At 42.5% G+C, this 136,526-nt stretch overlaps 3 protein-coding genes across 4 annotated transcripts; 2 read left to right on the top strand and 1 right to left on the bottom strand.

The window, feature by feature from the left end:
* Positions 1 to 15,677: 15,677 nt before the first annotated feature.
* Positions 15,678 to 134,348, bottom strand: doc2b (double C2-like domains, beta). 2 transcript variants are annotated; one of them, XM_061086445.1, is made up of 12 exons: positions 133,994 to 134,348; positions 64,910 to 64,989; positions 47,895 to 47,969; positions 38,025 to 38,134; positions 34,508 to 34,634; positions 33,248 to 33,256; positions 29,597 to 29,642; positions 26,532 to 26,536; positions 23,598 to 23,755; positions 18,692 to 18,773; positions 16,414 to 16,510; positions 15,678 to 15,811 (listed from the first exon to the last, which is right to left on the bottom strand). In XM_061086445.1, the coding sequence occupies exons 1-12, from the start codon at positions 134,331 to 134,333 to the stop codon at positions 15,678 to 15,680; spliced, it is 1,263 nt and encodes a 420-aa protein (XP_060942428.1). In that variant the 5' UTR covers positions 134,334 to 134,348. The 2 variants fall into 2 exon arrangements, with proteins under 2 accessions (XP_060942428.1, XP_060942427.1); XM_061086444.1 differs by lacking the exons at positions 26,532 to 26,536; positions 29,597 to 29,642; positions 33,248 to 33,256.
* On the top strand, positions 97,524 to 98,240 carry LOC133019865 (cofilin-2-like). Its single transcript, XM_061086447.1, has one exon. It carries the CDS (start codon positions 97,549 to 97,551, stop codon positions 98,050 to 98,052), a length of 504 nt encoding a protein of 167 aa, XP_060942430.1. The 5' UTR covers positions 97,524 to 97,548; the 3' UTR covers positions 98,053 to 98,240.
* LOC133019863 (tripartite motif-containing protein 16-like) lies at positions 111,816 to 113,504 on the top strand. Its single transcript, XM_061086446.1, has one exon. The coding sequence runs from the start codon at positions 111,834 to 111,836 to the stop codon at positions 113,502 to 113,504; it is 1,671 nt and encodes a 556-aa protein (XP_060942429.1). The 5' UTR covers positions 111,816 to 111,833.
* Positions 134,349 to 136,526: the final 2,178 nt, after the last annotated feature.

The raw sequence follows: 136,526 nt of genomic DNA, 5'->3' as shown, positions 1-136,526 counted from the left end.
TGCACATAGACAAAATACACATGCAAAATAAGAAACATGCGAATAGATAAACAAGTGCAAACTAAGAAAACACATGTAAATAGAAAAAATACACATTCAAATCAAGAAAACAGAAGCAAGGAGGAGAAACACATGCACATTGAAAAAATACACGTGCAAATCAGCAAAACATGCAAATAGATAAACAAGTGCAAACTAAGAAAACATGTAAATAGAAAAAAAACCATGTTCAAATCAAGAAAACAAAAGCAAAAAGGAGAAACACATGCACATAGAAAAAATACACCTGCAAATTAAGAAACATGCAAATAGGTAAATAAGTGCAAACTAAGAAAACACATTTAAATATAAAAAAAACACGTTCAAATCAACAAAACAGACGCAAATAGATAAACAAGTGCAAACTAAGAAAACACATTTTAATAGAAAAAAAACACGTTCAAATAGACGCAAATAGGAGAAACACATACATGTGGAAAACATGCAGCTGCAAATTAAGTAAACGACTAATTTCTACAACACATGCAAATAGAAAAAACGAATCAGCAAAACATGCAAATAGATAAAACACCTGCAAACTAAGAAAACACATGCAAATAGAAAAATCGAATGCAAATTAAGAAAACTTCTAATTATCAAAACACGTGCACATGAAATAAACACGTACAAATCAAGAAAACATACGCAAATAGAAAATGAAGCACGTGAAAATTAAGAATACAACTTCATCACTTTGACAACAATTGAGCTGCAAAAAGTCTCTTTGAACTTTGGTTGGACAAATTTATTCTAACAACAGTTTTTGTGTGAAATATATAAACAGATATAAAGTTACACAGTGAAACCACATTCATGTCTTTGGATAGAAAGTGTTTTTTATTATGGGAATGCATAGTTCTAATACTGTCCTAGCAAGTATAACTAAGTTAAGTTATGGGGACAATATAATGAAGTTGTAGATTTTTAGATTTATGACCTTAGTAGTTGCATCTTAATTATTTTAAAAGGAATTATTTTATTCTGTATTATCATCGTCATCCTCCCTGTGCCTTTATTTTGAAGAGAACCCCTGCGAGTGGAAGTGGGTGAGTGAGCAGCTGCCTGCAGCTTGTGGGATCTGCTCAGTGTTGGTCCCCATGTTTGCTCTCCTGCTGGAAGAGTTAGCAGCTGGTCCCAGTGAAACAAACAACTTGCCATTCAACCGAGGGGGGCGGGTCTGCAGTGGAGCCAGGCATCATGGGAAATGTGGTTTTCCTGGGGATTGCTCCATAAAGTGCATTGTGCTGCACACTGGATGTGAGGTTTAAGGTTAATTCGGCTGCACTCTGGTTTATTTACATCAACTCAGATGATCTGGGACGGATTGTTTTCCTGTAGCTGAAAAAGACAGCTGTTATTTTTATACATGCACCGTTCCACTGAGACGTCCAAGTTTATCATAATGGAAAAAACAATATGCACTGACATGCAGCCACTGTTTTAAAACAAAATTTACTCCATCCAGATTACCGTTATAGCTGAATTCATCTTCGTCCATTCTCACTCATCTGAAATCACTCATGTGGTCATGCTCTTGACAACAGGAAGCCGACTGTTCACCTTTCAGTTGCTTAGTTACAGCAGAAGTCGGAGCAGGGATTTCACTTCTTGGCCGGTGGTAAAAGGGGAACCAGCATGTTTTTAAATGATGTTACGGTTAAATGCTCGGTAATTGGCATCCTGTTGTATTTCCAGTGCATGTGTGAAATGTCACCTCCAGCTGTGAGGCCGCGGCGGAAATGTGTTTTCAAAGTTTTGCAGGGTGTGATTAAGTCGGACTAAACTAATAATCTCAATTTCCACCTACGACCAGGAACATGTTTTCATTATTAAATGTTGCAGGGGAGGATCTCTTCACCTTTATTCTCCTAATCCGCCGATCTGTCCTGAAACTTCCTGTTCCATTTGTTTTTTGCTAATTTAACCAATTGCATATTTTAAAGACATTTTAACAACATAAAAAAAAAACGTTTCTCTAGAATAATTTGCATTGTCTTCTTGAGGGGCCTCATGTCAAAATAAAGTTCAGAAAACAATCTTTATTTCAGTAGTGCATGTTCTGAAATAAAGATCAATACACTGGAGATAAAGATTGACGACATGGCGACTCTCAAAAGTGAAGCCAAAGCGTCCTGATCGCCCTCTAGTGGCTGGCTGCATATCAGATCATAAACCCCACCTCCTCCATGTTAGCAGATGGGACATGGACCAAAGTAAAAGGTCTTAATACCGTGGCTCCATCCCCTTATCTCTATGGCACACTGTCTCCAGTGTATGGGAGTACAGTGGGAGGAAGTGGAGACACATTGTCTATGGTTCAATTAGACCCTCCAGTAATTTGTGTGCATTGTACTTGATGGAAATGTGAGACGACAGAGTACATACAGTGATCTCAGGAGGCTGAGGGGCCCTATCGGTATATTTTTACCCCGGTGCCCCATAATAGGTTCATTCAGCCATGAATGACTCATATCCAGCTTCGTCTCCTGGGCTCTGCTGTGCATGTGCTAACCACGTATGACACACAAATGTGAAAAGAGGTTTTGCAGTACTAGCAGCAGTTATTTGGGTTAAAGTCTTCAGGGTTTGAATAAGTGTCTTCCTTCCCATTGTGTGTGGAGCATTTTGGGCCTTGAGGAAGAAGCCGTGCACCAACCTTTAATCCCTTCTTCCAAATCTCTAGCCGACAGCGAGCCATCTTGAAGTGCTTTCTAATCCTGGTTTGAAACTTGACACGCCACATCCTGAATATCACCAGACTTCTGCTCCTCGGCATCTCTCCCTCCGACAGACTCTTCAAATGTGTTTGTTTTAGATAAACAAGTACCACTGCTCCTGTACCCTTCTGCCAACCAAAGTCTACATGTCTGCATTTCACCTGAAGTCTTAAACCACAAGTTTATTCCCGTCTAAATAAATTTAAAAAAACTCACAGAGGCACTGTGGTGTTAATTGTCTGTAGCTGAGGGCCTCTGGTGCTCTAGTATTTCCAGCCAACACTCTACATGTAAGTGCAGGAACATTTAGCTGTTAACAGCCCACAAAACAAAGTATTAATTAGACAAACAGGGACGGGGGTGCCGCTGCCACAACACAGAGATAATTGTATTAAAAATGTTTCCCTGGTGACGGATAACTATTGAACTGTTAATCTTCACATGGAAATCTGAAAGCAAATTCGTTCCCCAGACAAATAAACAAACAGACAACGTAATAAGGACATTAACTGTTCACAGTTTAATACCACTGAGGCATTCCAAGAGAGGTTTTTTTCATTATGTTTAATGTTTATATATTATGACAGATGATCTAATAGTTGTAGATTAAAAAATATTTTCTGTGATTTCCTTTTATTGTGATGTTCCACCAGGATAATAAACTGTAAAACGTATGTGTTGACACTTCAGGACTCTTATGGTCATATTTCTGTTATATTGTTATTTTTGTGGGTACAAACAAGACTGGAAATGCTTAATTAATTGGCTTCTGTTTTGAGGAGTTGTCATGTCGTCCATCTTTATTTAAGGTCAGTGGGTGCCGCCATGTACGAGTCCTCGGCCAATCACGGGTCAGTCTCAGCTGCCAATCATTACTACTTAACACCAAACTTATCAGAGACATTAACACTAAGGACGACCTCAAATGAAAGAAACCATCTTTTAGAAACATTAATGTGACCCAGCATCATGTTCCATCCACTAACATGGAGGAGTTTATTATATATACATCTATATAGTCTCTGTATATGGAACCTGTTTAATGTATTTCCATCGCCATACTTACAAGTGGGTCTTTTAAACCTTTGTACCAGTAAGTGAAAGGAATTGAACCTCGAACCATTTATCCATTCAATTAAGTATGTGTGCTTCAGTGTTCAGCCATTAACAGATAACAGGAAAGTGTTCAGCCATTACCTGCTGTCCATTAAGTTTCCTCCATATGTCAAGTCACTCATGGCTTTTCTCTCCACTCCACAGGAGCCGTGAAGCTTCCTGTTCACTTCTCCTCTTTAGTCTTCAGCTGAAAGGAGAATAAAAAACACTGGATAGGCACATTTGAAGGCGAAGGTTTGTTTTAACCAGAGCTGGTTGAACAACTCACTCAGTGTTTTTCCCTTCCAGCTCTTTTTCCTTTCCCTCTGTTTCCTTTCTCTGTTAAAAGTCCTTGTCAAATTGATTGTGAAGCTTGTTCCATTTTCGTTTTAACTTCCTCCCGGTCTCATCAAATGTCTCTCCAGGAACTCTTGTCCCCCGCCTGTTTTTCTCGTCTCGACGTGACCAATCATACAATTGGAGGCCATTTTGGAGATAACAGCCCACAGTTTTGCAAGTTCCTCCTGGCAGGCAATCCCGGTGTGATACAAACCAAAAGCAACTGAAGTAGTTGTGTGAAATCAGCAATTGGATGCTGGCTCCACTGGTTGACCTTCAGAGAACTCTGTTTTAAACACAGTCCACAACTCTGCAGACTATGCTCAAGGAAATAACCCATACTTATTTGTAGTGGGATGTTAAGGCTAAAATAACATAATAAATTGATTTTCATGGTGCATAACAGAGTAAAAGAAAACAAAGACGGTTATAAATAAAACAAATAAAACAAACCGATAACAGAAAATGTAACTTTCACACCTCACCCGAGGTTGTTGCTCCCTCACATTCTTCACACCTGGTGCATGATGGGAAACATGTGCATTGGATTTCGAACTTCGATTAGTTTCAGGCCCAAACGCTGCTTGAAACTCTGCAGCTTTAAATCTTCACTATATTCAAACCTAAATAAAAGCCACTCTACTGACCTGGTGCTAAATGCTGGATGGATGTGTCATCACAAAATGGGCTGTTTATGTATTTAGCTTCAGAGGATGAATTCATTAGTTTTAGTCAGAGACTGTAAATAAAGATGGAGGACCTGTCTCCACTGCCCAGAAATGAACCAAGGAACAATGTCGTCCATCTTTTATTACAGTCTGAGGACCAAACTGTAAAAAACACAGATTTACAGAAACAGATCAAATGAGAACAGAAAAAACTGTGTGTTCTTGTTCTTGGATCCATTTTAAAAGCAGGTTCCTTTCACATTTGCTTTTAGAACGAGTCTGAACTCACGACGTGTTTTCATTCGCCCACAAAAACGTTCTCCTGTTATGTACCGTGTGAGAGATGCTTCTCACAGATTGCTTTTGACTAACTTGTGTTTATTTGCTTGTTCCTGTTCTGAGTGCTGCCACGTTTTTCCTCTGAATTGTGTGAGTGGGTAAATAGAAAAAGATCAGAGCCCGGTGGGGAGAAAATCTCTGCTCTTTAATTCCAAAGGTCTGACAATGTTTTTAAATGGTTCTCGTTTAATTTGCATGAAAAATATCTCGGTGGGACGTCACATATTTGCAGTCATTAATCGTCAAATATGAAAAATTTGAGAGTCAACCATCAAACTGGAAATCCTGCCGGTGGAGTTTGAATCTCCCTGTGAGGAGGAGAATTATCGCAGGAGGAGGTGGAGAGGAGGTGGAGTGAATTAAACCGTACTGAAATGACAGCCAAAGGCAGCAGAGCAGCAGAGCATTTTAAAACTCTGGCAGCAGCACGATGATTGCTTTTACTGAAAAGATGGAGCCATGGATCTTAAAAGAAGAATTACAGAAGCTGCGGCTGATAGCTGACTATGTGAGAAGTTGACAGATTGGGGAGAATCTATACGTGCAGCATAATCTATACGGTTCTCAGGTGAGATTCATTTGAAAGCTGCACAAAGATACTGAAGCCGAGTTCACGCTCCATTTGCACATTGTAGATATAGATGGAGGAACAAAGCTCGGAGTCGCAGGCGGTAGGAGAAGACGCATTCAGTGCATTATGTGTCTTGCAGGTTGGAGCAGCCCAGACAAATAAATAAAGCCCAACACCTTGAAATACCTTCTGGAATCCGTGTGAATAGATGGTCAAATACCATTTATCGGTCAGAAACTGATGAGTCAGATGTTTCCGCTTCTCACAAATACTCCCGACTTCCAGCAGACTGACTTCCTGCAGCTTCCAGACCCTGAGCAACTGTAGTTTATCAGCCCACTCAGCACTTTTCAAGATACGGTTGTCCTGAGGTGCACAAAAGAACTTCACACATCAGCGACCACGAGCCGCAGCAGATAAGAGGATTTGCGATGACTCTGGTACACAAAAACTCTGCTAATAGCACAAAGAAACTGCACATAGACACACAAACACACACACAGAGTTTACAAACTTGGCTGCTTTGTGATGCTTTGGACCAAAGGATGAAACAGACTGAGGAAACTGATGAAGACTTTATTTAATGGCCCTGAAGCCACGTTTGCTCCTGTTGTAGAGTCAAATGTTCCCAAAACAGGTTGTTGACCATTCAAATTAGGAAAAATCATGATTTACAATATTCTAAATCTCTTGCACTTTTACATGTATCTGCGTGGTGCTCCAGGGGTCATCTCAAAATTCCTGGTTCGAATCCCAGCTTGGCATCTTTCTATGTCTCCCTGTGTGTGTGTGGGGGGGGGGGTTTCTGGGTTCCTGCGGCTTCAGACATGTGGATCAGGAGTTCATTCTGTTAATTGGAGACTTTAAATTGACTGTGGGCGTGTGGATGATTGTTTGTTTCCCTGAAGAACTCTCCAACCTGACCAGGGTGGATCCAACCTCTCACCCAATGTCAGCTGGGTTGACTCCTCCCCAACCCTCTAACAAGAAGCTGGGTAGATAATCGATGGATGTATTTTATTACACCCCAACACAGTTTGAATTTTACTCAAATTACTATTCAGTAATTTTAATTTTTTAGTGCAGTTCACACTTAGCTACTATAAGAAAATTCTCAACAAAAATAGATTTCCACAAAAGGAAACAATGCTGAGAAATGTCACCAGGTCTCAAAAACATCATCTTACTTCTGGAAATTTGCTTTTCCAGAGGTTAACCTGGGAGTTTTTATTGCACTGAGTAAAAACAGATATCGGCCACCTGCTTATGAGCCGAGCATTAGTTTTGTGTTTGCTCCGTCTATCCTGTGTGTGTCTGAGTCATCCGACATTTTCCAGAAATGATATAATCAGGTGCTGGGAGTCAGAGGTTTGCCCTTTGTTCAAGGATTATAAACCTCCATATGCTCCAATCGGGGACTTAATGAGATATTTGGGGGGTGAGATATTTCCAGAGTGAATTATGAATGCATTCCACACACGTTCAGTTTCTGTGCTGCTGCTCGGTGTCATTTAAGAGGCAGCAGAGCCCGACAGAGGCATGAAACATGGAGGACAGGGGTAAGCTGTAATCTCCTCCTCGTGACCCAGATGAAATCCTGAGAACGACCAGGGTGTTGGCAGGACGCGGAGCGGGTCTCAGAAGTACCTCCCTCCACCAGTGCACACAACTGGGATCTGTGCAAACACCATTCTTCACGGTCCACTGGACTTTGTACACTCTCAAAGAACAGAAAATACCAAAGCCTGTCCCCTCAACCCACAGGTTACATAAGCACCAAGAACAACTGAAATAGAAACAAATGTATCATAAAATCAATGTTGTAAATTCAGAATATACTTCTGAGGTGAGATGGACCAATGTTTTTTTCCTTTAATTAATATTTTGTCCATTTGATCCAGTTTCTTTTGGCTTAGGAGACATAAAGACTACATTACATCAACCTCAGCTGCTGTTGCTGTAGAGATTAAGCCAGTTAGATGATGATGAATCATTCAGTCTTCGTCGTTATAGAACATGGCTCCATAAAGGCAGAATTCAGCCCGACTCCAAAATTTGAAATGACCCAATTTAAGCTTTTCAGTTTTTCAACCCCATCATCTTAAGCTTCAAGCGGTTTGTGCCATTCTTGCCAAAATGAAACCTGCTTTGGGAGAAGTTACTCTATTTTTTATGTCAATTTAAAAGAAAAAGATTTGGATTTCCAATTTAAATGTTAATAGCAGTTATGAATTGGTCGCTCGTCTCTATATCTGCTAGGAACGTCCCGTCCAGTAGATTAAAAAAAATTGCAGTGAGGCCTTATGGCTTCAGTTCGTGGTGTGTGTGGTTAGTGCCGTTGCCATGGTCACACTTGGCCCGTGTCGTCTTAATTGCTGCATCTGTCTTGTCGCGCACTGTAATGGTTTTTTTCCTGTAACTACAGTTCAGATCCACGATCCATCGAGTCGAAAAGGCCGCTCGTTCGTCATTTCATGCATTTTTCCATTTGTCAGACAGACGGCGGCTGAAAGCTTGAATTTCCTCATTTTCCTCAGTGAAATACATCACAAGTTCAAAATGTGCTAAAATATACTTCTGACGGGGAAGTAAATGAGCTTTTCCTCTGTATAGATCCATGGAAATGTCCTTTCAATAAGCTGTCACACAATTTACCGCCGTCTCCACTGAGAGCACAAGAATAACTGTGCATTTCTGCTTCTCCTTTGTAAAGTTGGCTGCAGTGTTTAGAGAACAGACGTCTGGAGATACTTGCAGTGATGATGTTTTGCAGGTTTGTGATGAGCTGGGCCTTGATTTTCTGCCAAGTCATTAAATGTATGAAGGGATGAGCAGTGATATGAAATTGAAAAGTGGGAGGAAGAACAAAAGTGTCTGAGTAAAACTTTTCTGCTCAGTATTTCTGTTTATCTCTTCCCAAAGTACATCCATTAAAAACATGAGATAAAGTTAATCAAGTAAAGTTAATTACGAAGCCTCGTGTCTGCCCAAGTCTTATTTGTTCACTTTTAGCTTTGCACCCAACAGAATTGTACACAGTGACTGAACGTTGTAGGCTACACAGGTTAGTACTTTTAAAATACAGGTCTTCCTCTTCGTTGTTCGATTTGATGTCGATTTAACCAACATCAAGACGCATTACCTCCATCTACTGTGTCTTCTTCTTCTGGGTTTATTAGCAGGTGGCAGTCAGTTGTTTCATGATGATTGATTCTGGAGAGTGTCATGTTTTTCCGAGCTTTGGTTCTCCATCACCAAGTCACCTACCACATCGTCATACGGGCAATTACAGATTGATTGAATGATGGCCAAGTGTTGTTAAAGTTCAAAGAGTTATTATAAAGCATGGTTCCGACTTTTAAAGTGGGAGTGAGGTCCTTGAAAAACAGTTAGTACAGATAACTGCTATCACACCATATGAGGACATTAGCGCCTGAAAGTTGCTGATGGAGAGTTCAGACTCCTTCCTTGTCGGGTGATAACGAGCCGCATTAGGTGATGAGGGCACAAAGAAACACAGACAGTCACACAGCTAATTGATTTCCCTTTGCTTCCCTGCATCTGAATCAGTGCCCGGCAGCCCGGTGGGTTTTCTGCAAGAGTAACTAGGAGCAGAGGAAGTAGATCTGAATCTTCTTGAATCGTAAAACGTCCCTGCAGGGAAACACCACCTGGGAAACGGCCTGTCTTTAAATTAGCCACGTGCAGCTCAGCAGAGTTATGGAATGGAACAGCTCTCGTTTCAAAACAGAAGTTAAAATACTTTCTGCTGGGACTCGATACCTATAGAGACTATATACAATTTAACATAGTCAGTATTGAAGCAGTACTTTGGATATAATTAGCTTTAGTCAAGCCACTTTGCTAGAACTCTAATACTAATCTGTATAATGTCTCTATAATTGTATTATATATTGTATTGTGAAGGGCATTTATCATACTGGAGGGATAATGTGCTTCTTGTGATCCCCGAATAAAACTAATTATTATTTAATTCTACATTAAAATATACAATATATATACAATAAACTATAAACATTATTTGGCATACTGCAATTGCTGCTGTAACATTGTAAATCGCCTCGTTGTGGGACTAATGGAATATTATCTTTTCTAATCTAACACAACGTTTTGTGTCAGATATTAATGGTTAAACAATAAATCCTAAAACTCTGCCATCATCACATTGACATTCAGGATATGAAGTAAAGTTCCTCAGCAGCTGTCGTCTGGATTTTTCATGAAAGTACGAACATCTTCCCTCAGGATGAATTGTAATAACTTAAGTGATTCTTGAGAGTTACCTTCAGGTCAAATGTTAATTTTGAAAAGGCTCTGTTGTGAAACTCAGATGTTTAACATGGTGAAATGTTAAAGAGAGAACTCACTTCAGGGACGTCCTCTATCAGAGTGCCGCTCATAAATTCATTATCTAAATTAATTATTTAGATACTGTATGTTGAGTCATCTGAAAAGATTATAATGATTTTACAAAAAACACATAAAAGATGAAATCTCTCTTGCAACACAGAGGCTTGAACTTGCGTGACCACACTGGCCGAACAGTGGGAGGAAACCCAGCAGTAGTGAAGCTTCCTGTTGCTTCCCAGTCAAAATACAGAGCACTGGTGTCACTGAGCAGCCAGGAACCCCCTGCTGTGAGCAGCCACAATTAGCACGGACCCTGGTCTGACCTACACAACTTGCACAACTTTAACGAGACTAATAATCTGATCCTTTCCTTCAGCTTTACACCGTGTCTCTGTTATTATCACCTCAGTGTGCAGAGATAACTGACCCTGCAACGGGAAGTATAAAAAATATCAAAGAAGTGTCAAACCATTAAGTTTAAGGGCAGATTTAGAATTTCTTTTTTCATTTTCTATAAAATTATGAGATTCACCTGTTTCCTAAGAGATCTTTCATGGCTCTTGATGAAAAGAATCAGGTCTGACAATTATGAGTTTTTGCTATTTGGCTGCACATACAAAATTTGCATTAGATGAATTTAAATGTGGTTTGATGAGGAGATTGTTGAGGTATCTCGGGTTTCATTTGATTTACATCTCAGTGTGTTTTCCTTCTCCTACGTAGTGTGCAGGACTTTGGGGGGCCCAGGTCAAAGGGACCAGTGGGGCCCTGTGTCCAACCCTCTCCATGAAACACATGATATGACAGATGTTCTAGTTATAAACCAAACTTATAAAATAACAAAGAGTTTTGCAGAAACCTGGTGACAAGAGGCCTCGTCAGGTAGTTTCAGACCAAAAAAAATCTAATAATTAAAGTGGGTTCTGTGCAACGACCCTGCACATGTCAAACCTGTGTAGAAAGATTTGTTTTGATTATGTTTTGTGCAGTTGCATGTTTTCTGAAGTTTAAAATCATTGAAATGACGTCTGTAGTCATTGTTTGAAAAGCGTGTGGTGCAAAAATGCAGAAACAGAAACAAGGAGCGGCACAATAACTTGTCCATTTGGCATAGGACTAAAATATAATTTGGGACAATAATTTATAGTCATACATTCAACGAACCGGAATAATGCAAACAAGTGCCTGAGTGTTAGAAAGGAAACAAAACAACAGAGGAGAGATTTTTTCGTTTACATCAAGTCACGCTTCCAGATAATCAATACAGCAGCCAAACAGGCAACAGTGCGATAGTGTCCAAAGGTACAAAAATGTTGTCCAGAAGAAAAGACTGACTTATAGCATAATCTTAGAGCATCCACAGTCGTGTGTGTGTGTGTGTGTGTTTTGTCTTTTTTTATACAGAAAACAGTATCAAACATTAGGCAAAGTCATCTCGTGACAAAACCAGGAACATATGCATGCAGATATGTTTTTTTTTTTCTCCTTTTGTTTTCATAATGTTGAGCTTGCATACAAAGGCAGACATATTACAAAATCAAAACCACATGTCGGTTGTAATCATTACATATTCCACAGAGAGAGAGAGGGTGTGTGTGGGGGGGGGGTGATGTGGCTGAAGAGGCTGTTTAACACTTTGAGGAAACGGAGACGTGAGGCCGGACGTGATGCTGGGAAACATTCTGCTGTTTAAGGTCTCACATGTCAAAATCACATTTTTTTCTTTAAAATGAGTGTAATAGTTCAAATGGGCTGATTGTAAGTATCCGCTCAGCAGGGATTAGACCTCGTTAAATCACTGAGGCTGTTTTCAGACATGAACATGGACGGTTTCTCATGTGGAGAACACGGGAGAATCTGGGAGCTTGAGGTGAGGAGTGGGAGGTTAGATTTGAATTACGCTGCAGAAATCTGCTGTTTTTTCGTTTACAGAGATTCCAAAAGATTTGGAATCTCGACATCTTTGTCTGTGTCTCCTCCGTTTCACGTCAGCTGCTTGTAAAAGGTCGACCATATTCTCTGCTATAGGTTGTGTACTCGCTCCAGTCACATGTACATGGCCACGGAGCATTTCACATTAAAACGAGTGTCTGCATTTGAAAGTATGAATTTGCTTGTGGAAACATCATCAACAGGCCCATTCGCTCGCTGTCAGACATTTTCTGGATATTTTATTCAGGAGCGGGAAGGAAAACTTCCAGAAAATGTCTGGAGCAACCGACTCTAACGTCTTTGTTCTCACATTCAGATCCTCCAGAAATTCTCAGGAAAATGTTCATGTCTGAAAGCAGATTTACTGTGAAGCCAAAAAAGCTGTTCGCTGAATTGCAGGGAACGTACATGATATCTGTGTGTGTCTCTGTTTTACCAGTCAGTGCACGCCACGGTGGGAATTTACAAGAAACGTGGGTGGTGCAGGGGACATGCAGAAAAGGTTATACTGCAGAATCAAACTCATAAAATCACGAATACATGGCATGCATCCCAGCCTACTGGTCCTCGAGGGCAACTTAGGAGAAGAGTTTCAGTTCTGTTTCAGGACTGCACAGGGACTCAGGGCGATAAACTTTAACATAAAATATTAAACGAAGTAAAAAAAAAACATACATAATTAAACAGGCTTGGAGCAATCGAAGTACAACTTTAGTTATCTGGAGTTTTTGAGTGACAAAGCCTGAAGTTGTGAATTGACTGATGAGGAACGAAAACAACACGGAGCACTGAGGTGCACATTCTCAGAGGGTTCACTGTGGAATAGAAAGGGTTAAACATGTACATTCTGTTTGATACATTTACCGTGGAGCTGCTTACGATAAAAAAAACAATCAAAAATCAAAATAAACGTGTGCAGCAACATCGTAACAATATACGTACACGGCTAGTATATTAAAAACTCCTCCCTTCTCGCCGCAGCCCCTTGTGGCAAAGCTTTGCATCGCACGACGTTAGCGTGTTCGCCCGTTCAGCAGCAGACTTTAACTTCAGCGAGAGTAGGCTGTTGTAAACAATACATGCTTTTATTGATAGTATTTTTTTTTCTTATTCTTCGCATATTTGACGTAAACTTTTTTCCGCGTTTGAATTTTTTGCCCTTTTTTGACATTCGGGCAGGATCGTTTTTTTCATCCAGCTTTAAAATCCTGCCTGCGAGTCTTTGTTGGAAACTCGTGTCCTGTAGTGTAAACAATAAGATGCACGGACATCGTAGGAGCTGCCCAATCACGTGGCGCCTTCACTGGGTGGCCGCTGTGCGTTACCACCCCCCCGTTCACAATTATCAGCTGCATATGAAATCCACTTTCAAACCCATAACCTTCCTCACTTCCTGAATAAACGGCCACTCTTACACCATTATGCTCTCATCGCGCTCCTTCAATTGTCAGTCGGTTCCAATCGGACTGAGTGGCACTCGGCTGACACCCGGCTCTCCACTCGCCCTCGAGGTTTCAGCTGTTCTTTCAAGCGTTCACTCTGAAGACGTCGGTAGGAATCAGTCCTGACCACACACACACACACAGGAGGCAGGGGACTGATTGGATACAACGCCGCAGCCTCGTCGCCGTTATACATCCCCCAGTTTGACTTGCTTTTCAAAATGCATATATCAGACTTAGCTGTTCTTTTTATTTGCACTGCAAATAAGGAACCCGGCGCTTTGTGATCTGGAAACGACGAATGAACGAGATAAACACTGATCAGATCATTAAGTATTAAAGTGGGTGGTGCCTATCGATCTGTTTGATATATCGACTCGTCTACTGAGAGACGATCTCTATAATAGATTCTGGATGTGAATATGCAGAATTCGTAGGTGAGGGACAAGATCTTTTAGGGCCTGAATCTTCTGGTTTGGTCGCCCGCAGGTAAACAGAGGAGAGAAAAACATTTGGCTAAGTGCAGAGAGCTGTAAATAGAGTGGAGCCAATGTCGTCTGGACCTAAAACTCCAATCTTGTGTTTCACGTTGCTAGTTGGACTGTAAACAATGCACCAATCACCAATCAGACGTTAGCCAATGGGCTCAGAGATCGGGCTGTTTGTGATGTCATGAATATTCGCTGCAAGAAGCCTCGGGCAGGAAAAGTTCAGGTAAAGTTGTTTTTTTGCATTGGTTTAGTGAGTTGATCAAACTTATTTCAACAACCAACCTTCATCTCCTCTTACCCATAAAGCTTTGCATGTTGAGGTTGTGTTGTGTTATTGTTGTTGTTATTGTTGGGTAATGGCAGCTTGTCCCAAACTGGAATGTTAAAACATCTTGTTTTTATGCTGTAGCTGATTTGTGTCTTTGAAACTACAAGATGGTTTTGGCCACTGATGGTTCAGAGTTCAAAGATGAACTGCAGAAACCCCGTTAAGAGTTTTAATGTCACGTCTGAACGGTGCACCCCCAGTAAAGCATCTGTAGGTTCATTACAATCTGATTCCCATCTATCTCCTTCCAGTTTCCATTTGTCTGTTAGTTAGTTATCAGGATTACGCAAAAACTATATAATGGATATAATTTGGTGGACAGGTGCAGCACTTGCAAAGATATAGATCCTTCAAATTATGGAGTGGATCCAGGACTGTTTTTTGATTCCCTAACATTTTGAGATAGTGAGTTTTGTTAATTTTAGATCGATTTAGTTTCTTTTTCACTTTCATTAACGTGCTGTTCTTGTTTGCTTTGTTCTCACTGGACAATAAATCATAATCTCGCAGCTGCTGGACGTCTTTTTCACTTGAAGACAACATTCATATCTGCAAAACAGATGAAGTTGTGTGTCCATCGCCTTGTGTGTTTGAAACGTTGTGAGGCCGTGATATGCGTTGTGTGTTTCGAGGAGAATCTGAGACTGAAACTCTCCGGATGCATAACACCAAACTTCTCAATCTGAGTAGGAGACGCCTACGTGAGGGGTGAGGGACGGAAGGGCGTGCACCACCCGACACTTTTACAATCGTATCATTAAAGTGCAACATCTTCAAATATGTGGGTTATTAATGTATAATTCATCTGCTCCTACACAACACTAAATATTAGTGTCAAGCAGACTGAATGTGGGAGGTGGACTTGAGAAGATAAAATCTGTTCCTCTAAACTTTTCTGCATAATTCAGCAGGATGACGTTTCGCTACTTGCTTTGTTAAGACTCTCGACTCGTTTACTTCCTGCAGCTTTGCTTTAATTCACGTGACAGAGTGAAGGCGTTTCTTGTGCTGTTCCAGGGATTCTCGAAGATCTAATTGAATAAAAGGAATCTGCTCATTTTAATATCACTGATCATACGATAAATCAGGATTATGAAATTTAGAATCTGAAATCAAATTAAAGATCAGCCGGCTAAATCCTATTGTACATGTAAGAGCATTTTGGATATGTTTAATTTGAGCCCTGTTGAGAGGAAGTATTCATATTCCCACAGACGTGTCGCTGTGGCCGACCACGAATCCAGAGAAGAAGAGTGAGGAAGATGAAGGCCGGAGTCCGATCTGGTGCAGCCGGGGGGGGGCGGAGGAGGAGGAAGGACAGCTGGGACGACAGGATGATGAGTCTTCAGTCATTTAACGAACCAGGTAACTCGTTGGTCAGCGTGTGCCAGCGCTCAATTTTCTTGTCCTTGTTTTTGAGGCAGTCGAACCAGTGTTTGAGCCTCTCTCCGTTTGCATTGATACCCAGAGACACACCACCTGAGGGACAGAGGACAGGGTCCAGTGCATGACATATGAATCATAGAAATATGATGATGTCTTCATGACTGCACAAAGCAGCTGAAACTGATATGTGTCCGAACATTTACTATCTGCTGTTTCCAAATTAAAATAGAGTTCAAGGTCAATTACTTAGAAAAGTGAAAACAAAGAAAAGTTCTGTGATTTTACATTTTCAAGAACAATCAACATGGCCACTGTTTCCATTATCAGGAATGAAACTCAACAATGAACTTTCACAAAACAAGTTATGTGTCATCAAGAAGGAAGATATGCATGTCAGTGAATAATTAATGAAGGAATAGTAACTTTTGTTATAAACCTACAGAAGAAGCCACAACTTTATTACCTGGTTCCTATTAAGTTAAAAAAACAAGTTTATAAGATGAAGAATTAAAGTTAATGCTGAGAAGCTTTTTCTGAAAAGTTAATTCATTCATGTCTGTTTTTAAACAAAACTTTGATTCTCGTTGTTTTAACTTAAATACTTTGTCAGTGCCACATCTTCCTGAATCCCTTAAAAAATCCAAATCCCAGGAAAACAAAATACACGTCAAACACATTTAGATATTCATTCTCACCTATGAAATCGTTGGACTTCCCGATGTCGTAGTCCCACACCGTCACCTCCAGGGTCTTTTTGGTGAGGTCTGCATATTTGATGTCATAAGAGAACTCCTGCGGAGAAGAGAACAAGAGCTGCAGTTCTTCCTCCTCCCACGTCCAATAACAAATACACATCTCATCTCTTCACATCACCGCGGAGAACAAAGTCTTCTCAGGTTCAACGTGTTGTTGAACATGTTGAGTAAGAGTCGACTCTGCTTCACCTCCTTCACAACGAAAACACTTCCTCTGCAAGCTGCTGGGTTCGCATAATTAAAATTACGAAAGCGAACTCAATTACCATGTTTTATTTCCTGCTGAAATGTATTCACATTACTCCGAGCGCCTCGTTGACTTTTAATGTTTTGTCGCTGCCTAGAATAACACGCAGGCGGATGCTGGAGCCAGCCGCTGCCTGCGCTCACTCTCAGGGAGTCGTTTCCCTCATCGTCAAACATTTAGCTCGTCCTATTAGTTCACATCAACTCCTTCAGTGAACCACACACCGAGGTAATAACATGTGAGGAGCAGAATGACGGTGCAATCAATGGAGTCCGCTGTCCGATAAACAAGGTTTTTTTTCATTCTGCATCACGACGTTCGGTTCAATCGAGGTTCGCTGCTCCACCTCTGTGAAATCAATGGCTCCGACAGAAAGGCCAGGAGGTGACGGAGGAATACGGGCGCAAAAAATGTCACGGGAAATGTCAAGCCGCTGGCCTGCGTGCGTGTTTGGCCGCAGCCGTCCGTTCACATACAGGTGCGCCCCCCCCCCCCCCGGGCCCAGCTGCCCCCTGGCAGAAGGAACCGAGAGGCCGGCTCAGCCTCCAGAAACACATTTGGCATCGTTCAGCAAAAAACTGGGTTGGCTCGGTCCTCAGGGGAACAAACACGTTTCTGATTTCAACAGTGTTTACAATCAATGGTTTCTGAGAGGGAGGAGGCGTTCAGCTGCGAGGACTCAGCTGCTCGGAGACTAGAAGACTCTGAAGAGCTGAGGGGAAGCGATGGAGTGGCTGGTAATTCCAGCGTTTTAGCATCCAGCAATTATGTGGGTTTGTCTCCATGAGCAAGAATCACACGCTGTAATTTTACCCTCGACGCTGTAAAAATATTGATTAGTGCAGCTTTAAAGCTCCTTAAAAGAAAAGTTTTACTCTCATATGTTAAACATTCCTGACATCCATTCATCTGTCTCTCCATCCATCTATACATCTATGTGTCTCTCCATCCATCTATCTATCCATCTATCTAACTAACTATCTATCTATCTATAAATCCATCCATGTATCTATCTATCTATCTATCTTTATATTCATCCATCTATCTATCAATCTATCTGTCTCTCCATCCATCTATCTAACTAACTATCTATCTATCTATCTATCTATAAATCCATCCATGTATCCATCTATCTATCAATCTATCTGTCTCTCCATCCATCTATCTATCCATCTATAAACCCATATATCTAACTATAAATCCATCCATGTATGTATGTATGTATGTATCTATCTATCTATCTATCTATCTATCTATCTATCTATCTATCTATCTATCTATCTATCTATCTATCTATCTATCTATCTATCTATCTATCTATCTATCTATCTATCTATCTATCTATCTATCTATCTATCTATCTATCTATCTATCTATCTATCTATCTATCTATCTATCTATCTATCTATCTATCTATCTATCTATATATCTATCTATCTATCTATCTCTCCATCCATCCATCCATCCATCCATATATCTTAATATTTATCCATCGATTTATGAACAAAAACAGTTTATCACATGTGTGTGTGTGTGTAGGTGTGTGTGTGAAGGTGTGTGTGTGTGTGTGTGTGTGTGTGTGTATGTTGGTAGAGAAAACTCTGTGTCCTCAGGGTCTTTGACGACATGATGAACAGATCATTGATCAGTCGCTTTACAATCTCATCTCTATCTTCATTCTGTCAGTTTCTCACTTGTTTTCAAGGATGTTTCATCAAAATGTTGCAGCATTAATCTTTAGTGAGATGCATCAAAGATTCACAGGCGAGAGGAGGAGGAAGAGGAGGAGGAAGAGGAGGAGGAGGAGGAAGAGGAACAGCAGCTTCACACTTCTTCTAATGATGGATTCAGAAACCAGACCTGCTCCTGAAGGTTCAGGGTCACGGAGGTCAAGCTGCACATAAACACGTCAGACAAACTCTCGACACGAGCACAAAGGAGAAATAAACACATGAATAATAAGCTTTGTACCTCGTTGAACTCGGGGTTGAGCGTCTTCTTCTTCACAAGCGTCTTGTGCTTTGACTTTTTGTTCTCGTCCGGCTTCAGGTACCTGGAGGAGCAGAGAGGGAGGAGCACTCATCACAGACTCATTCCTGAGCTGAACCCTGTAATCACGTCTCATCTCCGTGGAGACGCTGACGTGATGTGTGGAAATGATCTGAAACCTTCATGTGAAAGCAGCTGTTATTTAGTTCTGTCCTCCAGAGGGTGCTGTGGTGCTGCCCTACATTCAACCACACTGCTGCATGTCATTGCACACGCGTGTTCACATGTCATAGATCCACCTGTGCTCTCTGTTCCTGCAGCTGAAACCCAGATGCAGCTGCGTCTTCACCTCTGAGCTCACTCTCCCTCCTGCAGGATTAATGATACATATTTAGTTTAACTGGATAATCTGATTTGTTGTTGTATTTTCAATAAGATTAGAGTTAAATAAATGTTTTTCTGATGCATCACAGCAGCAGATCTCCAGCAAGAAGTTCACATAAAAGCTTCATGTTAAATCTGGTTATTATGAGGGTTTATGGGTTTGGTCTGATTGAATTTTATTATCTTCACAGAGCTACTTTGTGGGTTTCTGCTCTTGTGCTCCTGCTTTCATCTGAGATATTTGTAAGGCATTTTAAATCAAACTACACCCACATGTCAAAACTAAAGCAGTTTATACAACAGTCCTGCAATAAACCCAAATCTAATCAGTTTGTATTAAAACTGTTTGAGAGAGTTAAGACTCATTTATTGTCATTTTGAGGCTGTTATTGTGTTACTGTAAAAGTTGTTTATAATTGTCTCGCAGGATGTGGAGTGCAATACAAACAGTTCCAAGTTTTTAAATGAACATTTCTCCATTTACACTCTGTTGCCAGTTTATTAGGTACGTCAAAGATAATGCACTCGAATACAACAGTCCTGTAGTTAATGGTTTCACATTATACTGAGAGATTTTGGATGATTAATTAACTTACATCATTAACTTACAACACTTACATCATTCCACTTTCTCCCCAGTACCTGCTTTTGCACAGTGTCTGTTTTGCAGGTTGTTTTTGTTTTTGTTTCTGTACTCTCATTATGTGTAGTTTTTAGTAGTGTACATATTGTGATCTTTTTTATTGTGCTTCGGCACTGTTATTTAAATTCTGTTTTTCTCTTATTTTGCTGTAACAAGTGAATTTCCCCGTTGTGTGGATAAATAAATAAATCTAATCTAATCTAATCTAATCTAACACACTACAGTATACATTCACTGTTCAGCCTCCAGAATGATGGTTAATTAATCCAAAACATCTCAAAACAGCTGTATTAATAAATACTTATAGTACTGTACTTATAAATATCAGTGCTTGAAATGTGTTCATCATAATCCATGAAAGATTCTCTGAGAAATCACTGGAAATGTTAATTACTTTCTCACAAGAGTAAAGTAAGTAATGAAAAATTCCTGGATCTGCTTTTTTGTCCAGATCCAAAATTGAATGAGTTCTTTCTTGGCTTGTGTTTCATCCTTCCTCTAAGTTTTGTGGAAAAGCAGTCAGTAGTTTTTGCTAATTCTGCTGATAAACAAACAAACAAATGTATAGAGGCAAAAACAAAACCTCTACGGTGGAGGTTTAACCAAACCTGACCATCATGGGTTGTTGTATTACACTGTATTATCTTTGGCTGCGTATTATCTGAGTGCACGTTGTTAAATATGCAACAGGAGTGAATCCATCCGGAGGGTTTATTGTTGCTGGTTGTGATGGACTGCAGTCGGGGGGGTGAGTCAGTGCTGCTGCAGCTCTGGGAGCCGACACTCTGTACATACGTGTTAATGAGACATGTGCTCGTGTGGACCTTTGTTTCAGCTTCGCCTTCATTATCGACGCAGGAGGTGGTTTGCACTCGCGTCTCAACCCCCGAGGGCTGGATCTTGTTTGGCGTCTCAAACAATTTTGAACCAATAATGATCGTTCTGGCGTCGTACATTTCAATCGCAGCGGCTCCTTCTCGCATCCGTCTTTTCCTGTTTTTCCGTGCTCACCGGACCCACACAGGCTTCTATTTCCCAGGGTAACGTGCAGGCGTTCAGGGAGGTGGCTAAGTGGGTTATTGCTCACAAACCTACCCAGGGGCCAGAGGGGGCTGGCGTGGTTGTTGATGAGGATATTGCAGGGAACCTAATTGTTGTCGTGTAATGGGACAAGTGACCCTCGGGCGAAACAAAGCTGAGAGCGAAAGTCGTGATGCAAACAACGCTCCTGCTCTGTATAAGGGTTCTGAAAATGTAATTCCTCTCTCAGCTGCTGCAGCCTTTCAGCCCTGCTATTATGATTTCCTTTCTTTAAAAATATCCTGACGTCTACGTGTGATGAAAATCGCTCGTAATTGACGCGAGGAGCCATTAACGAGGGGCATTTACACTGTCACTGCAGGCGGTGAACTCCACTTCCTGCTCCGCTAATGCACACCTGCCTCCCACCTTCAGTTTACAGACAACACAAGCGAGCAGGAAACACTTCTCTCTGTTCAGGTGACAGCTGCGACCCGATGCATCAGATAGCCAATCAAGTCGATCTTACATATACGTTCCCCTTTATTCCCTCTCACACGAAGCCAGGCGGTAAATCCCTTATCTGCCAGCGTGTCCTTCAGGCTTCAGGGAGATTTTTGTCAACCTCGAACCGTCGGGAGAAAAAAAATTGTTCGCCCGGCGCCGCTCTCCTCTCTCCAAAAAAACGAGTGGCGCTTTTGTTCTCGAGGAGTGCACAGCGGAGTAGGAAATTAATTGCACTTTCATTGCTCAGCCAGATGAAAGACTGGGGAAATGTTCAGGTGTGATAAATAGGACGCTCCTTCGAATTGCAGCCCGGCGGTCGGCCTCTTGTGCTGCGTGTCTTGCGGCTGATAATCACAGCCAGACGGTTCTGCTTAGTGCTAGAACGTCAAGCGCTGCCTGCTAATCCACCTCGACACCTCCACTGCTGGATGTGAGTCGTACATCCACTAAAAATAATGTTTATATGATGAGCATCCGGCGTTCGGAGGAGGAGGAACAACAGGGGCTGATAGACAGGTTCCTTCAGCTGGAGTCAACACATGTATGTTGTAACTGTTGCCACTATATTGCTTTATGTTGTAAAGGTTTTCAAATGTTTACTTTGTTTTTTGTATATAGCATTATTGTGACATTAGAGTAAAGACTTTTATTTTGAAGCCTCGGCTGAGCTGCTTGTTAGAGGCGGAGCTTCCTGGGAGAGGGAGAGAGCCAGAGAAGCAAGCTGAGGTGGTCCCACACATGTTCAAGACTTCTTAGAAGTTAAGAAGATTCCTTTTCAGTGCATGCAGCCAACGAGGTATTTTTGTCTGTTTGTCATTTACTTTAAGTTTGATTGTAATCATTGATACTGTGTTGTTAACTGTCTAACGTTGTATGTTATGTGTTTGTTACCGTGTATTACCCAGTTTTCACGGTTTGATGTGGAGAACAAGTCTTCATTAAAGACCCGTAGAAGAAAAGCCATTTGCTGTCTGACTGTGCTTGGGAGGGAGTCACATATGTTGTAAATCCACAAGTGTAAAGGTCTGTGTCTGAAATCCCTCACTAATCACGATAAAGTGAGTTCGCCATTGTTTCCCACAATGCATCGTGAGAAGTACTGCACAGCCGATGGTCAGTAACCGAGCAATATAGACCATCATGCATTGCGCTCGCGGCCTGTCGTGAAGTTTCTACATTTAAAGACGATCATGCAATTTGTTTTAAGTGTAAAATAAGTGCAAACGTTTATCGTCAGATACCAAAGAACCCGTCAGTCCACTTGGTTCTTTGGTTTCCAAGGCTACCAGTTTCTTCTCCCATCAGCTTTGCAACAAATGCAGATGTGCACAGCTGCGTGCACGGGGGGGGGCTCGGGCCGTGAGTCGAATGTACGACAGCAAATTAAAAAATAATGAATGAATATTGATTAAGTTTGCTATAATTAAAAGGGTTTGTTGGAATGAATCATGTTTATCCAATAAAATAAAAATAAAAAAATCATGGATGTTTATTCTTCTTAAGTGGTATTTTAAATGGACTTTTACCTTTATCTTATTATAATTAAAACTGTAAAGCAAAGACAGGTGATGACAGGAGGGTGGGGGTCACTTCAGCTTCGATCCTGCAGCAGAGATATGAGAGGCTGCGAGAGGCCTCACGGTGAAGGAGAGTGAGACACACGGTGAAGAGGAAGAGGAGGAGGTTTCAGAACATGAGGATAATGTAGAAATAAATTCCACGGTGTGAAAGGGAATTTGAAGATGGACTTGACTTCACCAGAAAAGAAATCCTTCCTTCGGCTCCCGATGCACGCTCCGAGTCGAGCTTCAAACGAACATCGTGTGAAGGACGTGAATGTGTCTGTGTGTGTGTGTCATTTCTTTTTACCTTTTACATATTCCTGACAGAAAATAAGCGAAGGCCGAGGAGTTTCAGATTTAAAAATGTTCCCTGGGATCAGGGACACTCAGACAGTCAGAGTCTTTATATTTCCTATTCGTATTAAATGCAGCACAACATATGTTTTACCAAAAAGCAGTAAATACAAAGAATACGTCCAAATATAAAACTACAGACACCAACTCAAACAAACTGAGTATGTTGCAGAGATCCCCAAATTAAAAATCAATTGATTATATGGTAGAAATGATGTCATTGTGACGTCACTGTGAAATCAGAGAATGATGTCATATAGCTTTTTTTTTATATTTTTCAACCAATAAGATCAGAGACACGATCTCCAGCTCAATGAACCAATAATTTTTCACCGTGTCGTATAAATTAGGTTTTTAGCATCGCCCCTATATTACTTTCCATTGTTGATAGCTTAAAGTTTGTGTTTGTCATACTGACGTTTTGACGTAGGGGTCGGAGAAGCCGTTGGCGTCCATGGCGGCGAGGTGGGCGCAGCGTATGATGCCGACCACCAGGCAGGACTTCACCGTGTTGTACTTGAGAGAAATCATGATGCGTCCTCGCTCCTCCAGGGATTTGTCTTCTGTCTTGTTGACCTGCAGAGAAAGAGAATTATATTATATATATGTGACGTTTCTCATCATCGTCTGATCAGATAACCAAAGCTTTGAATTTCAGAAATGCTATTAATCCTTGTTGACGAGGGAATCGTCACCTAGGAAACGCTCTCTCGGTGTCAACCATGACGTTTTAATTCATTTCGTTTAAATCCCAGTATCTCTGGTCCTGTCGGGTATTTGTGAGAGTGGGTCGGTGTCGTTAGAAGTCTGAGACGTTACTGTGTGTCCTGAAAATCAGCCCAACACTGATTGGCTGATTGATGTCATCTCCGCTGTAGATGGAGAGTTAATAGCCTCATCAAATTCATTTGCCACGTTCTTCAGAGACAAGATAAACATCTGAAGAAACACATGACCTGTGTTACAAGTGTGTGTGTGTGTGTGTGTGTGTGTGTGTGTGTGTGTGTGTGTGTCACTTCACTGATTTGAGGATCAGACGTTCAGGTCCCGACTGATGAATCCAAATATTCTGCTCTGATTGGATGATTCAAACTCAGATTCAACACTAAGTACTCTGTAGTCATTACTACGTTATTACATGATCACTCAGTAATTATTACTACATTAGTCCAGAGTAATCATAATCATTACTACACCATTAAAGGGTACTCAGTATTCAATACCACATTATTTTATAGAGTGCTCATATTTTATATATGATCATTGCTACATTATCATACAAGTACTCAGTATTCATTGAATTGTAAATACTTGTGACGGTACACGGTATTCATTACTACACGTTTCCATGACGACGTTATTCCTGAAGTACTCAGCAGTCATTAGTACACAGTCGCTGTTTGCTACCATATTATAACAGAGTGCTCTGTAATCATTGCAATATTTTTACAGAATCGGATTAATTATTATTTTATTATTACAAACACTATTCGTTCTCAGTGCTCAGTAGTCATTACTACACACACACACACACACACACACACACACACACACACACACACACACACACTAAAACATCCATTTAACCTTGTGGGGTCCAGCAGTGTGGTCTCAGCCACCAGTCCCCACAAGTGCAGTGGTTTCCAATGGTCGGACCCCACGAGTGTAGTGAAACAAGGTCACACTCACACACTCAGACTGAGTCAGAATGAAAACAATAAGAGAAACGCTGTCGCAGCTGGTAACCAGGCAGAGAAAATTGATTTCTTTTCTTTCTACACAGTTGCAGAACTATTCATGGAGTCACACTGACAGTCTGTGCGTTTCATGCATTCTTCTCCTTCAGCTGCACACAAACAGAGCAAAGCTTTCACTCCAGAGGCTCAGACATCTGGACCCGGGGATGGACTCGGGGGTTTCAGGGCCCAGGGACAAAGAAACTAGTCTGAATTACGACCTTTCACCATCAGAACCACGTTCACGTCATGTGTTTATACTTGAGGGCAGTGTGATGGGAATGAAGCTCAACAAAAAATCGAATCAAAAATCGAATCTCTCCTTTGAAAGAGTACGGAAGAACGAGCTGGACTTTTCTAATGTCATTTATATCAATTTATATCCAGTTATGTGTGAGGTTTGAAGAAAGTTTTATAAATGTTTCTCACCAGCGTCACAGGTCAACTTTCCTCTTGTCTCCAGAAAAATTATGTTTTCAAATAACCCGCAGCAGCAGGAACACACAATATTTCCCTTATTTTTCAAAGTGGGGTGAGAGTCTATAAAAACAACCAAAAAACCGCTGAATGATGCCGTAATCACTTCAAATGGACGCGGCACTGAGAGACTGGATGTATTTGCAGCAAACGAAACATGTTGCTCGAGAACATTTCATACACAAATTAACTCCTATCTTCATTACGTTGATTGAAAATGTAATATGGTTGCAATTAGTATTCTGCAGAAGGTGTTTGCTCGGGGACAGAGTCGCACACGGAGGTGCAGGACGTGGACGTCGGGGGAAACAGAGTAAACGACACAGATCAGAGTTTGGATCTCGAGTTCCGGGTTCAGGCCCTTCTATCTTGATCCTAGTTTTAATGAAACCGCGTGATGGTTTTAAATTGTCGCCTACAAAGACGAATCGATGAATAGTTGAGGGAATTAAACGGTTGGTCATCGACTCCAGGAAGAACTTCTACATTTTTTTTTTTGATTGAATATTTATTTAAGCCTCGGAAGACACATTGAGGGATAAGACCCTCATTTTCAATGGTGCCGAGGGTACAATAAAAAAGTTGATACATTAAAAGTTAATACATTGAATAAATAGGAATGAAATAAATATGCATATATATACACAGTAATACAAGGTATAAAACAATTCGTCAATAAAATACTATGGCAAAGTCAACTAGCAGTTACAGTCATTGCAGGAGAAGTCAGCTGTACATGAGACCAGACTCGAAAACTCTGTCAATGAAACAAATGAGCGCAACTTTAAAGATTTTTGGACCTCATTCCAGATGTAGGGGGCTTTATAATAAAAAGCTGTCTTCCCCAAGTTGGTCTTAACACGAGGTACATCCATCCAGCCATGTTTCCTGCTGTACTCATTCTGCAGCAGAGCTCCACAGCTCAAGGCGAGAGAAGAGGCAAAGAAATGCAAGGGAAAGATAGATTTACCTAATTAACCTTGGCACAATAAATTAAACACCCGTGTGCACCACCCGTGTCCCTTAAGTAGCCAAGAGGATAAACACCGGTGTCCATCCACATCAGTGACACCCGATAAGCAATCAGTCATCAGTGCTTCTCCTCACACTCTCATTATCATTCTGCTTTTGTCTCAAACTTCTCCTCAGAGAAAAACACTCTCTTCAGAGAACGTCTTTCCACAGCCTCAGCCTCTCGAGAGCTATTTGAGCTTTTTTTTCCCTTCATGCCCAGTGACTTAGAAATGCAATTTACCAGCAACACTCCCACAGCTGCTGATTTGGTTAATATGCAACGGCCTTTCCCACACCTCAGCATTTACTGCCAACCACATATACAGCACGAGACCATCAGCAGAGCAAATGCACGGAGGCTTAACAACTTCCAGCTTATCGAGGGCTACGTGAAAGTGCACGGACCGGAGGGAAAGTGGGTATTAGCACAGTGAGTTCTTTCAATTTGGTTTGTGGCGTTTCGAAACGATATTCATTAGGCTTTTCTCTCTCTCGTTTATGACAAAGTGCAAACTACTTACACTTTATAAAGTTAAACCTCAGAGATAAGAAAGTTAAATTGGCTTTTTTTGCCCCCACATGTACATTTACAAAATTATAATACACGGCAAGGAATACTACTTAAGAATCCTTTAATTCTTTTGTAGGGTTAAGCAATAATAACTGCCCCGAACCTCCACATATCAGATCAGCTACCTGACAAAAAACCCACAGTTTTTAAGACCCATTGACTGTTTATAAAGACGGACGACATATCTACAATTCCCTCTATTGTAAAAACATGTACAACATGTACCTGGTTAATGACCTAAACTTCAGCCAGCCACCAGAGGGCTACCAGGAGGATTTATGCTACGTTCATTGCCTTCGGAATGACTTCACACCCGATTAACGAGAGTTGATAGCTTTCCCGTTGCACAGGAACAATGTTTATGTTAGCCATTGTTAGCATAACCAGTTCATAATAACGCATTATGCGGCATTTCGCGTGTACTATCACTGTAGTAACAGGTCCAAGGTCAGTAATTGAACACAATACTATGTTTATGACATATTTAATGACAGAAGTGCGAATAAACAGTAAAAACGTCCACTTTTTGAAGATTTTGAAGTTGCAGGTCGCTCCGAGGTAGAATGGAACCTGGCTTTAGCTGTCTTGTCGTCTTTATATACAGTCTATAGTCAGTACCATTGAGTTGGTAGAGACCCAGGAGGGTGCAAAAAGAGCGAGAATATGTATATATCGGGTTATATCTTCACCAAATATGCAGTTTGGCGTAACAAAGTTGGCATAATAAACTCTATAAAGTGATAATATGTGAGAATTCTTCAAGTTAATGCAGGTTTTTGCAGAAATGTTGTGCAGAAACTTGTACAACCTTCAGCCAGATGTTAAAATAGAACCAAAAAAACACTTTGTCTCGTTGCAATTGTAATTATGCACACAAAAAAAACTCCTTCTATTTGTAGTTCATTAACAAATCTTAATTATACACCCATGTACATGGCTGGAGAGCTACTTTATATGATTTGATGTGCGGCAAGCTGCTGTTTGAAATAATCACGGGCTGCAAGCTGTTGTCTTCGGCACTAATCACTGACATCCCAAAACATCCTCGACATTCACAAACAAAATGAGAATAATGAAATGAGGAAGGGAAACAGGCAGAAGAAAAGCCCCTGCGGACACAGACTTCTGTCTCCTCCAGTGTTCCACAAGCTGTGCAGCCGAGTCCTCAGCAGGAAGCTAATCACACATCACCAGAGAAACCGACGCCCTCCGCATGAATCACACATGACTTTTGCGGGAAGTCTCTCTGGACCTGTGGACTCGGCGTCAATACTCGTGTGACGTGCCAACAACGTGTTTCAGGCGCCGTCTCGGTTTTACTGTCGGATCGATTTAGACCTGTCTCTTCTTCTGCTGTTTATCCGTGTTCAGGACAAACCTCTCTGTTGTCTGTGTCTCGCTGTCGGGCGTTTAACAACATGCACTCTGGGAAGTCCGTGACAAAGCAGGAGGCTGACAGGAATACAAGAGTATGGAGACAGAAAGTGAGCGATGGAGGAAGTAGAGAAACCTCAGGCTGCCCGGGTGGTTATCGGCGTTCCTGACAGGTGCAGACGTCCGTAGAGCACTCACTGTCTTTACTTCTCTTTGTACTCACAAACCCTCCGTTGAGCCCAGCTAGCCTTCCTTCACTCACATATAAATAATACCGACATAAGATAGAAGTTTCCAACGATCACATCATAAATCTCAGATATAAACCCATGTCTGCAGCAGCATGGCGTCAGCTCTTCACAGACTATATAAGTTCTGTCCTCGTTCCCTCCTTCTATTAATGTAACTTTCCTTTTTCCATCAATTTGCTCAAACATAAATCAACTTACATGAGCAAACACCGGACTGCGCAGCACTGTTTACTTTACATTCTCCAGCTAATTGAGCCATTGCCTGGAGGACAACTCGATTAAGACGGGCCAGAGGATGTCCATTAATTGGATTTAATGCACAGAACAACCGGACACCTCTGATGTGAGCGTCTGAACATCTCTCCGGATAAATGCAGCAGCAGAGCTGAGTAATTGAATGAGATATACATCGCTCCCTCTGCCTGCTCCATTGTTTGCTGAACTCCACAGTGTGGCAACAAAGCAACACAACACAGTAATATTCCAAGGGTATTGAATTGGTTCCAGGTAATACTCAGGCCCCCGGGGGGGGAGGATACCAGGGAATCTGAGTTATTACCAGGCACGATATCTGGTAATATCCCAGTATAAAGGGGAGTTTGGCTTTGACTGGTTAAGGCGGCTGAGCCAGGAATCAGATCACATGTTTGGCTCGACTGCAGCAATGAGACCAGTCCGACAGTGACAGAGTGATGGAGTTAAGGCCGGCGCATGCTTCTGCGTTTTCACGGGCCCGGAAGCGCAAGACACCTTCCGGGCCCCTTACGTGCTTACGTATCCCTTCTTACGTGCTTATGTGGGTCACCCAATTTTTCTAACTAGATGGCAAAGCTCCGCAAGCGTCACGTAGCCAGCAAGGCCGTGATTGGTCTGCTGACTACATCATTTCCGGTTCATGCCCGATAATACCGGCGGAAACCACGGAAGATTTAGAAGAACGAATATGGACCAAATAGAAGAGCACTTGGCAGAAGAGATCCGAAACTATGACCACTAGTATAACCCGTCACTGACCGGAGGATTTGTCCGCCAGACAAAGGCTCCGAGGAGCCGCCGTGGCGATGTAAATAAACGTCTCTTCTTCGTGCCACACACGAAGAAGAGCCGACTTCGACAAAAAACATTACTCCGCCTAGTGGTCTGGCGGGGAATTGCTTGGTAACACGCGCAACTGCGTGAAAAGCCACAGTCGCCGTTGCAGAAGCATGCGCCGGCCTTTGCACCATCAGTCAGTCAAATGTCAGAGTTAAAGCATCACTGTGCAGAAATGGAGACATTTGGGTCCGAGTAGAAGACTTTCATTCAGTGCTGCAACTGTCAATTCATTCAATGCTCAACCTCACCACGAAAAGCTGCCAAAACAAAGTAGAAAACCACGACATGGAACAAAAGTCCTGTGCCACAACATGACTTAGAGTTATTGAAACAATGCGTGGGCAGCTCAGGACACGAGGCTGTAAATCTGTGTTGTCGGAAGCTGAGACAACAAACGCATCTCCTGCCAACGTCCTGGTCGGGTCGCCGGGATCACCTCTAAACGAACAGTGGGGCTCCGACTGTTCTGCTGATACGAGAGAAGAGGCTGCAGCTTCCAACAAACATGTCCCACACAGAGAGGACGGAGAGAAACACAGCTCCGATAATGAGGAGGCAAAATCTGATAAGAGAAGCTGGCTGCGGATTTTTATTTTCAAATAAAACAAGAATAAAAGTCCAAAGCTTTAGGCCCCTGGGTGCCGCGATGGTTATTACAGCCCAGAATACACACATGCATCACATGGAGCAAACAACACAGGGACAATCCCCCCCCTCTCTTTGTTGGCAGAGATCAAAAACTGAGGTTTCTCCAGATAAATGCTGATGCTGCTGTGTAACTGCTGGATGTGTAAACTGTTTTTTTCTGCTTCGGTCAATAGCTTTTAAATGAAGGTGGGTTCATATACAGATAAATACAGTTATGATAGAGACTAGTCAAAATGTCTTCTTGACCTATAACACCGAGAACAAGTATCGCTGTTTTTTATTTTTTGAGTGGAGAAACGTTTCCACAGCGGAAACCCCAAAAATATTGGCTCTTGCCCCGAGAGGCTAATTCATCGTCCAACAATAGCTGAGAGATTGGTGTGCAAATGGATTTATAATAATGGGTCTGGGAAGAATTTCAACTCTCATTATTTCCCATTTTTCTCATCCCTTCACCTTGAATGGACTCATTTAATGGTGGAAGGAAAGCTGATGGTGAGAAGCTCAGTTCTAATTATCATTAGATAACATCTTCTTGGAGCCGTAAGTTTCTGTTGTTTCTCATTAATGTTTGTGTCCATCGCACACAGCTTGGACAAGATTAACATCTTTAATTCCCTAATATTGAACTATGCTGTGCTCAATATTTTGTGAAAACTCCATGTTACGAGAGCATATCTCCACCATCTGCCCATGAGCATCACCGCTGCTGGAGCTCGGCCTCCAGGCGGGAGAAAGCAGCATCCTCTAAACCTCGCCTCCCGTCCACTCTGATGAGCCAAAATGCCGTCCAGAGAAAGAATTAAAGCTGCCATTTCCCAAAATGGCAGCAGGGTGGGTGACAAATTTGTAATCATCCCTGACTGTGAAGCCTTTCAGTGTCCAGCCGAGCACAGAGACACTGATCCAGGCTCCGCTGCCAGATGAGGCTCCGGGGCTCTCGCACCCGCTCGGACCCTGTCGTCGTCCTCTGGTGCCAAACGCTGGAGGCGGAGCCAAAGTCTGAGCTGGCAGACGCTGCCATACGATAGACACGGGGGGGTGGTCACCACGTTAGAAAGGACACAGCTGTCCAGGAACCTCAGGAAAACTCAAACATACAAACACCTCTTCTGATATGTGTGAGTGTAAACGTTTCATACTTTTGGTGATAGTGTTGGAACCACGATCATCAACCTTTCATCCACATGTGGTGATTTATTCTGTCGGGGGAATGTGCCTCCGACCGCTCACAGGAACATGACGGAGTTTCCTCGTCACCACAGCGGGAGATTTGCAGATTTGTAGATTTGAAATGACGGAGGAAAGTTTCAAAGATGGAGAATTGAGGAAGAACTACCCAGTATGAGTATGGGGTATATAGTAAAGTGTCTGTATGTGTGAATGTGAGAATGAATGGTTGTTTGTCTTTGTTTGCTGGTCCTGCGATACGCTATTAATCTGTCCAGGTTGTTCCTCTCGCCCGATGTCAGCTGGGATCTGCTCCAGCTCCCCTCAAAGGAGAAGCTCTATAGATAATAGATGGATGGAGGATTTACTGATTCAAAATGTGGTGGAAATTCAGACTTTTAGCATTTACTTAAATATATTCCACCCTGCGACTGTCCAGAAGCATCAATGAGTCGGAGCTGCTTGCTGCTGGACGACAGGATTAAATGGTTTCTGCTCTATTCCCCCCCGAGCACAGCAAAGCAACATCCTGTGTTGGGGTAAGAACTTCTTATCCGCTGCTTCAGGAGCGAGCGGAGCAGAACGCCTCCCCCCCCCCCACCCGCCTTCAGCTACGTGACCAGCAGCAGTCGAAGCTTCACTTCGCCTCCGAGCGTTTCTGTGTGAAAACATCCAAACTGTGATGTTCACCCTCCATCACCAGACATGTGACGGTCAAGACCAAGCTTCAATGAAACAGAGCAGACAAAAAGTCACTGAAAACCTGTTATTGATTCAGACTCAGGCGTCTTCTCTGCATGTTGCAACAGCCTGAAACCTCATTTCATTCTTTAGACCCAAATAAAGAGCGGTATAATAATTGCAGAGCAGGTGTTGAATAGTTGCAGATAATAATGTTATGTTTGCAGCTTGGATTCCCAAACCGTGCATGTTACAGTCACTCCTGCTATATATACACTGTATTATAGTGTATAAAATGAGGTATAATGTACAATACATTCTTATTCATAACTGGAACAAAACAAAAGTTCTGTATTTCTGATTCAAGCAGGTTCTACCTTAAATTAACTGCAATACGCGTTCTGGGTAGTTTGCTAACATTACAACCACAGAAAGTACTTTGCTTTATAAGTCGCCTTCATCCACTGGTGTACACAACCTTGTCTCCCAAACACAGCCAGAGACAAACGTGTTGCTTTTAGCAGCTGGTTTACACAACAACTACACAACTCCCTGTAACTAACCCAGAGAAATGACCCAACGTGCTCAACCTTGCGTCGGGTAGATAAGTCAAACCAGCTCTTCACAGTGAAGGTTCAACCACACACATGGTGTAATCTACTCTCTGAGGTTTTCTCTGTGTGAAAATGCTTCCACACTGCTTGTGAATTATTTATCAAATGTGAAAACGGTGAAAAGAACAAACTGCTTTATCGTCTGGTTATGATTTTTATCCAAAGAAAAGAATCGGGGCCGAGACTGTGACTGACTCACTCTTCAATCACTGATGACAAACCACAAGCAGCGCACACATTTCAAATATGGTCGTTTACAAAGCATATACTAAAATTAAATAAGCCTTGACGAGACCAAGGCGTAGACTGGTAGTGGCTGCCCAGTTTCATACCAGTTTTGCTCGAGCATATTTTGTGTTTTCTGATATTTCACACTCCCACGTGGAGAACAAAGCATACGACGAGCAGAGCGACAGGAATGTGTCTCTCCACAAAACTGCAGGCAGCTGCTGCGTGCTCCAGGAAACTGGATTCTCCTGAATTACACCGTGTGATTCTTTTCAAAGCACAAAGTGTGTAGGCACGTTCGTATTCAATTACAGTTCGATGACTCTTCACTCCCATGCGCTCAAAACACATAATCCACTCCTGCTTCAGAGGCGAGGGTTCAAAACCCAGCGTGCCGCTCCGCCAGGTGGTCTAAATGGAATCCTGATGGACGCTGTCGTTAACTCGTTCAGTTAAAGCGACGCCGGGCCTGGTTGTGACGGACAGCAGCTTCAGCTTCATGTGAACAGAACCTGTTTATCTTCTGTTGAGCAGCACGAGAAACAACTGCAACGTCTATTGTCTGAATTTAGAATCGCTGCAGAATTCTGAGTCAGTTCACGGTTTCATAATGTTGCTGTCAAAATTATGTAATGGAATTTTATTGTTAATTATACCGAGAGTCCAGCATATTTTCTCTATTTCAACTCTTAAATTTGGGTTCTGACATGAAGCTGCGACACTGAAGAATAAATTAAGTATCATCGATTAGAAATTGAGGAACGTGTTCTAACACTTATACAATACTTGATATTTACATGATTTTATAAAGAAAACACAAGTCAAACAAGCAGTCGGGTCAAAAAGCTTTGTTAGAAAATATCAGTTCAATGATAATCAATATCTCTGATGCTGATTATATTGTGGATAATTTAATTTACATGAAGGTGGAAAGATTAGAAGTATCATTTGTTTTGTTTAACTGATAATCAACAGTTTACAGGAAGTTCACAGAGAAAAACAACTCTATTATTATAAATTCAAATGGTATTATGAAAATAAATCATGCAAATAAAACTCGATTAATTTTATTGGCTATATATTAAAATAGTGTTATGATTGTGGTATATAATATAATAATACAACATAATATAATATCATTTTAACCTAATATAATGTATAGTGTAGTGCCATATATATATATTGTATACTATACTATAGTGTCGGATAGTGTAAAATGGTATATTGTGTGGAATAATACAGTATTGTATATACAGTAGAGTTTGGTACATAGTATACTATACGGATATGTGCAATATATAGTAAAGTGCTTTCCAGTATTGAGAGGAATATGTTGTTAAGATAAAATTGATCTGATATAATTAATGTTTGAGGGATTATATAATTCTATACATTTGTAAAACCACAGTTTGATTATTCGGTTTGAAAACCTGGAACCCTTCAGTGTGTGTGTGGCTCAGTGGACTTACAGGTAACTGCTTCTCCAGGCAGTTGTTGAAATTTTTGATTTGGTTGGGCTTCAGCTTCTTGAGAGGGATTCTCGTTTCCCCGATGAACTCGTTGTGGCGGAATTTATCCTCATCACACACCGAAATCCTGAGAGGAGGAGGAGGAGGAGAACAGAGTGAGAGGAGGAGAAGAAGATTAGAGTGAGAGGAGGAGGAGAAGATCAGAGTGAGAGGAGGAGAAGAACAGAGTGCGTAATAAAGCGTGGCTGGGGTTAGGTCTCTGTCTCTGAGAAGCGGTTTTACAACTGAAAAATCCTGTCGTCTTCCACTCTTCCACTCTTCCACTCTTCCACTCTTCCACTCTTCCACTCTTCCACTCTTCCACTCTTCCACTCTTCCACTCTTCCGCTCATCATCCTCCATCTCAGCGACTCACTTATCAGCACATTCTCCACAATGAGGAACAAACTCAGTTTATAACAGTTTTGTCAGAGTCGATCAATCAAAAACTGATGGAATAATTAAGCTTTATGAAGCAATCAGCCGTATAAAAGACCTAAAGATGCTAGAGTGAGAAACTTCTACTGGAACAAACAGTCTCATGCTGGGCTCAGCTTATTGACTTAATGACTCCGTGCATGACAGCGTCCTGTGTCGACATCACAGTGTATTCATCAGTTTATTTTTCAATCAATAAAAACAACAACATATTCATTTAAACTCACAACCACTGAGGACACAGGGACATGCAGAGCACCTTTCCAGACAGGAGATCTATATTCATCTCCCACATTTCATTACATTTATAATGAAAGTTAATTATCGGTGGCGCTCTCTGCGGACGCTCTGTATGTTTTCACTAAACGCCGATAGCGGCCCGACACGACTCACACTCGTAACCACGTCGCACAAAACTCGCTGAACACTGTTTGTTTCATGCGGTTCGTTCTATGCTGCATAATGAAGGTCGTCACATGAAAGAGAAACCAACGAAAATGTTATATCAGTGAATCAGAATCACATCTTAACTTTAAATGCAAACTTAAGATATGACTCATTCCAGTTGGTCCCATGTGATTTAGTGTACATGTGTATTTGTGGTTTTGTGTGTGAGTGTTGTAAAGAATTGTTAGATTTTAATCATGATTTTTAACCGTGGGGTATTTGCTTGTCTTTATTGGTCGTAGTCTGTTAATCATGGGTTCATTGTGCAGTTATTTGGAAGGTATGAGGGCAAAATGACATATCAATTCGATTCGATTAGAGCAGGGGTATTCAACCGGGGGTCCGCGGCCCCCTGGTGGTCCGTGACGGCATTGCAGGGGGTCCGCAAAACTTTGATATTTCAACACATTTCCAGATTACTCTTGAATATCATGAAAAATATCTAAAATAATAAAAATATGTCTAAAATAATATAAAGGTGCTGGTGATCATGAGGTTAAACTTAAGTAGGCCTAAATTGTTCGTGTGATATTGTATGATTTTCATTTGTGACATATTCTGCATTACTTTGTCATCTTCCCTCTTCAGTTGTAGCCCCAGTTTATGTTGATTGTTATTGATCACTGTTATTTTAAAGTTCTCTCAACATGTCAGCTACATGTCTGTACATTTAAGTCATGAACGTTATATATTGATGTACATATGGTTCTGAGATGCAGTACAACTACAAACTGCATTTTAATTTTGTTTTCAAGTCTTAAGCACTGAAAATCAACCGTTTTTGTTATTTTTTCACAGATTTTTCTAGATTTGTGTGAGGCTTTTAAATAAAATCTACATGGAAAACCAAATGTCAAAACTTCCTTAGGCACGCGCGTGCGTAGGCACCTCAGTCGGCCGCGGATTACTTTCTAGTCAGAATGGTCCCTGGGACAAAACCAGTTGAAAACCCCTGGAGTAGAGTTAACAGAAGATCAGGGTCTGCTCGTGCTCCGACCATCACAACTCGAGTTCGTTCAACAAACTCTGATATTTTGAGACTTTCAGACGCTTCAGATCAACATCAGCATTTAACGCAGCGAGTTCTAGTCACATGTCAACACACTGATGAAGTCGCCAAATCAACAGTGATTCTGAGATACTGAGACGCAGCTCCTCCTTTTTTTCCGGCTCATGAACTGTGAGTAAAATTGGTTTAAAAATAAACAAATAAAGAATTGGTGTCAGATTGTAAATAACAAATTTCTCTTTTCTAATGAATTGACGAGCACTTGTGCGTTCGTCACACGGGGGTTTGAACGTCGGGGGGGACGGATGAACATCCAATTTGGCAGCAGAGCTGGAGAGAAACGCTTCAGCTTCTTGAAAAGTTAATTAAACCTCACGACAGAATTGTGTTGGATGATTGTACTTCAACACGAGGAGGCTTCAGTCACTGTTTCACACAGACACACACTCCACACTTCATTGTGCGTCGAGGAGCAAAGTGAGACTCTGGGACGTTGAAGGATAATTTTGTTTTATTGTTGTCGTCAGTTGTGTTGTGTGACGATTCTAAACAAATGACTGGTATTTACTACAGCCAATTAGTGCAGTTTTTACCACAGCAACAGTTTTTCTGCACAAACATGAAATAAAAGTGTTTGAGGTTAAAATGGTCGTTTGTCTGAAGCACGTTTGGATTTATTTTTCTCAGAAGAGAGAAAAACTTTCATGACTGTAACTTTTTACTGCATTAAAAACATGACTTCTCCTCCTCCCTTCCTTATCCTTCCAACTATCCTTCCCTCCATTCCTTTCTTTCTTTCAATCTCCTTATTTGCCTTTCGCTCCTCTGCATTCCTGACTTCCATTCCTTTTAGTTTCAGCTTCTCTACTTTTGATTCCTTTATTCTTATCCTCAATTTCTTCCGTCCCCCTAATGTCTTCCTTTGGGTCTTTCATCTACTCCCCCTTCCTTCCTTCCTTCCTCCATTTTCGTATTACTTCTTGTCTTCCTGTGTTCATTTCCTCCCCTTTCCTTCTATTGTTCTTATTACCCTCCTTCCTTCCTTCCTTCCTCCACTTTGTTTTGCCACCTATTCTTTATTTCTCTATTTCCTGCTTTCCCCCTTTTCCTATTAATTACACTTCCTTTCTTATTTTTCCAATTTCTTTCCTTTCCTTTCCTCTTTCCTATACTTTCACTCCCACATTTCCTTTCTACTTTTTCTCTTCCAATGCTCTCCCACTTTCATTCCTTTCATTTCCTCCCTTTCCTTCTATTGTTCTTATTACCCTCCTTCCTTCCTTTCTTCCTTCACTTTGTTTTGCCACCTATTCTTTATTTCTCTTTCTCCCTTTTCCTATTAATTACACTTCCTTTCACTTGGTTTCTTATTTTTCCAATTTCTTTCCTTTCCTTTCCTCTTTCCTATACTTTCACTCCCACATTTCCTTTCTACTTTTTCTCTTCCAATGCTCTCCCACTTATAGTCCTTTAATTTCCTTCCTTCCTTCCTCACTCCCTCCCTCCCTCCCTCACTCCCTCACTCCCTTCCTCCCTCCCTCCCTCACTCCCTCACTCCCTCCCTCCCTCCCTTCCTCTCCGTACCTGAGTGTTTTGCGGACCATGTCCTCGTCGGTGATGCCGTAGTAGGTCAGGGTTTCGCTCCACACGGGGTTGAGTGTGTTGTGCAGGGTCTTGGTCCGAAGTTTATTTGCCTGAAAGACAAACAGAGGAGACGGGTGAAGGCGACGATGGACTGACGCTCGTCTTCCTCTCCCTGAATCTCAGAACTCGTCTCTCCGGTGTCACGTCATTAAGAAGCTGCCAGTTGCACAAACAACCTACCCCTCTAACCGGGACCTGCAGAGAACGAGTCCATGTGTTGACGTGTGGTGAAACGAATGCAAACACACGCTCACTGCTGCATGTTGAACAGAGCTGAGAGTGACAAGTAAACACTGGACTGTATTTACAGGAATTCAGGAGTCCAACGTGTTGACTCCTCTGACAGTGAAAGATGAGACAGTGGCTCAGTTCAGGCTCAGTCTGTCTCCACCTCATTATCCCATTGATTGATTTCAAAGAGACCTTTTAACTTCACAGTCGGGAAAAATCTAAACAGTAAAGGACCAAATAAACAGGGAGCAATTTAATTTATATAATTTATATACCAATACGAAAGGCTGCATTGATTTAGATTTAATACAAACAGAAATCTTCAGATATTTGTTCTACACCTGAAAGATGCAAACAAGCTTTATTTGTTCGTTCCATTGTTTCCATTTGATCTGATCAGTTCCAAATTAACACATTATATTATATCATATCATATTATATTATACTGCTTTACATTGCATATTGCAATCTGACACTGTTCACTGTTTTGCATTTAGCATTTCACTTTTTACTTCACTTTTTATATCTTTTATCTTTTATATATTTTTATTCAGAAATGTTTATGTCAAAATAAATGTTACTTTGTATAAATATTGGTAAAAGGTTAGTAAAAAAGAAGTAAACAGTGACTAAATATATACTGGTTTCCTATTTTTTATTGCTCTCCTATGCATGTTGTATTTATTGCGTTTTTATGTTTCTATGTTCATTGTATGCACCAATAACCAGAGCAAATTTCTTGTATGTGTAAACGTACTTGGCAATAAAATACTTTTTCTGATTCTGGTTTCACGTTGTTTCTCTGTGATATCAACGTGTTTTTCTCATCGTACAAACGTTACATCATCAGAGGTGAAGACTGCAGCCACTTCTTTTTCTTCTTCTATTCTTTAGTTCTGTCTCAACTTCCTGCAATTACAGGTCCAAAAGTTCCAACTCTCCTAAAAAGTGTTTTCACACTGCACAGTTTAATCTTCTTTCTGGTGCATTGGTCTGGACCGTGGTCTGAGGAACCGTTCACACCTGATATCTTGGTTCAGACTAAATTGAAAAGTCTTAAAGAACCACAGGGAGTCACTGGCTGGTTTGATAAGCAGCAGCTGCATCACGTCAGTCTGTAGCTTTTCCACCGACTCACACCCACAGATGTGTATAAACTGAAAATGACCCGAGACGAGCTGCAGGTTCATCAGTGGAACTTTGTTCTGGGTGAATCCTCCGAGACGCCGAACAGAACGAGACAGGGACGGTGGTTCAGTTGTCTGAGTCGTGGGTGAGGACGTGTGAGTCTGTTGAATTTAATCAATTAGCTGGTGTGATTATTTTGAAGGTCTGATAGCAACGTTCCACGTTATAAACATCTGATTGTTTCTGCCTCAATCAGTGGTTGTTTCCCACAGGAAGGATGCTGATCACACACACACACACACACACACACACACACACACACACACACACACACACACACACACACACACACACACACACACACACACACACACACACACACACACACACACACACACACACACACACGCACACATACACAGACACAAACAGACACAAACACTGTGCGCTTTGTATAAAAATGCAAATAACAGATTTGATTCAATAAGTAAATTTAACTCCTGAATTTGAATCTTGGCTGCATTTCCATTATCATTCATTTATTTGGTTCCTTCCTTCTCTTGTTGGAATAAAACAACTCGAAACAACATCTACATCATCCTCCATGAGCTCCATGAACTCCATGAACTCCATGAACTCCATGAGCTCCATGAACTCCATGAACTCCATGAACTCCATGAGCTCCATGAACTTCATGAACTCCATGAGCTCCAGTCCACATCACCATCATCCCCTCAAACCCTCAATCTGCCAAGAGGAGCAACTTGTAAATATTTATAATGTTATGAATATTTCTGCTTTCAGAGTCACAATTACAGCTTTGCAGACGAGATTAAGAAAATAAACTCCCTCGTTTCACTTAACCGACCAAAACATGTCTATAAAAAAGTGACAGAGAGATGGTAACAAGGTCGGATGAGATTGTCGGAGGTTCACTTTCATTAGTAACAACTCTTAACTTGGTGAAGGGAAGCTGCACTTTATAGATCGGAGGAAGTGGCACTTAACCTTCGCAGCGTTGATTCATCTTCATGGACCTTCATCCTTATAGACATCTTAAATTGATATATTAGGAAAACACGTAATTTATCTGGTGCCTTCATGACACGTCACTTATCAGGTGATATTATATGAGTATATATAAGTCAACATGGGCATTTGTCCGATCAGCTCCAAAAGTGAATCTCCAGATAAAAGTTTGGTCTAAATCTAATCATGTATTGTTATTTTGTACACAGACACACACACACACACTCAACACACACACACACACACACACACAATACCAGCTTCCAGTTATGTGTGTGCAGGGTAATTACTAAATAATACAAAGATTTAACACATTTATTCATCATAGATTAACATTTTCCTCAAAATAGTAGAATTTGCATATTGTTTATACAATAACCTTTTAAGTTACAACTTGTATTTAATATTTATTTAATTTTAAATAGTATTTGGCACGAGCAAATGATCAAGCAACATTTCTGTGGTGAATATACAAAGTCCTTCCCTGCAAAGCAGCAGAGAAAACAGACTAAAAACACACAATTAGTCCTGAAATGTCCCCACAAATAAGTCAAGATGTGACATTTCTCCATTTAAATCCTCCATCACTGTCTGAAGCTTCTTCCTCTTCCTCTACCTCTTCCTCTTCCTCTACCGACCCGATGTCAGGTTCTAAGTGGATTGTTGGCAGGACGGCGAGAAACACAAGAAGCCATCAGCTGAATTACCGCGGCGTCAGATAAAAGTGACTTGTGGGCAGGGACGTCAATAAATAACAATGACAAGGGCCGACCTGAAGCTATGGAGCCCAGCAGGGGTTTAATTAAAGGGTTACAAAGCCTGAACTGGTCCAGATCACTGAAACGACAAGACGTCAGAGTGACAGGCGGCTGTTTCTCACCGATGAGCTGGAGGAGCCAGTGAATTAAGCAGATAAGGAGGGAGGGGGGGGGGGGGTTCCTATTCTGCAAGTGTGAGCGCGGCATTAAAGGTGAAATAACTCAGCGCCGCCTCCGCCTCCTCACAGGCGGAGGAAGAAGAGCAACTGGTGTCACGAGTCATTTCGGCTGCAAAGGCCAAAAAGCTGCGTTTAAGCCGTTTAACCCAAAGTTTGGTTTTCTACTTGAACCTGTTGATCTATGTTCGTACTTGCTTTTGTTCTAAATGCTCTGACACCTGCAGAACATGGGGGGGGGGGGAGTTGTGTAGGAGGGAGAACCAATGAGCTGCAGGGATAATAATAATGAGGTTTGACTGTTGGCGAGGATAATAAAAACTTAAAGTTAGTAGCAAGAGAGAACACGCGTTAAACAGCAAGTTAGAGAGCTCGTTAGGTTATTTTACGAAGTGTACAATATGTTTTTTAATATATTATGACATACATATGTTGGCTGTATTGGGAAATACTGTAAATCTTATGACATAGAGACGTCCCAAACTGTTGCCTCTACATAACAATTAGCCTTTAAAACGTTTTCAACACGTTATAAGTCATGTTCAAGCCCTCAATGAAGATTTTTTTATTAAATGTGTTAATAAATGTGTAATTAAAACAAGCATTAAATAAAGAACAGTCATATAGTCTAGTTTACGTAAATAAAACACATGTAGGTTTTCAGTACAAAAGGTTTATATTAGCTGTAGCTTTCTGTTTTCTCCAGCGTCTCCGTCACCACGGTTTCTAACCTCCGTCAGCAGGCGTCACTTTAATGTGGAATAATCACCGGCCTCTCACTGTGTTTGATTGTGGCCTCGGCGGAGACGAAACCTCGATCTGACTTTGCAGCCGAGCGTGAAACTTCACTTCTGATTAGAGCGCCAGCAGAACTCATGACCTCTTTAGTGGCTCCTAATGAGGCTCTTAGACCGAGCCTAATGATTATTTTGAGGGCGAGCGGAGGAAATGTGAGAGCAGGGGGAAGGTGACGGCATCTTGTTCTACGCCGAGGCCTCCCACTCAGACAGGAGACGAGTCCTCAAGACCACGTGTCCTCGCGGAGACTTTTACTGCACTCAGCAATCAAATAAAACATCCACGCCTGCTCTGACACTCTGAAGTCAAGCTGAGAGGAGCCGGGTGGTGATTAGCACCAGAGCAGGTCACATTAAGAAAAGAAAACAGCCTCACTTGGATTCAAACCAATCACACCATGAAGATGTAGCACTAGTGAAACTTTGAGAGCAGCAAATTATCTCTTTTGAAGTAGAGATTAGAATTTGGGCTTCAACGGACGACTGGAGCCGATCCCAGCTGACATCGGACAGAAGGTCGGGTTCACTGACATAAAGAAACAACCGTCCAAGCTCAGACTCACAGTCGATTCAGAAACTCCATCGCTGCACTTTTCTGGACCAGGAGAGGAAGTACCTCTGTAAACCATGCACCCACACACACTACTGAGGGAAATCGATGGGGGTCAGCCCTATGTTCCCACAGACGTATGTTCCCACATTTCTAAGGAGTTTTTTTTCACTGACAATTTTGAAAATTAGGCCTTATGTTCCCACAGCCCTATGTTCCCACAGACCTATGTTCCCAGATTTATTTTGAAAAATTAGTCCCGATGTTCCCACAGCCCTATGTGCCCACATTTCTAGATTTTTCTGAAAATTAGTGTTAGGGTTTGGGTTAGCGGTGTTGAGCTCAAGAGAGTTTGGAAGCTAGCTAGCTCCTTCATATCGCCAGCTACGGAATGGTGAACCCTTAACTACCAGGCAGGGGTAGAAATGTGGGAACTGTAGGAACATAGGGCCTAATTTTGTAATGAATATTAGAAATGTGGGAACATTGGGCTGTGGGACATAGGGCTGTGGGAACATAGGCACGCTACCAATAGATGTTTGTAATAATGCTGGAAAGTCAAAGAAGAGTCAGTGTCCCGCAGGAAATGCATGTTCGTGTTATATGATTCTGCAAAGCCAATGTGTAGCATCGGTCCAGGAAGTCCTGTGTCCTTCAGGTGGTGAGAATGAAAATGAAGGCCACAGGACTCAGTGGTCGTCCCACGTGCTCGTTGAAATACAAAAGATAATCCTTCCTTTGGGTTTGCATGATAATTGTCGCATTTTTAAGATAATTTCGCCCTCCGTATTATCAATAAAAATAAAATGTACCTTTTTAAATTTCATCATTAGTAGTTTTAGACCATATTTTTGGAACATTTTACCTTTATCGACAAGGGAAATGTTGGAAGTTTTGGGCAAACGTAAAAAGAGGATGAAGACATGCAGCAAAGGATTATAGTTATAATTATAATAATCATTACAGTAGGATCTTACATCCCTGTTTACGCAGACTTGTAACAATGATGATTACGTGAATTTGGACCTTACGTTGTTTATGTAAAATTGCACGTGACATCTTTCCAGCAAATCCTCCTTGGAACAGCGTCAGAGGCAAGACAATGATTTCGAAGTGGAGCTCGAATTTACCCACTATCCCTAATCCTGGATTTGTTGGCAGTGTAAAATACTCTTTCATCAAGTCATTGTCAACGTGTTTAATTAAAGCATTTACGCATTTAGTTTTTCCTGTATATGATTCACATGTTATAATTTTCCCATCTGGCTCCATTGAGCCACATTCCTCTGGACTGTGGCTCTGCAGCATCTGTTGAAGCTTTAAAAAGACAAATGAACTCATTAACTCAAATTGGCCTTTTTTCTTACTTTGTGCATTTTTATTGTCCTTGAGTTGCATGTTTTTCTTTTCACCATCTTTCTGTTGCATATATTTATTGTTTACTGCTTTTTTTTATGGCGTTATTTTATTTACGTGAAGCTCTTTGTGACTTCGCTCTGGGAGAGAGGAGCTTTACTGAATGAACATATTTGCTTCTTGTGATGAGGGAGAGGATCATCCTGGCTTTGGCCCAAGTGAGAAAACACCTGAGACTCACTGATCGACACTTTGCATCTCACTCATGATGTGAAAACAACAATTGATGGTTCTCCATGATTTTGACACAGATTCATCACAGTATTTCGTTCTTTGCCAAATCTGAGATCCTCCCTTTGATCATAAAAACAGAATCGCTATTTAAATCTCCTTTAAACCTCACTTTATAGTTTTTTCCATTTTTGTTTGTTCACAGAATGAAGAACGTCTTCATCAGCGAGCGTTAGAACTCAGCGGGGGGGTATTCTCCCACACTGGACAGATGTTTTATTGCAGAATGATGACATCATCTTCACTAATCACCAACAATAACATCACTGTTGTTATCGTGAAGGCAACAAAGTAATTATCTGTTGGAAAATGAAAGCAACATTTCCATTTAGAGCCAATGAGGGTGAATCACGCCTCATGTAGTTATGTGTCCTTTACGTTTTTTAATGGTTCTATAGAGATTTTTTTTACCTCAGGCCGAACAACTCAGTTTGTGGACGAGGTTTTTTCAACAGGTTTCAACTGTCCTACTTGTGCTCTGAGTTTCTCCGGTTGTGCTCAAACTGTACAGATTTCCTGCGCCCAAGCTTGAGCTCTTCTGCAGGCACTCACTATGCTTCTGTGCACGTGAATTCTTCTCTTGGACTTTTTTCTGTTTTAATGACGAATGAAATTATTCCACCGCCATTGTGGGTGCGTTGTCTTTACTTCTTCAGGAGTTCAGTACGGGCAGTTCTTTTAACCGATTCATGCACTACTACAGTATATACAGGAATCTTAAAGAATATTTGAGCACAAGCAAACAGTTTGAGCACAAGCCTTTGAGTGCAAACGTAGGGGGAAAGCATTAGAAATCAATACAGATACACTCTCTTGAATGAAGCTAGGTGGAGCCTCATCGTCTTGCAGTTGTTTTTGTTATAAACACTCAGATCTCACAGGAAACATCGAATCATGTGTATCAGCCTCAGGGTGAAGAGGAGGATTCACAACAATCTGTTCTCTCCTTGTTGAGGAATCTCGCTCTGGACCAAATGTGTTGGACGGATTTTTATCACAGATGATATCAACATTTGGCAGATTCCGTCTCTAGCCGGAGTGATTAAAACGGGAGGAGCTGTGCAATAAAACAAACGCACAGCAGACAGACTGTTATTTTATTGGCCCATTCACACTTGTTGTGTGACAATTATTGTCCGACAGTTTCATTGCCGTCATCGGGCCCGGGGCTTCCTCGCGTTCTGAGCGGCTCATTGCACATTGTCATGGTATTAATCCCGACTCTATCTTTGCACCGTCACTAATTACTGCATTTTTATAAGATGCTGGGAAAACATGTGTCGTCTGCACACAGGAAACGGTCAGTAATGTATTCCAGTCAGATGTGGAGAGAGTGAGGATGTTATTAACATTGTGTTCTGTGAGTTGACAGCTCAATATTGTCTGGCTGTGCACACAGTGGGCAGAGTGGCGTGACCGACGATAACGGCAGATGCACAGCAGACATGACGACTGTTTCCGTCTGTCTGCAGAGACGGAGGAGTTCATTCAGAGGAGCAGAGACGGAGGAGTTCATTCAGAGGAGCAGAGATGGAGAGAAGCCTCGGCCTGTGACCGAGTGATGTGACAAGGACGTCACTGTGCATCTCTCATTTATTATTTGTTCAAACAACAGAGACAAATCAGTTTTATCTGGATTTTTTTTTTTCAGTGTGAAACCAACAAGTTTGCAGGAACGTCATCAGCTCTGCGGGCTCCCTTCAGCCGTCGCCATGACAACCGGAACATATAGAAAAGATTTGTACCGTTAGTCTTGTTCACAACAGTTCTCCAACTGAATGTCTTGTGTTCTTTGTGACTCGTGATGATAAATGAGCATTGCTCTGATCTATTCTCCTCAAAACTTCTGCGTCATTCGCTTTCAACTTTCTGTTCATTCATCCCATAGTGCCTCTAGAGAAATATTTCAAAGAAGATATATTCTGTTCATGCTCATATTTTAATTTGTGTTATAACACTCAGAAAAAAGGTTTACAGGCTCTAATGTTCAGTGAACACATCACTGTCCTCAGAATGTCCAATGCTGCAGCTCCTCTATTCAGCCTCTGTCTCAAACACATGATTATTTACCACAGACTTTTGGCTTTTAAACTCTGCAGAACATTTTACATCCACAGAAAATATATCTCCTTTAACATCCAAGAAATTGACATTGTTCCTGCCCTCTTCCTTAAAATGTTAAATTCCACTGTAGCCTACATCCACAGACTATCATCTGGATTCTGTTGATGTGCATGGTATTTAGAAACTAGTTTTTAAAACTAAAACCATCTCCATCCAGAATGGTCACATGCACTTGTCATGGACGTAAACAGGATGTAGATTGTCAACTCTGCAGTTGGTTGCTTAGTTACAGAAAATACTACAAACTAGGAACAACAATTGTGACAATTAAGAGCCGGAATTTATTTTCTTCACCAGTGGAGGTCGACTCGTGATTGACAACAACCAAACAGGAAGTGAATGTTGGTGACTGCACCGTCGTCTCCAAACGTGTCAGGTTTGCTCGACAGGTTTCAAAATACAGCAGGATTGGTGGCGTTGCTTAAATTCTCCATTTTAGGAAATTAAAAACTATAGAGTGGTGTGAATATCTGCTATAAACATCTTCATCCTTATTACACGTCTGTCAGACGTAGCTACACACAGAAACTTGATCTGTAGTCAGAGTAAAAGTTCTGCAGACACGGACGACGATCACAAATATTACATCCGAAGAACAAATGAGACGAGTGTGAAAAGCTTCTTCTGAAGAAAGGCAGTTGTGAATCAGGTAGAAGGATAATCACACAGCTTCAGCTCTCACTGAGACGCTTTGTGGAATAAACTCATTCACAGGATCTGTATTAGATTTTAATGAAAGGATTAAATTAACCTTGAGGCATCAAATTAAAGAATCCACTGTCTCTTATAAAACAAGCAGTGACTCATCTCGGGCTCCATCTTTCTCCATGTATGTGTGTATGTGTCTGTCTGTTTGTGTGTGTGTGTGTCTGTGTGTGTGTCTGTGTGATGTGATCGTACAGGCTGAGGAGCAGAGAGCTGTAGTGGCTCTTAAATAACACATCGTACGTTATGTCTCTTCGAGTGCGTCCATTTGCGACATCGAGCCAAAGGATCGCAGCCTCACGTTAAAAGCAATGTTCTCCCATGTGAAGCACATCATCGGGAAGTATTTACTGCAGGTCACTCGCTTAGTGCCGTTCTCATTGACGCACTGAAATATCCACACTGTGGTGCTCCCTGAATCATGAGGTTGATTTATTAGCTTTCTGTCTCACGAGAGATCGGAGTAAAACAGAATATGTGTGTCGCTGAAAACTCAAGACTGCAAAGAAAACTCCAACGAGGGAATGAAACAGCAGCCGGCAGGAAGCAGAACGGACCTTACTGCTCGTGTTTGTTCAGAATATTTTGGGAGAAGCGTTGATTGATTCCCTTAGGAGTGAGGAAGATAGATCATCAGGTTTAATGTTAATGAACATGGTACATACCTTACTGGCACCGGGCAGCAGGTGCAGCTTGACGTACGGGTCTGAGAGCCCATTGTGGTCCATCGGCTTGAGCCCCTGGTGGAGAAAGAGAGACAAGCATTTTATTTTTTTAAGGAATAAGAGAATATTAGGCAATAATTTGATAATTGGCTTAATGAGTTATCATCTGCAACAACTATTAACGTTCCATCCATAATTTATATGACTAAATTCTTTGAGGAGCTCATTCCAGCGAACATTGGGCAAGAGGTTGGGTGCAACACACAGAGACACTCACATTCAAACCCACAGGGAATTAAGAGTCAACAACTTTAAACAAAGAAAATTCAATCACAATCTGTCGAGTAAAAAGTGTTTATTTGTTGGGATGAACCTGATTCTCACATACACCCCGAGGTCGCTGGTTCAACTCCAGAAGGCTCTAATTAATGGCAGGTTCAGTATGAAGACTGTACGTAAAGATGAATGACACGACAATCTCCTGCAGCTCCACCTGGTGGCTGTCTGCAGTATCGGCCTCCTGCATGTTAGTGGACGGGACAACTTAAAACTTTGAATTAAAATTCAAAGTCCCCGTTTTTTCCCCTCAGAGGGGGTAATACGTTATCTCCATAACGTATTGTTTCTTAATGTGTATATTGTCTTATTGCATACATTGTTGTTTTGTTTTTATGTACAGTGCACCAACCACACCATGGCAATTTCCAATATATGCAAATATACGTGGCAATAAAAATAATTCTGATTCTGTCATTTTAGCTGGTTCTACTTTTTGCAGTACGTATCATTTAAATTAGTAATAACAGGGTGAAAAGTGTCATGACCTCACTGCTGCAGCTCTGATCACTGCTGCACAGACGGGCTTCGAACTACTTCATTAGAGCAAGATGGCAGCAGCCATATCTGAGATATTTTATTTCAGTACAACAGAAGGAAGCAGAGACGCGTCGTCCATCTTAATTTACAGCCTCTGGTTCAGTACAGCACAGAGTAACTCCTGCTTTAAAAAAGAGGTTTTTTTACATTTTAATATTCTTTATAAGAGCGAATCCACAAGGACACAATGTGCGAAGGTCACGCATACGATGAGCAAATCAAACGAACCGTGTGGGCGCTCGGCGAAACCTCCCAAAGAGATTTGGTGAGAAACGGCGAAGGAAGATTTGAGCCACTGACGCTGACGGCTTCAGAGCAAACAGGGAATTCAGCCTCAGTTTGAGTTTCATGAGAAAAAGTTCCAGTATCTTCTTATCTTCTTATTCATTCTGGACTCGATTAACTGGTTAGATCATGCAAATGTCATGAGAATCTGCTAATTTACAGAATAACACAAACATCCTCTCCTCCTTCTCCATCTCATGGATCCAGTCTCTGCTCAGGACGCCTCCAGGGAAACTTCCACAGGTGTTCCTCAGGGCTCCTTCAACCTGGAGCCTCAGGAAGCTCCAGGAGAAGCTGGGAAAGTTACTGGGGAAAAGGGATGTTTGGCTAAGTTTGCTTAACCAGCTGCACAAGCACCCTGGAGACGCAGCAGGAAATGGAGGGATGGATTGAATACTTCTTTAAAATCCCACAACTCAAAGTTTGTAAAGTTCTGTCTTTCTTTCCTTTCCTCCTCCGTCTTTATTAACAGAACTAAATAACACAATGAATATCAGACACTTCGACGGGAGATGAGTGTGAGTCAGTGGGCGAAGAGTGTAGAAGAAGAATATGAAAGGGGGACGTGATGAAAAGGTAGGAGGCTTAAAAAGAAACGTGAGGAATATGTAAATGTTTTTTCAACAACCACAATAAAATATTTTCTCCGCAGTCTTTTAATAATCCGACAGAAAAACAGACACGTTTCCTGAATGGGATGTTGATCTTCGTGTCTGAACTGATCTGAGCCTCGGCTGATTTCACCTCGTGTGACCGGGGGAAAATATTCAGTCTTTATTCTCAACGGTTTTGCTTCTGGAATAAATACAATCTTTAACTTATTAACTACTATTTACTCATCTTACTATTTTTCTAAAGAGAGTAACACACAGTTAAATTAGACATCCTACAAAACAAACCAGAGTCAGCACATTACACAGCGTGAATGATTATGAGGCTTAAAAACCTTCATGGATTTCTGATCTTTCAATACACAGATTTAATTTCTAATCTGCCACAATAATGCGATTCAACATCACAGAAAAAAGCCATTACTCGGGAAGTGAAAATCCTGTGCTATCAGCCTCAGGCCATTATTTTAATTGTTCCGTCTTCAGCCTCTTTTTTTATTTATTTTTTCTTCCTTTAATGGATCAAAAAGAGGAAAACAAAACCAATATGAAGTCTGCTCGAGCGCAATTATCAGGCTTAATAGAAGAGCTCGGCTCAAAGCCCAGCACTCAGCAGGAATTACTGGCAGCGAAATGACACACTCAGGCTGTGTCGCTAACAAGAAGACGGGGATGCTTCAGATCCCGTCTGCACACACACACAACACAACACACACACAACACACATACTTTTCTTCAAATAGTCCAAAATCCTGCTGTTTTCACTGGTTCAGGAAAACGTGACAGATTCTGCCTTCGCTGCTTCGGCCTCCTCTTCGTTTTAAGGCTTCGGAGATAAACTCGTCGTTTAATATCGCAGTCGACTTTGCCCGATATTTGTTGTAAGCATAATTGTTCACACACTTCCACTAGAGGGCGCTCTAAATGGTAATGGTAAATGGATTTGTATTTATATAGCGCTTTTCTAGTCTGATGAAGACCACTCAAAGCGCTTTACAGTACAGTTTCACATTCACCCATTCATACACACATTCATACAGTGCATCTACTTGCAGCACTTTGTTATTCTATGGGGGGCTATTGAGGGTTCAGCATCTTGCCCAAGGACACTTCGGCATGCAGATGGTTCAGACTGGGGATCGAACCGCCGACCTTCAGGTTGGAGGACAACCACTCTACCCCTCAGCCACAGCCGCCCTACAGAACTCTGACTTAGTAGAACTTCTAGGTTCACATGAGGCAGCCATGATACAGACATATACCCCTAATTCAAACTATTTGCACAACCACGTCCCAAGTACATCCATGATTTTCTGACCTACATCTGTCACTGCCTTCTTAAAACATGCTTTCAGCTCTGTGTGAATTTTATTGACTTATATTTATTTAATTCTTATTGTTCAGAAAGGTGCAATAAAACTACACCTGATCACTATTATCATTTCTCGAGCTGCCCCTGATAAACGTGTCCACAAAGAAATGATTTGACTGAATGATACTTTCTCTGCTGCAGCTCACCGGTTAATGACCTGGTTTAAAAGAGAAAAAGTTCAGTGACTTGAGATAAAACATGATTATTTAAAATCACGACCTTCCTGTGACCTTAATCAAGGTGTTTTGTTGCCTCGGCCTCACTTCAGTGGGGGGGGATGTGACCCCTGAGGTCCGAGGTCACAGTCCTGTGCTTTGTTCACCCACCATTCATTCATTATCACCAAACTGCCAAATGCAGGGGAAATGTTTCAAAGTCTTTAATCATCATTACATTTGCATTTAGATTTTGCCAAAGGCTTTTCATTTCTCATTCTGTGCGTCTTCAGAGAACAAGTGGAGGAAAAGAACGAGTTCTCACAAGAGACGTGTCTGTCAAGTTTTGTGCTGATGGCAAAGTTGAGAGAAGCCGGTGGTTTGAAATGAGATTTTACATTTAAAATGAACGTCCTCGTCGTCCAGACATTAAATCGTCGGAGGCGAAGACGACAACCAATCCTTTCCAAAAGGATGTTCAGGGTGAGGAATGAGAGAGGAAACATTTTTACCTGATTCCAAGTCACTGAACCGTCAAACATATTTAGATTTCAGTCTAATTTCCTGGTATTTTGAGATCAGGTTCGTGCTTCCTGCACATTCATGGGTCCTGGTCTCAAACTTGAGCTTGTATAAACTTATAACTTTCTTTTTCTTTTTTATCTTGGGTGATTTACAGATTAAAAAATGGCACGACTTCTGAAGAAAAGTTGTTTTTTAATCTTTTATATTAAAGTCAGCGAACCGTCAAACTAATTGGAAGCTGCTGTTTTAAGGTACAATCTTGCATAATTGTTAATTTGAGTCAAAGTTAGATGCCTGGAGACGTGTTGTGGCCTCGCTGCTTCACTGACACACACCACGCTCACCAGCGAATATCCAAACAAACCAGCGAAGCCGAGGGAATCTGCTGTCTGCAGCTCGGGGGTGAAAATCAGGTTTTAAAGCACTGACTGAATTCCCTCTGGAAACCCTGCGATCTCTACAGGAGCAGCCAGCCTGTCCTTATCAATCTAGTTTCTTATATCCTCTTCCCCTGTAGGTGGAGCCGCCCGGTGAAGGAAACACGTGAAACATCCATCTGTATATAACATGTTTGATCTTTTTTCCACGAGTAAACACAAACCATGAGACTGTCGATCCGCCCCTGACTCTGACTTCCACCACACACTCAGGTCTGGGTGTTGAAACGTTAGGTCCTTGTTTTCCACACACGGTTATGGAGCTGGCACCATGAGAGCTGATTGGAGAGGTGAATGTGCCGTCTTCATCTTCCCCTATTGTTGCCGTCGGCGACCACCTGAGCTGAGATTTAAGCGGAGGCCCATTATGCGGGGGTTAGATTGGGATGAGCACACAGCTGTGTCACGCAGCTGATTGCGCGCGCTGCCTGTGAATACTCGCTTGATCATAATTACCGAGGGTTGGAGAAAGAATGACCACGGCGAAAGGCAGATGGGGAACATGCATCACACTCGCTCCAGGCAGCTCGGCTGGATAACGGCTGTGAAATGAAGTCGAGCTCCCTTTTGTTTTGGGGGGGGAATTATCGTCTTCCTCTTTAACGTCCCTCGGAGGAAGTGAGGCTGGTGCTGGGGGGGACGTCGGGTCGCGTGTGTCACAAATACACCCTCCTATTAATGTTTTCACTTGTCATATTTTCAATTACTAATTCCTGTGTCATTTCAGAGTTCGGCCACTCCCCTCCTGCTCTGCACTTCCGCACCGGCTCCACCCACATACACACCTGCCTTCTATCCACTCATTAGCTCCTCCCTGTATATCTGCCTGCTAGTTTCCTTTGCCCTCTGCCAGATCGTGTAGTAGAAAATTAACTAAGCAAGGTTGAAAAAGTATTTTGTATTTGGAACAGTAAGTGTTTGAAGCTTCTCAACAGACTTTTATGACTTGTATTTACATACAACAGATGTTTGATGACTTGAGCTGTTTTCTGGTGGGAACTGTTTATGACGTCAATACAGTGAGACCTTTTGCGACTTAATTACCCATCAAAGGAAGGAGTGTATCTCTTCTTATCACCTTAGGAAACACATGTGAATCAGCTGTTGTGTTTAGATTCCTCTCCTTCCTCCACCTATGGGAACCTGTCTGGATGGGTTCAAAGAGACAGCCCTCAGCCCTCCTATATAAGACCCTTGTATTTGACTGTTCTTCATCTTCACTCTGAGACCCTTGTGGTTTCCCTGTGTTGATCCTTTCTGCAGAAAGCCCCTTATTAAATACACGTAGATAACTTTGTTGTTTCCAGCCTCTTGTATCTCCAGATTTCCATCACAATCGTTAGTGTTTAGTACCTTACTTTCCAGCGTTTACCCTCCTTACTTATCGCCTGCCTGACCTCCTTGTGATCTACCTGCCTGTTCTCTGGACTTCTCTCTCTCGCCTACTCCCTGTCGGACATTGTTTGCTTTGGACTGACCACCTGGCTCCTGACCTCGGTTCTGTTTCCTGGATTCCCCTTCCCCACCTACTCCCTTTTGGTTCTGTTTGCTTCGGACTGTCTGCCTGGATCCTGACCTCTGCTTCGTAATAAACCAAGAACTTTGCTTAATCCAAGTCTGCTTCTGTGACGTGCATTTGGGTCCACGCCTGCCACTTCTGCCAGCCCTGACAGCGTGGGGTCGGAGCTGCAGTCGCAATATGAATGGTGCGATGAAGAAATATAAATAAAATCACGTTTAAATCCTGCAAACGTGCACCTTCGTAAAGTTCATGTGGGACCACATCACAGAAACTCAGCTTGAATCTAAACTCCTATGAAGTTCTGCGTTTTGCGAGCTCGCTCCACAGAGACGGATGAAAAGGTTTCTGCAGCTGAATGAAACCTGGAGGCAAGATTGTGCAAACGGCTCCGTCTCTAACATCTCTCACATCATAACTGTCCTTAATGAAGGACAGATACCTCAGATAACTTCTGTAACTTGAATATTCATCGATGTTTTCAATATACGGACGTTTAAAAGACAGGGACAGAGAGGGTCTTCTCAACCTGACCAGGAGGGGTCATAGCAGCAGGACCTTCACTGGGAGATGCTGGTGAATGGAGGCCAGTGGAGAAGACCTTCAAATGTACAAGGGGATATTCTTCATCGTGTCCTAATGGCAGATATCTGATTAGCAAAAGTCTAGATTGCTTGAAATCACTTGTTCTACAACTTTTCCCTTCATGAGTTTATTTCTCATGAGTTGATTCCTAGTTAATGTTTAAGTCTTTATTCTGTGACAAATGATTAAGTTTATCAGACCACTTCCTTTTCTCCTCCTTTGTATTTCCTGCAATAAGAACGTAACGGAGGATTGTTGAGCCTCGGTGGAAGTTCAGTGTCGCTTGTTTTCTTATTCACGTGCATCTATTCTATCTTTTGTTTGCCTCCGGTCGTCCCCTGAGATAATTTCATTACATAAATCAATAAAGTGTCATCTTATCAGAACCTGGAGCCTCGGAAGACGCAGTTTATTCTCAGCCAAGACTGTTGACGTTTGTTTTCTCAACCCTCCATCATCGCACGGGTTCATTTTTCCGCGGCGCCATCATCAGCCGCAGCATATGTCTTCATTAGCATATCTGACTGGCCTGCTCCCCCACAGGTGGAGGAGGCATCAATCACCGGCAGCAGCAGATAACAGGACGGATGAGACCAGGCATCGATCTCGTCCCCGGGGGAGCCGACCTGCAGTCGTGTTTAAGGAGGGGTTAATGCCGGGGGGGGCCTCCCGGGGTCGGCGGAGGGGCCCGGGGGTCAAGGCGACTCCAGCCGATCCTCGAGTGATGGAAGTCGACAGTGTTGAGAGGCGGCAGACGTGTCCCATTCATCACCAATAAACCTCAGCGCTGATGATGGGCCTGCTGAAGGAGGAGGAGGCGGTCGGGGGGGGCGAGGTCACGCTGGGACGCACGAGTCTCAAGGTAACGCAGGTCATGGGTCACGTCTCATCGATTTTTGAAGAAAAACTAAACAACCATTCCAACAACAATCGTGAGGTTTGATAACCTGCTTGTTATTGAACTGCAGGTTAAATCCACCAGAGATATTTTCTAGTAGCAACAAAAACAATTCCAACAATACAAATCAGAAATGGTAAACGTCCGAATCAAAGTTTTTATACAAATAAAGTTATTATTATTATTACAGAGCTGCAGATTTCTACAATCATTGGACACTAATACAGGAACCTTTGCTTCAGCAGAGTCAGCAAAGGTTTATTTTTGCAAGATACAATACAAATCTAATGGTGTATTATCATTTAAGAATATTATTATTATTATAACATCTAAGATTGCAGCTCTGACTGAATTTTTATTCTATTTGTGGACAACGTCAAGGGAGTAAAGACTTTTATTAGATTTAAATGTTTTTTTTTAAAATTGTGGTCTAATGTAGATAACCAACTTCTCAATTAGAAAAGTGTAGATTAATCTTAAGAGATAAAAAAACAGAAATTCCCTCAAAGGAAAAACAGGATTTGGGGGAATCTGTGTTTTACAAATAACAGATTTCTGAAGCTAATTAAAAGTATTTACCTGAACAAGCCTGATTTATGACGTGTCGCAGCGTCGTTGATCTAAAGACGGAGTTAGTGTGTAATTAACCGTTAAACTGTTTGACCTTTCTGTGCCGTGCAGTCGATCACCACGTCGGCTTTGTGTGCTCCCGTCAACATCATTCATCAAAGTCCCAGCTTCTAATCACCTGAGTTATTTTGCCGAGTAATTATCGACTCTAATGATCAGGAGGAGACGAACGGGAGCAGAGGAGAAGCTGAAGCATAAAAACGCTCATTCACAAGAAACAATATTATATTATTCTGAGGTAAAGAAATTGAATCACGTCACAGGGATAACGACAGGGAGCTCGCGGGGGGGCGGGGGGGTTAACTGGGGTCAGCCATGGATTCGATCAGGGTTCACTGGGTCTGGACTGTGGGTGGAGGAGACTACTGATGCCGGGGACTCACTGGGATCTGAGCTCATTTCTTACCTTCTTGTATCTGGGGACAGGAAGCTGGTTTTGTTTTTTGTTTTCATCCAGCAAAACAATAAAGCAGCGACACACAGAGACGGCGAGAGCATGCAAAAAGAATAAAGAAGGAGCAGAAAGAGAAGAAGAACGTTGGAAGTTTTGCAAAGGAAACAAGACAAAAGACAGAACATGTGCACGTTACACAAAAAGAAGACACAGCTTGTTGGGTAAAGAGCTTTGGATGTGTGTTAGTGTATTTGTGAAGTTGACCCAGGTGAGTTATGGCCCACAGACCTTATGCTAAGCTAAGCTAAGCTAATCAATCAATCAATCAAGTTTATTTGTATAGCCCACATTCACAAATAACGATTCGTCTCATAGGGCTTTAACATTGTGTGACGTCCTCTGTCCTTAACCCTCAACAAGAGTGAGGAAAAACTACTAAAAACCCTTGAGCATTAAGTACTCAAAAGGCACTTCTGGCAAGAATGAGTGTTATAATATGGGAAATATATATAAGTGTGTATTTACAGACGTCAGTATTCATGATTGAAAATCAACAATTAAGCTAAGCTAATTGCTTTATTTCCATGCAATTAATTTGCACATAATCGATTCATTTCAGACTTCAAACAATCAATTTCCCATCAGTGAATTTCAGTGCTGGATATTGCTGCTTTTATTTTTGCTGACACAAGTCGATTTTAACCAAGGTTTCACTTTACGACATGTAAATGTCCATTTTGACGACTTCTTCTTGTATATAAGTTTGATATAAAATGTATCGGTGGATTTATTAACTGTATTTGTCTGTATCCGTTAATGCCAGTTGTATTTGTCTTTAAAAAAGATGAGTTGAAGCTACAATCGAGCAACAGGCGACATTAATTAATAAAATAATAAATAATAAAATCTACAATGTTGGTGCCAGCTGTTGCAGAAGTTCTTCAAACTGTTGGGATCCGTCCTGAAGCTGCTGGTAGGTGTTACAACTCAAAGCCGTTGATACACAACCTCCACACAAACACAAAACACTGTTTTATTTATTGTTTTTATTGAGTTTATCGTCTTTCTGTCCGAGACTCGACAGCACCGACACAAACTGTTAAGATACAGTAGAATTGATTTCACTGCGGCGGTGACGTAGCAGCGACTCATCGTCTGTTTGACACTTCATCAATATTTACAGCCCGATGTGACAATTGACCAATAGGAACAGAGGATTTTCAATTCATGCAGGGATTACGAGTGACAGCGGGTCGTATTAGAAGCTTTCACTATTTAAACCACTGACACAAAAATTGATACAAACACGGATAATGAACACAAAAGAGCAAATACGCAGAGAAGCGTGTGTGTGTGTGTGAGTGCGTGTGTGTGTGTGTGTGTGTGTGTGTGTGTGTGTGTGTGTGTGTGTGTGTGTGTGTGTGTGTGTGTGTGTGTGTGTGTGTGTGTGTGTGTGTGTGTGTGTGTGTGTGGTGTGTGTGTGTGTGGGCGTCCTGGGCAATGAGAGGCCAGTCTGCAGGAGGAGGAGGAGAATGAGAGACTGCAGTGGAGTGTGAAGGCAGGTTGTAGTGTAGGCGGAGATAAATAAACAGGTCTTACATCTGCAATTGAATAGTGAGACTGAGTCTGATTCACTGATGAGGACAGGGAGCTTGTTTTTCTACGGAGGGAGTTCGTCCTGCAGCGGTTTGCTCTGACGTGTGTCGGACGAAGGGGAAGGAAGCGAGAGAGAAGGAAGATCAGCTGCACAACAAAAGGACAAGGCCAGTAAACGCTTGTAAAATAACATACTGACGAACATCAGAATTTACTCGTCTGATGAACGGTGGAGTTACGGTCGATGTGTACAAACCACAGACGACACTGTCTCTTCAAGAAATACAAATACGATTCGAATTTGAAATGCTTTGTTTGGCAATATCTCCACAACCATTGAATCCTGTAGCCGGAGGAAGCAGCGAGGAGCATGGAGGTTTTGAAGGAACCCTTTTCATAATGAGATGTTTCAAATCACAGCAGGGGGCTCACGTGGTCTGGAAGACGCCAACGCCACCTCTCACCCAAAAGCTGGGATCTATAAAAACTAACTTGACAGGAGAATGTGCGCCCTTGGAAGCCAAAGACAAGCTTATTAAAATTATGGAAACGATAAAGTCAAGATGCAGATGCAAGGTGGTAGATTGAAGCCAGATTACAGATCTTTATCGTAATCATCATAGCTAAAAGTTGTTTGTCGGTTGGTAAGAACGTTGTTTGGAAAACTTTGATCACATTTATCTTCCGTTTAGTTTGACCAGGTAAAGAAGAGGAATTAGAAGCTCGGAACATGAGCAAGTCAATGATAAACCCTCCAACCTGCTTCCTGGTCTCTATATTAATTACATATATCAATCCGAGCAGCAGAGATGTCCGACTGAGCACGGAAATGTTAAACAGACGGACGGAGGGCTGGAAACTATCATCGTCAATGTGATCAAACTTTAAAAGTATAACATGTGGCGTTTGTGTGTTTCTGTGCATCAGCCTCCAGAGTCCACAAAGATCACACTGGATGAATTACATCTGTAGAAGGGGAGATTAAACCAGACCCCAGATCAGCTGTGACCTGTGAGCGAGCTGGAGGGAATTGTTAAAATTCAGCGTGAGCGAGCTACAAGGTTTAGCAGTTGTTGTTAAGAAAGATGTTTGACACTGTGAATTACTGTTTAAGTTGTGAAGCTGAGTATGTGGAACACCTGCAGCCGGGCCTCCTGCAGGGAGCAGATCTCTGGATGATTTCACGGTGATGTGCCGATGCCGTCAGTGGAAACAAGGTACGACGACGGAGACAATCTAATTCTTTACGATCTCAGATGCATGTAATGTTGTTACAGGAGGAGACGGGGAATCCTTTCGTCAGCCGAGCAGAGAGAAGAAACACAAAGTGGCAGCGTGTCACCGAGTGCGATTTTGAAAAGGTACAAAACAGGAGAGCTGGGCTGTTTTATCTTTCTATCCGACAGGCCGCTGAGGTGAATATCTGATGTTTGTTGCTGTTGTAGAAGCTTCACAACACAGAGACGCTTTGTTCTTTTACCTTCAAAGTGTGAGTGGATGTGTTTTATGTGTCATTCAGACGTCGTTCACTGCTTTGTATGACGGGTACAGGAGTTAGAGTGGATCTCCGACTACAGTAATCAGGGAAAACACAGGATTCAGGTCGGGCTCGGTCAGATTGTTTGTGTGTAGCAGAGTAACACTGTCTGCAGAGGGAGGAGGACACGTGGACAGGTGGACACGTGGGACAGATGGGACAGATGGGACAGTAAAACATTAGTCAGTGTTTGTTTCTTCTGTGTCTGTCTTGTTGGAATTATTCGCAAAAACAACCTATTTGCAGCAGTTTGTAGGAAACACAATTTCACAACAGGATTATGTTCCTAGTGATGCAATGAAAATATGTTGTTTCCAAATCCACTTTTCCTAGTTTGATAGCAGAAAAAAAATACTGTTGCATCATGTGCACAGTTCAAAATTGATGTGTGTCGTCTCATAATCAATCATCTGTGTGTTTTTGAGAAAGTTCGATCAACACACACGGGGCATTCTGTGTTTTCTTCTTCCTACGTGTCAATACATGGACATGATTAGGTTTCAAAATAGATTTTCATTGTCAGAAGTTTCCTCTTGTTTACCACTGGGACACTTTTATTATTTTTGGCAATTTCCTCATAATTTTTAAATCTTACCAGAAAAACACAGAGAAGGATGTGAGGGAACTGGTTGTTGGAATATTTGCTACAGTTCATGTAAACCTGAGATGTTGCAGAATCATTTCCATTTGAGCTTGGAGAGTAAAAACCTCCGCTGAGGATAAACATCCTGTAAAAGAAACTAAAAAAACTCTTCCTGGATCCGCCCGTTAACAACAGCAGTGAAAACAGAAACTCTGGTAATAACTAATAACGCTGCAGGTAAGAAAACTTGAGTCGAGTTCTTCCTCAACTCATTTTTAAACACACGATTCAGAAGCTCAGAGTCAGGAGAGGATCTGTTCCTCCATCTCAATGAACTCTTGTCTTCTAAGTCCTCAATCTCTGCTCTATCCCACTTTCCCCTCTGCTTTTCGGATGAGCGAGTTGTAAAGTGAGTTTTTTTCAATTTGAAACCCCTTAATATCTTGAACACAAGGGAAATAAGCTTCACCTCGAAGTTTTAAAACATTACTAGTGACGTTTTACCAGTTTTTTATATCAGGCACGACTCTTTATGTCCGAGGGCTGCGAGTGAGAGAGAAACATCCAATAAAAAGCTGCGTTTTAGACCAAATATGTGATGAGTCATGGTTGATCCCACACATCCTCCCTGCCGCCGCCAACGGAGACGAAGACCACGAAGAGGAAGTGCCGTCAGCTCTGAGCTATATTTGTCTCCCTGCATGTCCACATGTATGAACGCCCTTTTTAAATCAATTAGAGTCCATTTAAAGGGGCTGAAATTGACTTATTTCTGTCATTAGAGACATTACAAGGGATGTGATCTGATTCAGCGGCTGCAGCGAGGAGCCCACGAAGCCGCTGGACGTAAACAGAGAAGCTAAAGCGTCGGTTCGGAGTTAATGTCTCTCGGACAAAAGCTAAAGTCTGACCCTGTGACGTCAGGCCGTAGCCAATCACAGATCATCCTCCACACACAGCAGAGTTGTTAAATACGTGTCATTGTCCTACATGTTAATATAAATAAACACTTTTTCTCTTATTTCTAACTTTGTCAGCAAAGATAGGACCAAGAACTTAGATCCAAACAAAGTTGGGCAGAGCAGAATCACTGAAAATCATGATCCAATAACGTAATTACATTTTTCACTGACAAATATTGTGTACAAATTCAAATTCAGCAATTATGTTATTATATATATCTTTAACGCTGTCTTCAGATGAGTTGATGTCTTTCTTGTTGATGTTCTTAGAGGAAGGATATTCCTAAATTCTTGTCATCCAGGCAAAACATCTACTGTATATAAAAGTCTCATATCAGCACAGTAAAGATGCTCTAAGTGTCCTATATCTGATCGTATACATTATATTGATAGCATGTATCATATCCATATGCTATGTTTATGTGTATATATGAGTGTTTATCTGTATACACCTCTTACATGCTAGTCATAAATACACATCTGGCCTATTACAACACTACTGCTACTGTAATATTACTGGTATTACAATTGTGTTTTTACGCTGTGCTGTTATCATTATTATTGCTATGCTATCGCTGTAGATTATTATTAGTATGTTGTATGTACACTGTAATGACGATAAATGTATTTGTAATATTAAACGTGTTGAATACAGAGGATCAGAGAACTGTACTTATTACAATTACACTGAGCTGAGATCTGATTACATGATAAAGCACATTGACATTAACTGCTCAGTGGAAGAAGCATCAGGTCCCTGGTACTTAAACTCAGGTTTCATTATGATATATTTACCTAAATTGAAATATCTATTAAGAGCAAACAGCCATTAACCGATTAAGATCTTCCTAACACTTTATTCCATTTGATTGACAGATACCATGATAGTCCTCATTGCCTGCAGCTGTAACTTTTGTCCCCGAACATAATCTGAGCGTCACTGTAACGTCTTTGGCTCAAATAGGTGCTAGTTTCTCTCCTGCAGCAGTGAATTGCTTGGTGGGATGGATGTCAGCGTGTGAATAAACAACGCTCACTGTGACATGTTAAAAACCCCGGTGAGATAACATGTCACAGGATGTTATTTCATAAACAGTCCTCCGGGATCTGAGCATCAACGTGAAGGGATAAGAGGTTTGACTCTTTCCATGAGGGTGAAAAACTTAAACCGGCTCTCGCAGCAGTCGTTTCACTTTGTGAGAGTAGCTTTCATTTAAAAAACAAAAAAAATGTGAATCATCAAACTGTTGTGAAGGATTTAATTAAATCAAGTATGAGTCTATGGGGGGTTTGTCCTTCTACCTTTCATTAGATCCACTTACAAATTATTTACAAGGTTGATTGACGAGTGCGGACGGCTAGAAACTCACAAATATTCTACTTTAGGTGTAAAACTGCTCCACTCAGCTGGAGTGTAGTAGAAATTCTGTATAGAACAGACACAACATTTGTAGAACTGGACTCTTTCCTGCTTTCAGCGTGACGCACGGTAAAACTGGGTCTGATCCAGAAATCATCAAACCACTCAGTCCTTGAGCCGTCCTTGTCTGGAGCATCCTGGACCCCAACAGATTTAAGAGCTAAGAGGTAGATATTAGTTTTAATGAGAAGTTCAAAGGGGAAACATATCAGAATAAAACTTTTTGCCCACTGTGTTTTTTCAGCCAATTCCTTTTCAAAACTTTAGAGACAATGCCGGAGTCCAGGAAGCAGAAAAGGGTCAATTTCAGAAACGCTATTGAAACTTTAAAGGACACATTTACTCCAAGTACTCAAAACAGTCCCAGAGTGTTTTTAAACTACACCTATTATCTTTGAGTGGAGGTATAGGACAGTGGTTTCAGTTAACAGTGACAAATCTATATAATCACACGGTAAATGGAAACAACAAAAGTTCCCAGGACCGAAGGTGGAGCCCTGAGGGACCCCACCACTGATATTAGCTAAAACAGGATAAGACATGTTCCCTATTTGTCAGTGTGATGCATACATACGTCTGTAGTTGACGGGCAGATAATCAGAGTGATTTATTTAACTATGTCCAAAGATAGACGTGAGGTCTGCGGAAAGTAAAACAGCAATTAGCAACACCAAGAGTTCAGAGGATATTTATATTTACCACACGAAATGTAAATGCCAGTTAACGAAGGAACATTCCCATCTGATTCACATTCAGCGCCCGTGTGTGTAGATACTGTGGAGGTCAGGATGATGGATTCATGAGTAATGCGCCCACACACTCACAATTCTAATTCTACCATTTTCTTATCTATAAAAAAACTATTCTGCTATTAATATATTTCCAGCAAGTGGAGATGCATACGGAGATCGGCCCCTTTGCATTCCTCATATTCCATAATTTAGAAATTTAATTCACTTGAGTTATTTTTCTTTGCTGGAATAAGAATCAGACCAGTGGCTGTTTGCTTCTTTAACATTTAGTTTTCTTAAATTTTGTTTTCTGACCTTTTGTCAGTTTCTGCCACTGAATACAGATTTTGACGCCTGTGACGATATAAGCTTTGTACATATGAGCTATTACTGTTGTATAAAATGTAAAATCCTGTTTGCATTGTACACTGTAAGCATCAGACCAAGCCCCAGCACGAGTCCACAGAACTTCAAGTAAACTTCCTGTTCCTGCTGGGTGAACCTCTCCTTCCACCCAGAGCCAGGATCCATAAGATCTAATTAGAGACGTGATTAATCAGAGAACACTCAATTACAGTTACCACTCAGGCAACTGCAGCTCTAGAACCCGGGTAGCGAAAAAAGATGCAGTGGTTTGAATAAGTGCTTCGGTAAACAAATTAAATCACGGGAAATTGGAAGATTCGGTATTTGAGAGAGAAGAATCATTTTCTCTGCTGGGATCCGCGGCAGACGTGGAGGGGGAGAGTCGTATAGAGAATAACCGCCATAAATCAAGATGGCCCGATGCCGGCGCTTCTGTCCAACACTCCTGCCAAGGCTGACTCTCTGATGCCCACTCTCCTCCATACCACCCATTCAGAAAGATAGATGAGAAGAGCTACAGCTGCCGACAGCAGCCGTGGCTGACGGATCCCTCACTTCATCACAGGGGACAAACACCCCTCCACTCAGGCTCACTGTAAATCAACTCAAAATTGGCTCCTTATTAAAATCAGATAGCAGCTAGTTATCGCTGCCTACCTCCAATATGGTGGAAGTTCTGTTGATAGATTATTTATCTAAGAATTCATCAATTCCTCAGTGTTTGTCCACTTGGTGAATTTAAACCGGTGCAACATTTATCTGTTCTGATCCAGTGCTGCACGATAAGAGGAGATTTTTACCACTGGATAAGAAACTGAAATTGTTACCTTTGGAATCGTATTAGTATGTGCATGGAAATATAGAATTTTTGGCATTTTTAAATTCAGGTGTGCAAGTCTCAAAGAGTTAAAGAAGATGTTAAAGGATATTTTAGCTTCATTTAGGATTAGTAGAGTAATAACAAGGTCACGGTAAATCGTAATTTGTTTAGAAACCAAATTTCTCAAAACTATATCATTTATTATTCTTCAAATTTGGCCGGTTGGTCGACGACACGTTCTTCTGCGGTGTGACAAACTCAAAACACATATTTATTACTGCTTTACACAGACTTCTACGAGATGGAAATAGATGTAAATCTCACGCAGACTGTGGGATGTGTGGTTTCTCCACAGCCTCTTTGTGCCAGTGTGTGTGTGTGTGTGTGTGTGTGTGTGTGTGTGTGTGTGTGTGTGTGTGTGTGTGTGTGTGTGTGTGTTTGTGTGTGTGGGTGGACACGAGAGTAGGCTGCTGCTGCTATGGTGTTCATCTTTGACAGTTGTCTGATTGAATCTGAGAAACATATTGAAGGACTGTTAATTGATTTGTCTGATTGGCGAGGTTGTGATGGATGTGTGTTCGATGAGATGGATTCATTTAGCTGAAAGTTAAACAAGTGCTAGAGACAGTTTGCCTGTTTCAGGTTATTTCCATAAATGTCTGGGTTGAGAATTTAAAGGCTGCAAAATTCACGTTCTGGTCACAGTGGCTCACCTTGGCTTTGTTAATGGTGCAGTTCAGTGCATTGTTCTCCTGGTCGTACTGCAAACTGAACTCCAAGGTCCCCAGTGTGGCTGCAAAGACAAAGAGGAAAGACAGAGATTAGCTGCTGGAAAAAAAGACGTCTTCATGCTGCACAAACAACTTCACTGGGGAAAAGAGAAGGAATCCAGTTCAGCCAGCTCGCTGATGGTCCTCATGGGAAATCTCCTGGTGTTAGCAGCGCGGACATGCAATTAAAGCTTCAATAATCACCCTGGAAATGGACATTTACGGGAAATTAATGATCAGGGTTTTGAGGGTTTTCGGCTTCAAAGTCTTTTAGTCGTGCAGAGACATGAAAGGCACAGTTAGCTCGTAATCTAAGTAGTTATCAGGAGAACTGGGGAAACCTCTGGTGGACTCTTTCAGTCCGGTGCAGTGGTCCACGAGCAGCTCGTCTCTAAAGTGGTTCAGTCCCGACCTGTTGATCTTTATAGCACTACACAAGATTGAAATGCAGAAAGTTAAAGTATCTTATCAGGGGAGCAGAAAAAGTTCTTAACTATCCCTCCAACAGTTTAATAAAGTCCAGTATCAAACAACCCTGGAATACAAAATTATAAAAGGAATTCACTGCGTCATCCCCACATTTTAGATCACGTCCACTTGATTTTTTATCTTTTTATGGAACATAAAACACGTAGGTGGTGAAATATCTTAAAAAAAAATGCAACTAATATACTGTTCACGTTTCATTTGAATATCAAAGTGGGAAGGAAGCAGAAATAAAAGCAGCCACACAAAGCTTCAGAGGCGGTGAGGCCCTTTGAAGCCACACGTTGAAATGTTTTCATCCTAACAACATTTCATTAGTGCTGGAGCCGAGCGTCTCTCGTCACTCGGCCTTTAGAAAGGACAAAGGAGGAGATGATGCCATGAAGTGTTACAGTCAGCGGCTCGGCACGGTGCGGCTTTAACAAGAAGCAGAAGAGCCTCCGCTTTCTGAAGGAAGCGCCGGGGTTAATTACAAGCAGGGGTGAAGTGAGTTTCACTTTCAGACTGGGATTTAAATAACGTGGGGAAGGAGGAGGAGAATAAAACGGCTGATTGGACGAAGCTCATAAACAGCAAACACATGAAAATCAACTGAATAGATCACACACAAAAATGTGTAATTATAATGAGAAAATAGATTCAACCTATGTGACACTGCAATTATGTCAATAAATGTTTTCCAATTTGACAACTTAATAATACCGCCTGATGGTTTCAAATTTGCTTTGATGGTCTTTGATGCAGTTTACTTGTCCTCACTCTATATCCGCCTTTTAGTGTCGATTTCTTCAAGCAATAAGAGGAGCACTACACTTTAGTTTTTCTTATTTATGTATCCAACTAATATCGCTTTGGCAAATCTCAATCTTAAACTGCAATCACCAAATCCTGTTCATCAAACCAGATCCAAGGACGAGATAAAACTTCAAACCTCAGGAGTCCGGACGCTGCTGAGTGGGAAATAGAAAGTCTGCCTCCCAGTACAACATGAATTAAATTAAATTACAAATCTAAGAATCAACAATCATTGAATTTAATAAGTAGAACTGATAATTTGGTTTGTTTCATTTGAGATTTGTGTGTAACTGTTGGACTTTAGTCTGCAAAGTGTAAACGTCTAAAGCCATGTGACAGCAAAACTAGGTGTTTATTTACATAATACACATGTCAGACACACACGCACACACACACACACACACACATACACACACACACACACACACACACACACACACACACACACACACACATGTAAGACCTTTCATGGGATCAGGGTTTTTTATCTTGATTTTTTTTTCTTCATCTTCCAATGTTGTACTGATATCACATCAAGGTTTTTCCATGTAAGCCGGGAACGATATATTTATTTAAACGTGAAGAAAGCTCAGCTCAGCTTGAAGTGGTGGAGCAACAGAGGTCAAGAGGTCAGGAAGGCTCCAGGCCTGGAAAGGTCAACGCTTCGATGTCGCGCTCAGAGAAAAATCTGACGGCTTTGATGAACAAACATATCAGAAACTTCATTCAGCTTTTTAAATGACAGATTCTGTGGTGAAGTCTCTATTTATATGCTTGAATATTTTTACAAGGGTTTGATTTCTCGGGGCCTCAGACTCTCCGTCAGCTTCACTTCTGTGAATGAGATGCACCATCAATAACCTGTTGGCTTCCAAACACCAAATTCCATGTTCCAGTTCTACCCCCAACACACACACACACACACACACACACACTTGCAGATCTAAATACCACAACAGGTTGCTTTGTGTATTTCCTGTAAAATAATGTCTCCAGAGTGAATCTGTAAAAGTTGTGTCTCCCTTTTCTCTGCAGATTTAGATTTAATTGGCCGATTTGTTTCACAGGAAGACAAACGTTGTTTTCTAGATGAAGCTTGTCCTTTAGACAACATTAATAATTGATCCACTGTAACCGCGCCTCAGTTCATCTGTGCTCGGGGGGGAAACAGTGGGATGATATTAGGCAGTTTGCAGGAGGGGGGGGTGCTCGTTGTAACACTATGTCGCTCTGCAGCTGCATGAGCCAGTTGGGGAGCTGTGCACCCGAGCTGTGAGCCCGACAGGAGAATAATAAAGTGGAGTCACTTCATTTTTCTTTTGTCGGAGCCATATTTCCGTCTTGCTGTGCAGCCTAGTCTCAGAGGAAATGGGATGTGATAGATCTAATTCATTCTCAAGTGACTACTTTACTGTGCCTAAAGCAATAATTACCACATTTCGGCAGAGAAACATATGTTCTTTGCACAGAATTGACTAAACTAACTTTATTTGTGCTGCGTTTGGAGTTTCAACAGGAGCCGATTTGCAGGATATACAGACGAGGTTGGTAGAAACAATGTAGTTTCAAGAAAAATGCAAGTTGGAAGTTGTTGTTGGAGGCGAAAAGCTGACTCATGCATCAAGCAGGAGAAACCCAGGAAATTAACCAACGGACCAAACAGAGAAGAATCATCAGGGAACGAGCCTGGAGCTTTAAAAGGAACAAACAGAAATGTGAGGAAACACCAGGGAACGGCTGTGGAGACTAAACACACCAGGGAGGTAGAAGGATGGTTGGGCACAAGCTGCAAATGATAATAAAAAAATTAAAAAGTCCAAACAACTGAAAAAACAAGTCGAGAAGAATTTCAAAAAAAGCTTTTAAACGTACAATATGTAACGTCGACCACTAGAGGTCGCTCAATCAACCTAGTTTGAAGATGTCGTGAGGAAGTGAGGGATCATGGGAGTTGTTGTCCTCTGTATCATTGTTGATGAAACGGTGCTAATCATGTTCACAGGTGAGGTATTCAGATGTTAGAAGAATAATCTCGATTCGTTACGAGTGATTATCACAAATTTTGTCCGACTGGCTAACTAGCGTCAGACATCGTCAGAAGTTACTGCAGAGACGGACCAATCCTCGGGTTAAGAGAATGTGACGCAATTAAAAGTCGACCGACATGTAACAAAGAAGTTTCGTGCTTTAGAACTTCACAATAAAGATTTGTTTCAGTATATGTGCTTTTGTGCTTTACAGAAGCAGATCTGATCCAGGACATGGTCAAACACTACACACCAGCACGTTCACTCCGCTCTGCTTCAGCTAAACGACTCGTTGCTCCTTCACTGCGAGCTAAACACTCGTCAAAATCACGACTGTTTGCTGTCCTAGCTCCTAAATGGTGGAATGAGCTCCCACTCGACATCCGGACATCTGAAAGTTTACACATCTTTCGCCGAAAACTAAAAACACACCTCTTCCGACTGTACCTTGAATAAAAAAACAAAAAAAAAAACCACACTAACCACTTTTGAAAACTAACACTTTGGTAGCACTAAAATGGCACTTACTTATAGCACTCTGTAGTTTTGCTTTATTTCGAAGAAATTTTACTGTCTTGATTCTTGTTGTTCTTGGTTTGTACCCTCAGGGTTGAATGCACTTATTGTAAGTCGCTTTGGATAAAAGCGTCAGCTAAATGAAATGTAATGTAATGTAAAAAAAAGTTTGTGGAGAATCATTTGAATCCGAAGGAGCTCAGTTACACTCAGACACAGTGATTTCAAATTAAAAGTAATTTCCAGGAAAGCGACACATGTTAGAATAATGACAAATGAAATGAGCTTGCAGATGGAAACCACACGAGTGTGTAAACTGTGAGCAAACATCGGGTGAAGCTCTGAGAGGATTCTGGTGGAAGAATCAGCTGGATGTGGATGTTTCCCAGGGAGAGAAAGTTATTAAAATGTCTACAGCGTCATCAGTTTTCTGCACAAAGTCAGTGGTGTCCCGCTGTGTGTGATGATTCATGTGCTGACACAACTCACCGCCTGTTATCGCAGCCGCTGCTTGCAGCAACATTTTGAGGCGCACGCATTGACCACGATGGATCGCGGCTTTCTGGAGTGACACGGACGGAGCGTCCTCCAGGCCGGGCATCGATTAAAAGTCGGCCGTAAAAATATATCACAGGCTTTTAACGGTTTCGAAAAACCAGCCGTGCTTGTGTAGTTGTCAAATTGTCAAATTACCTTCGAATGGGAGAATTGTTTTTCTGCTCCAGCATGAAAACCTTGAAATTTATGGATTTCAGATTTTCTTTTGCTCTCTCGTTCACTCGTTGTGCAGGAATCGACGTCTGCTGTTGACAAAAGGTGATTTATATTTGTGTCTCACTGCTTCACCTGGTCTTTCTTTAGTCCTTTATGTATTTCAGGCTGATTCTGGTCAATCATGTGTATCTGTGGGTATGATGATCAACATATTTTATTCTTTCTTTCTTTCTTTCAGCCCCAAGGAACAACACAGTTGGTTCAAAGCAGTTCAGTCCTTGAAAAGTTCTGAAACCTATTTTGTTTTTGCAAGGGCTAATCTATTAGAAACTTTAAATAAAGACGGTTGACTTGTCTCCAATTCCTCCAACTGTACAAAAATGAACCTAAAATATCCTGGTTATGGGTTCCGCCTACACAGTGCTGATCATAATGAGTCTCAGCTGTCAATCATCACGTTTCACCTCATTTTCATATCGTCAAATAACTCAGTAAAGCCAGAAATGCATGAACAAAGAAACCGTATTTGGAAAGAATTTATTTGGCGTGGTTTGATCAAATTAAACAGCCGTCCGGGGGTCTTGGTAGAAACCGGTAGCGCACGATACCAAAGCAGATCGGCCGTGAGTCTCATGTGGCTTCATCTGTTTGGTCGCATCAAGAGGAAGTTTTGAGTTTGATCTGGAAAAGACGGACCGGTCACTAATGTCCACTACAGTGAAGACTGCTGATCATACAGATCCAGCCAGGCCGGGGGGGTATCCGTGGTCATTGTTCACTCTCGTAGCAATAAGTGTGTTGAAGGAGCTGATGACAGAGAGGCAGCTGACGGGGGGGGGGGGGGGGGGGCGGGAGGTTTCCAGAGCGATGGCTGCTGTCAAAGCGGCCGACACAACGCTCGGGGAAAAAGAGGAGCGCCACACCGGCTCCATTACTTTCCTCCAGGCTAAACTGCAGAGGCAATAACCCCATCCCCCCCCCCATCGAGTGAGGCTGACCGGGCCGTCACCTCCCGGTTCATGATGCACCGCACCGCTCTGTACATTCATACTTAAAACCTGGTTTCTCTCTCTCTCTGTGCTGAAACATTCAGGTAAACCCACTACAGATCCACTGAGAGCAGCTGAACTTTAATATTCTCTCACCGATGACTGCTGATTAACCGGGAGCAGCTGAGGTGACGGAGCCGAGCAGAGAGATGTTCGGCACAGTGTGAGCACCGCCAACAGTTTATTTCCTGGGCTCGCTCAGGTGGAATAGAGGCGCAATTACGGTGCCATTACCGCTAAATAGCTGAAAGTCAAATTGCATAAATTGAGCGCGAAGTGATTCATCTTGAAAACTGGGTCAAACACAGAGTGACTTGCTCATTATGGCTGAGCTGGGAGTGAAATATTCAATAAAGAACTCAACATGTGGGATTCATGGATTCTACGTGGAAAACAGTCGATTTCACACGTTTACATTTGAGTTTTTCGTAGAAAGTATGTTATCCCTATTTTTACGTTTCTTACCTTTTGTAATAACCTGAAGAAACTAAGGTAACGGAAAGTCAAAAATAAACAACAGCCCTCACATATTAGCATTTAAATTAATTGCTATCAACGTGTGAGCAGAGACATCATTTTTCAAACAAACTTTTAGCTCTGTTTTGTTCTCCACCAACCGCTGTCAACAACATGAGTACTTAGCCTGTTAAATATTCAGTTTTCTTCACTAGCTTGTCTATAAACACACACAGAGGCAGTTCAGCCACCTGTTGCTAGTTGTTGTGCTAAGCTACATGACCAGCTGGCTTCATGTTTGACACACTAGTGTTCAGACTGAATATAAAGATGTACGACATGACCGCTACGGAAATGTGAAGCCAAAACATATTAAACACTCAGTGGTGGCGGGTTGCATTATAAATCCTGCCTCCTCCATGTTAGCCTACAGGACCTTAAGGCAGATATATGTTCAAGTGTATAATTTGTAATTTAATCCTATAAAAACAGGGTGAAACATCATGATTGACAGCTGAGGCCGACTCGCAGGTGTGTAGGCGGGATCTCCAAATGATGTCACCAGCACAAGATGGCCGAAACCTGTATCCTGGATAATTTGGCTTCGTTTTCGTACTGCGTGAGGAAAAGGAGACCCAATCCTCCATCTTTACATATATATATGGTCATTTTTGGCACAGCAGACTTGAGAGTGGTATCAATCTCTTCATTCTCTCACCGGTGCACATTTGAATATTTCTAAATTTTAATGTTTAAAATTCCAATGTGCATGTTTCTTCAGAGAGCCGGGGGAGGCCCACAATGCACCTGTGCTGCAGACGGAGAGATAAATTGCCCGAGTGTTAATTTGTCTGCTTGAGCGGCGCTCGAATGAACAATAAGTTCGCATGCATTGTTGCAGCCTCTCGTTCTGCTGCTCTCATTAGAGGAAGACTCTCTCTCTCCTGAGGGCAGACGGGTTTCTGTAAATGACTTTTGTTTATTTTTGCTTTTTATCACAGATTTCACGTCTGATGAAAGATCAGACGTGAAAGATTTGACGCAGATATGTTTCAGTTTGCTCTTTACCATGTAATCTGTTGTCATGAGGGAATGTTTTACGAGACATGACAGAAACTTCCTCTGACAGGGAAATGATTGGAGCTTGTGACTGCTCACATTTGCATTTTAATGAGAAATAAAACTTGGGGAAAACACCGAAGCATCTAAATGCTTTCGGATAGAGTTCATAATAATTGTGAACTTCCAGCGTGTTTTGACAAGGGGACATTTTGTTTCTTCGATGTAATGACAGCGTCTCGTTGTTTTAAACATGTGCTAATTATGACGGCACATTATGTAGAACGACAAACTGAACTCTCTCCAGACACACAGGCAGCGGAGGAGGAGCCTCAGCCAGCAGGTAGAAACACATAACGTGTGAATATCTAAACAGAAATGAATTAAACCCATTGGCCTGATTATAAATTACAACAAATGAAGTAATTATATTTTTTTAATTAAACTAATCAACGACAAAATATTCACAACAAAACCGTCATTTACAGGAGAAATATTATTATGTGATAGTTTTATATATATTTAAAAATTCCTTGCAACAAGGCAAATAACTCTTTGGTAAATCCTATTTCCCAGATTTTTGCAAAGTGTATTTAACTTTTTTTTTAGATTTATGTCAACAGGAAGAAACTAAAATTGTTACTTACAAAATCATCAGCATGTGAGCAAACTGGAAAGAAATGATAACCAAGAGCTGACATGTTTGATTGTTTCCCCATGTGGGCTGTCATGTACTTATCAAGATACTTAGAAAGAAAGTTTCTATATATATATATATAAAGTACGTACATTCTTATACCGTAAGTATGAAGACGTACTTCCTGGCCAACAGCCTGATTTCAGTACTCAATAATATTCTAGTAACGACCCAAACTGACAAATAGATTCACCAAGTGGGAAGAGCTCATGAATCCAGACGTGTTTCTACCAAATGTAATTTCCTGTTTCAATATAGAAACGCATCAGTCTCGCAATTACGTTTCCATACCACACGCCGATGTTATGGAAAACACTTTAGATTTCCTCACTGGTGAATTAGGGTTGGTGCGACAGAAAGCTCTGACCCGCTGATACCCGCGAGCCTCCGCTGCTATCACTACGGGAAATGAATCCGTCAGAGGCTCAAATAAGAGCTGTTACTGAATTTTTTCAATTTTACACATACTATCTTCCATATATGATAAAGTGTTCCAACATCACAGACTTTTCCGGTTTTCTCTTTAAGCATATAATCATCATTTGAGAAACATTTAAAATTCTAATAACAATATCTTAAATATTAAATATTAACTGAAATTAATCACATTGGATTCTGTAGCTACTTCTTTATTTTAGGAATATGAAAGAACATTTATAAATGTGTAATTTGATCCACCCCAATGTACTATAGAGAATATACTGATGCTTCAGGATGCATCACCAAACACAACCTGTAAGTTTCCTGTTTTCACGTCACGTCTAAAAGACCAATCTCCAGGTATCAGCTCCTGTATCTCTGTTTACAAACCATGGAACCACAACACCTACACTTTGCTGAGCTGAGATTCACCTGGATATAAAAAAAACACCAGGTATGAATATCTTTGAATTGTTTTGAATAAGTTTAACATTGAAAACGCGTCAAATAACATGACAACGTGACGTCAGACTTGAGGCTAAAATTAGCTTTTTTGACAGCAGCGTTCATATGAACCTGTGTCAGTCCTCCACATTAATGGGGCAGAGGTCAAATCCTGTTAATTACAACAGCCAGTGGAGTGTGACACATCTTGTCTCCCTTTACTAGATATGCGCCCATAAAATATTCAGCGTATGTGAATGTGCATCACATATCTGGAAGCAGTGAGGTGTGCGTGCATGTCAGCACACGCTACGTGCTCATACGTGCGCGGCAGGTAAAAGACGGAGGAAGAGGAGTTGGTCTGTGCAGCTCTTTCCTGATGGATCGCTGAACCGTGCTTGTTTAAGCAAAGTGTCGGTTTACGCCCTCTGCAGCATCGGGGGGGGGATGCAGCAATCACCACAAGGTCTCTCCAGCGTTAACGTTTCACCCAGCGCAGGTTGCTGTTTTAGTTTCTTGCAGCCTCCCAGAGAAACGACTACATTTGTCAAGTGGTCAAAGACCTCAGGCAACCTCCGGGCTCGTGTGGAGAACGAGTCTGAATCAAAGTCGGAAGGAGCTTGTCACTTTTACAGTGATGAACACCTTCAGGAGCAAGGAGCAGGCTGGAGTGGATGTGTTGTTTGTGTAAAGTGGCCTCTTGTACCGAGTCGTTGAGCCTGGCTACGGTTTGTGTCGCCCAGGCTCCGAGTCAGAGCAGAAAACGCTCATAAAGAATCTCACGTTATGTTATTTTAAATTATCGATATGCGTTTGGGAAAATCACAGACGATGGTGCTCAAGGTCCTGCATGTTGTTCCTTCAAACCTGGCATTACACTGTGTCTCCACATGCGTCTTGAGGGACCACTCGTGATTCCCTGCTTTACATGCAGATGAACAACGCTTCTGTACAAAGAGCAACTCATCAAGCTTTGATCCTGATTGGTCCGTCGTCGATACGTCTGTGTGGTGGATGTGAAGCCCGGATCTGAACCTCCCTGACCTGTTCTCCTGTTTGAAAGTCAAGAGCTACACCACAGGCACAGGCTGGTGCTTGCTGCTGAATGCTAATGCCGGCGTGCTAACATGCTGGCAATAACAATGACGCCATGCTGATGTGGAGGACGGTGAATGTTCACCGCGAGGTACAGAGCGTGTTTGTTCATTTGCATTAAACACAAAGAACAGCTAAACGTCATTAGTGTGGACACATTCCATTCTGGTTGCGATGCTGGGAGAGCGGCACGGTGGTGCAGCGGACGTCTCACAGTGGAAATGCTCCAGGTTCTTTTCTCTGAGGAGTTTGCATGTTCTAATTTCTGCATGTGTTTACCTTGTGTATCCACGGCCATCGACTGTAGGAGTGAATCTTTGTTTTCTATACGTCGGCCCAGTGAGCCCTCAGAGGATGAGCCGGGCTCATATCGAATGGAAGGATGGATAAGGCCGTTAGATGTAAAGTTGAAAGTTTCACCAAAGTTAGTTCATCCTGAAAGGAGCATGAATATCAGTCTCCTAGTTGTCGGGATAATTGATAAACCAATGAGGCTCTCAAAAGACTCTTCACCCCACATCTTCAATCTCCTCCGTGTCTCGCTCTATAAAGCTCCGGCCCGATTCGCTCAATACGTCCCATGGATTTCAGCCGCAGACTCATTTAGAATAAAAAGGTCAGCGGGTTTTGTGTTTGGATGGAGGCTGATGCTAATATCAATTATTTATTAATTATGTCCAGGAGATCCTGTTACAATAAATCAGACAAACAGCGACCTGCTCTCACTCCGAGTGGACTCGGAATCTAACTGCAGGCCGGATCCTTGATTTTAATACATTCTGTTGATTCAACAGGTGATGAGCAAAAACATCTTCGTGTTATTTCTCCGTCGTTTTGAAATATTAAGTCGTTTATTTTGTCCCAAATGTTGTATTAAGGTTTTCTAGCTATGTCCTCGCCGTGACCTTGGCTGCCAGGACGCTTAATTATTCCCTCCAGGTCGAGGCTTTTACAGGGAGAGATTATAGTCGTCTTTATTTATTTATTAATATATATAAATGTCTAGCCGCAGTCTGTGCCTTCTTCCCTCCTGGCCGATAAATGAACTTAAGAAGTTTCCAAATCTATGTGTGGGAGGAACAAACCGCTGCCAGCAATGTATGGAACCTGAGTGAGATCAGTGCAGGACCGGAGGGCTCAGGGACGATGGTCGAGGACTTTGCTTTGGACTAATGACTGAAATGAGCCCAACTGAGAATTACTCATGGATTTGCCAGAAGTCAAACAACAGTTTCTTGTTCAACTTCAAAAAAAATTAAAAAAAAATCTGTCAGTCAGCTTTTATCTCCATCTTGTTGTGATGACACTCATCTCAATTTGAAGTTGATCCGATGAAAACCCTGGTACAAGTGTATCAAAGAAAAAATGTGGAATATGGCCAAAATGGCCACTAAATGCAAAATAGCAGGCTTCCTGTTGTGTTTTTCCAATTGCACCAAGAGACTTCTTTGTTTGTCTGGTCATGATACACCTGTATATCGATTTTTGTGAAGATAGGTCAATGGGAACACCTTCCGGGGGTCTCGGGCTGTCTCGGGGGGCACCGTTGAGCCATTTTGCGACGCCCATTGAAAATTCCTTCAGAATACGTAAATTTTCACCACTTTCTAACTTTCTGCAAATTTTGGTAAGAAGTTGAGCATGTTAAAGCCCTCAAAAAGCCAATTCATTTGCCTGAATAATAATAATAATAATCCTTACAATTTCAATAGGGTCTCACCAGACACCTTTGATGTCTGTGCTCGGGCCCTAATTACACTAAAAGGTAAAGAACTGCAGTTGCATTAACTCACATGCACAGAGCTCTTGTTTCATGCACATCTTCTCTAACTCTCTCGCCCACACACTCCTCATCAGAGGCCGTTTGTTCAGTATCTTGCCGACTGGAGGAGCCGGGGATCAAACCGCCGACCTTCCAATTAACCGACGACCTGCTCTACCCCCTGAGACGCTGCCCCTTGTCACCGGGCCTGGGTAACTCCTCCATGATATTGTTGTCACACTCTGCTAATCCACTTACTGGGGTGAGAGCAGAGGCCAACATCCCCCGCGGAGTTAAAAGTCAAACTTCTGTCCGAGGCCGAGACGGATAAAACACATCGTTGGTTTTTCTCTGGAGGCGAAACTTTGCATTTTTATTCACAAACCTGCGAAGACGAGTCGGTGATGAAGAGCTGGCAGACTCCCCCCCGAGGGAAGTTATCAGTTCCACCCTGCCGTACATTCACTGGTGCAGCCCACTGGCTCAGACAGGAAAGAAGAGCTTCTTGCTTCCATTCTTTGGACAGAACTGACAACAGAACGTAGGGAAGGAAAAGCTCCTTGATATGAAATGACACCTGAACACGAACAACTGCCTGAATGCAGGATATCAGCTCCTGCAACGGGATTACGTTGATGCCACACGGATGAATCCTCGGTCAGTCCAACAACGAGGGTTTAAAAATAAGGCACGAGACCCTGTAGAGTCCATATTGTATAAAAAAACCAGCAGCAGCAGTTAAGTGCGTTATACATCAGCTGCTTCAGTGAAAATAATAAATCCACATTGTGATGAGACGCTGAACTCCCGGCGTCTCCGTCCTTTATTAAAGATTGAATGAAATTGCAGAGCAGCGAGCGTTGGGCAGGAGGCAATATGCACGAGGAGGCCCGAGTTCACCGAGTGTCTCCGAACGGGAACAAGATTTGCAAAATGGGATTTTTTTTTCCTTTCACCCAGCAGAGTGGAAACACTCGGCGTGAGATCCTGTTGATTTCAGACGGATGTTTAGCTCCTGACTTCACGGGGCCGAGCAGCAGGTGCGTGGCGATGATGGACGACCCGCGGACCTCGTCTCCACTTTCATTTGGACTGTATTTTATTTCAATTGCAGGCTGCGGGCTATTGTATGAACATTTATTGAATGTCAGAATGTGTGATGGTAAAGACGGGAGGAAGTTAACATGAAATATGAAAGAAAGGGCCACAGGGCGGACAAACCACTTTTCCTCTTTTTTAAAAAACCTTGTTCAGATATGAGCTAGTAGAACAAACGATGATGCTTCAGGCTGGAACTCATTTTCGTCTTTTTTTACTGTAACTATAAAAAATAAATGAAAAACGAAAATGACCCAACTCTTCATTTCACCTAAAAGTGGCAGATGATTTCATTATTGTTATTCAAAGCGACTTGTTTATGGGCAACGTTCATATCTTCTCTATTCATGCTCGTCTTCTGAAAGCTAAATTGAACACTGTCCTTCTACAATCCGGTCGGGTTTGCCATTTTTTTATCAATCACTTTAGCTGTGTTTAGATATTAAAGGCCTTTGGTCAAAAGGTCAAATCTGGTCTTCAACCAAAGGGTTAACATAACGTCTCCGCCCACCATCAGGCAGCGTGGTGATTAACAGAAGAAAGGCCCCAAGCTCGTTTGACCCTCTCGGTGGAAATCTTCGCTGAACTTTGAGTCGTGCATTCTCACCGTTAACGAGCCGTCCTGACAGCGCCGACCTTTGAGGCGATGTAAAGATATACGGACACGGAGCGAGCTGTAACCGCCGTGCAGCTGTGGCTCGGGAGGTGGAACGGGTTGTTCACTAATCACCGAGTTCAAACCTTCTCCTCGGGTCCACAGAAACATTGATGGAGACACTAGAACCAAAAGGGCTCACTATGGTTCGGCCATAAATATTAACTTTTAACACAAAGGTATTGCAGTGATCATTTTAAACCCTTGTAGACGAATGTCGGGAATTCCGGTCTTAATGCCGCCGAGGTGCCTGATGGTGCAAATACTACACATACCAAGGAAGGTATTGGAAGAACTCTGCTGCCATCTAGTGGTCGGAGTGGAGAATACATACTAGCCGCTTGGGACTGTGCAGCAAAGTTATTTTGAGGTATTAAGCTGTATTTGAAATATTGTGTTGATGGAACAGCAATGATTGTACAGAAACATATGTTGTTATTCATTTTCAAGCAAAAGCAGCATCAATATAATAATCTACATATCAGAGACTGGAAAATTTGTTAAATTAAGGGTCCCCATTATGCCTAATGTCGCTAATTTGCCTCATACCTAAACAGCCATAAACACAATAATAATTTTTGTGTATGATTGGAAATTAATTCAGACAATAAGGGGTTAATTTGTGACCATTGACTGTAAACAAAGATGGACGACTCACAGGGATCCAGGTCCTGTCGATATGTGCTCGACCAATCAGGAGTCAGTCTCAGTCCTCAGTAACGGGAATAGCATCAGTTAACTACTGAAATCTGATTGTACCAGGAAAATGAACCCTTGAGCAAACCATCTTTGAGAAGAATTCATTTGACAAGTATACTTTGGTCCACTAACATGGAGGAGGCAGGGTTTATGACCTATATTGCCGCCAGCCACCAGGGGTATATCAAGGCACCTAGGCTTCATTTTTGAGGAGCAGTCATATCAACCATCTTAATGCAATGTGAGCCTGTAATAACCACCTCCCAGTGAGTAGTGCTAATGTCACTAAACATCCAGGAGCAGGTGATTAATTAAACGTTCTCTTCTCCAGTCTCTGAAATGTCTCGTCGGACCGATCGACTCCCGGAGCCGAGGATGACAAAGCTCTGCTGACTGCTCTCCATCGGGGAGATGTATGTTCTGTGCATGCTAAAGACTCCTGAGTGTTTCCTCACGGTGATGGACTGCGGCGAGGAGTCGGTGTGATGGAGCGCTGCTTGATTGATGCGGAGCTTAATCTTTGTGTGTGATCAGCCTGGATGTGGAGTTCGTCACCGCAGCCGAACAAAGAGGAAAACATCAAGATACCGTATCTGTGTCCTTTCATGTTTTTAAATCTTAAATTTCGTTGAGAATCTTGTTGTTTATGTTTCCTGTAGCTTCATATATTTTGTCCAGGAGCTGTTTATTGTCATCCGTTTTATCTTTAACGGTCGATGTTAAAGTTTTCATGAGCAGCTACTAGATTGAGTCCCATGAAAATACAAAAATAATCGTCTTTCTCCACACTGGAGGGATGAGGAATAAAAAAAAACATTACATTTGAATATTTTGCATGAGAACTACTCGAACCACCAGCGAAGCAGATTGGAAACAGCTTTTCCAATAAATACTTTGAATATATTTGTTCAGGCTCATTCTTCATAACTTCTTATTTCCCATTTCACACTGCAGAGGAAGTAACAGTCGATGCTACAGCCAGAGCGGCAGCAGGCGGTTGACCTTTGACCTTCAACCAACAAAATCAAATCAGTTCATCTTTGAGTCTGAACTGAACATTTTTTCTTTCCAAATATGAAGAAATTCCCTCGAGGCGTCCCTGAGATGTTTGCGTTCATAACACCGACAACATGCTTCGTAGGTCAGACGTCGACCTTTGACCTTCAACCACCAAAATGTAATCAGTTCATCCGCGAGTCCGACTGAAGCCATTTTGAAGAATTGCCCTCAAGGTGGTGCTGAGATGTTCAGAAGAATGGGATGGACGGAGAACCCCGAAAAAACATGATGGCTTCTGGTATCAAATAATATAAAATAACTGTAAAGATGTTGCCTTTTTTTTTCCCAGGAAATATTCAACTACTGTGTAAGTTTGAAAGATATATATACATATATATATATATATATATAAACTGGCATTTGAATTAATTGCATGAATAAAAAAAACGCCCACGGTTGAAGACCTTTAGTCAAAGAACAAGCAGAGGAAACATCACGTCTATTTTCAGAGGAGCAAACTTTCTCTGTTTATCATGTGAGGATGAATTATATATCTACTCCGTGTGTGTGTGTGTGTGTGTGTGTGTGTGTGTGTGTGTGTGTGTGTGTGTGTGTCTGTCCTCTGTCAGCCGCAGTGATTCCTCCCAAGCAGTGGATCAGCCTGTTTGACAGTAATCTCATCTCATATCTCTCTCTCTCTCTCTCTCTCTCTCCCTCTCTCTCTCTCTCTCTCTCTCTCTCTCTCTCTCTCTCTCTCTCTCTCTCTCTCTCTCTCTCTCTCTTCTCTGGCTCGTTGTCTTATCTCTGCATCTCTGTCCATGTTATTGTTCTATTACGTGCTCCTGTCCCTGCAGCTGCAACATGTTGGTTTCTCCCTGTTGTCTGTGCGGGTCGATCGGGTTGTTGGGTGTAAACCTAGCAGCCGAGGGGCCGAGGGGCCGAGGGGCCGAGGGGCCGAGGGGCCGAGGGGCCGAGGGGCCGAGGGGCCGAGGGTCTCCCTTCACCAGAGGACGGTTTCAAGTTCACTTCATTTTGATTTTTATAGCTGCTGCCTTCAAGGACTCAACACCGAGGCCTCGTGCTTCCAACTAACCAACCATCAATCACAGGTTAAACTGGGAAGCGGAGCAACAAGTGACAATAATCTACTGGCCTTGACTCCACGGAGAACAGGATTCCCTCTGGGGGGTGGGGGGAGGAATTCAATTTTCTGTCCGAGAAAATTAGCCGAGTTGACCCGAACCCGACGGGCATTGTGGTATTTGTGGGAGGTGGAGCCAAGTCCCAGTTGACGATGGTCGAGGCAGGTACAGATCACCAGCGTATCCACAGAAAACCCACACAGACACAAACGGCTGGGATTCAAACCAGGGACATCTACTTTGCTGTCCACTACACCACCGTGCCACACTATTCACACACAACTGGCACAGCTGTCAGGGGCAATTTGGTGCATCCAGGGATCGAACTACCAACCCTTTTTTTGTTAGTGAACAACCCACATTGCCTCCTGAGCCACAGCCGCTTCTTGTGAAACCAAACATCCTCCTGTTGCTTCTCCTTTCAGTAAAATATCTCACTTCTATTGTGTCCAAGTCTCAGTGAATGATTCAATATCTTTAAGGTCGTATGAGATTGAATTTTCTTCATTTTACCACCGAAGGAAAAGTCACACGTCAGGATCCCACCGGTTCAGTGAGCGCTCTTTTCTTTTTTAAATATCTTTTCCTTTCCTTTTCATTTTGAATCCCTGATCTGAAACCTGATCTCAGTCTAACACACGAGCTTAACTCGATTTCATAAATACAATAAGGAGCAAAGTGAATTGTTGCCGTTTTCCTCCGTATTTCTGATTTTATTTATAAATGATGACTGCGAAATTCTGTCCATATCCACATCTTATTAATTTTGAATCATTGGCCACTGTGTGTGTGTATGTGTGTGTGTGTGTGTGTGTGTGTGTGTGTGTGTGTGTGTGTGTGTGTGTGTGTGTGTGTGTTTGTGTGTGTGCAGGCACATGTGTGTTTATCTAGTGTGCTTGCATGCATTAAGTCCATATAATGTGATTATGGTATCTGTCTGGACTCCGGGTCCTTTCCAAACCACTGAGAAACAGAGCGTCTAATCTTGTTGGTTGCTAGGAACTGGGCGAGCTGGAGAATGGATGAGGCATCGAAGAGCTCACCACACCCAGCTGGACCTGATCTAATATCCAGAGGGGGGGGATAAATGGCTGGTTGTGGAACGGGGGGGGTTATGCATTTGGCTGGAAACAATCATATTAGACGATACGCCGCGGCTGCATGTGGTCATTGTGTGGCTGAGTGATTTAAGACGAGCAGGGGTCAAGAGGCTTTTTCCCTGACAAACAGCTTTTTCACTCACAATTACGCTCAGTCATTTTCACGGACGCTGCCGGTGATTTCCATAAATATTTGGTGCGTGAAGGTTTTGACCCGGCAGCCACAGCTCAGCAGGCGGCGAAGCGTTTAAATATGAAATGACAAAGGAGGGAATGCAAAGAGCCATTTTTGAGGCATTAGTGTGTTTCACGCTCTGAGCAGATCTGTCACATTTCCTTCACAATAAAATCTGCTTTTAAATGTTGATGTTACCATCGAGAAACAGTATTTAAAAGTAGAATAACAGCTCGTAATGAAGCCAAGGCCCAACAGTCCCATCAAATTCAATCAAGCAGCACCAATGTGCTCACACAGATAAAGATCAGTCCGGTAAATATGTCTGATTCTTTTCATCGAGATCCATGAATGATTCCCTGGGAGATCTGGGAAAAGGTCAAGAAACCTCAGTGTTAATGAAAGTGATGAAAATCAAAGCGCTGCTCACTGTGGGAACTGTTCTAATATCAGAAGGTCTCGACCCCTTACTATGTAAAGTGCCTTGAGTTACTGTATGTTTCTGTGGCGCTATACAAATGTAATTTAATTGAAACCTTTCTTGGTCCTGTCGTCCACCAGGTTTCATTTTTTGATTTTTTTTTTAATGCAGCTTCTATGTAAAGAATCCAAGTTTCTCTGAGACTCAGTGAGAAATGGACGAAGCCTTTCGGATGAGAGGTGAAAAGTCAGCTGCAGTTCCCTTTGTGTCAACTTGTAGAACTCCTGAAGATACCATGACGTGAATGATAAATATCTATATCTATATATCAACTGTTATAGTTTACAGATCTGTTGGTTACAACAAAACCTGACGAGCTTGTTCCTGTGACGCTGCTTTTACGTCACACTGAGAATTGGCTCCACAGACTCGCAAAACTTTTTACTATGCCGGTTTTTTGGGGCAGCTGACTGATGAATTAGCACATTACATGAAGAGAATCCAGGGGGAGCCATTATCTTCACGCTCCAGTCCATCACTGTTCTTTTTACATTGTGATTGTCGAGGGCGAGATTCAAAAGCCTGGAAATGTCTCTGTGGATCCTCGTAGAAGAGGCTGCTCTCACTCACACACACACACACACACACACACACACACACACCAGGCATATTTCAACAATGCAGCTCGAAGCCGTTTGAATCCATGAAGCAAACCTGCAGTATACAGTGGTTTAAGTATAAGAGGCACCTGTGTGAATGTCTCAGAACAACACCTGTCGTTGTTCCGCCTGAAGAAGCTTCTACAATCAGTCGGTTTTAGCTCTTTAGATGGAAACTATACTTCTGTTCTACTCAGCGTCACTTTTCTCTGTCTCTCTACTCTCTCACTGAATGCACGGATTCCTTCATGGGCTTCATGGAGAAAGACTCTCAAACCAAACCTCACATCAGCTTTTACTGTTCCGACCTCATTTCTCCTGTATTCCTGCTCCTCAGCTGAGCCTCCTTTTTCACACTTCTACGTCCAGGTTCCACCAACTCAAACTACAGTAAATCAACACTTAAAACATCCTCAGCCTCGTAGTTTCCACTCTTTCACCTTTGCTGTTCATCCCATTTAGTCGTCACATCCCCACAGAGCTGAGAACATGAGGGGAATCCTATAGGATGAGATACGCTATTGGGTAAAAGTCAAACCAGGAGCAGGATTGTATGCAGCTCATATTAGAGAGTAATTCAGAGGAGGTTGAAGAGAAGAAACCTTTATTAGCTTCGGTACACCTAACCAGCCGACTACTGCAGTAATGTATATATATTTTGAATTTGAAAAAAGGAGAAGTAAATGTGTGGAAATGAGTGCACACACAAAATCTTTCTGGATGATTAAACCTCGGCGCTGCAAGATCCTCCAACAATCAGCCGCTCCACTTAAAACAAGTGAGTGTTTTAAGGAGTGTTTTTGTGAGTAAAATAAATCCCTAAAGCCAGAGCCGATCTTTAGCCTTAAATAAATCATCTACAAACACTGGAAGACGCTTTAAGTCTTTCAGGATAGAGGCTTTCATTTGCTGTCGTCGAGTCTGCGTGAACATCAGCGGCGGTTGAAGCGTCGCTGTGTTTGAACAGCGAGCAGCGAGCAGCACAACATCAGCAACACAAACAACACTGCTGGTATTATTAGCAAAGCTGTCTTGAGCAGCTGTGAGCGACAGACGTGAGAATCCCCCCCCTCCGTCCCCTCTCCCACGTCAGCTCCTCCCCGGCCCCGGCAGGAGGACGAGGGACGACCGGTAATGAGGTTTGTACTCTAAAGCATTGAGTTGACTTTCAGACCTTTTTTAAATGTGCAGACACGTCCTCAAGCCGCGGAGCAACATGTGAACTTGTGAAGGTTGTTTTTGGACGATGAAATAAGAGCTTCCAGCAAAACTCGAGTAAAAAAAATAATGTGTGGATGTGAATCTGTTGCGTTAAAGGTCCTAATTTATGTCGGACAGAAGGAAACTACCTACCAAGACAGTAGATGTATTAAAGGTTTAAGTGTGTGTGTAGTAATTGTACACACACACACACACACACACACACACACATACCGATGCCTGTAGCGGTGGATAGCCAGAGGCCCATCTCATCAAGCAGAGATTTATGAATGAATAGAGATACAGAGAATATCTGCCTCTCAGTAATGAGAAATTAAACACTGCTCTCACATCTCGGGCGCCCTCTGCCTCTCCGAGCGTTTACCGAGCGAGAGGATTCGGTCACGAGGAGAATTAGAGCCGGTTTCTCCTGATGCAGGGATTTAAAATTGCCTCTCAGATCGATAACCTGCTGTCGGACAAGACTTGAGTGATCTCGCCCCCCGTCCCTGCATGGGCTGAATACCACAACATCTCGTGGTGCACGGAGCCAGCGGGCGGGGGGGCGGGGGGGCGGGGGGATGGAGAAGGCTTGGTGTGTGTAGTGCACTGTGTTATCCTTGTGTGACCTTGTGTCCAGAGCGAGCGGCTGATACATGAAGAGTAATGAGCGACAACATGAGGAGTGAATCCTAACACGCTGCTCAGGGAACGGTGTTAATAAAATGTATCTTCCCTGTTGTGTCAAAGGGATTCAAATATTATATATTGTATAAGATTAAAGATATTACGTTTCCAATTTATTTTGATATTATAAAGCAGAATCTGAAACATTGTTTTCGCCGATGAATTGGCTTTTATCTAATCGAACTTAAACAATAGTAATCATGTTAATAGCGATTGAGGTATATTAGGTTTGAAGGATCAGTGTGTTTGATTTAGGTGAAGTATCGTCAGAAATTGACTATAAAATAATCCCGGTGATGTTTTCACCAGTGTTTCGTATGAATTGTTGATTTCTTTACCTTTTATATTTAAATACTAATACACTTTATATTTACATCTACGGCGCCTGCCATGTTTTTTACAGTTGTCCAAACATACAACTTGTGGAAGTGTGGACAGGTCGTCCATCTTTATTTACAGTCTACGGTCTCAACCTCACTATGTGAAGTGAGCTGAGATGATGTTTGCTCTGATTTGTTGCTGCAAATTGAATTGAATTATTAATCAATCACTCAAAGCCTGGTTAACGTATTTATGATTCTTATTTGTGTTGCTTAGAAGCAACATTGAGTGTTTGGCTGTGATGTCAAAACCCACACAGTCTGTGAGTTGTTTGTTTTGGTCCTGGTCTGGTTTTGATTGTGGAGGCGACTTCTCTTTTATTTTTTTCAGTCCTTTCGGCGATAATCAGCATATTGAAAATCCAGAATACATTTGAATATAACTTAAAAAAGTGTTTTTTCATCGTGGGAGCTGTTTTTTATTTTGAAGCTCTCCATTTTTTTGACTGAATCATATAAAAGCCAGAGGCGCAGACTGTCTCCACTGGGTTGTTGTTGAAGAAAGTCTGCACGGTGGGTGGGAGCGAGGTGAGCAGATAAGGAGACAATAAAGAGAAGATATACGAGGCCACGGAGTGTTTGCTTCCAGTTATCAGCGGCGCGCAGGAAAGAGCAGCAGAGATTTTGTTAGATGTAAATTTAATACAAATCTAAAAACCTTTATCATCACGATTCCCGTCTTATCCCGATTGTCTGCGTTTTATTGCTGTTGGTGTAATCCCTCAGTGACACATAACTCACAGCCACAGACGGGGAGTGTAATGTAATAATGTGCAGGTTCAGATACAGGGCGGCTGCTCCCGCTGATGAAAAGCCGACCAGACGATCCCTCACATTTCCATCGTCGGGTTGGAAAAGTTCCCAAAACTGTCTGAAAAATGATGATCGACACCGACGAGGATCAAAATCACACATGAAGAATTAAAACACCTGTTACAGCTTCATGTTGAGTTCAAGGATTTCTAGAAAATACGTTTGATATAAACCTCAAAGCTTTGCTTCAGTTATTCCATTTCATAGTTGTACATATGATGACAAATTATTGATTTATGTGAATAAACTTAAGGATTGTGTCTTTGATTGGAAAACGTAATTTTGTGATGTCATTATGATGTTGTACCATGTGATCATTGATTGTGTTTCGATCGATAGAAGCTTCAGCTCGTGTCTACAGACCTTTTTCTTCACCATGCAAGACATCATCACTTATGATACGACATCATACGATGTGGAAGAATTTTCTGATCAATAAAAGCTTTAGATTGTCTCTTAATGATTTGTGCTTTGTAGGATGATATATTTTTATTGACCTTGAGCTTTGACCTTTGACCAGTTGGCTCCAAAAGCTTATCATTTAAAGATTAACTCCCAAGTGATATGGGTGAGTTACTTTATCTATAAACACACACACACACACACACACACACACACACACACACACACACACACACACACACACACACACACACACACACACACACACACTAACATATTATTCTCCACCCTTCATACACTCCAGAGACATGTGGCTTAATTGGATAATCTAAATTGACCATGGACTGGTTATGTGTTGTTTCGTTATTTGTCTCTGTGATGGACTGTGGCCCTCAGAGGACGGATGGTACAGATAATAGATGGATGGATGGGCGGATATAAATAATTTGCTTTCGTGTGTCAGTCTAGATGTTGGTTGAGTCATTTCTATGAAGGAGGGGACGGCTCCCACAGTGAGATGTGGACGGATGTGTGTGGAAGCAGGTGATCTGTATCAGATCTGAGCAACATGATGGAAATGATTGGAGCAAAATGGTCGAGGTCAAAACCACAGTTGTGCCTTGATCTGGTTCCAGCTCGTAAAAAAAGACAGGCTGCAAAATGGCAGGGTGTAAATAAATAATGTGACATAATGGTCACGTATGATGAAATGATGTCGCCACCACATCCTGTGTGTGCGTCTGTGTGTGTGTGTGTGTGTGCACTGACAGGCCAAACACAACTTTCCATCACTCCTCCGAGCTTTTGAAAGGAACCCATCAAATGGGATGTCTCTGTCTCTCAAGGCCGCTGTTAGAAAATGTGAAATTGCCCCTTCAGAGACGCTGTCATGCTGAAAAAGCAATAGCTCTCCTCAGGTGTGATCGTCGGGCAGAATTAAAGTGCACAAGTGTCCTTCGGCCTGATTATTTGATTGGCCCTTGCCCATCTAAATTTGGCTTCGGATAATTGGACAAATCTTTTGGAAACGCTGGATCACTGTGGGCTGTGAAGCGAGTGGAAAGGACTGACGCACTTTCCTGAAGTGAAGTGAATGTGTCGGGGAAAGAGAATCTGCCATGGTCATGCTGAAAAAAATCAATAATAGAGTCGTAGCCATCATCATCATCATCATCCAGGGTTTCCGTGCATTCAGAGTCACGCTGTATAAGGGTTTTCATAATGCGAAACACAGACAATGTTATGATTGTGCTCCTGCTGCAAAACACCCTGAACCTGCTGCGTCTCCACCGAGCCGCCGACGCCGCCGTTATCATCCGGCTAAAGAAGCTTATCTTGTTCATCAGCAAAAACATTTTCAGGCTTGTTGCCGGATTATTCCAAGATTAAACTTTCATTTCTTGCATGAATAATTGAGGTAAAACCTTCCCTGAAACCTAAGTGATGCTGTTCTCGTGAAACTCCCTCCACCGCAGCCTTTACCAAAAGCACCACGTGCGTCACCGACTTCTGACTGAACAATGAAAATGAACCCTGTGAATAGCGAGGCTAAACATCTTGATTCCCCCACCTCCCACCTCTTTCAAGCATCGCACACCACGCAGACGTGGAAACAGCAGGCTGCTTCCTCCTCAAGGCCGCTGCTATAAAATGTGAAACAGTCTATTTTCCCTCTTGTCCTTTCCTTTAAAAAAAAAAATCCCCCATGTTGCAGTGTGACATTCAAGACAAATTAAAGCCCAGAATTGCCCTTTTCTACTGATCGAATGATTGGCTCTTGACCCGCTTTCTTCTCAATGATTGGGCTTTTTTTTTTCTCCCAATGCTGGTCCAATCTGAAAAAGGGGAATTTGGTTCCTCTCTCCAGTTTGCATGCTCACGCTTTGCAGCTTGGCAATTCCCTGCAGAAAAGCCATTCCCCTCGCTGCGCCACAGTCGCCTCGGCAGCCACCAGCGCCGCTTTCATCTCGGCAGCAAACTGGGACCAGGCAGCGAGGAGGAGGAGGAAAACAAAAAGAATCGTAAGTGTAGATCAATTCTGATCTGGATCACAGCAGCGACACCTCGGAGGAGATGGTAAATTCATGTAGTATTCAGGATTAAATGTTGGGAATGTAACAGTGAATGGCAGGAACCCACAGGTCCTGTCTACAGACTGTGTGTAGTGACTCCGCCTCCTCCCATTATCCATCAATGGAGCCAGAATATCCCACTTACGAATGTTGCATCAGCAATGGGGGGTGAAGCCAGGTTAAGTCCCGCCCAATACACATGTCGGACCAATCACGAGTCCGTCTCAGCTGTCAATCAAAGCATCAAACAACTAATTAAAACCAAACTTATCAGAAACTTCAACACTTGAACCTACATCAATGAGATAAGACCTAACATGACAGAAACCATCTTTGAAACCGTCTGTGTCCTATCAACTAACATGGAGGAGGCGAGGTTCATGACCTGTACTGCAGCCAGCCTCCAGGTGGCGATCAAGAGGCTTTTTAACCACCATTGACCATTTAAACAGCCTGCGATTATGCTGGAAGCTGCAGGTTCACAGAACAATAGACAAAACATTATTTGTTTGTCTATTCAAACTGCAGCAGTCAGTGTAACGAGCAGAAGGTGAACAGAGCTCCGGTCTGTTTGTCCAACATTGTTCCTGGAAGACTCTGAGCTGTGAAGAACCATATCGGCCATTTACAGCCCGTGTTTTCCTTCATTTATCACCTCGGCAATAAAACAGCAATAATGGGGCTTGGACATAAATCTATGTTCTGGATTAAATATCCGTCAAAAACCCCAAAACAGCCTAGCCTGTCCTCGTAACTAACTTTGTCTTAAGGGGTGACGTTTATTTTGTGGCCTCGCTATGTCGGTATGCTCTGCATTGACTCCTATCTGACTCTGCCTTGTCTGGATGGAAATTGTGCCCACTGTCATTAATTCTTATTTTCTTAATTAATATCTCAATTATTTTCTATTTTACTGTATCCACATGCCCACATTCTGTTGTTTCCCTTTTTTTTTTTTTTTCTTTTTTTTTTGTTGTGCCTGAGCAGTTCTGTTTGTTTTGTGTTGTCTAAAAAATATGTAATAAAAATATATAAAAAAAAATAAAAAAAACCCAAAACAAGAAAACTACATAAAGGAAATGAAACTTTACAGAATTCCAGCAATGAAAACATAAAATAACACGGATTGTATAAAGGTCTGAGGCTGATCTGCGAATACAAACCAGTTAACACTACACCAGTCGCCCCTGAAACCTGTGACTTCCTTTTCAGGTCGTGATATCAGACACCTGATGGAACCACACTTCCAGGGTTTGGTCTCCGTCTGCTCAGGAAACTGCAGTTTTTCATCAGCGATAACTTGAAGAAGCCTCCACAGGAGAAATCACGAGTTAATTAGTTATCTAAATTCATAACGCAGAGAAACGGGTGTTCCTTTTTTTATTTTTTTTCCACCTGAATGGTTCCATTGAGCAGCCGGGACGCTGCCAGGCTGAGGCGAGCGAGAAAAACCAAAGTGTGAAGGAAGAGAGCTGGGAACCGTCGGGTCTCTCTGACAATTTCAAGGTCTCGTTCGTAATATGTTACGATTTGGCGCTGAATTTAATACCTTATTTATTTTCATTCATTCATTTCTGCATTCATGGAATTTGTGAAGCGCTTTGTAACTGTGGTAAGATAAGTGCGATACAAATAGAGTTATTATTATTATTATATGAGCAAATATGACATAGCTTTCAGCACAGATCTGGACAAAAGTAAAGTTTGGTGGACGTATCCATGGTTACAAAACCCAGATATTACGTTGGTTCCCTTTCTGCTGCCTCTCTTCGCCAGGTTTGGATTTAAAAAGAGACATTTTTGCTGGTTGAATGAAAAATAAAGGATAAATAAAACGCTGGCCCCAGGAGGAATCATAATGACTTTAATGATGCGAATCGTTGGAGCGTCTCCTAAAATAGCCGGGATCGGCAGAACCGTAAAAACAGAAATAGGTGCAGCGGAGCTCAGGAGAGTCGTGATTACAGATGGGAGTTTTTGTTCAAAGAGCAGATTGTTGAGTTCAGAGGATCTTCATGGTTACAATAACATCTCTTTAACATTTTTAATCAACCACAGTACGTTTGTGTAGCTTGGTTGCTAGGCGACGGCTATGAGGGCGTGACGAACTGGTAACGCGATAAGACCGGATCGCTTCGACAGGCACCTATATTTACGGTTTTCTCATGATTCTGAAATAGAGATCATTTTATTATGAGTCATTATTTAATATGCTGAGGTACTGACGTCACAATTATGCTAAACAATTCTGAAAACAACATTAAGTCAGAAGCCGACGTGTGTAAATTGAATCCCGACGTCTGAATTTAAATCCTTATTGACTCTTCTACTGCTTATAACAATTCCAGGCTTGTTTTTGCCCCCTAGTTGATTTCCATTTGATTCAATTCAGGCTGCGGCTTCTTCAGTCACACATCCAGACACGAGGGATCGGAGCCGAGCAGCCACATCGCTGGGAACACCAGAGACTTCACGGAGGAGGAGGAGGAGGAGAAGGAGGAAGAGGAGGAGGAGGAGGAGCCAGTCGTCCTCAGGTCCGCGCTCCGGAGACCAAAACTACTTACGCCCCAGATGTGCGCGGCTGATGAATGTCAGTGAAATAGATTTTTATATACGTCTCGACATTTCGGTTCGGAATTCGGTGCCTTCGTTATGTTCACACACACACACACAAACACACACATTCAAAACCTATTGATGAACAGTTTTGTGTGGATGACTAAGAAGAGGATTTATTTTAAACACACAGACCTTGTAAACCTGTTGCTATACCAACCACCGGCCGGGAATTGATGTCAAAAGCCATTCACGGTATTTATTAACCACAGCGTACGCTATAGTGTTGTCAAACAGCTCGAATTAAAGCAGAGACCTGACACTTTTGTGTAGTAGAATACGCCTGGAAGGAAAATGTGCATCTGTAGGTACATGCATAGAATCTGTTCTGTTGTTTACAGGAGGTTAAGGAACTGTGTGTGTGCAGGGATGTGAGTTAAAAAAACAGGGAGCTGGTTGTTTTAACGTCTTGTGATTGAATATAAGACGACAGAGCGTTAGCGAGCGTGGAGACGAGGAGACAGACGGGTCGCATTATGTTAACCAGCAGGGGCCTGTGGTCGGATACTGGGAGGAAAACGCCTGCTGGGGGCTTCTGCAGGCGGCACCAGATTTTCACCACAGATACACAGGCTGGATTGTTATGTCCTTGCGTGCATGCAGGCTCTTAAAGAAAGAAAGTGTCACATAAAGGGCTTTAAAGGCTTGTTGCACAAAGAGAGTGAATGAGCGTAAAACCATTTTGTCCATCTTAATACAATGAGCACGAAGAGTTTAAAGCAAAACAACAGGTGCCTCGTACCAGCAGACCCAAGCTAAGTTTGATTCAGGAGTGAATGCAGATTGTATGAACAGCCAGTGTTCGTGGGTTTTAAAGAAGGATTATCATGTTAATATCCTGGGTCAGTGTTTGTTTATTCTGCAGAGCTTCACTTCCAGTTTATTTGGATGTCAGGAGACGTGTGGTCCATCTGATCGTCCTCTGAGCTCCTCACTGAATCAGCGCCGTGAGGATAAAAGAGGTGTGGTGAAAGGACGGGGACGTGACTCATGGTTACTAATGCTTTTTCCACCTCGCTTGTAATAAACAAAGCCATGGGAGGTCTGTTATTGGCAGGAATTAGGCGACAGCGAGGCTGCAAGTGGACAGTGCGGAAGAAAAGCAAATAAATAATGGATGCTCTTATTCTGACAGCCTGGGCGTAGGAGCCAATTACAGGGAGCCCTGGGATTAATTGGAAATGACCACTTGGGCTAAATGTAAAAGGCGCTTTGGCTCGTGACAAATGAGCACACGGGACACGATGTATGCAGGGGGCTCATTAGTATGTTCAGCATTTCAAATCCAATTAATGACACAATTCATCTCCGCCGAAAGTGAGAAATCAGGACGGTGGATTTTTGCGAAACAAAGGATAATTGTTTCAACTGAGAACAAATGGAATGAGAGCGTGAGTTCCCCTCAGGACCCGTTGTGTGAGCCGGGAGCTGTTTGAATGAAGCTGCCGCCTGACACAGGGAAGACGGAGCCGGCAGAGCCACGCCTTATTTAATCTGCACCGAGCAGACACCATCCGCCACAAGATACAAGCCCTGACAACATGTAGAGGACGACACAGACACACACACACACACACACACAGACACACACACACACAGAGTAATTTACCAGTTCAAATGCAGCAGTGTGCACAGAATCCTCCCTGTGTGTCTGGTGCTATGTATGCACTGTAAAATAAATAATATTTAAAGATGCTAGTGTGCAGATTAAACTTATTAATGATGGCGTTGATGGACTTCAGAATGGAAATGAACTACGTGTTGTTGTTTTTTTTTTAAATGAATGAAGGCAGCTGGTCACACAATGAAGTGAAGTAATGAATAGATTTGAAAGAACATCTGTGTTTGTTCCTCTGTTAAAAGGTCCATATTATGAAAATTCCACTTTTGTAGTGCTTCTACACGTAAATGTGGGTATCTGACATGTCTACCGTCCCAAAAACTCTGGGAAAAAACAACTCCTGCGATTTGTTGTGGTTCCTCTATGTCACAAACGATACGCTAGATGGCGTCGAATGGGATTACGACCCGAAAATACGTCATAGTCTCGCTAGATGGCCTTGGACCACCCCTCACCATCATCTCACCGGCTCCCCAGCTTCCCGGCTAGCGTTAGCTCGCGTGCGGCCGGTGGATATGGCCCCAAGGAACCATATCAACTGTGGTAAAATTGGCATACGATGGGTCCTTTAAAGAGAAATACACAAACTACAGATTTCCATGAATCCTGGTGGGAGGATGTTTTCTCATACGCTGCAGGATCTGGGGGCTTTCTACATATATAGTATTGAAACTGAATTAATTGTAAAAGTTTCCTTAAACTTTTTTCCACTGGTTGTTTGTGTGCTTGTGTTCAAAATAAGTCAAGAACACATGGACACATTTTCACTAAACTCAGGGGGAACATTATTTGGGAGTTCATCTCCAGACATTTCACTTTTGGAGCCGATTGGTCAAAAGTCAAGGTCGACAAAACAAAATGGTCCGAAGATACATTTCTTATCTCCGCAAATAATAGAGAATCGGTCTACAACTTAAATTGACCATAGACAGGACCTGAAGTATAGATATAGATCGAACACTAAAGTCAGAAAATGGCGTTGTAGTGTGGAGATGCATTGAATTTTGCCATTGGTAACATTATGAACACGATCAACAGCTCATGAACAAATCATCTGTCACTATTTCATATTAAACTAAAGTTGCTTGGGGTATATACAGCACATGCAGGTTATCCTAAGCATTTCATTATATACTGTGTATAGATAAGATTTTCCTGCAGACAAACCAAACCTCGCTTCATAGAATAACTCAAAGCTGTTTTGCTTCATGACACGAGTGAAGACTGATTTGAATAATGAGCGATAAAGAAACGCTTTGATTGATTATTGGGGGAGTGGAGTTGGGCTCAATATAATCAGCATCAACAGACGCCTGGAGTACACACACACACACACATAGACACACACTAATGCCCATGTGTGTGCTGATAATGATTTAATCAAAAGAATAATGCATGACTGTAGCTCTACGTATGTATATGTGCATGTTCTCCTCCTCCGTGTTGGTAGCATCCTAAAGGACTTCAGGAGATTTAATATAAAAGCCAATTTACAATCCCTTGTTTTACACTGAGTTTTGCCCGAGGCTGCAGCTCAGTAGCTGACAAGCCGGCAAATTACAAATCACTGTTCTCAACAAGAAAACCTTGCTTCTCCAGAAAATGTCAACTTTCCCGAAACAAAAAACAAGTGAAGAGCGTGAAAATTGAAGATGAAAGGTTTTTCCACAAACCGTTATAAAAGGCGAAGGCCTGTGTACTATATATTTAGGTGTAATACAGCGTATAACCGGAGGTACTATGTTATATACAGAGAACATTCCATTAAAGTGTCGCATTCACATCCCTGTGCTGCCGAGGGAGAGGAGTCAAGTGATGTGGATGAAGAAGTGGTTTGTAATCAGCGGGAGGAGTCAGAGGGAAGAAGATGAGGATGAGAGTGACGGGGAGAGGAAAACGTGCTGTTCATTCGTGTACAAAGGCCAGGAGGTAAATGTACTTCCTGAAATAAGGATCTTCCGACACAGTGCACCTCACCCGATAAGAAAATCCAATCACCTCTGGATCTCTGGATGTCTCCCTGATGTATTTACAGCCGCATCAGCAGATGCAAACATTAATTCATACGTCGTCAAGTTTGGCATCAGTGGAAACAATGATGAGGTAGAAGACAGAGCCGTCAGCTTTCTGCTGCAAGAAGAATACATGCTCTTTGACACCTGGTCCTCAAAGAGCTCTACACCTCTAGTGTAATCTGAGTTTAGCCCGGAGTCCTGTGTTGTTCCAGGCTGCACAGATTAGGAAGAATTAAACATTTTCTGTGGAGGAATAATACCTGATGTTACAGAGAGAAGCACGTCTGTCTAACCTTGACCTGCTGGTGGTGCTAGACTACAAAGTGGAGGGATTATCAGACGTCACTAGACTTTTTGATATGATCTGAGGTCATATGTGAAAGGATTCAGATAATTATTGTTATTATTGTTATTTAATTTTTGTATTATCCAAGGGCACTGTGAATCCTGAGGAGATGTAAACACGACATGCTCGGTTTGTGTCGTGTTCAGGACCTTGTGATTACATGCCCTCCTCCTCCATTTACTCTTCTGTCTCAATGTTCCCTGTGTCTCCGCACGATGAACCATCTGGGAAGAAAGGCGCTGACACACACACACACACACACACACACACACACACACACACACACACACACACACACACACACACACACACACACACACAGAGACACACACACAGGAAAATAATCTAGAAAGTCACTGAGGCCTAACGAAGAACTGACTGATGTGTAGAATGTGTAGTTTCTGCTTGAGGAATCCACTCGTCCTGCAGTGTCTCCATATTGATCACACACACACACACACCAGCACTGGCAGAAACACTGTGAGAGGAGATGCACCCTCATTGATAAATGAATAAACACAAGAGCATGTACAGGTTCAGTTCCATCACGAGGATCTTTCAGGTAAAACACGTGGGGTGCAAACTGGGAAACGGTTGAAGAGACGTCGGCCGTGATGAAGCAGATGACATTTGTTCTCTGAGGATCATCACTTCCCTCAATGTTCAATTTCTAATACAGGGTTCGTCAGCTGTAACTAATGGATTTATTAATAGTTCATGAATAATTCTGACCCTCAAAGATCATCTTGAAGCCAGAGTAGAGAAGATATGAGATTAGTAAGAATGATTGTTTTGTTTTTGAGGGGTTAACCTTTAACAATTGGCTAAAAAGTTCAGTCGGCAAGAAAAGGGTAAAGCAGTTGTAAACTGTAATAAATGTAATAAACAATAAATATGCAGTAATAAATGTCACTGAGACACTAATAACAGGTAATAAAACATAATAATTCAATAATAATATTAATAGACTTACTGAACAAACTTAACTATAACCACCAGTAAATCATTAATAAAAGGTAAATAAAATCAACAGTTATAAAACCATCAGTTCTTAATTAAGTGATTATAAGGGTAATGAAAATTAATCAATTCCGCATTTCTAAATGTTAACATTTAAAAAGGCAATAAACCCAAAATATATAAAGTATTCATGAGGAGAAATTCTTCGGCCCAGAGTTTTACACCTGAAATTCAGCTTGATGCTTTTTCATGAAACCCCAGCAGAAGAATTTCAAAGCTGAGCAATGTCAATATATGTGATTTAGGTATTAGGACAATTTAAGCATCGCATCAGCGACTTGATCAAAACATGATCTGTAGCTTTTATATCATCAGGATGAGAAGAGTCGATCCAACTGGCACATAAATGCAAGTTGCTGGAGTAAAATCAGAAAAATCTTAATCCGATGAATATTTAATATTTCCCGAGGAAACTGATGTTGGGAAATTCAACTAATGAACATCAAAACATTCTATCTACACTTTAAAGAAAAGATAAATGACAGGACAGGAAACAGGAAGTAACGTGTAAATTCAAATTTGAATGTCATTCATTCAACGTACAAAGTTTGATTTGATGCTGTAACCTTTTATACTGAGCTGCATTATTTAGCTTTTATTTTGAATAGTTGTGAACTTGGGCCTGAAGATTGTGTGATAATAATAATATAATATAATTATATCTGTTAACGCTAATGCTTGCCTTTTGATACGACAGGCACACATAATATAAAAATACAACTTTAGTTTAGTTTAGTTCTTTTTAGTTTTTAGTTTAGTTTTTAACAATATAATATAATAAGAGAGCGCAAACAGTGTGGCAACAAAGGCAGCCGCCTTTTAACAGTGTGGCAACAAAGGCAGCCGCCTTCAAACAGTGTGCAACAAAGGCAGCCGCCTTTAAACAGTGTGGCAACGACAGTCCATTCAGTTTCTGTCCAGCTGACCAGCCTCTCCGCAACCATGGCCTCTGGTGTAAAAGTCACGGATGATGTTATTGCAGTCTTCAATGATATGAAGGTGCACAAGGCTCAGGCGAATGAGGAGGAGAAGAGGAAGAGGAAGAAGGCCATTTTGTTCTGCCTGAGCAAGGACCTCAAGAGCATTGTTATTGACGAAGAACAAGAAATCCTGCAGGGGGACGTGGGAACAAAAATCCAGGACCCGTATTCGCACTTTGTGAACATGCTGCCCCCAAACGACTGCCGCTACGCCCTGTATGATGCATCCTTTGAGACCAAAGAAACAAAGAAGGAGGACCTGGTCTTTATCTTCTGGGCTCCAGACAGCGCCCCCTTGAAGAGCAAGATGATCTATGCCAGCTCAAAAGATGCTATCAAAAGGAAATTTGAAGGTATTAAGCACGAGTGGCAGGTGAACGGCTTGGAAGACCTCAAAGACCCGCGCACCCTGGCAGAAAGGCTTGGCGGTTCGTCAGTAGTCAGTCTGGAAGGATTACCTATGTAATATTACCACCCCTCCTCCTTGCTGGCTTCAATCGAGGCCTTTCAGACATCTGTTGAGTTTAGCTGTTCATTCCAGTGCGGTTAGGAAAAGGGCAAAAGCAGAATTAGCACCATTTGTTGGACTGTTCTCGGGAGGGATAATGAGGGTGGGTCTGGGCTCAAGTGACAGTTTAAATGAAGTTAAATAAATAAAAAGTAAAGAGACTGTCATTCCAGTTCGAGAACAAAAATGATATGAACAAAGCACACACAAAGTAAAAAAACATTAAGATACAACTGAGGAAGGATGTTGATGATGAATACACATTATTCATGCTTCAGGACAGGGTTTCATTCTTCCTAAGTTCCATTAGCAAAATCGCAGAGAAAGGGGCACGCGTCAAACTTACGTTTTCCAAACATTGAATCCTGACAAATATTCATTCAACTACATTTTCTTTTGCCAAACTTCTAGTTAAGTGTGAGTAGTTGAGACTAGGTATAGTATAAACTAATTCCCCCTTGATTGCACAAGTTGTATCAAAACCTTCTCTGGGGGAAACACGGTTAATTATATTTTCTCTTGTGTGTGTTTTATTTTCTTTCGTCAATCCATTGTTTTTGTTTTTTTGAACATGCAAATTCCAAAACGTGAGTAATTCCTTTTTATTTTCCAGTTCTGGGTCAGAAATCCATGGCATATGATGTAGTAAACATACAACATTCCTTGTCGTGTTCAAACCAGGATATCCTTGATTTAAAAACTTTGGTGTTATGTAGGTTTGATGGGGAGCGATGTGTATATGAAGGACCAGCAGTCAGAGTTTAACCTGACTATCCAATGGTGGATGTTTTGTATTGTCTCCTTATCTCTAATAAAAAGCACTAAACTACAAAAAAAAAAAAAATCAGTGTGGCAACGTGTTGAAAAAAGGGAGTGAAGGAGAGGGGGAGGAGCAGAGATCTGTTTTTGTTCAGAGGAAGTGAATCTGTTCTACAGTCTCTGGCAGCAGCTGAAATGGCGCTGCAAGAAAATCAACTGGACAGAGAAAGATTCTGCTGTTCGATCTGTGTGGATCTACTGAAGGATCCGGTGACTCCTGGCTGTGGACACAGCTACTGTAAGAGCTGTATTAACACCCACGGGGACAAAGAGGAGGAGAGAGGAAGCTACAGCTGTCCTCAGTGTAGACAGACCTTCACACCGAGGCCTGTCCTGGAGAAAAACACCATGTTAGCTGATTTAGTGGAGGAGCTGAAGAAGACTGGACTCCAAGCTGCTCCTGCTGAACACTGCTATGCTGGACCTGAAGATGTGGTCTATGATGTCTGCACTGGGAGAAAACTGAAAGCTCTCAAGTCCTGTTTGAATTGTTTGGCCTCTTATTGTGAAAAACACCTCCAGCCTCATCTTCAGTCAGCTTCATTGAAGAAGCACAAGCTGGTGGAGCCCTCGGAGAAGCTGCAGGAGAACATCTGCTCTTGTCACGACGAGGTGATGAAGATGTTCTGCAGCACTGATCAGCAGTGTATCTGTTATCTCTGCTCTGTGGATGAACATAAAGACCACAACACAGTGTCAGCTGCAGCAGAAAGGACTGAGAGGCAGAGAGAGCTCGGGCTGAGGAGACAAACAATCCAGCAGAGAGTCCAGGACACAGAGAAAGACGTGAAGCAGCTTCAACCGTAAGAGGAGGCCCTCAATGGCTCTGCTGATAAAGCAGTGGAGGACAGTGAGGAGATCTTCACTGAGCTGATCCGTCTGCTGGAGAAAAGAGGCTCTGATGTGAAGCAGCAGATCAGATCCCAGCAGGAAACTGAAGTGAGTCGAGTCAGAGAGCTTCAGGAGAGACTGGAGCAGGAGATCACTGAGCTGAAGAGGAAAGACCATGAACTGAAGCAGCTCTCCGACACACAGGATCACAACCAGTTTCTACACAACTACCCCTCACTGTCACCACTCAGTGAATCTACACACTCATCCAGCATCAGGATCCGTCCTCTGAGGGACTTTGAGGACGTGACAGCAGCTGTGTTACAGGTCAGAGGTCGACTACAGGACATTCTGAGTGAGACAGAGACAGAGATTTTACAGATTGTGTCTCAAGTGGATGTTTTACTGCCACCACCAGAGCCAGAGACCAGAGCTGACTTCTTAAGATATTCACAGAAAATCACACTCGATCCAAACACAGCAAACAGACGTCTGTTATTATCTGAGGGAAACAGAGAAGTAGCATGGATGAGTGAAAAACAGTCTTATTCTGATCACCCAGACAGATTTACTTATTGGGAACAGGTCCTGAGTAGAGAGAGTCTGACAGGACGTTGTTACTGGGAGGTGGAGGTGGCGGGGGGAGTAGTTTGTGTAGCAGTCACATACAAGAATATCACCAGAGCAGGATACTCACATTAATGTGTATTTGGACACAATGATAAATCTTGGTCATTATATTGTTATAGAAACAGATATATCTTTTATTACAACAGCATCCAGACTCTAGTGTTTGGTCCTGTGTCCTCCAGAGTAGGAGTGTACCTGGATCACAGTGCAGGTGTTCTGTCCTTCTACAGCGTCTCTGACACCATGACTCTCCTCCACAGAGTCAAGACCACATTCACTCAGCCTCTCTATGCTGGAGTTTATGTTTGTACTGGAGCCACAGCTGAGTTTTGTATACTCAAATAGACTCGAGTCATTAAAAGCAGTGATTTAGATTCTGTGTTTAAATCTTTACATATTTAGTGAATGGGCATATTGATCAGCTGCTGCGTAGGTTGCTGTTCTTTTTCGATTTTCCTGATCTGAACTAGCAGTTCCATTGGATAGTGTCCTGATCGAGTCCGTCTGAGGGTTTGTTCTGCAGTTCTCATCACGTGTGTTTCTATTACATGTGATTATTAGGGATGAGCGAATACAGCATTATCTGTATCTGTTAACCATATGAATTATCTGTATCCGTACTCGGAGTGGGCGGGGCATAACCCGGAAGTGGGTGTAAAAAAAAATAATAAACTCCAACGACCGGCAGAGAGAGGGAGAGAGAGAGAGAGAGAGAGAGAGAGAGAGAGAGAGAGAGAGAGAGAGAGAGTAACCAGACGCTAGAGAGTAGTCAGACACTCAATGCGTGAAGTAAAAAAAAAATATCTCCGACAGGCAGAGATGCAACACGAGTCGCTTTCTACCAGCACCACGTCTGAACGAACCCACGTTTAACAGAACTCTCCTGGTTAATAAGTAAGTACAAACTGAAATAAAAACAAACTTCAAGCTGAAGAAACCCTAAACGTTAATGGAAAAGACCCGCGAACCTAAGTGACTGAGAGACAGAGAGCTGTTCTGTGAGTGAGTGAGCAGAGCGGTGTGTGAAGGGGAGGAGCGCTGTGACGCTGTGTGAGGATTTTCATTCAGTCCGAGCACAGATATTGACTCGTATTACTCGTATAATACTCGTGCTCGGCAAAAGTGCTTTATCCGTACCGGATACTCGTTTCAGCCGAGTATCCGGCTCATCTCTAGTGATTATACATTTAAATCTCTTATATGTGTATAAGACAATACAAATCTAATGTTTGAAGAAGCTGAAGTTGAAATAAAGAATATATCCAGTCTGTTCTTTTGTCTTCATTCAACCTGAAATAGTTTCATGTACGATGCTGCAGTTTTTAAGATTCTGGCTTTTTTCTTTCCAATTTTGTTTCACCTCTTTAAGATGTTTGCATGTGTACGTAATTCCATTGTTATCCATTAATCTGTATTCAGGTATGTTTACATGGCCGTGTTTTATTCAAACTATTGGCTTAATCTGGTTAATATTGGAATATTGGGGCCTAACGAAGAACTGACTGATGTGTAGAATGTGTAGTTTCTGCTTGAGGATCCACTCGTCCTCCAGTGTCTCCATATTGATCACACACACACACACACACCAGCACTGGCAGAAACACTGTGAGAGGAGATGTACCTTCATTGATAAATTCATAAATGAATAAACACAAGAGCATCTACAGGTTCAGTTCCAACACGAGGATCTTTCAGGTAATAAGAAAGAGACGTTAAATGGTAAATAAAATCAACAGTTATAAAACCATCAGTTCTTAATTAAGTGATTATAAGGGTAATGAACATTTATCAATTCCGCAATTCTAAATGTTAACATTTAAAAAGGCAATAAACCCAAAATATATTAAGTATTCATGAGAAGTTCTTCAGCCCAGAGTTTTACACCTGAAATTCAGCTTGATGCTTTTTCATGAAACCCCAGCAGAAGAATTTCAAAGCTGAACAATGTCAATATATGTGATTTAGGTATTAGGACAATTTAAGCATCTCATCAGTGACTTGATCAAAACATGATCTGTAGCTTTTATATCATCAGGATGAGAAGAGTCGATCCAACTGGCACATAAATGCAAGTTGCTGGAGTAAAATATGAAAAATCTAAATCCGATGAATATTTAATATTTCCCGAGGAAACTGATGTTGGGAAATTCAACTAATGAACGTCAAAACATTCTATCTACACTTAAAAGAAAAGAATAGAAAAATCTACAAGTTCCTTTTATAGGATTTTCACTGAAACGTACGAGAGTGACTTCCTGTTTCCGACCAATCAATCAAACACCAGTCAAACAAAGAGGAGCCTTGGTTTCTGCTGCTCGATGCGTCGCTTTCATTCTAAATGTCACGGAGCCTCGAGGTGACTTTACTCAACCTGAAAGCTTTTCTGTACCTGAGCCTCCTGCGGCGAGGCGACTCCATCACCAGCTGCTCTTACACCTTCGACTGGCGGAACGGACGGAGCACCGTCAGAATGGATACTCGTCCTTTAGCTACACGTTCGATTCCCGAGTCAAAGGTCACAGCGGCGGGTCGGGGAGCTCAGCGTGAACACAATCCATCTTCAGACAGAGAGGAAACATGTCAAGTCAAGAGTAAGAATAAGAGCCAAACCATCTTTATCGCTCCCTGGTGGCTGGCTGATCATTTTAGGTTGTTCATCACATTGATGCATGATCCGTGTTTGGTTTAATTTCCTCATTAGATTTATGAACCCGGGATGAAATGGTATGATTGACAGCAGAGACTGACTCGAGTGTGTATTGACGTTCACTCTAAATGACTCGTTAATCTTTATTTACAGTCTATGAAAACAAAGATCAAGAGGAGAAACTAACCCACAAGCTTCTCTACTTGACGAACGTGGCAATCTAGGATTCAGTATCGTGCCCTAGGACACTTTCGGGGGTTTCAAACCACCGGCTTACTGGCTAATGGACGACCTGCTCGTCCTCCTGAGCCATAAAGGACAAGCACCCAAATAAAAAATGGCTGCTAGAAAAATGGCAAGGCAATTATTGTTGATCCATTTGCTTTGTTTATTAACTGTCTTCTGAGAATTTGATTGGTTGAACTTCCCGATCACTACTTCGCAGACTCCGGCTCCAAATGACACATCTGGGATAGTTTAGTTTTATTAATGTAAAACAGGAGGAAGTGAAAAACACAAAACAAAAAAACACAAAAGAACTGAAAACTGCCTCTGTGGTAAAGTTCTCGTTACCTGGGGGGGTCTCCAGGACCACATGTTGTCTTGATTAAACACACACACACACACACACACAAAACAATACCTGTCACGGCTGATAACACAACCTCTCATGGTTGTGTCTCAGCGGATGTGTTATTCACTGTAATGTTTTTTTCCTGCACCTCTATGTCGGTGAAGCACATTATAGGAAATGGCTCTAATAGTCGTATATGAAAGATTCAGTGGGGCTGTGTAGCTGCGTTGTTTGACCCCCCCCCAATCCCCAACCCCAAAGGTCGCCTCTCACCGCTGCTGCAGAGATTACTGTTCCCTTGAAAAGATCCACTTGTATAGATCAGAATGTGGTTTGATCGGATCCTGCTGCCTCTAATGAGTTAGCAACACCCCCCCGATCCCCTCAGAGACGCCTTTTACAACCCAACACGACACAAGGTCCAAACGCAGCACAATGGTGGCACGCTGCTGTTTGACCGAGGTTCCAGGGGCCTCTCGGGGGTCCTTTTTATTCACGGGCACGCCCTGATGGATCAGTGCGGGGAGAGGCTGAGTTATTGTTCCCGTGCAGCATGTCCACGATGTCAACACACAACAGCCACCGGAAAATAAAGTCGATATGGTGAAACAGTGTCTGAATAACAGAAAAAGGCAAAGCCGGACGTACAGCATCAATGAGCCGTTGGCTGCTCGGATCCGATTGGCTGCTGCTCTGTTGTACAGTCGATTATTCCCTCACACACAGAGAGCTTGAGTGCATATGAGGCCGTCGGCGGCTGGTTGGTTCAGGTCACTTCAGGTTGTGGAAAACGCTTCAGCGCCCGGTGTATACCCGGCGTCAGTTCACGACAAAATCTAATCAGAGGTTTTGTACAAAGATAAATGACAGGACAGGAAACAGGAAGTATTGTGTAACTTCAAATTTGAATGTCATTCATTCAAAATACAAAGTTTGATTTGATGCTGTAACCTTTTATACTGAGCTGCATTATCTAGCTTTTATTTTGAATAGTTGTGAACTTGGGCCTGAAGATTGTGTGATAATAATAATATAAAATAATTATATCTGTTAACGCTAATGCCTTGCCTTTTGATACCACAGGCACACATAATATAAAAACACAACTTTACTCTTTAACAATACAATATAATAAGAGAACGCAAACAGTGTGGCAACAAAGGCAGCCGCCTTTAAACAGTGTGGCAACGTGTTAAAAAGAGGGAGTGAAGGAGAGAGGGAGGAGCAGAGATCTGTTTCTGTTCAGAGGAAGTGAATCTGTTCTACAGTCTCTGGCAGCAGCTGAAATGGCGCAGCAAGAAAATCAACTGGACAGAGAAAGATTCTGCTGTTCGATCTGTCTGGATCTACTGAAGGATCCGGTGGCTACTGTCTGTGGACACAGCTACTGTAAGAGCTGTATTAACACCCACTGGGACAAAGAGGAGGAGAGAGGAAGCTACAGCTGTCCTCAGTGTAGAGAGACCTTCACACCGAGGCCTGTCCTGGGGAAAAACACCATGTTAGCTGATTTAGTGGAGGAGCTGAAGAAGACTGGACTCCAAGATGCTCCTGCTGATCACTGTTATGCTGGACCTGAAGATGTGGTCTGTGATTTCTGTACTGGGGGAAAACGGAAAGCTCTCAAGTCCTGTTTGGTTTGTTTGGCCTCTTATTGTGAAAAACGCCTCCAGCCTCATCTTCAGTCAGCTTCATTGAAGAAGCACAAGCTGGTGGAGCCCTCGGAGAAGCTGCAGGAGAACATCTGCTCTCGTCACAACGAAGTGATGAAGATGTTCTGCCGCACTGATCAGCAGTGTATCTGTTATCTCTGCTCTGTGGAGGAACATAAAGACCATGACACAGTGTCAGCTGCAGCAGAAAGGACTGAGAGGCAAAGAGAGCTCGGGCTGAGGAGACAAACAATCCAGCAGAGAGTCCAGGACACAGAGAAACACGTGAAGCTGCTTCAACCGGAGGAGGAGGCCGTCAATGGCTCTGCTGATAAAGCAGTGGATGTCAGTGAGGAGATCTTCACTCTGCTGATCCGTCTGCTGGAGAAAAGAAGCTCTGATGTGAAGCAGCAGATCAGATCCCAGCAGGAAACTGAAGTGAGTCGAGTCAGAGAGCTTCAGGAGAGACTGGATCAGGAGATCACTGAGCTGAAGAGGAAAGACCATGAACTGAAGGAGCTCTCAGACACAGAGGATCACAACCACTTTCTACACAACTACCCCTCACTGTCACCACTCAGTGAATCTACACACTCCTCCAGCATCAGGATCTGTCCTCTGAGGGACTTTGAGGACGTGACAGCAGCTGTGTTACAGGTCGGAGGTCAACTACAGGACATTCTGAGTGAGACAGAGACAGGGATTTTACAGATTGGGTCTCAAGTGGATGTTTTACTGCCACAACCAGAGCCAGAGACCAGAGGTGACTTCTTAAGATATTCACAGGAAATCACACTGGATCCAAACACAGCATACAAACGTCTGTTATTATCTGAGGGAAACAGAAAAGTAAGATGTATGTTTAAAGATCTGGCTTATTCTAATCACCCAGACAGATTCATTGGTTGGTCTCAGGTCCTGAGTAGAGAGAGTCTGACTGGACGTTGTTACTGGGAGGTGGAGGTGGGGGTGAGTGGGGGGGGAGTAGTTTATGTAGCAGTCACATACAAGAATATCAGCAGAGCAGGATACGCACATGAATGTATATTTGGATACAATGATAAATCTTGGTCATTATATTGTTATAGAAACAGATATATCTTTTATTACAACAGCATCTCGACTCTATTGTCAGGTCCTGAGTCCTCCAGAGTAGGAGTGTACCTGGATCACAGTGCAGGTGTTCTGTCCTTCTACAGCGTCTCTGACACCATGACTCTCCTCCACAGAGTCCAGACCACATTCACTCAGCCTCTCTATGCTGGAGTTAGTGTTTGTACTAGAGCCACAGCTGAGTTCTGTATACTCAAATAGACTTGAGTCATTAAAAACAGTGATTTAGATTCTGTGTGTAAATCTTTAACTTCTTGTGTCTCCATGTTTGTTGATCAAAGTTCGTTGTGGTGACACCTGCAATAGATGCAGCCAGTCCCCTGCCGACCTCATACACATGTTTTGGTCATGTCCAAAACTTACTGACTTCTGGTCCAAAATATTTGACACCCTTCAATTTGCTTACCATTTTGTGGCCGACCCCCATCCCCTCTCTGCCCTCTTTGGTATCCCACACAACAAAATCTTAACAGCTGAGGCACGACATTCCATGGCCTTTTGCACTCTGTTGGCTAGGCGCTTAATTTTGCTGAACTGGAAGCACAACTTGCCCCCATCCTACACTCGATGGGTTAAGGAAGTTCTTCACAACTTAAGGTTGGAGAGATTGAGGTTCTCCCTCAAGGGCTCTCTGAGGAAATTTGACAAAATCTGGAACCCCTTGTTGTCCATTATAGACTCTTTAGATATTACACCTGAGGAGTCAGATATCTGAGTTCTGCTGACGTACCACTAAAACTTACATTCTCAAATAATTTTTTTTTTTTTTTTTTTCTCTTGTTTTGTTTTGTTCTGTTTCTAATTTTTTTTTAACTTTGACTTTGTTTCTTTTCCTCTTTTCCTTTTTCTTTTCCCTTCACCTAGAGACAGGCTGGGTTGGGACCTCTACAGGGGAAGGATTTGTGGGTGGGTGTGTGGGGGGGGGGGGGTGGGGGGTCACTGTAAATTGTAAAATTTGGAAAAATGTGAGCATTGTACAGTATCTCTTTAATGTCCTCATTTTGTATCACCGTTGCTCAATAAACATACTATAAAAAAAAAAAAAAAAGTTCGTTGTGGTGATGTTTCTGCTCCGCACAGAGATCAGCCGTCAATCAAACACTGACCTTCCTTTATCACACATATTTAGTTCTCACTTTGTAAAAGACAGACATCTATAATTACACTAATATGAATGTGTTTGAAAGAACTAATGTTGCTGTTGTTTTCTGAATCAAAGTAGAAATCAGGTTGTGTGATGTTTTAGAACCTGTGTTGATCCTGATCCTCATCAATGAGCTGATTATTTGTTCTTTTTTCCACATGTGAGACGGAGGTGAGGCAAACTGACTGTGTGTCCTTGAACTCACTGAACAGGAGTCACTGAACTAACTTTACTGATGAAATGATCAATGACCTCAAAGCGTCAATATGTCCAACAGGTCAACTTCACTCTGATGGATTAACAGAGCATCAGTGTTATGGGATGTTTGGTCACATTGTAAATGTGGAACCTGGTTTGTTTTTATCACGGCTCATCTCTGTAAAGTGTGAATCCACTCGTCCTCATTGTATTTACATATTTAGTGAACGGGCATATTGATAAGCTGCTGCGTAGGTTGCTGTTCTTTTTTCGATTTTCCTGATCTGAACTAGCAGTTCCATTGGAGAGTGTCCTGATCGAGTCCGTCTGAGGGTTTGTTCTGCAGCTCTCATCATGTGTGTTTCTATTACATGTGATTATACATTTAAATCTCTCATATATGTATAAAGCAATACAAATCTAATGTGTGAAGAAACTGAAGTTGAAGTAAATAATAAATCCAGTCTGTTCTTTTGTCCTCATACAACCTGAAATAGTTTCATGTGCGATGCTGCAGTTTTTAAGATTCTGGCTTTTTTCTTTCCAATTTAGCTTCACCTCTTTAAGATGTTTGCATGTGTACGTAATTCTGTTGTTATCCATTAATCTGTATTCAGGTATGTTTGCATGGCCGTGTTTTATTCAAACTATTGGCTTAATCTGGTTAATATTGGAATATTGGGGCCTAACGAAGAACTGACTGATGTGTAGAATGTGTAGTTTCTGCTTGAGGAATCCACTCGTCCTGCAGTGTCTCCATATTGATCACACACACACACACATACACCAGCACTGGCAGAAACACTGATAATACCTTCATTGATAAATTGATAAATGAATAAGCACAAGAGCATCTACAGGTTCAGTTCCAACAGGAGGATCTTTCAGGTAAAACACGTGGGGTGCAAACTGGGAAACGGTTGAAGAGACGTCGGCCGTGATGAAGCAGATGACATTTGTTCTCTGAGGATCATCACTTCCCTCAATGTTCAATTTCTAATACAGGGTTCGTCAGCTGTAACTAATGGATTTATTAATAGTTCATGAATAATTCTGACCCTCAAAGATCATCTTGAAGCCAGAGTAGAGAAGATATGAGATTAGTAAGAATGATTGTTTTGTTTTTGAGGGGTTAACCTTTAACAATTGGCTAAAAACTTCAGTTGGCAAGAAAAGGGTAAAGCAGTTGTAAACTGTAATAAATGTAATAAACAATAAATATGCAGTAATAAATGTCACTGAGACACTAATTAGAGGTAATAAAACATAATAATTAAATAATATTAATAGACTTACTGAACAAACTTAACTATAACCACCAGTAAATCATTAATAAACGGTAAATAAAATCAACAGTTATAAAACCATCAGTTCTTAATTAAGTGATTATAAGGGTAATGAACATTTATCAATTCAGCAATTCTAAATGTTAACATTTAAAAAGGCAATAAACCCGAAATATATTATATATCAGCTTGATGCTTTTTCATGAAACCCCAGCAGAAGAATTTCAAAGCTGAACAATGTCAATATATGTGATTTAGGTATTAGGACAATTTAAGCATCTCATCAGTGACTTGATCAAAACATGATCTGTAGCTTTTATATCATCAGGATGAGAAGAGTCGATCCAACTGGCACATAAATGCAAGTTGCTGGAGTAAAATATGAAAAATCTAAATCCGATGAATATTTAATATTTCCCGAGGAAACTGATGTTGGGAAATTCAACTAATGAACGTCAAAACATTCTATCTACACTTAAAAGAAAAGAATAGAAAAATCTACAAGTTCCTTTTATAGGATTTTCACTGAAACGTACGAGAGTGACTTCCTGTTTCCGACCAATCAATCAAACACCAGTCAAACAAAGAGGAGCCTTGGTTTCTGCTGCTCGATGCGTCGCTTTCATTCTAAATGTCACGGAGCCTCGAGGTGACTTTACTCAACCTGAAAGCTTTTCTGTACCTGAGCCTCCTGCGGCGAGGCGACTCCATCACCAGCTGCTCTTACACCTTCGACTGGCGGAACGGACGGAGCACCGTCAGAATGGATACTCGTCCTTTAGCTACACGTTCGATTCCCGAGTCAAAGGTCACAGCGGCGGGTCGGGGAGCTCAGCGTGAACACAATCCATCTTCAGACAGAGAGGAAACATCTCAAGTCAAGAGTAAGAATAAGAGCCAAACCATCTTTATCGCTCCCTGGTGGCTGGCTGATCATTTTAGGTTGTTCATCACATTGATGCATGATCCGTGTTTGGTTTAATTTCCTCATTAGATTTATGAACCCGGGATGAAATGGTATGATTGACAGCAGAGACTGACTCGAGTGTGTATTGACGTTCACTCTAAATGACTCGTTAATCTTTATTTACAGTCTATGAAAACAAAGATCAAGAGGAGAAACTAACCCACAAGCTTCTCTACTTGACGAACGTGGCAATCTAGGATTCAGTATCGTGCCCTAGGACACTTTCGGGGGTTTCAAACCACCGGCTTACTGGCTAATGGACGACCTGCTCGTCCTCCTGAGCCATAAAGGACAAGCACCCAAATAAAAAATGGCTGCTAGAAAAATGGCAAGGCAATTATTGTTGATCCATTTGCTTTGTTTATTAACTGTCTTCTGAGAATTTGATTGGTTGAACTTCCCGATCACTACTTCGCAGACTCCGGCTCCAAATGACACATCTGGGATAGTTTAGTTTTATTAATGTAAAACAGGAGGAAGTGAAAAACACAAAACAAAAAAACACAAAAGAACTGAAAACTGCCTCTGTGGTAAAGTTCTCGTTACCTGGGGGGGTCTCCAGGACCACATGTTGTCTTGATTAAACACACACACACAAACACACACACACAAAACAATACCTGTCACGGCTGATAACACAACCCCTCATGGTTGTGTCTCAGTGGATGTGTTATTCACTGTAATGTTTTTTTCCTGCACCTCTATGTAGGTGAAGCACATTATAGGAAATGGCTCCAATTGTCGTATATGAAAGATTCAGTGGGGCTGTGTAGCTGCGTTGTTTGACCCCCCCCCCCCCCCCCCCAATCCCCAACCCCAAAGGTCGCCTCTCACCGCTGCTGCAGAGATTACTGTTCCCTTGAAAAGATCCACTTGTATAGATCCGAATGTGGTTTGATCGGATCCTGCTGCCTCTAATGAGTTAGCAACACCCCCCCGATCCCCTCAGAGACGCCTTTTACAACCCAACACGACACAAGGTCCAAACGCAGCACAATGGTGGCACGCTGCTGTTTGACTGAGGTTCAAGGGGCCTCTCGGGGGTCCTTTTTATTCACGGGCACGCCCTGATGGATCAGTGCGGGGAGAGGCTGAGTTATTGTTCCCGTGCAGCATGTCCACGATGTCAACACACAACAGCCACCGGAAAATAAAGTCGATATGGTGAAACAGTGTCTGAATAACAGAAAAAGGCAAAGCCGGACGTACAGCATCAATGAGCCGTTGGCTGCTCGGATCCGATTGGCTGCTGCTCTGTTGTACAGTCGATTATTCCCTCACACACAGAGAGCTTGAGTGCATGTGAGGCCGTCGGCGGCTGGTTGGTTCAGGTCATTTCAGGTTGTGGAAAACGCTTCAGCGCCCGGTGTATACCCGGCGTCAGTTCACGACAAAATCTAATCAGAGGTTTTGTACAAAGATAAATGACAGGACAGGAAACAGGAAGTATTGTGTAACTTCAAATTTGAATGTCATTCATTCAAAATACAAAGTTTGATTTGATGCTGTAACCTTTTATACTGAGCTGCATTATCTAGCTTTTATTTTGAATAGTTGTGAACTTGGGCCTGAAGATTGTGTGATAATAATAATATAAAATAATTATATCTGTTAACGCTAATGCCTTGCCTTTTGATACCACAGGCACACATAATATAAAAACACAACTTTACTCTTTAACAATACAATATAATAAGAGAACGCAAACAGTGTGGCAACAAAGGCAGCCGCCTTTAAACAGTGTGGCAACAAAGGCAGCCGCCTTTAAACAGTGTGGCAACGTGTTAAAAAGAGGGAGTGAAGGAGAGAGGGAGGAGCAGAGATCTGTTTGTGTTCAGAGGAAGTGAATTTGTTCTACAGTCTCTGGCAGCAGCTGAAATGGCGCAGCAAGAAAATCAACTGGACAGAGAAAGATTCTGCTGTTCGATCTGTCTGGATCTACTGAAGGATCCGGTGACTACTGTCTGTGGACACAGCTACTGTAAGAGCTGTATTAACACCCACTGGGACAAAGAGGAGGAGAGAGGAAGCTGCAGCTGTCCTCAGTGTAGACAGACCTTCACACCGAGGCCTGTCCTGGGGAAAAACACCATATTAGCTGATTTAGTGGAGGAGCTGAAGAAGACTGGACTCCAAGCTGCTCCTGCTGATCACTGCTATGCTGGACCTGAAGATGTGGTCTGTGATGTCTGCACTGGGAGAAAACGGAAAGCTCTCAAGTCGTGTTTGGTTTGTTTGGCCTCTTATTGTGAAAAACACCTCCAGCCTCATCTTCAGTCACCTCCACTGAAGAAGCACAAGCTAGTGGAGCCCTCGGAGAAGCTGCAGGAGAACATCTGCTCTCGTCACAAGGAGGTGATGAAGATGTTCTGCCGCACTGATCAGCAGTGTATCTGTTATCTCTGCTCTGTGGAGGAACATAAAGACCACGACACAGTGTCAGCTGCAGCAGAAAGGACTGAGAGGCAGAGAGAGCTCGGGCTGAGGAGACAAACAATCCAGCAGAGAGTCCAGGACACAGAGAAACACGTGAAGCTGCTTCAACCGGAGGAGGAGGCCGTCAATGGCTCTGCTGATGAAGCAGTGGATGTCAGTGAGGAGATCTTCACTGAGCTGATCCGTCTGCTGGAGAAAAGAAGCTCTGATGTGAAGCAGCAGATCAGATCCCAGCAGGAAACTGAAGTGAGTCGAGTCAGAGAGCTTCAGGAGAGACTGGAGCAGGAGATCACTGAGCTGAAGAGGAAAGACCATGAACTGAAGCAGCTCTCCGACACACAGGATCACAACCAGTTTCTACACAACTACCCCTCACTGTCACCACTCAGTGGATCTACACACTCATCCAGCATCAGGATCCGTCCTCTGAGGTACTTTGAGGACGTGACAGCAGCTGTGTTACAGGTCGGAGGTCGACTACAGGACATTCTGAGTGCGACAGAGACAGAGATTTTACAGATTGTGTCTCAAGTGGATGTTTTACTGCCACAACCAGAGCCAGAGACCAGAGCTGGCTTCTTAAAATATTCACAGGAAATCACACTGAATCCAAACACAGCACACAGAGTTCTGTTATTATCTGAGGGAAACAGAAAAGTAACAGGAATGAGTGAAGAACAGTCTTATTCTGATCACCAAGACAGATTCACTTATTGGTGTCAGGTCCTGAGTAGAGAGAGTCTGACTGGACGTTGTTACTGGGAGGTGGAGGTTGGGGGGGGAGTAGTTTGTGTAGCAGTCACATACAAGAATATCAGCAGAGCAGGAGACTCACTTGAATGTGTATTTGGACACTATGATAAATCTTGTTCATTATATTGTAATGAAAACAGTTATATCTTTTGTTACAACAGCATCGACACTCCAGTGTCAGGTCCTGTGTCCTCCAGAGTAGGAGTGTACCTGGATCACAGTGCAGGTGTTCTGTCCTTCTACAGCGTCTCTGACACCATGACTCTCCTCCACAGAGTCCAGACCACATTCACTCAGCCTCTCTATGCTGGAGTTAGTGTTGGTTATGAATCCACAGCTGAGTTCTGTAAACTCAAATAGACTCAAGTCATTAAAAGCAGTGATTTAGATTCTGTGTTTAATTCTTTAACTTCTTTTGTCTCCAAGTTTGTTGATCAAAGTTCATTGTGGTGACGTCCCTGCTCCGCACAGAGATCAGCTGTCAATCAAACACTGATCTTCCTTTATCACACATATTTAGTTCTCAATTTGTAAAAGACAGAAATCTATAATTACACTAATATGAATGGGTTTGAAATAACTGATGTTGCTGTTGTTTTCTGAAGCAAAGTAGAAATCAGGTTGTGTGATGTTTTAGAACCTGTGTTGATCCTGATTAGGGTTGCAAAATTCCGGGAATATTCAAAGTTGGAAACTTGCCATGGGAATTAACGGGAATTAACGGGAATATACGGGAATTAACAGGAATTAACGGGAATTTGCACAATATTTGCAAATGTACACAGCCTTTCCTTCTACATTGGATGGGGTGAAATGTCTCTACACATGAGAGAGTGCACGTGGCATTGTTCTGTAGAATAAGATGAGAAAAAAGTTTGCAAAAAACCACTAATGCAATGCCAGAGATATAAATAGTTAGCTAAACAATTGGAATAGTCTGTAAAAATATTTTACAATTGATGGATAAATGAATGGAAATGGGCTAGATGGACAGATGAACAATCCTCAATCAGCATGCTAATATATTTTCCTGAGTAATATCATTGAAACTTACCTGACTAGTCCTTCACTCTACAGCAGGCCTCAATAGCCCTGCTGTAGAGTGAAGGATGCTGGGAGTTATCTGTGCATGTGATGGAAGAATGCACAGTGGAGGGTTGAAACTCAACGTGCAGCGTGTGCTGCATTCCATACATCTTTAAAATAGAGTTTTGAATGATGTTTTTATTGCTCAGCGTTTAATTTGCGTAGTTTTTTTTTTTTTAAATTCCCAAAATTCCCGAGCTTAATATTCCCGTGGTCCGCCCCTTTGCAACCCTAATCAGGATCCTCATCAATGAGCTGATTATTTGTTCTTCTCTTTTCCACGTGTGAGACGGAGGTGAAACAAACTGACTGACTGAAACTAACTCACTGAACAAGAGTCACTGAACAGACTTTGCTGATGAAATGATCAATGACCTCAGAACGTCAACATGTCCAACAGGTCAACTTCACTCTGGTTGGATTCACAGAGCATCAATGTTATGGGATGTTTGGTCACATTGTAAATGTGGAACCTGGTTTGTTTTTATCACGGCTCATCTCTGTAAAGTGTGAATCCACTCGTCCTTATTGTATTTACATATTAAGTGAACGGGCATATTGATAAGCTGCTGCGTAGGTTGCTGTTCTTTTTTCGATTTTCCTGATCTGAACTAGCAGTTCCATTGGAGAGTGTCCTGATCGAGTCCGTCTGAGGGTTTGTTCTGCAGCTCTCATCACGTGTGTTTCTATTACATGTGATTATACATTTAAATCTCTTATATGTGTATAAGACAATACAAATCTAATGTGAGAAGAAGCTGAAGTTGAAATAAAGAATAAATCCAGTCTGTTCTTTTGTCTTCATTCAACCTGAACTAATTTCATGTACGATGCTGCAGTTTTTACGATTCTGGCTTTTTTCTTTCCAATTTTGCTTCACCTCTTTAAGATGTTTGCATGTGTACGTAATTACATTGTTATTAATGGATAACCCTAACCCTAACCCTAACCCTAACCCTAACCCTAACCCTTTATTCAAACTATCGGCTTAATCTGGTTAATATCGGAATATTGGTGTAAACACAGTCAATGACTCACTTGTTGATTGAGCTGGAACTCACGGACGTTGCCACTCTTTTAATCGTACTACTTCAATGTTCTTGCAGTCGACTGGTTCCCCTGCACCAGAGCAAACTGGATCAAAGCACAGTCCGATCCGCTTTGAGGAGGAAACCAGCTGTTTGTTATGTGCGTCACACGCCGCAGCTCCTCCGCTGGAGTCTCCTGCACGTTATCACCGGCGGCCACATGCGGTCTGCAGCCTGGCCGTGCCGTAATGAGGGTCTGACACCGTGGAGAGAGCTGCCGGTTGAGTGCATTAGCTGATGAAAGGTCTTCATTTCTATCCTCAATTATACAATTAACTGTCGGCTGAAAGCTTGAACGTCTGTAGCTAATGTCTGTGGGTTTTCTCCTGTTACCGTCACGGCAGGAAGTGGGGAAAACCCTGGACGGGCCTTGTGTGATCAACACAAATATGGATTTTTCTGTTGATGAGGCTGTTTTGCAGCAACGTGGCTTGCATTGTGTGTGTGGATTCCATTCACTAATGGCCCAGCTTTGACTCTTGACAGGAACTGAGACAAACATATTACACAATTCTCTAATCCTGCACTGGTGAATGAGAGGTTTCCATGAGAGGAGTATGGAGTTTGTGCATTAATCAGGCTGCAACTCCTGATTCATGAAATCAAATGTGTGTGTGTTCTCCCTTTGGTTTGACACACTTCATAAACTGTACATATCCTGTATGTATTTTTATCTTTCTGTCACTTTCTCCTCCCACAGATTCTGGCTCTCTGTTCCGCAAAAGCTCATCTGGTTTTCCAGTAGGCGACTCGGTCTCAGATATTTAAAAGATGCCATGAGAAGAGATATCTCCTCGGTGGAAAGTTTAGTCATACAGAATCCCCACAACCCACTTTACTGGAAACCAGTCAAAGCTGAACACTAAGCTTCAACAATCGATATTCAGCTACGAGGTAAAACTACTGACTGAAGACAGGACTGTGTGTAAACCAAAGCTTTAAGACTGAGAAAACTGAGTCAGAGCACAGACAGAAGAGACGAGCCTGCATGGAGTCGAACCTTTTGAAACGCACAGCGTCTGTTCGCGGACGTGATGTGAGGAAGCTGCCTCCTGAATGATTGTGTGCAGCGCTGTGTGGGTTTTCTGCTCGGCTGCCGTCCTTTGCAGAATAAAGATGTACATCAGGTGGGATGAGAGCAAATGCTAATCGAGTGGAGTCGAGTGAAGAGCTGCAGGTTTTTTAACACTCTGGGATATAAAATGTATTTCGAAGAAGTGGTGGAAAGTTACTCACGTCCTGTACTTCTACACTTTTCTTCTACTTGACCTTTCCTCTGGAGGGAAACAAAGCTCTCTTTAATCCACTCTGTTACTTCGGCTGTTCGTTTCACTGCATCGTTAAGCAGAGTGGGATCATGGGAATTGTTGTTTTCACCGATGCAAATCTATCTGGAACATCTCAGGCTCAATTCATGTTCACGGGTGGAAGGACCGATATCTGTGACCGTGCTACAACACAAAGGTTCACCTGAGGAAGTCCCTCTACAGCGAAGTGACCTGAAGTAGCATCAAAAAACGATTGACGCCTTCAAAAAGAGAATTCAGACAGATGATTCATTTATTCTGCTGCTGTGATCCGATGCAAAGTAGAAGGAGGTCTTTTATATTATAGTTTGAATCTGGGCCTATTTCAGGTTCTGAAATCAATCCATCAAACGATCACTCGGTGTCACAGCAGATCTGCTACAACGAGGGAGTTCCCACTCAAGACTGCTCAGGGATTTACATTCCAAAGACTTATTGATGTGTTTTATTTTCTCTGACACACTCACACAAACACACACACACTCCAGCTGACTGCCCCGGTGCCAACGCTCTGGAGAATAGTACGAGGGCTTAAAGTGCTTTGCTTCATTATCCCTTTAAAACCTGAGGGGGAATAAAGGAAAGGAAACAGTGAAGTCGTCACCTCAAAGCATCTCTGACAATCAAAGGAAACAACCATCCATCTTTCAATCCATCCATCAATCCCTCGTCGCTGTGATCAGATCAAGACACTAGAAGAATGTACAGAATACGATAAGTGAATGTGTGAATACGAAGCTGCTAAAACAGTCAAACGCTTCATTCTTAAAGATGATTGTACTTGGTGGGACTTGAATGGATTCTTTGACCAATCTCTCACTGGTGACTTCCAATATTGTAAGGTTTCAAACTTGCAGTTCAAAGTACTTTGACATAATATTTGAATCAGTCAAAGGACGCCGTCCAACCCAGCGTGCATGTGAGGATGCAAAAGCAAATGTATGCACGGGGCTATCCACCCCCACAGGTTTGATTACATCATGAGTTAAGAGCAGTTGTGAATGACTTTGAAATTTTTTTGGGGGGATTAACTAAACAATTACATTAATTAAGGTTTAAAGTTAGGTAAACAAATTCTACATCGAGAGCTATAGATTTTAGGATATTAAACTCGATCAGATCTGAGAGCACATTCCCTCTGCAGAGGTTAACACCCTTTTTCACCATGTTTAAGAAAGAAGATTCACAGCTAAATTTAATGAGATCTTCCCTGACGCATTCCACATGCTTCCACCAAGTTTAATGGAAATCCCTCCAGTAGTTTTCGTGTAATCCCGCTCAATTACAAACAATCGCAAAAGAAAACAACTTTCCCTAGCAGAGGTAAAAGAAGGTAAGGATCCATCTCGCTATGTTAAAGAAAGTGAATAAATATTCCTCCTTATGATCCGGATCTGGACCAACATTTTAAAACTTGTTCCCGGATTCAAAGTACAACTTTCAAACAAGGTTTCCAGTATCTGTCTATCCCTCTAAGAAATGCATTCTCCACAATCTCCTGATCGAGCTTCACATGTCAATTTATCGTGCGGGATTAGAAAGGCACTCAGATCTTGGAATAAAAGTAAAAGTGGACTTCCTTTATCAATCTTATCTTACAAACGTTAATGGTTCATGGACAATATCCACCATTCCACAAAGTTTTGACCAGTTTAGAAGCTTTTTCACAATCCCGTAAGTGTTTTTTAAATATACCACCAAAGGAAAAAGAAGCCTGTTTGGTCCGTGACCTTCTTCCTCTTGATGTGAGGAGCGGTTCCAGTTGAATAACTCCTCTTCATCTCCCTCCTCACACAAAGTGGAGGTTTAAAGTAACACCATCAACAACGCCCCAACACGTATCGATGTAAGTGGACTTTTGTGGAAAGAATCTAAATTTCCCTGGATTCCTGAGCTTCTACGGACCATGACTCAAACACACTCTGCGCTGCTGCCAGGAGCGGGCGAGTCATGGGCTTTACATAAGCTGCTCTGTGATGGTATTTCTAATGATTATTTTTATTTTGGAAAGACCGCACGCATACGAAATGTGCTTTTAATGGACAACATGACAACTAAATGTCATGCCGCACAATGAGGAGAGCTTGATTTGCAAATTCGGTGGCATTAGCTTCACCCCGTCTTTCAAACGAGGCAGGGATATTGCCTCGATGAATTCAGAGCAGCTTGATATTTTAATTTAACCTGAATTAATCTGTCAAGTCATAATTTACTCCGATACCCAGAATTCAGTTCTCAGTTTTCACATATTGTTCCTTCTTCAAGATATTTAAAAAATATATCTTATCATGTCAAATTTAAGTTAGAAGAGGAGGATGCAGAGATATGTGATTAAAAAGATGCTGTGTAGTCGAAGCTTCACCTATTCAAGTCACGTTACACATCAGGTTTCTCTTAGAGTCACCAATTCGTTTCCTTAACTCTACACAAACGTCTGCTTTTCAATTTTTAGTTTGAATTTTTGCCATTTCAACAATTATTAGTTTTTGCAACAGTCTAAGATGTATAGTTGACAAACTGCCAATATCTACTTTTTCTACAAACAAACTCTACTCTACTCTACTCTACTCTACTCTACTAAAGAAATGTTTATCACAGCAGCAGAACATAAGAGATAGTCTATATATTAAAATATATGATATATGTGTATATTGTATATTACAGTTCACACTGACATGATGTCGGAGCTACAGGTGGAGGGGCTGAATCCACGGGCAGGGAAACAGAGGCCTTGACGAGCAGAGGGAGAGATGGGAAATCTTTGCAGCTTCAACAGACCTCCACACCGGGAGGGTGTGTGTGACAGAGGATTAAGGGAGGTCACATGATCAGAGCAGCGAGCTCGCAGGAATCACTCCATGCCTCCAGAAAAAGACAAATCTAAAGCCTACGGTCTCAGAAGTCTACACATGTTGGCTTTAAACACAATATTACTTCTATAAATCTGGGAGTAATCAGATTGTATCAGGACACAAAAACAATCAGCTGCTCAGTAACATTATAAATCAAGTCACTTTCCGAGAGGCAGATTAAATACGACACTGATTCCGTCTCTTTCCACCTGCTCGGCCTCGTCACCGCCGCTCCCGTTGAAAATGTATATAATTACCATGGAAATGTAATTTCTGTGTGACTTAGTTCAGTGTGATCACAGATTACATGCATAATCTTTAAGCCTGCAGTTGTCTGGAGACCATCTGGCAAGACAGACACTCGCTCCCGCCCGGAGGAAATCAAACCGACTTCAGCAGACAATAAAGGGAAACACACAATACACCTACACCAGGAAATCCTCCCGCCTGCCTGGTGTTAGTGCAGGTGAGCTCAGCAAGCGCCCTGAGCCCAGCTCGCTGCTCTCAGGGGCCGGACACCGAGCCCTGAGAGTCTCTGCTTCTCATTGAGCACTTCCTCTCCCGTTGAAATACCTTATATTTTAATTTATATTAACATCAGGAGTGGCTCCTCTCTACGGACGCAGACATGTTTTTTACAGAAGCCCAGACTGGACAGACTAAACATCTTTGAGTTACTATGACAACTGAAGCTACCACAGGTTCTCTTTCATGTTTGGAAGGAAAGGGTGGGGTGAGGGGTATTCAGCTGCATTATGACACTTCACCACCAGATGTCACTAAATCCTTCACACTGAACCTTTAATTATTCATGATACTTATGATATATTGTGAGGGGTCCTTGGCGTCTGCAAAAACATTAACCTAAGATTATTTGAGACTGAGCTACAAATACAATTAAGAAATAAACAAAACAAGTATCCAACCAGTGAGCGAATCTCCTAAATACCCAGTCTTCTCCTCCGCCCTTAAAGGAATACACACAGTGTGTCGAGCCATCTGTTGCCTCTCAGACCAAATCCGATTCCAGACCTTTGCAAAACAAAATAACCCAGAGCTACGTCAATCCACTAGAAAACCTCCTGCGAGCCTCGTAGTGCTCAGTTCAATGCAAAGAGTGATTTCCGTGCCGCTGTGCCGGAAGACTGTTTGCCCTCCTCCCTTCTGGAAGGCATTACAGGGTCCTCCGTTCCCGGACCAGCAGGTTAAGGAACAGCTTCATCACCGGGCGCTGAAGCGTTTTCCACAACCTGAGGTGATCTGAACCAACTAGCAGCCGACGGCCTCACATGCACTCAACCTCTCTGTGTGTGAGGGAACAATCTACTGTATAACAGAGCAGCAGCCAATCGGAGCCGAGCAGCCAACGGCTCATTGATGCTGTACGAGGGGTTGTGTTATCAGCCGTGACAGGTATTGTTTTCACTTTGGGAGGCCGCGTGAGGTTTTGTACAAAGATAAACGACAGGACAAGAAACAGGAAGTAACGTGTAACTTCAAATTTGAATGTCATTCATTCAAAGTACAAAGTTTGATTTGATGCTGTAACCTTTTATACTGAGCTGCATTATTTAGCTTTTATTTTTGAATAGTTGTGAACTTGGGCCTGAAGATTGTGTGATAATAATAATATAATATAATTATATCTGTTAACGCTAATGCATTGCCTTTTGATATATACCACAGGCAAACATAATATAAAAACACAACTTTACTCATTAATGATATAATATAATAAGATAATGCAAACAGTGTAGCAACAAAGGCAGCCGCCTTTAAACAGTGTGGCAACAAAGGCAGCCGCCTTTAAACAGTGTGGCAACGTGTTAAAAAGAGGGAGAGAACGAGAGAACGAGAGGGGGAGGAGCAGAGATCTGTTTCTGTTCAGAGGAAGTGAATCTGTTCTACAGTCTCTGGCAGAAGCTGAAATGGCGCAGCAAGAAAATCAACTGGACAGAGACAGATTCTGCTGTTCGATCTGTTTGGATCTACTGAAGGATCCTGTGACTACTGTCTGTGGACACAGCTACTGTAAGAGCTATATTAACACCCACTGGGACAAAGGGGAGGAGAGAGGAAGCTACAGCTGTCCTCAGTGTAGAGAGACCTTCACACCGAGGCCTGTCCTGGGGAAAAGCCCCATGTTAGCTGATTTAGTGGAGGAGCTGAAGAAGACTGGACTCCAAGATGCTCCTGCTGATCACTGCCAAGCTGGACCTGAAGATGTGGTCTGTGATGTCTGCACTGGGAGAAAATGGAAATCTCTCAAGTCCTGTTTGGTTTCTTTGGCCTCTTATTGTGAAAAACACCTCCAGCCTCATCTTCAGTCAGCTTCATTGAAGAAGCACAAGCTGGTGGAGCCCTCGGAGAAGCTGCAGGAGAACATCTGCTCTCGTCACGACGAGGTGATGAAGATGTTCTGCCGCACTGATCAGCAGTGTATCTGTTATCTCTGCTCGGTGGAGGAACATAAAGACCACGACACAGTGTCAGCTGCAGCAGAAAGGACTGAGAGGCAGAGAGAGCTCGGGCTGAGGAGACAAACAATCCAGCAGAGAGTCCAGGACACAGAGAAAGACCTGAAGCTGCTTCAACAGGAGGAGAAGGACGTCAATGGCTCCGCTGATAAAGCAGTGGAGGACAGTGAGGAGATCTTCACTGAGCTGATCCATCTGCTGGAGAAAAGAAGCTCTGATGTGGAGCAGCAGATCAGATCCCAGCAGGAAACTGAGGTGAGTCGAGTCAGAGAGCTTGAGGAGAGACTGGAGCAGGAGATCACTGAGCTGAAGAGGAACGACCATGAACGGAAGCAGCTCTCAGACACAGAGGATCACAACCAGCTTCTAAACAACTACCCCTCACTGTCACCACTCAGTGAATCTACACACTCATCCAGCTTCAGGATCCGTCCTCTGAGGAACTTTGAGGACGTGACAGCAGCTGTGTCACAGGTCAGAGGTCGACTACAGGACATTCTGAGTGAGACAGAGATTTTGCAGATTGTGTCTCAAGTGGATGGGTTACTGCGACAACCAGGGACCAGACCTGACTTCTTAAGATATTTACAGGAAATCACACTGGATCCAAAAACAGCACACAAACATATGATATTATCTGAGGGAAACAGAAAAGTAACATGTATGAGTAGAAAACAGTATTATTCTGATCACACAGACAGATTCATTGATTGGGAACAGGTCCTGAGTAGAGAGAGTCTGACTGGACGTTGTTACTGGGAGGTGGAGGTGGGGGTGGAGGTGTGGCGGGGGGGAGGAGTTGGTGTAGCAGTCACATACAAGAATATCAGCAGAGCAGGAAACTCACATGAATGTGGATTTGGATGCAATGATAAATCTTGGTCATTATATTGTTATGAAAACAGTTATGACTTTTATTACAACAGGATCAGGACTCCAGTGTCAGGTCCTGTGTCCTCCAGAGTAGGAGTGTACCTGGATCACAGAGCAGGTGTTCTGTCCTTTTACAGCGTCTCTGACACCATGACTCTCCTCCACAGAGTCAAGACCACATTCACTCAGCCTCTCTATGCTGGACTTTATCTTTATTATGGATTCACAGCTGAGCTCTGTAAACTCAAATAGACTCGAGTCATTAAAAGCAGTGATTTAGATTCTGTGTGTAAATCTTTAACTTCTTTTGTCTCCATGTTTGTTGATCAAAGTTCGTCGTGGTGATGTTTCTGCTCCGCACAGAGATCAGCTGTCAATCAAACACTGACCTTCCTTTATCGCACATATTTAGTTCTCACTTTGTAAAAGACAGAAATCTATAATTACACTGATATGAATGTATTTGAAAGAACTGATGTTGCTGTTGTTTTCTGAATCAAAGTAGAAATCAGGTTGTGTGATGTTTTAGAACCTATGTTGATCCTGATCCTCATCAATGAGCAGATTATTTGTTCTTCTCTTTTACAGACGAAAAGACTGTAAGTTTGTTTCCCCTGAGACGGAGGGGAAACAAACTGAGTGTTTGTCCATGAACTCACTGAACAAGAGTCACTGAACCGACTTTACTGATGAAATGATCAATGACTTTTGTATGACCTAGTTCAGTGTGATCACAGATTACATGCATAATCTTTAAGCCTGCAGTTGTCTGGAGACCTTCTGGCAAGACAGACACTCGCCCCCGCCCGGAGGAAATCAAACCGACTTGAGCAGACAATAAAGGGAAACACACAATACACCTACACCAGGAAATCCTCCCGCCTGGCTGGTGTTAGTGCAGGTGAGCTCAGCAAGCGCCCTCAGCCCAGCTCGCTGCTCTCAGGGTCTCCTCATTGAGCACTTCCTCTCCCGTGGCTTCCGGGAGTCCACAGGAGCAACGTGGTGACCTGCTATCGATCCGACTGACGTGGGATGCACACGCTCGGAAAGAACACGAGTTCAAGCAATCGTCTCGGGGAGCAACGGGAGTTAAAGAAAGGAAGAATCTTTGGCCGAGTAGGAAATACAAGTGTGGGAGAAGCTCTTCCATTCATGGTTGAGGCTCAACAGCTGAGAAAACCACACGTTTAGATTGTAGTGAGACATGTGAAGCAACTACACAAGGAAGAATACACAACTTAAGTTATTATTGAAGCTGTAAAACCTGCTCAAAAAGATCAGGCGTCAATGCTGCGGTTAGAACAAGTGAAGGGTGAGGGAAGAAAACAGTAAAACATGAACACATGCATCTTTGTCCCAAGTGATCATTTGAAAGCTTTAAACTTTCCTAACCAGATTTCCTCTAACGTTCGCCTCATTCCACCGCCCACAGCTCGCTCCCGCTTCACGCCAGAGAGACGAGAGGCTAAAAACCCGATACCGGCGACCTGTCGGAGAGCCCGCTCCACGCAGCGGTGTGGTAAGTTAGTCAAGTGTCGATGCATCACTTTGCGTGGGCGCAGAAGTGATGCAGGGTTTTTAATTTAGACCCGTTGAGGTGGAGGATTTTTATCCCGAGCATCATCAAACGCCGGCCGGCAAGTGTGACCAACTGAAAGCCAAACTAAATTCATCCCCACCGACAGCAGACGCCAAATGGATCTGTGTAATAGCTGGAATTATCATTGCATAATGTGATTAGTGGGACTAGGGGGGGGGAGTAGAGTCCAAACTGCTGCTAACTTATAAAAACACTCGACGGCCTCAGCAGCGATAAAAATCCAGGCTGTGAACTGACAATGTGGCCGTGTGTGGTGGGCGCTGGTCATGAGGAAGCAGGGGACCCTCCAGTGACTCATTACTACGGCAGCTTGCACACAGGCACATTACAGGATTGGACTGTTGCCGGCACCGCGGCACGGAAATCACTCTTTGCATTGAACTGAGCACTACGAGGCTCGGGGGAGGTTTTCTAGTGGATTGACGCAGCTCTGGGTTATTTTTTTTTATTTCTTTTTGCAAAGGTCTGGAATCGGATTTGGTCTGAGAGGCAACAGAGGGCTCGACACACTGTGTGTATTCCTTTAAGGGCGGAGGAGAAGACAGGGTATTTAGGAGATTCGCTCACTGGTTGGATACTTGTTTTGATTATTTCTTAATTGTATTTGCAGCTCAGCTAAGTAATCTGAGGTTATTGTTTTTGCAGACGCCAAGGACCCCTCACAATATATCATAAGTACCATGAATAATGAAAATTCCTCCAGAATACGTAAATTTTCACCAATTTTCTGCTAATTTTTGGTAAGAATTTGAGCATGGTAAAGCCCTCAAAAAGCCATTTCATTTGCCGGAATAATGATAATAATCATAATAATCATAATAATAATAATCCTAACAATTTCAATGGGGCCTCACCTGTCAGTGCCTGTCAGTGCTCGGGCCCGAATTAAAGGTTCAGTGTGAAGGATTTAGTGACATCTGGTGGTGAAGTGTCATAATGCAGCTGAATACCCCTCACCCCACCCTTTCCTTCCAAACATGAAAGAGAACCTGTGGAAGCTTCAGTTGTCATAGTAACTCAAAAGATGTTTAGTTTGTCCAGTCTGGGCTACTGTAAAAAAAACATGGCTGCCTCCGTAGAGAGGAGCCGCTCCTGATGTTAATATAAATTTAAACATAAGGTATTTCAATATAAAGGGTCTATTCTAGGGTAATGAAACACACTAGTGAAAACATCACTGATATTATTTTACATTCAATTCTACCAATAGAACCTTTTCACCTAAATCTTACGCACTGAACCTTTAAAGTAAAAACAAGCAGCAAACATTTATCAAAACAACAGATGATAGCAGAAAAGTTAAGAAGTAAAACAAAGATTAAAAGTAAATCAGTCTTAATTTATGTTAATCTGTGAAATGAACCCTGAATAAAGAGCCACAAAGACTTAAAAGATTTGGAGGAAATTTGCAGAATCGTTCCTCACTTTGAAAACAGCAGCTGTAAATAAGCAGTTTGAAACGAGTTGCTTGTCTCTGTTATAACTCGGCCGCTGCTTGAGTCCTGCTCTCACTCAGAATGAAGAGATGTCAGTAATCCTCCTACTCTCACAGTAAATTGGGATGAGATGGTGCGTATGGAAATATTTAATTATTATTCTCCTCTGGCTCCCACAAAAACCGCGCTGCCATTTCATCCTCTGACATTATCATCTTCTTTCTGTGGATAGGTGTCCTCGCCGGGCCGCGGAGCAAATTCCACCGGCTTAGAGAGAAAATTAACTTCAGCTACTCTGCAGAAGTTATTGGAAAAAATTAACCCTGAATATGCAATTCGGACGCAGAAGAATCTTCTGGAGCTGCAACAGATAGTGAAGCCGGAAAAGAGCACGAGGAGTCAGAGGGATCACGTGAAGACGCCGAGAAGGTAAATCCACAGAAGAAGAAGCTGTCAGATACCTGAAGGACTGTGAGGGAGTCGCAGCAAATACTGATTAAACATCTTTCTGATTGATTCATTCTGTGTGAAGATAACTTATGAATCAAACTATTTCCAAATGTGACCTCGCTTAACTAGCGCATTTGATTTAATGTTAAATGTTGTACAAACTGTTGTTGGTGTGTTATTCTCTACACCTTGAAATGATTTACAATTATGTTGTTGATTCCAGCTGCATTTAAAACTCAATAAATATATAATCTGTGTCTTTTTTCTTTTCTTTTTTGTCCTGTCCTTTTTGTTTCATCTGTTTTGTTGATGCAGGGCATTGCTTGTTTATTTACTGTTCTTTTTTGTCATTAGTCTTTTTTGTCAGGGATTACTTTTTCACCTTCTGTAAAAAAACAAAGGAAACATAACTGTCGACGGTTAATTTCTCTGTTATGTGATTGGTTTCCCAATAAACATATTTGAAACAAAATCTAATCTGTGAACATGTATTAGTTTCAACCATAAACTCTGAAAACACGGACGATATGACAGCTTCCAAAGCGTTAATTCAAATTTCTTGATCGCCCCCTGGTGGCTGGCTGCAGGAAAGGTCATGAACCCTGTCGTCTCCAAATGTTTAAATACCTTTTTATCAAAGATTGTTTCTGTCACTTTTGGTAGTTTTCATCAAGTATTTCCGATAAGTTTGGTTTCAATTGGTTATTTGATGCTGTAATAACTCGGGGGTGAAAGGTCATGATTGACAGCTGAGGCTGACTCGTGATTGGTCGAGCTCGTGGATCAGCCGGCTCTTCAGATTCCGACTCCACATGACGTCTGCAACGCAAGATGGCCGAAACCACATCCAAGATATTCTGGCTTCATTCTGGCACAGTGGGAGGAAGCGTCTGACGATATTTCCAGTCTATAGTTTAGTTAAGGTTATGAATAATAAATATATAAGTGAAGTTAAAAATAAGTGTGGTAGAACCCTCATACCAATGAGTTATATTAAAAAATTCTACAATATAAAACAGACTAAATCTTGACTACAGGTTATATATTAGTATAAAAAAAACATGCTATAAATACAGTGACCAGCTTTGTACTGTTGATTCATGTCTGTTTAGTTTTCCTTCCCACTGTCGGATTTATCATTTTAATTATCATTTATCATATAACTGCACATCTTCAGCATCTGTGTCTCCGTCCTCACGAGAGTCAAACTCTCAACACATGTCGGGAAATGTCACATTTATATTAAAAGGTTCTTCCCTCATTCTCCAATAAAAACAATGAAATGTGAGATTTATGTTACGGAAAAGATCTCATTTTCCCTCAAGGTCGAGAAAGACATTTTTAATAAGACCTGGACCAAATGGACTGAGTATGTAAAACCAGTTAGATCTGATTTTATTTGAATATACTTGTGTTTTGTGTGATCCTCCTTGTTTTGATGTGATGTGCGCTCCGCGGTTATGTTCTCTTTATTATTTGTTCCTACATGGAGTAATTTAGGTCCATAAAACAAAACCCCAGAAAGGCAGTATGAACAAAATCACCCAAACTTACTACATCCATCATTTCTTATGTTCTTGACAGACTTAAGCTGTATTTAATGTATGTGATGGAAATGTGCCTCTCTAAATAAAAAGAGAATTTAAAAAATTTTTAAAAGAGTTTCCTCTGCTTTGATTCTCTTTCTCCTCCCGTCTCCGTCTGCGTTTCACCAGTTGACAACTACAAGCAAACAGTGGAGCTCCACTCCGGTTCGGAGGAGACGCTGCCAGAGCAAGACGACTCGGGGGAGACCTGTGTGTGTGCATATATATATAAAGGACACACACACACACACACACACACACACTCCTCCAACCAACCCGGCACCGCCCTGTCCACACACATGGCTCCGAGGCTTATCTCTCTAAAAGCACAGCAGCAGCCAGCCGGTGGCAGCGGCGTGTTCCCCCCCGGCCTCGGCGGCGGCGACCTGGCCCTCGACACCCGGCGTAAACAACCATTCATTGATGTGGCAGAGATCTGGATGTCCAATTGGTTTTGATTACGCCCTTTAAGCAGGGTTGGGGGGGGGGGGCTGGGACGCCGGGTGGCTGATGCACTTTTCCGTTTCAATTAGAGTCAAGTTTTAGTCACAATGAATCAGAAAGTGCCGGCGTTATGCAGATTAACCAGCAGGTCGTTAGCCAGGGCCGAGGCGTCCCTGTGTGATTTGGTTCATGAGGGAGCTCCAGCGCCGGCGCCGACCCCCCCCCCAGCCCCCAGCCCCACCCCCCCTCCTCCAGAGGACGCACGCGGATACTGGATCAAGTCCCGCAGGACGGCGAGCAGCCAATCTGGGGCAGCGCTGGTTTCTTTTAAATCACAAAACAACAGGAAGCACAGAGATCCTTCCTCTCGCATTTCACACAGCAGCAGAACCAAAAGTCTCCAGTGTAGATTTAGAAAAGCGTAGAATTAAATTCGGTGTATGACTCATGTGTTGGAACTTTAGATTTGAGTCGATGAAGCTGGAGAAACTGTGGTTGTTCTCATGAGCTCGGTGTCGTCCAGTTGAAGTCAGTAACTCCGAGGGACGTGAACTTCTTAAAGATAAGGTTGGCAATCCAGGAAACGAGAGGAGGTTACATACATAGATATATATAAAGACTAGATGTCTCGTCTGAGTTGCCGGCCAACGAAGAAGAACGTCCGCACATGGCGGCCATCTTGCTAGGGGGCATCTCGCTCACCCATAACATTGTGTTAGTAGTGGTAAATAACAATAACTTGCTACATTTTCAACCGATTTTTAAACGGTCTGGTTTGTTATAAACGTCAGAGATGTAGATATGACACTGCATACTTATGAATAATAATGTTAATTTCCAAAAAAATTCAATAATTTATGCAGTGTCATAACTACAGCTCGGACGTTTATAACAAACCAGACCGTTTAAAAATCCGTTGAAAATTGAGCAAGTTATTGTTGTTTAAAAAGTACGTACCACTACAACACAATGTTATGGGTGAGCGAGCTGCCTCTAGCAAGATGGCCGCCATGTGCGGACGTCCGGCTCCGTAGAACGAGACATCTAGTCTTTATATATATCAATGGTTACATATACGTCCAACTCCCCCCCCCTCGTGGAAGCTCCACCCTTCTGTCTATCGTCTCTGCCTCAGCGATGTCCCTCCAGCCAATCAGTGCATCAGGTCCGGGGTAGTGGTCGTGGTCGTTTGTATTTCGGTCCGGTAACGGCCCCAGATTCTTTTGATTTAATTATTTTATTTATTCATGACTTTGACGACATGAAGAGGATTTCAACAAATAAGATTTTAAAAAATTGTATTACGGAAACAAAGTACCCGACCTTCTCTTCCATCTTTTTTTAATTTCTTTGCTTTATCAAGGTTTTGCAATCAGAGAAATGAATATTCACCAAACATATTTTTCTTATAATGAAACATTTCACTGATTTGTCTGAGTTTTTCTTTCCCTTATCAAAGATAGAACAAACAAACACAAAGGCTCGACTTGTATTTCAAGTCTGTACAAAATTTCTTTTTTCACTGTTTGTCCTTTTTAATCATTCGTCTGGAAAACGTGAATCTGAGAGCGGATCCCAAACTGTTGAGTGTGTGTGTGTGTGTGTGTGTGTGTGTGTGTGTGTGTGTGTGTGTGTGTGTGTGTGTGTGTGTGTGCTGCTGATGCACGTTGTTTATAAGCCTTGTGTTTCTTCTATTCAAACTCCCATGACGCCAGCAGCAGCAGCAGCAGCAGCAGCAGCAGCAGCAGCTTGGGATTATTCGGGACGTTGCATCAGACCCAGACAGCCACTTGTTATTTATTAAGTTATTTATTTATTTATTCGCCTGCCTTCATTAGTCACATCAGCTCGCCGGTGAGGCCCGGTAATAAACACACAGGATTACCTGTCCAACATTTTGTATTAATAATTCATTGCTATTGTTGAGCAGATGATCCGGCGTCTAATCATCACCGTGACAGGTTCCCGTCGCCAACTCCGGTTTGATGGAGCGACGGTTAATCGAAGGCACGCCACGACATCACAACACCTGTCGCACACACTCAACCACATTCATACCGTCTGGTGACTGTCGGGCAAGTCGGAGAGAAACAGATATCGAGAAAAAGAAAACGCAAATGAACCTCAGAAGCTTCGGCGACGGAATAAAACCACAAGCATGTGACATCCAGATGTTTTAAAGGTCTGCATCTATCTGAGTTCTGATCCCTGTGAACTCACTGGTCTTCAATGCAGGACGAATGACGCAGGAATCAGCAGGAACCCACCGTGACGTCGCCCATCGGTTTGTGACCAGCTGTTTTGAAGCCTATAATATTGTCTAGAGCCATCTTGTTTGTGTTTCTAAACCAGATGTTTCCATATTTGGAGAAGCAGTGGGTGGAGCCTTTCAACCCATTGGACAGTGCGAGCTGTCAATCACACGGTTTCCATGACCCAATGCTAATAGTGCTTTATGGTTATTTGATTCTAATTTACTAAATGAACGTTACATTGTTCTGAAGGAAACTTGAAACTAGAGACTGACTATATGAACTAAAATGTTTACTGGCGTTATAAATCAAGTCTTTTTCTCAGACTTCGAAAAGAAACAACCAGTGGAGAGACACACACACACACACGCACACACACACACACACACACACACACACACACACACACACACACACACACACACATTATACTGATGCAGATAGAGTTCCACCTGCTCTCAGAGGATCTGACAAACGCTTCATTAGATGCAGATTGAATCCTTCACTCTCACTTGTGGCAGTGGTTAAATGGACTGCACTTAAAAAACAAAAGCTTTTGTACCTTAATGGACAAAGTGCTTCAGACAAAAAGCTGTCAGGAGGAACCTCGGGGCACAGGAAGCCCACACGTGAACCAGAGCAGCCGGGGGGGGAACCACCGACCCCGCGGCTGGTGGACGCTCCGCTCTGCCTCCTGACCGACAGCAGCCCCAGGGCCCGACTCCGCTCAGCTCCTCCGTGCTCGGCTGCACGTCGAAGCAACAGGTAGAAAACGCTTCCAGGGGTTAGTGTGCGGAAGGTGTGAGGTGAAGCTTCACTCAACATTGTAGTCAGCGTAAATGATGCTGCTTTTTTTCAGACCTGCACGGAACTTCAGATGATCTCACGAGCGTTTCTGCGAGGAACTGTATGCGAGAACGTTTCAAGTCAGAGTCGGTTTTCTGCAGATGTTCTCCAGGGTTTCTTTACATTACATTACATTTCATTTAGCTGACGCTTTTATCCGAAGCGACTTACAATAAGTGCATTCAACCCCGAGGGAACAAACCCAGAACAACAAGAATCAAGACAGTACAATTTCTTCTAAATAAAGCAAAACTACAAAGTGCTATAAGTAAGTGCCATTCTAGTGCTACCAAAGTGTTAGTTTCAAAAGTGGTTAGTTTTTTTTTAACTTTTTTTTTTTTATTCAAGGTACAGTCGGAAGAGGTGTGTTTTTAGTTTTCTGCGGAAGATGTGTAAACTTTCAGATGTCCTGATGTCGAGTGGGAGCTCATTCCACCATTTAGGAGCCAGGACAGCAAACAGTCGTGATTTTGACGAGTGTTTAGCAGTGAAGGAGCAACGAGTCGTTTAGCTGAAGCAGAGCGGAGTGAATGTGCTGGTGTGTAACGTTTGACCATGTCCTGGATGTAAACTGGACCTGATCTGTTTACAGCATGGTATGCGAGTACTAGTGTTTTGAAGCGGATGCGGGCAGCCACTGGTAGCCAGTGTAGGGAGCGGAGGAGCGGAGTAGTGCGAGTGAATTTAGTTTGGTTAAAAACCAGTCGAGCTGCTGCATTCTGGATGAGCTGCAGAGGTCGGATGGCAGTGGCAGGTCGACCTGCCAGGAGGGAGTTACAGTAGTCTAGGCCAGAGATGACCAGAGCCTGCACCGCCTTCTGAGTGAGAAGGGGGGGCGTATTGTCCAGACAGAATAAAACCCTGGAAAATGCTAAAGAGTGAGAATGCAGCAGGAAAACATCCAGACAATCCCAGCGAGGGAAGGACGACGTTTCAAACAGGTGATGGACACAAAGCTTTTTAAAAAACAGAAGAATACATTTATACACTTGAGGCCTGAGGCCAGTTTCGATACACTGCAAACAAAAATACATGATTTCTGCAGCGGAGTTTATCCGTCACGTCCTGGCTCCTCCTGCTCTGCTCAGGCTCCACCCCTCGCCGGGCTCAACGATACACACACACACGCAAGCAGATGATTGTGAATGAAAGTCGTACAAATCCAAACGTATATCTTGGTGTCGAAGAATTAATGCACGGACAGAGCCGACTGATTGAAAACAGCAACCAGCCTCAGGAAGCTGCACAGAACCTATCTCGCCATCGCTGCTTCCCCCCCCCCCCCGGGGCACTGAAATCCTGGATCCCTGACGGAGGTCATTGAGCAACATCTGCCAGGCCCTCCCCCCTCCCCCTTCCCCTTCAGTTCTGGATTAGAGACGGCCTAAACCCTTCCTCCCCACCCCCTTCAATACCGCTCTGCACGGATTAACTCCTCTGCTGTCACACGTTAACCTGCGATCACAAGCCTCCCGTGCCGAGGGAACGAATCTGCGCCTGGAGGTCGTCAGAGTCGGATACGCACGCTGAGGCGTGTTCGCTGGTTTCGTGCAACACGTTACTCTGAGGGAGCTGCAGGTGATTTCCAAACGGCAAAGACTCCTCCACTGTCTCTGTGATTTATCCCCTGGATCCTGAGGTGTGTTCAAAAGAAGCAGCAGCTTTCATTTTGTCACCACATTTACTCCAGTTTATCTGTCGTAGGAAATCCAGTCCCAGCTCAGTACCAGTCATTTGTTATTTCCTGCAATTATTATTCATCCACACAAACCTGTAACATGACATTCAGCAATGGCTCCTCTGGGATGAAATCAGACACGGACACACACACACACACACACACACATCGGTCGCACATGTCTTTATGCTTTGGAGACACACACACAGACAAACAGTGAGCTCACACAGTTGGAACTTGCTCGTCTCGCCACCCGTCGGTTCAGCGGGTGGATGAGCGTCAGACTCCGCTGAGCGCAAAAAACTGCGACTAATGTGAAGCTTCACCGAGACGCCATGAATCATTCAACGTGCTTACGCTGATCGACAGTATAGACTCAGGGGGGATATGAAGTATGCACACACACACAGACAGACACACACAGACACACACACAGTCAATTGCTGCAGACACATGCGTTTGCTGAAGATACAATCAAACATATCATCCTTTCAGCCGGAGGAGAGCGGAGCGAGCGGCGGGAGGAGGGGAGGTGGAATCTGTGCAGCAGCAGCAACAGTTGGCTGTCTGAGAAGAGTTAGCTGCAGCAGAGAGACGCACAACATGCACACACACACACACACACACACCAGGCGAATTGGAGATAGAGAGAGATGGAAGGTGGAGGCGAGAGAAGACAAGGTGACAGATGAAGCCACAAAGACGCACGGCTGGAGGGATGCCTGGCAACCGGTGGCAAAAAAATGGAAATGCAGTAACAAGGGAGTCAGGGGAGAGGGAGAACTAAAAGGGACAGACGCACACATGAAGACATGTTGGAAAAACATCATGGCAACCGCGGGGGATGAGGATGAGAGGGCAGACCGTCACTCACTGGAGTCGTCGGAGTCGTACGCCTCCACGTCGGGCTCCTCCTCCCTCCTGGCGGCCTGAGAGGAGGCGGCGGCGGCGGCGGCTCCGGCACAAGCCCGGTCCGGGGTGTCCTCATTGGCTCGGTCACTTTCGCCAGTGGCGGCGGCCGAGGAGGTGGAGAGGGCAGGGCGCAGGGGCCCGGCGTGGCCCGCTGGCTGGGGCGCAGCGGGGGGGAGGCCCCGGGGGTACCGGGGGAAGTAGTCTGAGATCTGCTTGATGGGCTGGATGGGGCCAGGGCACACGTCAATGGCCATGTGCTCCTGGATGCTGATGGTGGGTTTCTCGCCTTTGCGTTGTGTCATGCATGCGGTCCAGCCCGGAGCCTACTCCCCAAACCAGGAAAACTGAGAAAATTCAAAAATTCAAAAGAAGGCGAAGCAGACCCAACCTCCACTTCCTCCTCGTCCTCCTCCTCTTCCTCCTCTTGCTTCTCTGGGTGTCGTCCTGGGCGGCTGCTGGTCCAGGTGATCTGTGGATGTCACCACACTGGTCTACATGGAGGTCTGGAGGCTGCTGCTGCTGCTGCTGCTGCGTCTCCCAGTTGTTTGTCCTCAGACCCAGACCATGCTGTCTGGCAGCCTCACACACACACACGCACACACACACTCACACACTACTACCTACCCTCTCTCCTCTGCCTGTGCACCCTACACTGCCCACGTCTGCGCTGCCTATCTGGGAGAGAGAGCCGAGCGAGTGGAGTGTGTGTGTGTGTGTGAGGGAGGGAGGGAGAGGGATTAGAGAGGAAGGAGGGGAGGGATCAGCTGATGTCACTGCCTAGCAACCGAGTGGTAAACAGGAACCGTCGGCTGGGCTGCTTAATTATGATATTAACTCCATCCATCTGTCAGTGGGAGGGAAGACGCAGCGCCGGCGCCAGAATCCTGCAAACGCGTGTGTCCATTAGAGAGAGTGTGTGTTTCTGTGTGTGTGTGTGTGTGTGTGTGTGTGTGTGTGTGTGTGTGTGTGTGTGTGTGTGTGTGCACCTCTGCTGCTTTGATCACCTGGACAACGAGCCACAAACCGATGCACTGTGATTTTTTTATTGTTTGTTTTGGAAAACTGGTCTTTTAGGCAACATGCAGACGCATCAACTCAAAACACACAAAAAAAAACACTTGTTTTGAGATTGTTTTATTTTGAAAACACTGTTGGAATCTACCTCAGAAGTTTTCAATAAGCACAAAGTGAACTAAGAGTCAAAAAAGAGAAAAAGTTCAGAGGGGGCCACCCAGGGCTAAATCAACCCCCCGGGCCCCAGAAAAGCTTGCGCCGCACCTGCATTGTGCAACTTTTAACTTGAGACAAAAACACAAAAATTCTTCATTTACTCTCTCCGCTGTTCAGACTGTGTTGAAATGCAGACGCCTCTTTGCACGTCTCAGTTTACAAAGGATGTTTTGAAATGTTAACTGTTTTATTCACAGTAGAAATCTTTTACTTTTTGTTTTAAAAACTGTATTTTCCTCCCGTTCAGCTCTTCACCTTCGAGTTCAGAGGGACAAGTTGTACCAGATCTGGCAACAAACACTTTAATAACACAACACTCAACGCAACTACAAACTAACTAATCAACACGAATTATAAAAGCTAAATTTACTAATTAAACATCCAATTTAGAACATGTCTGGATACTGAATCCTTTCAGTCTAACAATACACCAGCAGTTTTCTCCTGCAGCTTTAAATCCAGAACTATAATTGTCTATTATTTACATTTACAATATGTCAAAGTAGATTTTTTTCCCCCTTGAAGCAAACAATCAGATCCTCAACGCTTCTCCTGTCACAGACATTTCACAACAGAGCGACTCTCGGTGTCCCTGCAGGTTTACAGAGAGCTCCTCTGTCATCACACTCACTCATTCATTCACAAACAGTCAACAGATGGTGCAGCGCCCTCTAGTGTTGGCCAGGAGCAGGTTACAGCTCAGGGGGAAGATTACAATTCAGGGGCTGTGCACATTGCAGGTGGTTTTATTAGTTCTATAACATAATTCAATTCAGGATGAAGCCCAGTGACGACCCCCGAGCTGCTCTCTGCTTCCTGCCAGTCTTCCCTCCATCTATTCCGTGCTCATCAGGAACTCACTCATCATCTGGGTGATGTCACTTATAATGGTTACATTGCAATATTTATATTTTCCTTTATACTATCTTGTAGTATTATTTATATTATGGTCACTTACTTTTAATTATTTTTTCTGTATCATGGTCACTACTGTTGCAATATTACTTATAATACTTTTGTTTTCATTACAATAACACTTACATCACTCCACTTTCTCCCCAGTACCTGCTTTTGCACAGTGTCTGTTTTGCAGGTTGTTTTTGTTTTCTGTATATTTTTACTCTCATTATGTGTAGTTTAGTAGTGTATATATTTTGATCTTTCTTTTTTATTGTTGCTTCTGCACTGTTATTTAAATTCTGTTTTTCTCTTTTTTGCTGTAACAAGTGAATTTCCCCGTTGTGTGGATAAATAAAGAAATCTAA

This window comes from Limanda limanda, chromosome 14 (genome assembly GCF_963576545.1).
Source record: "Limanda limanda chromosome 14, fLimLim1.1, whole genome shotgun sequence".
NCBI lineage: Eukaryota > Metazoa > Chordata > Actinopteri > Pleuronectiformes > Pleuronectidae > Limanda > Limanda limanda.
The sequence above is the reverse complement of the archived record's forward strand: the minus strand, read 5'-3'. Positions and strand labels throughout refer to the sequence as shown.

Excerpts from the sequence above, each read along its gene's own strand:
- doc2b (XM_061086445.1), bottom strand. The coding sequence starts at position 134,333 with ATGACACAACGCAAAGGCGAGAAACCCACCATCAGCATCCAGGAGCAC. Across the intron at positions 47,970-64,909 it reads GCACCATTAACAAAGCCAAG|GGGCTCAAGCCGATGGACCA; the intron begins GTGAGCCACTGT and ends TTTCTCCACCAG. Across the intron at positions 34,635-38,024 it reads ATGGTCCGCAAAACACTCAG|GATTTCGGTGTGTGATGAGG; the intron begins GTACGGAGAGGA and ends TCCTCCTCTCAG.
- LOC133019863 (XM_061086446.1), top strand. The coding sequence starts at position 111,834 with ATGGCGCAGCAAGAAAATCAACTGGACAGAGAAAGATTCTGCTGTTCG.
- LOC133019865 (XM_061086447.1), top strand. The coding sequence starts at position 97,549 with ATGGCCTCTGGTGTAAAAGTCACGGATGATGTTATTGCAGTCTTCAAT.